The sequence below is a fragment of the Oncorhynchus gorbuscha genome, linkage group LG03, assembly GCF_021184085.1.
Source record: "Oncorhynchus gorbuscha isolate QuinsamMale2020 ecotype Even-year linkage group LG03, OgorEven_v1.0, whole genome shotgun sequence".
Taxonomy (NCBI): domain Eukaryota; kingdom Metazoa; phylum Chordata; class Actinopteri; order Salmoniformes; family Salmonidae; genus Oncorhynchus; species Oncorhynchus gorbuscha.
In genome coordinates this window covers 104,110,000-104,239,723 of record NC_060175.1, presented here as the reverse complement: position 1 = coordinate 104,239,723, position 129,724 = coordinate 104,110,000, and the positions used below count along the sequence as shown (strand labels likewise).

The window sequence follows — 129,724 nt, the reverse complement described above, 5'->3', positions numbered from 1 at the left end:
AAACATGTGCAGTGCAATTTTGTCCTTGGCTATCTGGATATTACGTTTCCACACTGACAATTAGCAATTGACATGGAATAACACATAAGTAGCAGTTTATGTATAGACTGTAGTTTTCACACACAAAAAAAACAATGAAATTAAGTCAGAATATGTGTCAAGTATATTACTGTAAAATACTGTCAAAACAATCCTTATTCATGCATTAGCTCCCTCAATACTTTCACTAATTCTATTTAAAAAACTATTGTTAGTCAATGAAAATGTAAAATTTTACACTTTATTTTATTTAATTTCCACTAATTGCTATGATTACTATATATTTTTTTACAATGCACCCAAGAAAAACTGCAAATCTAGAAAATGTTTTCCTTCTCAATATATATTAGTGTTTTAACTAACACTTCCTGTTTACAGTATAAAACGGGCTGCTTATAAATATCTATTTTTGGAGCAAAACAAATATAATCAAACATTATGTCCACAGGTCCTCCTCTTAGAAAAACCTCTTAGACAGAGATCGTACTTGATAAGAAACAAGTCCTCCTCTTAGAAGAACCTCTTAGACAGAGATCGTACTTGATAAGAAACAAGTCCTCCTCTTAGTAGAACCTCTTAGACAGAGATCGTACTTGATAAGAAACAAGTCCTCCTCTTAGAAAAACCTCTTAGACAGAGATCATATTTGAGAAGAAACAAGTTTTCCTCTTAGACAGTCAGATCGTACTTGAGAAGGTTTTCGTGGTTGATGACAGAATTGTTACGATTATCTACGACGACGATGAAGATTCCTACTGATGCTACTATTGCTATTGTTGGTGTGCGTGTAACAGCTACTGCTAATACCGTTAACTATTGTTTTGTGCTAGTGTTTTTTTAATTTTTTTAAATGTTGTATTGTGTTTTAAGATGCGATTTGTTTATTTGGTTGGTCAGGTAACCAATGGAACTTTTGGGCCATGTTCAGTTGCCAAACGTTATTGAATGTCGCAGATAGAAATGCCATTCATAGAGCCGCCATGATGCCTTATTCCACATATACTATCAGAGAGGCATTTGTATGTTCTACATAGCATTATTTATATCTGAACGTTCCAAAACGTTGCATACTGTTGTCTGAACGCGCCCTGTATTTGATGTCAGTGTACAGTTACTCACTAGCCAGAGGCACTAATACCCGCTTGCTAAGTAGGTGATCGTATTAAATAACTGGACTAACACACAACACACGCACACACACACACAGCATCTCCTTAGTGTGGAGGTGTTGCTTAGGTCATACATTTTGTAGTTTTGCACACAGGCCATCCGTTAGTGCCTCTCGTCCAATCCCATTGCAGTCCCGCCCCTCTTCCCGAATCCCTGCATCCCATTGGTCCCACTCTGCACCCCACTGGTCTCACTCTGCACCCCCACCCTGGACCCTCGCCTTTCCCTTCCCCAGACCGTCTCCCGCACCACTACCCTCTCCCGCTTTCTGATTGGCTGGCCCAGGGCTGACTGAGACTCTGTTCTATATCACAGCCTTTCATCTAAGACTGCTCTGCCCCCCCCCCCCGCTGCACTTCAATGCATCCTGGCATTACACCCTCTGTACACCAGATGCTGTCATACTCTGTGGGGAGGCTTATGTAAGATATAGGAAGGAGAGAGGGATAGAGGGATGGGAGACTAGAGATCAAGAGACCATGGATCTAGGTTTTAAGTGGTCATCGTATTGATGTCTCTCGATCTCTCTCTGAACAGAAATTAAACGTCTTCTCTATATGATATTGTGATTCCTGCATGTCTCACTGAATGGAGCTGTTTTACAAACATAATATCTATTAATAATAGTAATACAATACATGTACTCCGAAATGGACTGTAATTACTACGTGTCTGTAACTACACAGGAAATGGACTGTAATTACTAAGTGTCTGTAACTGCACAGGAAATGGACTGTAATTACTACGTGTCTGTAACTACACAGGAAATGGACTGTAATTACTAGGTGTCTGTAACTACACAGGAAATGGACTGTAATTACTAGGTGTCTGTAACTACAACTACACAGGAAATGGACTGTAATTACTATGTGTCTGTAACTACACAGGAAATGGACAAATAGACATGTAATGTTGTGTATATCTCGAGGGAGGGGAGGAGAGGGGAGGAGGATTGTAAAAGTCAACCGGAGAAGGCATTGTTTTAATAATATCTATGTATTTTTGCTGTATATAAATACAGTATGAATTTGGGTTTCAAATGAAAATGCAGATATATATATATTAAAAAAAGTGAATATTTATTGCTCTTATAATATAAAACCTGTTCTTGCTGTTGGAAAAATATAATGCTTGTGTTTTAATTTGTAACATCTTGTAATGCTCCGGGTGTCGTGGGTGTGGAGTCAAATGCAGGAGACAGGATGCTCACAAAAGTTACGTTCCCAAAACACAGGGAATCAAAAAATACAAAGGAAAAAAATCACGACCAGGTACAAACACGTACCTTTACAACAGAGCCGAAGGTTACAATGAAATAATCCCACACAACAACCAGGCGGGCCGGCTGTCTAATAAAGACAAACTAATTAAACATGAACAGGTGCTACCACTAAACATACAAGGAGGGGGAGGAAAGACAATCAGTGGCAGCTAATAGGACGGTGACGACGACCGCCGGGCTCCACCCGCCCGGGAAGGGGAAACACCCTCGGTCGGACTCGTGACACATCTGTAAAGAAACCATGGTATGTATATAATACGACCCACCATGGTATGTATATAATACGACCCACCATGGTATGTATATAATATGACCCACCATGGTATGTATATAATGCGACCCACCATGGTATGTATATAATACGACCCACCATGGTATGTATATAATGCGACCCACCATGGTATGTATATAATGCGACCCACCATGGTATGTATATAATGCGACCCACCATGGTATGTATATAATACGACCCACCATGGTATGTATATAATACGACCCACTATGGTATGTATATAATATGACCCACCATGGTATGTATATAATACGACCCACCATGGTATGTATATAATACGACCCACCATGGTATGTATATAATACGACCCACCATGGTATGTATATAATATGACCCACATTGGTATGTATATAATGCGACCCACCATGGTATGTATATAATACGACCCACCATGGTATGTATATAATACGACCCACCATGGTATGTATATAATACGACCCACCATGGTATGTATATAATGCGACCCACCATGGTATGTATATAATGCGACCCACCATGGTATGTATATAATACGACCCACCATGGTATGTATATAATACGACCCACCATGGTATGTATATAATACGACCCACCATGGTATGTATATAATACGACCCACCATGGTATGTATATAATACGACCCACCATGGTATGTACATGAAAGGTGTGGAACAGACGACCCACCATGGTATGTACATGAAAGGTGTGGAACAGACGACCCACCATGGTAGGTGATGGAGGGTTATGTGTCTGTGACTGATATTAACAGACCAAGTGATGCTTTGGATAAAAGTGTCTGCTAAATGGCATATATTATTATTATAATATATTATATATTATGGAGGGTTATGTGTCTGTGACTGATATTAACAGACCAAGTGATGGAGGGTTATGTGTCTGTGACTGATATTAACAGACCAAGTGATGATGGGTTATGTGTCTGTGACCTGTCTCCTGAGGCGATTGTAAAATACATTTATAGTAGACCAATATAATGTATTTAAATCCTGGTTCTCTTTCAAAGCTGTCTACCAAATCAAGCCTCAGCCTCTTCGTTATGACATTGGGATTGACATTAAAGTCTCAGTACACGGTTACAGCTACTGTATAATGTTGATATAACGGATGGTCAGTCCTTACCGTCCGAAGCTCTGTCTATGAATTTGAGGTTATATTTTCTCCGAGTCCCACATCGTTTTACCAACAAAACAAAAGAGACGAGGTCACCACTTTGTTTTTAATGAAGGATTCTAGTTTAAAAATACACAATAAACCCCCAAAAAACAACAAGCATATCTTCAGAACAACAAAGATGCGTGTGTCTCGTGCTGCACATCATATACTTTTAAACTATTCATCAAACGTTGTTACGGACACGGAGGTTTTGAGCAACAAACGAATCACCATGTACCTACTTATTGTCGTAAAAGGAAAGCTACAGTTGCACTGAGCAGACACCGATGTGGACAGAGATGTCCACAGGAAACATTGAGGACGGGATTCAATAATAGATAATAAATAAATAAATAAATAAATAAATACATAAATACATAAATAAATAAAATGAATAAATAAATAAATAAATAATAGATAGTAAATAAATGATAAATAAATAATACATAAATCAATCATAAATAAATAAATAATACGTAATAAATAAATAATACATTATAAATAATAAATAAATAATACATTATAAATAATAAATAAATAATACATTATAAATAATAAATACATAATAAATAAATAATAAATACATAATAAATAAATAATAAATACATAATAAATAAATAATTAATAAATAAATAATAAATAATAAATAAATAAAAAATAATAAATAAACAATAAATACATAATAGATAATAAATAAATAATACATAAATAAATAATAAGTAATAAATAGTACATAATACATAAATAATAATACATAATAAATAATAAACAAATAATAAATACATAATAAATAAATAATAAATAATAAATAGTTAATAAATAAATAATAAATAAATAATAGATAATAAATAGATAATAAATAAATAATAAATAAATAATAGATAATACATAGATAATAAATAAATAATAAAATAATAAATAAATAATAGATAATAAATAAATAATAAATAAATAATAGATAATAAATAAATAAATAATGTCAATAATAGAGGCGGTCCGATTGAATCCTGCCCTGACGGATTAATTGATTGAATTTATTTGACAATTTGTAAAACACACATGTATACATAAGGGCGCTCCAGCCTGTTACGCCTCTACAGAGAATTTAAGAAAATCATCAACACAATAAAGCTTAGGAGTATTTCCATTGGAGTCCTTGTGGTCCTAACGACAACTGCATCTCCCACCCTGGCAGCTCCTACAACCCCATCCCCTGTCCTAACGACTACCGCAGCTCCCACCCTGGCAGCTCCTACAACCCCAACCCCTGTCCTAACGACTACCGCAGCTCCCGCCCTGGCAGCTCCTACAACCCCATCCCCTGTCCTAACGACTACTGCAGCTCCCACCCTGGCAGCTCCTAAAACCCCACCCCCTGTCCTAACGACTACCGCAGCTCCCGCCCTGGCAGCTCCTACAACCCCACCCCCTGTCCTAACGACTACCGCAGCTCCCGCCCTGGCAGCTCCTACAACCCCACCCCCTGTCCTAACGACTACTGCAGCTCCCGCCCTGGCAGCTCCTACAACCTCATCCCCTGTCCTAACGACTACCGCAGCTCCCTCTGCAGCCACCCTGGCAGCTCCTACAACCCCATCCCCTGTGTGAAAGCAGGTGAATGACTAATGAAACGCCTTTTAAGTTTTTCTCTCCCTTTCTATCTCTCTCTCTCGCTCGCTCGCTCGCTCACACACACACACACACACACACACACACACACACACACACACACACACACACACACACACACACACACACACACACACACACACACACACACACACACACACACACACACACACACACACACACACACACACACACACACACACACACACACACACACAAAATAAATACAACAAAAAGATTCTGGTAAATAGAATACATTCTTACTTCTGTACGGTTCCATTTTTTTTCCAAAACGGTGTAGGTACTTTGCTACATCAAACGACCCTTCTCCTAGTAGCTGTTTGAGAGCAGTCAACTGGATTAGACCAGGCACTACTTTAGACCCTATTCCCTTTATAGTGCACTACTTTAGACCCTATTCCCTTTATAGTGCACTACCTTCGACCCTATTCCCTTTATAGTGCACTACTTTAGACCCTATTCTCTTTATAGTGCACTACTTTAGACCATATTCCCTTTATAGTGCACTACTTTAGACCCTATTCCCTTTATAGTGCACTACTTTCGACCCTATTATCTATTTATAGTGCACTACTTTAGAGTACCTTCGTGTGTCTGGGCTACCTCCCCTTTGTCTCTCTTTCTCTATGTCTTACTGTCTGTGCTTTAAACCTCCTCTCTTTCTTTCGCTCTTACACCCAATCCCCAAACATCCAATTCCCAAAGACTCAAAGACCCAAAGCTCGTAACTCACTCCACTGTAGAATTTTCCTCTAATCATCTCCTCCTCTCCTCTTCTCGCTCGTTTCCTCATCTCCCCATCTCCTCCTCTCGCTCAACTCCTCCTCTCGCTCATCTCCTCCTCTCCTCCGCTAGCGCATCTCCTCCTCTCATCCTCTCCCCATCTCCTCTTCTCGCTCAACTTCTCCCCTCGTTTGTCTCCTCATCTCCTCCTCTTGCTAGTCTCCTTCTCCCCTCCTCCTCATCTCCCCTTTCCTCCTTTCGCTCATCTCCTCCTCTCGCTCATCTCCTCCTCTCGCTCATCTCCTCCTCTCCTCCGCTAGCACATCTCCTCCTCTCATCCTCTCCTCATCTCCTCCTCTTGCTAGTCTCCTTCTCCCCTCCTCCTCATCTCCCCTTTCCTCCTCTCGCTCATCTCCTCCTCTCGCTCATCTCCTCCTCTCCTCCGCTAGCACATCTCCTCATCTCCTCCTCTCACTCATCTCCTCCTCTCGCTCATTTCCTCCTCTCGCTCATCTCCTCCTCTCGCTCATCTCCTCCTCTACTCATCTCCTCCTCTCCTCTCGCTCATCTCCTCCTCTCCTCATCTCCTCCTCTCTCTCATTTCCTCCTCTCGCTCATCTCCTCCTCTACTCATCTCCTCCTCTCCTCCTCTCCTCCTCTCCTCCTCTCCTCCTCTCCTCCTCTCCTCCTCTCCTCCTCTCGCTCATCTCCACCTCTCCTCATCTCCTCCTCTCCTCATCTCCTCCTCTACTCATCTCCTCCTCTCCTCCTCTCGCTCATCTCCTCCTCTCCTCCTCATCTCCTCCTCTCCTCATCTCCTCCTCTCCTCCTCTCGCTCATCTCCTCCTCTCCTCCTCTCGCTCCTCATCTCCTCCTCTCCTCCTCATCTCCTCCTCTCCTCATCTCCTCCTCTCCTCATCTCCTCCTCTACTCATCTCCTCCTCTCCTCCTCTCGCTCATCTCCTCCTCTCCTCCTCATCTCCTCCTCTCCTCATCTCCTCCTCTTCTCATCTCCTCCTCTCCTCCTCATCTCCTCCTCTCCTCATCTCCTCCTCTTCTCATCTCCTCCTCTCCTCCTCTCGCTCATAATAAGACAATATCATTTCACACCGTTTTCTCTTTACATACATCAGTAAAATGGGTTTCTGGGATTCATAAAATTAAAAAATAAAATAAAACAGAAAGCAGCCGACTAAAATATGAAGCTCTGCACTTTACACTTTCTCTAAGCTGAAAAACAGTGTTTATTCCATACTATCTCCAGGAAGACTTAAAGTCTCCTATAAAAATCATGATAGTCATCTTCATATCTCCTCATCTCTAGTAATGAATTAACTTCCTGTGGATGAATCACATGTTGACCCACAGTATGTTTACAATGCGTACATGATTTACAGTGTAAATCCCTTTCTCTTCCCGCTCAGTCTTCTTTTGTCCTCTTTAAACAATGTTATTTTTCATTCAATTCTACAATTTAGCTGCCGATGCTGATCCTCTCTCTGTCCATATTATGTCAACTCTTTCTGTTTGTTGTCCTGCATCTCCTCTTGGGTTGGATTTATTTACATCCTCTCCTCTCCTCCTCTCTCCTCTCCTCTCCTCTCCTCTCCTCTCCTCTCCTCTCCTCTCCTCTCCTCTCCTCTCCTCTCCCTCCCTCTCTCCTCTCCTCTCCCTCTCCTCTCTCTCCCATCCCTCCATCACACCGTAGTAACAGAGCTGGGGGTTGTAGACCCTCTCCTCTCCTCTCCTCTCCTCTCCTCCTCTCCTCTCCTCTCCTCTCCTCTCCTCTCCTCTCCTCTCCTCCTCTCCTCTCCTCTCCTCTCCTCTCCTCTCCTCTCCTCTCCCATCCCTCCATCACACCGTAGTAACAGAGCTGGGGGTTGTAGACCCTCTCCTCTCCTCTCCTCTCCTCTCCTCCTCCCATCCCTCCATCACACTGTAGTAACAGAGAGAAGAGAATTATACACCTTCTTTCCATCCGGTGACCTGGATCCATGAGCGAGTAGTTCCTGGATGGTGACCCAGTTATCCAGGATCCTCTTGTTCCTCTTCTTCATGAACTTCTTCTGGCTGAGGGCCAGGATACTGGGACTACCACCTGTCTCCCCCTGCAGGCCTGGAGGTCCTCCTGTAGCCTTCCTGTCCACAGGTCCCTCCTGTAGGTCTCTGTCTCCCTTCAGGTAGTCCAGCCGGCTCTGCATCATGAACTCACGGCGCTGCCGGTGCTCCCTGGCCCTCAGCAGCTGTTGTTTACGCTCTTCCTTCGACCAATAACGTCCCTGCTTCATCTCGCTGACCGCGTCGTCGTCCGTCGTCATGCCGCTGCGCTCTTCTCTGATCTTAATGGCCCGGGCTTTAAGGAGGCGGTCCCTCACTGGTCGCTTGGCAACGTAGCGCGTCCCGTCGCTACGGATCTTCACCTTACGGGATAAGATAAGATAATATGGTTGGCACAATAGGTTATAGGTGCATCAAGGCTATGGCAAAAGCAGGGTACATGCTTACAATTCCCAAAGATATCATTTAATTGCACCATGTAAGACATATAGAATGAACAACTATCAATAAATAATGACAGGTAACACTTTACTTGACACCCAGAGGTGTCAGCTGACATAACTTGTCATAATAGCAGACATAACTTGTCATAATAGCAGACATAACTTGTCATAATAGCTGACATAACTTGTCATAATAGCTGACATAACTTGTCATAATAGCAGACATAACTTGTCATAATAGCAGACATAACTTGTCATAACTTGTCATAATAGCTGACATAACTTGTCATAATAGCTGACATAACTTGTCATAATAGCTGACATAACTTGTCATAATAGCAGACATAACTTGTCATAATAGCAGACATAACTTGTCATAATAGCAGACATAACTTGTCATAATAGCAGACATAACTTGTCATAACTTGTCATAATAGCAGACATAACTTGTCATAATAGCAGACATAACTTGTCATAATAGCAGACATAACTTGTCATAATAGCAGACATAACTTGTCATAATAGCAGACATAACTTGTCATAATAGCAGACATAACTTGTCATAATAGCAGACATAACTTGTCATAATAGCAGACATAACTTGTCATAACTTGTCATAATAGCAGACATAACTTGTCATAATAGCAGACATAACTTGTCATAATAGCAGACATAACTTGTCATAATAGCAGACATAACTTGTCATAACTTGTCATAATAGCAGACATAACTTGTCATAATAGCAGACATAACTTGTCATAATAGCAGACATAACTTGTCATAATAGCAGACATAACTTGTCATAACTTGTCATAATAACTGACATAACTTGTCATAATAACTGACATAACTTGTCATAATAGCTGACATAACTTGTCATAATAGCTGACATAACTTGTCATAACTTGTCATAATAACTGACATAACTTGTCATAATAGCTGACATAACTTGTCATAATAGCTGACATAACTTGTCATAATAACTGACATAACTTGTCATAATAGCAGACATAATTTGTCATAACTTGTCATAATAACTGACATAAATTGTCATAACTTGTCATAACCTGTCATAATAGCTGACATAACTTGTCATAATAGCTGACATAACTTGTCATAATAGCAGACATAACTTGTCATAACTTGTCATAATAACTGACGTAACTTGTCATAATAACTGACATAACCTGTCATAATAGCAGACATAACTTGTCATAACTTGTCATAATAACTGACATAACTTGTCATAATAACAGACATAACTTGTCATAATAGCAGACAGAACTTGTCATAACTTGTCATAATAACTGACATAACTTGTCATAATAACTGACATAACTTGTCATAATAGCAGACATAACTTGTCATAATAGCAGACATAACTGACATAACTTGTCATAATAACTGACATAACTTGTCATAATAGCAGACATAACTGACATAACTTGTCATAATAACTGACATAACTTGTCATAATAGCAGACATAACTTGTCATAATAGCAGACATAACTGACATAACTTGTCATAATAACTGACATAACTTGTCATAATAACTGACATAACTTGTCATAATAACTGACATAACCTGTCATAATAGCAGACATAACTTGTCATAACTTGTCATAATAACTGACATAAATTGTCATAACTTGTCATAACTTGTCATAATAGCTGACATAACTTGTCATAATAGCTGACATAACTTGTCATAATAACTGACATAACTTGTCATAATAACTGACATAAATTGTCATAACTTGTCATAACTTGTCATAATAGCTGACATAACTTGTCATAATAGCAGACATAACTTGTCATAACTTGTCATAATAGCAGACATAACTTGTCATAATAGCAGACATAACTTGTCATAATAGCAGACATAACTTGTCATAACTTGTCATAATAGCAGACATAACTTGTCATAACTTGTCATAATAGCAGACATAACTGGTCATAACCATGTCATAATGTGACTGACTTGCCAAGTTAAATAAAGGTAAAATAAAATAAATAAAATAAATAAAGTGTATTTTCTTAGTCTAAGTAAAGTGATTCGGGATGGTCATAATGCTTGTATTTTGTGCCAGGTATTTAAAATATGATGGGTGGGGGGGGCATGACTGTAAGCATAATTCCTGACAACAACAACATACATAGGACTTCAGAAACAATCTTTAAAACGAAAGGAAACCTCTTGGCTGGGAAAAATACATTTGAATAAATGTGGGTTTTGACAATCTTATTTTTTAACAAGCCATACATTTAATTTATTTTACCTTTATTTAACTAGGCTGTCACGCCTTGGTCTTAGTATTTTGTGTTTTCGTTATTTATTTGGTCAGGCCAGGGTGTGACATGGGTTTATTTTGTGGTGTGTTTTTGTATTGGGGTTTAGTAGGTATTGGGATTGTGGTTGAGTAAGGTTGTCTAGCATAGTCTATGGCCGCAGGTCATTCTCGTTGTCTCTGATCGGGAACCATAGTTAGGTAGCCTGGGTTTCACTGTGTGTTTGTGGGTGATTGTTCCTGTCTTTGTGTTTGCACCAGATAGGGCTGTTTCGGTTTTCGTTATTTCATTTCGTTATTTTTGTAGTTTCTGTATGTATAGTTTTTCTTCATTAAAATATCATGAATCATCACGCTGCATTTTGGTCCGATCCTTGTTCTACCTCTTCGTCAGAGGAGGAGATAGAAGAGAGCCGTTACAGAATCACCCACCACACCCGGACCAAGTGGCGTGGTAACAGGCAACAGCGACAGCAGAAGCAGCGAAAGGAGGAACGGACATGGGAGGATGAATTGTTCGGAGAAGGACCCTGGGATCAGCCTGGAGAATATCGCCTGCCCCGAGAGCTGAGAGGCGCTGGTATGAGGAGAAGCAACAGCGGCAGCAGGAGCAACAATATAGGGACTACACTACTTGGGAGGAAATAGACAGGTGGGCGGTCGACCCAGAGAGAGTGCCGGAGCCCGCCTGGGATTCGCTGGAGCAGTGCGAAGCAGGTTATAGGAGAATGGAGTTGGAGAGACAAGCACGGCGGCACAGATGGACGCCCGAGAGTCAGCCCCAAAAATGTATTGGGGGGGGCTCAGGGAGAGTGTGGCAGAGTCAGGAGTCAGACCTGAGCCAACTCTCCCTGTTTATCATGAGGAACCAAGGAGGAGACCAGTACCAGAGCCGGTGTTAGAGGTGAGCGAAGCAGAGACTGTGAAGGAGTTAATGGGGAAAGTGGAGGAGAGAGTAATGAGGGAGTTGCTAGTTTGGTGCTTTAGGTACGATATTCGTCCGACGGAGCATGTCGGGTATTTGATGGCACCTGGGTCAGCGCTCCATACTCGTCCTGAGGTGCGTGTTAGTCGGCTGGTGAAAATTGTGCCAGCCTCACGCACTAGGCCTCCTGTGTACCTACCTAGCCTTGCACGTCCTGTGCCAGCCCTGCTCTCAGGCTCTCCAGTACACCTTCACGGTCCGGTCCATCATGTGCCACCTTCACACACCAGTCCTCCGGTGGCAGCTCCCCGCACCAGGCTTCCTGTGCGTGTCCTCGGTCCAGTACCACCAGTTCCAGCACCACGCACCAGGCCTTCAGTGCGCCTCGCCTGTTCAGCGCAGCCAGCGCTTTCCTCCTCTCCTGCACTGCCGGAGTCTCCCGCCTGTTTAGCGCAGCCAGAGTGTTCCTTCTCTCTTGCGCTGTCGGAGCCTCCCGCCTGTTCAGCGCAGCCAGAGCTTTCCTCCTCTCCTGCGCTGCTGGAGTCTCCTGCCTGTTTAGCGCAGCCAGAGCTGCCAGTCTGCATAGAGCAGCCAGAGCTGCCAGTCTGCATGGAGAAGCCAGAGCTGCCAGTCTGCATGGAGCAGCCAGAGCAGCTAGATCCGCCAGTCAGCCATGATCTTCCAGAGCTGCCAGTCAGCCATGATCTTCCAGATCTGCCAGTCAACCAGACTCTTCCAGATCCGCCAGCCAGACAGGATCTTCCGGAGCCAACTACCTGCCTGAGCATCCTCTCAGTACTAGGCTTCCTCTCAGTACTGGGCTTCCACTCAGTACTGGGCTTCCTCTCAGTACTGGGCTTCCCCTCAGTCCCGAGCTTCCCCTCAGTCCCGAGCTTCCCCTCAGTCCCGAGCTGCCCCTCAGTCCAGTGGGGTCCTTGGTGAGGGTTATTAGGCCAAGGTCGGCGGCGAGGGTCGCCTATCAAAGGACGCGTTACAGGGGGACTAAGACTTGGTTGGAGTGGGGTCCACGTCCCGAGCAGGAGCCGCCACCGTGGACAGATGCCCATCCGGACCCTCCCCTATGGGTTTAGGTGTGCGGCCGGGAATCCGCACCTTGGGGGGGGTTCTGTCACGCCTTGGTCTTAGTATTTGGTGTTTTCGTTATTTATTTGGTCAGGCCAGGGTGTGACATGGGTTTATTTTGTGGTGTGTTTTTGTATTGGGGTTTAGTAGGTATTGGGATTGTGGTTGAGTAAGGTTGTCTAGCATAGTCTATGGCTGCCTGAGGCGGTTCTCAATCAGAGTCAGGTGATTCTCGTTGTCTCTGATCGGGAACCATATTTAGGTAGCCTGGGTTTCACTGTGTGTTCCTGTCTTTGTGTTTGCACCAGATAGGGCTGTTTTGGTTTTCGTTATTTCATTTTGTTATTTTTGTAGTTTCTGTATGTATAGTTTTCCTTCATTAAAATATCATGAATCATCACGCTGCATTTTGGTCCGACCCTTGTTCTACCTCTTCGTCAGAAGAGGAGATAGAAGAGAGCCATTACATAGGCAAGTCAGTTAAGAACAAATTCTTATTTTCAATGACGGCCTAGGAACAGTGGGGTTAACTGCCTGTTCGGGGGCAGAACGACAGATTTGTACCTTGTCAGCTCGGGGATTTGAACTTGCAACCTTCCGGTTACTAGTCCAACACTCTAACCACTAGGCTACCCTGCCGCCCCAAATAGTGCAACATATGTCACAGCAGGTGTAAATATGATGGTCTTATGACCATATTATAACAGGTTATGACAGCCGTTATGGTCATAACGTATTATAAAACTGGGTATCAAGTAAAGTGTTACCAATAATAAAATCTCAAATATCAACATTTTATGAAGGCCTTTCCTGCTGAATGGCAAATATAAAACCTGCAGTACCTTCCACTCCATGCGAGGTGAAGCCGGCCCCGGCTGCAGAGGGAGGTGTAGGGGTGTGGCCTGTGCCTCGGCTGTCCTGGGCACCACTAACACTCCTGGGACTGGCTGCCACTGCTGCAGCCCCTCTCTCGCCTAGACCCATCCCCGGGACCACGGCTCGGTCTACAGAGTCCAGGGAGTCCATCCGGACCTCCGGGTCGCTCGACGCCGCTGCAGCCCCTCTCTCGCCTAGACCCATCCCCGGGACCACGGCTCGGTCTACAGAGTCCAGGGAGTCCATCCGGACCTCCGGGTAGCTCGACGGCAGCTGCATGCATCTCTGGTAGGGTTTCGGTGCCGGAGGCTTGTTGCCTTGGCGACGCCGGGTGAAGTATGGGCTGGACTCTGCGGTTGGACCCCCTGACCTGTCGTGGTGTGTGGGGTTAGCTCTGGGGGACTTCCGTGGGGGTGTTGTGGTTGTTCCGCCATCAGCTATCCCCCTCTGCGATGATAACCCCCCCCCGACAACGTTATCCCCCCGGGTCAGAGACCAGAATTTTGGATGGACGGGGCTTGTGCTGGCGTTGGTCATTTGGATCTGGTACTTCCTGCATGAAAGAAAGAAAGAAAGAAAGAAAGAGAGAGAGAGAGAGAGAGAGAGAGAGAGAGAGAGAGAGAGAGAGAGAGAGAGAGAGAGAGAGAGAGAGAGAGAGAGAGAGAGAGAGAGAGAGAGAGAGAGAGAGAGAGAGAGAGAGAGAGAGAGAGAGAGAGAGAGAGAGAGAGAGAGAGAGAGAGAGAGAGAGAGAGAGAGAGAGAGAGAGAGAGAGAGAGAGAGAGAGAGAGAGAGAGAGAGAGAGAGAGAGAGAGAGAGATTTTCTTTGCAAAAATAGAGGTATTACTTGTGTTAAGAAAACAATGACGTTTTAACCAGCCTACTGATGTACAGGACATTACACAGCACAAGACAGACAAGACTTCTACAGCGTATACAGTATCAATAGATGATCTATACAGTATCATTAGATGATCTATACAGTATCAATAGATGATCTATACAGTATCAATAGATGATCTATACAGTATCAATAGATGATCTATACAGTATCAATAGATGATCTATACAGTATCAATAGATGATCTATACAGTATCAATAGATGATCTATACAGTATCAATAGATGATCTATACAGTATCAATAGATGATCTATACAGTATCAATAGATGATCTATACAGTATCAATAGATGATCTATACAGTATCAATAGATGATCTATACAGTATCAATAGATGATCTATACAGTATCAATAGATGATCTATACAGTATCAATAGATGATCTATACAGTATCAATAGATGCTCTATACAGTATCAATAGATGCTCTATACAGTATCATTAGATGATCTATACAGTATCAATAGATGCTCTATACAGTATCAATAGATGATCTATACAGTATCAATAGATGATCTATACAGTATCAATAGATGCTCTATACAGTATCATTAGATTATCTTTACAGCATCGATACAATATCAATATATTATCAATAGATTATCTATAGATTATATACACAGTATATATGCAGCATCTGTAGAGTATCTATAGATTATCTACACAGTATATATACAGTATCTATAGATTATCTACACCGCATACATACGGTATCTATACATTATTTATAGATTGTCTATATAGTATATATAGAGTATCTATACAGCATCTATAGGGTATCTATACAGTATCTATAGATTATCTACACAGTATATATGCAGCACCTATAGAGTAGTTATAGATTATCTACACAGTATATATACAGTATCTATAGATTATCTACACCGCATACATACGTTATCTATACAGTATTTATAGATTATCTATATAGTAAATATAAAGTATCTATAGAGTGCCTATACAGTATCTATAGATTATTTACACAGTATATATAAAGTATATATAGAGTATATATACACTGTATCTATAGAGTATCTACACAGTATCAGTACAGTGTCTATAGATTATCTACACAGCATATATATACAGTATCTATACAGTATCTATACAGTATACACAGAGTATCTATACAGTTTCTAAAGATTATCTACACAGTATCTATACAGTATATATACTTTATCTATAGAGTATCTATAGAGTGTCTGCACCATATCTATACAGTATCTACACAGTATATACACAGTATATACACAGTATATACACAGTATATATACAGTATATATACAGTGTATACACAGTGTATACACAGTATATATACAGTATCTACACAGTATCTATACAGTATCTACACAGTATATACACAGTATCTATAGAGTGTCTACACAGTATCTACATAGTATCTATACAGTATCTACACAGTATATACACAGTATCTATAGAGTGTCTACACAGTATCTATACAGTATATATACTTTATCTATACTTTATCTATAGACATTTACATTACATTTAAGTCATTTAGCAGACGCTCTTATCCAGAGCGACTTACAAATTGGTTCATTCACCTTATGACATCCAGTGGGACAGTCACTTAACAATAGTGCATCTAAAACTTAGGGGGGGTGGGGTGAGAGGGATTACTTAACCTATCCTAGGTATTCCTTAAAGAGGTGGGGTTTCAGGTGTCTCCGGAAGGTGGTGATTGACTCCGCTGTCCTGGCGTCGTGAGGGAGTTTGTTCCACCATTGGGGGGCCAGGGCAGCGAACAGTTTTGACTGGGCTGAGCGGGAGCTGTACTTCCTCAGTGGTAGGGAGGCGAGCAGGCCAGAGGTGGATGAACGCAGTGCCCTTGTTTGGGTGTAGGGCCTGATCAGAGCCTGGAGGTACTGAGGTGCCGTTCCCCTCACAGCTCCGTAGGCAAGCACCATGGTCTTGTAGCGGATGCGAGCTTCAACTGGAAGCCAGTGGAGAGAACGGAGGAGCGGGGTGACGTGAGAGAACTTGGGAAGGTTGAACACCAGACGGGCTGCGGCGTTCTGGATGAGTTGAAGGGGTTTAATGGCACAGGCAGGGAGCCCAGCCAACAGCGAGTTGCAGTAATCCAGACGGGAGATGACAAGTGCCTGGATTAGGACCTGCGCCGCTTCCTGTGTGAGGCAGGGTCGTACTCTGCGGATGTTGTAGAGCATGAACCTACAGGAACGGGCCACCGCCTTGATGTTAGTTGAGAACGACAGGGTGTTGTCCAGGATCACGCCAAGGTTCTTGGCGCTCTGGGAGGAGGACACAATGGAGTTGTCGACCGTGATGGCGAGATCATGGAACGGGCAGTCCTTCCCCGGGAGGAAGAGCAGCTCCGTCTTGCCGAGGTTCAGCTTGAGGTGATGATCCGTCATCCACACTGATATGTCTGCCAGACATGCAGAGATGCGATTCGCCACCTGGTCATCAGAAGGGGGAAAGGAGAAGATTAATTGTGTGTCGTCTGCATAGCAATGATAAGAGAGACCATGTGAGGTTATGACAGAGCCAAGTGACTTGGTGTATAGCGAGAATAGGAGAGGGCCAAGAACAGAGCCCTGGGGGACACCAGTGGTGAGAGCGCGTGGTGAGGAGACAGATTCTCGCCACGCCACCTGGTAGGAGCGACCTGTCAGGTAGGACGCAATCCAAGCGTGGGCCGCGCCGGAGATGCCCAACTCGGAGAGGGTGGAGAGGAGGATCTGATGGTTCACAGTATCGAAGGCAGCCGATAGATCTAGAAGGATGAGAGCAGAGGAGAGAGAGTTAGCTTTAGCAGTGCGGAGCGCCTCCGTGATACAGAGGAGAGCAGTCTCAGTTGAATGACTAGTCTTGAAACCTGACTGATTTGGATCAAGAAGGTCATTCAGAGAAAGATAGCGGGAGAGCTGGCCAAGGACGGCACGTTCAAGAGTTTTGGAGAGAAAAGAAAGAAGGGATACTGGTCTGTAATTGTTGACATCGGAGGGATCGAGTGTAGGTTTTTTCAGAAGGGGTGCAACTCTCGCTCTCTTGAAGACGGAAGGGACGTAGCCAACGGTCAGGGATGAGTTGATGAGCGAGGTGAGGTAAGGGAGAAGGTCTCCGGAAATGGTCTGGAGAAGAGAGGAGGGGATAGGGTCAAGCGGGCAGGTTGTTGGGCGGCCGGCCGTCACAAGACGCGAGATTTCATCTGGAGAGAGAGGGGAGAAAGAGGTCAGAGCACAGGGTAGGGCAGTGTGAGCAGAACCAGCGGTGTCGTTTGACTTAGCAAACGAGGATCGGATGTCGTCGACCTTCTTTTCAAAATGGTTGACGAAGTCATCTGCAGAGAGGGAGGAGGGGGGAGGGGGCGGAGGATTCAGGAGGGAGGAGAAGGTGGCAAAGAGCTTCCTAGGGTTAGAGGCAGATGCTTGGAATTTAGCGTGGTAGAAAGTGGCTTTAGCAGCAGAGACAGAGGAGGAAAATGTAGAGAGGAGGGAGTGAAAGGATGCCAGGTCCGCAGGGAGGCGAGTTTTCCTCCATTTCCGCTCGGCTGCCCGGAGCCCTGTTCTGTGAGCTCGCAATGAGTCATCGAGCCACGGAGCGGGAGGGGAGGACCGAGCCGGCCTGGAGGATAGGGGACATAGAGAGTCAAGGGATGCAGAGAGGGAGGAGAGGAGGGTTGAGGAGGCAGAATCAGGAGATAGGTGGGAGAAGGTTTGAGCGGAGGGAAGAGATGATAGGATGGAAGAGGAGAGAGTAGCGGGGGAGAGAGCGAAGGTTGGGACGGCGCGATACCATCCGAGTAGGGGCAGTGTGGGAGGTGTTGGATGAGAGCGAGAGGGAAAAGGATACAAGGCAGTGGTCGGAGACTTGGAGGGGAGTTGCAGTGAGGTTAGTGGAAGAACAGCATCTAGTAAAGATGAGGTCGAGCGTATTGCCTGCCTTGTGAGTAGGGGGGAAGGTGAGAGGGTGAGGTCAAAAGAGGAGAGGAGTGGAAAGAAGGAGGCAGAGAGGAAAGAGTCAAAGGTAGACGTGGGGAGGTTAAAGTCGCCTAGAACTGTGAGAGGTGAGCCGTCCTCAGGAAAGGAGCTTATCAAGGCATCAAGCTCATTGATGAACTCTCCGAGGGAACCTGGAGGGCGATAAATGATAAGGATGTTAAGCTTGAAAGGGCTAGTAACTGTGACAGCATGGAATTCAAAGGAGGCGATAGACAGATGGGTAAGGGGAGAAAGAGAGAATGACCACTTGGGAGAGATGAGGATCCCGGTGCCACCACCCCGCTGACCAGACGCTCTCGGGGTGTGCGAGAACACGTGGGCGGACGAAGAGAGAGCAGTAGGAGTAGCAGTGTTGTCTGTGGTGATCCATGTTTCCGTCAGTGCCAAGAAGTCGAGGGACTGGAGGGAGGCATAGGCTGAGATGAACTCTGCCTTGTTGACCGCAGATTGGCAGTTCCAGAGGCTACCGGAGACCTGGAACTCCACGTGGGTCGTGCGCGCTGGGACCACCAGAGTAGGGTGGCCGCGGCCACGCGGTGAGGAGCGTTTGTATGGTCTGTGCAGAGAGGAGAGAACAGGGATAAACAGACACATAGTTGACAGGCTACAGAAGAGGCTACGCTAATGCAAAGGAGATTGGAATGACAAGTGGACTACACGTCTCGAATGTTCAGAAAGTTAAGCTACGTAGCAAGAATCTTATTGACTAAAATGATTAAAATGATACAGTACTGCTGAAGTAGGCCAGCTGGCAGTGGGTGCATTGTTGACACTACACTAATCAAGTCGTTCCGTTGAGTGTAATAGTTTCTGCAGTGTTGCTATTCGGGGGCTAGCAGGCTAGCTAGCAGTGTTGTTTACGCTACGTTGCGTTAAAAGAACGACAATAGATGGCTAGCGAACCTAGAAAATCGCTCTAGACTACACAATTATCTTTGATACAAAGACGGCTATGTAGCTAGCTAAGTAGCTAGCTACGATCAAACAAATCAAACCGTTGTACTGTAATGAAATGAAGTGAAAATGTGATACAACCTGTGAATGCGACCGGGTAGTTGAGTTCTATACAGAAGACGTTGGCTAGCGTTGGCTAGCGTTGGCTAGCTGTTGGCTAGCTAGCAGAGTTGGCTAGCTAGCAGAGTCACCTACGTTAAGGACGACAAATAGCTGGCTAGCTAACCTCGGTAAATTAAGATAATCACTCTAAGACTACACACTCTAAACCTAAACAACACAATTATCTTGGATACGATGATACGATGATACGAAGACAGCAAAGACAGCTATGTAGGTAGCTAACACTAAACTAATCAAGTCGTTCAGTTGAGTGTAATAGTTTCTCAGTGCAGCTAATCAGTGGACGTTAGCTAGCTGGCTAGTGAAGACTACGTTAGGACGGCGAAATACGATAATTACGCAATTATCTTATAGAGTATAGAGTATCTATAGTGCCTGCAACATATCTATACAGTATCTACACAGTGTATACACAGTATATACACAGTATATACGCAGTATATATACAGTATATATACAGTGTATACACAGTATATATACAGTATATATACAGTATCTACACAGTATCTATACAGTATCTACACAGTATATACACAGTATCTATAGAGTGTCTACACAGTATCTACATAGTATCTATACAGTATCTACACAGTATATACACAGTATCTATAGAGTGTCTACACAGTATCTATACAGTATATATACTTTATCTATACTTTATCTATAGAGTATCTATAGAGTGTCTGCACCATATCTATACAGTATCTACACAGTATATACACAGTATATATACAGTATATATACAGTGTATACACAGTATATATACAGTATCTACACAGTATCTATACAGTATCTACACAGTATATACACAGTATCTATAGAGTGTCTACACAGTATCTATACAGTATCTACACAGTATATACACAGTATATATACAGTATATAGACAGTATTTATACAGTATCTACACAGTAGCTATAAAGTATCTCACAAGACATTACCTGTAGCTGTTGGGAGAGAAGGAACCATTCAGACTACCATGTCCTCCTTTCTCCCATCCCCGCCGAGAGCCGACCTTGTTGGGTGTGTCCCCTCCTCTATCCTCTTCCTGGATGGACAAGGACAGAGGGAGTAACTCGGTGCTGACCAGAGGGGTGGTCCTGCAGCTCTCTCCCCCTGTGTTGTAGGCACTGGTGCTGTCTTTGTCCAGGTCTGGGTCGGATCTCTCCCGCTCAGGGAGCTCATTGATGTCCGATAGCTTGCGGTGGAGCTTGTTGGCGGGCTCTGGGTCTGTGTCGTGGTCGGGTTCGGGTTCAGAACCAGTGGGTAGGGCTCCACGGCCAACAACATCCTCCTCCAGAAGCCACGCCTTCATGCATCGTTCTCTCAGCTGTTGCATCTTCTGCACTCTCAGGATGTTGCGGCACTTAAACTCTAGATGACGTAGTTCCTCCTCTAACAACGCCATCTCATGTTGTGTCATGCTCTCGTTGCAGTTTACATCGACTTTTGGGTCACTCCCCCCTTCACCCTCACACATCTCACCCTCCTCCTCCTCCTCCTCCTCAGTCCCTGATCTTCCTCCCTGGCTTCTCTCAGCAAGCTTCCTGTTCCTTTCAAATTGACACCTAATCTCTAGTAGCTCCCTGTACCTCTCGCACTCTTCCTCAGTAAGACCCGGCATCATCATCATCATCATCAGTGGGTCGGGTACGTACCCCCCCAACCCCAACCCCAACCCTGTCCCCAAACCCCCCCCCAGTCCCTTTCCTCCATACAGCCCCACCCTTGGCTGGGAGTCATTACTGAGGTGGATCTCTTGGAGGTGGGGCGAGGGGGACGAGGGTGTATTCCCAGGCCTGAACTTCCTCATGCTGCCTGGGGTGTTGGTTGTGTTGGTGTTTGGGGCGCTCGTCTGGTCCTGGTCCTCTCCCAGCAGGTCATGTTCAGAGGACTCAGCGTTGTGGGTGCTTTCGTCTGTACGACCCACGCCACTGTCCAGCTCCTGACTGTTACTGGGGAGATGACCAGTATCATAAACAGTATCTATACAGTATCTACAGCATCTTCACAGTATCTACACAGTATTTGTACAGTATCTATACAGTAGCTAGACGCTGTTACTGAGCAGAAGAGAAGAAGCAGATAACCTGGAGAGGCAGCTTGATGTACACCCCCCTGGACAGGACGCTAGTCTGACACAGGGGAGAGAAGCAGTTTTAGGGCTATAGAAGCTAAGCTAGCCACTGATGCTGTACCAACCTGAGAGTAGTCAGACTAAGGATGTGGGTGGGGGTGTGTGGCCCCTCTCTGTAGAGGCTGGGCAGGTGGCAGGTGTGGAGGGCCTCAACATTCATATCCACCTCCTCTGGGCCCACCTGGTGCTCGTTCTGGGTGAAGGAATGGTTGGTTGAGTTATAATATTTTTTTCAAGGACACCAGCGTTGTGGTTGAAGTGCGTTTGTTTCAAAAGATGGCAAATGGCCAAAGTTGAGTAATGTCATTGATTGTTGAAGGAGACGAGCGACGAAAGAACATAGGATGAAAATGAGAAAAGTTCAAAGGTCATACGTTATTTTTAGTTCAACACAATTTTTATTTTATTTTAAAAACACTAGATGGCAACATCATCATTTGACATCCATTTGTTATATTTCCTGCGGTTAGATTATGTTATTTGAAATGTAAAATAAATATGGATCTTGTTATTGAGCAATTAAACTACAATGTTTTAGCTTTCCGTATTGGGTTATTGATTTATTTGAAAGATAATTTAATGTCATTTAAATGAAATGTCACAAAGAGCAGAGCATAGACTTCTGTCTCTTTTTCATGTTCCTCAGGATCAGAATTAGTATCAGAATACAGGAGTACCAGTATATTTAGAGTAGTACCAGTATACAGTATATTTACACTAGTACCAGTATACAGTATATTTAGAGTAGTACCAGTATACAGTATATTTAGAGTAGTATCAGTATACAGTATATTTAGAGTAGTATCAGTATACAGTATATTTAGACTAGTACCAGTATACAGTATATTTACACTAGTACCAGTATACAGTATATTTACACTAGTACCAGTATACAGTATATTTACACTAGTACCAGTATACAGTATATTTACACTAGTACCAGTATACAGTATATTTACACTAGTACCAGTATACAGTATATTTACACTAGTATCAGTATACAGTATATTTACACTAGTAACAGTATAAAGTATAATTAGACTAGTACCAGTATACAGTATATTTACACTAGTACCAGTATACAGTATATTTACACTAGTACCAGTATACAGTATATTTACACTAGTACCAGTATACAGTATATTTACACTAGTACCAGTATACAGTATATTTACACTAGTACCAGTATACTGTATATTTAGAGTAGTACCAGTATACAGTATATTTACACTAGTACCAGTATACAGTATATTTACACTAGTACCAGTATACTGTATATTTAGAGTAGTACCAGTATACAGTATATTTAGACTAGTACCAGTATACAGTATATTTAGACTAGTACCAGTATACTGTATATTTAGAGTAGTACCAGTATACAGTATATTTAGACTAGTACCAGTATACAGTATATTTAGACTAGTACCAGTATACTGTATATTTAGAGTAGTACCAGTATACAGTATATTTAGACTAGTACCAGTATACAGTATATTTAGACTAGTACCAGTATACAGTATATTTAGAGCAGTACCAGTATACAGTATATTTAGAGTAGTATCAGTATACAGTATATTTAGACTAGTATCAGTATACAGTATATTTAGACTAGTACCAGTATACAGTATATTTAGACTAGTATCAGTATACAGTATATTTAGACTAGTATCAGTATACAGTATATTTACACTAGTACCAGTATACAGTATATTTAGAGTAGTACCAGTATACAGTATATTTAGACTAGTACCAGTATACAGTATATTTAGACTAGTACCAGTATACAGTATATTTAGAGCAGTACCAGTATACAGTATATTTAGAGTAGTATCAGTATACAGTATATTTAGACTAGTATCAGTATACAGTATATTTAGACTAGTACCAGTATACAGTATATTTAGACTAGTACCAGTATACAGTATATTTAGAGCAGTACCAGTATACAGTATATTTAGACTAGTACCAGTATACAGTATATTTGGAGTAGTATCAGTATACAGTATATTTAGACTAGTACCAGTATACAGTATATTTAGAGCAGTACCAGTATACAGTATATTTAGAGTAGTACCAGTATACAGTATATTTGCACTAGTATCAGTATACAGTATATTTAGAGTAGTATCAGTATACTGTATATTTAGACTAGTATCAGTATACAGTATATTTAGACTAGTATCAGCATACAGTATATTTGCACTAGTATCAGTATACAGTATATTTACACTAGTACCAGTATACAGTATATTTAGACTAGTACCAGTATACAGTATATTTAGAGCAGTACCAGTATACAGTATATTTAGACTAGTACCAGTATACAGTATATTTAGAGTAGTATCAGTATACAGTATATTTAGACTAGTACCAGTATACAGTATATTTAGAGCAGTACCAGTATACATTATATTTAGAGTAGTACCAGTATACAGTATATTTGCACTAGTATCAGCATACAGTATATTTGCACTAGTATCAGTATACAGTATATTTACACTAGTATCAGGATACAGTATATTTAGACTAGTATCAGCATACAGTATATTTGCACTAGTACCAGTATACAGTATATTTACACTAGTACCAGTATACAGTATATTTACACTAGTACCAGTATACAGTATATTTACACTAGTACCAGTATACAGTATATTTACACTAGTATCAGTATACAGTATATTTAGACTAGTATCAGCATACAGTATATTTGCACTAGTACCAGTATACAGTATATTTAGACTAGTACCAGTATACAGTATATTTACACTAGTATCAGTATACAGTATATTTAGAGTAGTATCAGTATACTGTATATTTAGACTAGTACCAGTATACAGTATATTTACACTAGTATCAGTATACAGTATATTTGCACTAGTATCAGCATACAGTATATTTACACTAGTACCAGTATACAGTATATTTAGACTAGTACCAGTATGCAGTATATTTACACTAGTACCAGTATACAGTATATTTAGACTAGTACCAGTATACAGTATATTTAGAGTAGTATCAGTATACAGTATATTTACACTAGTACCAGTATACAGTATATTTACACTAGTACCAGTATACAGTATATTTACACTAGTACCAGTATACAGTATATTTGCATTAGTACCAGTATACAGTATATTTACACTAGTACCAGTATACAGTATATTTACACTAGTATCAGTATACAGTATATTTAGACTAGTATCAGTATACAGTATATTTGCATTAGTACCAGTATACAGTATATTTAGACTAGTACCAGTATACAGTATATTTACACTAGTATCAGTATACAGTATATTTAGAGTAGTATCAGTATACTGTATATTTAGACTAGTACCAGTATACAGTATATTTACACTAGTATCAGTATACAGTATATTTAGACTAGTACCAGTATACTGTATATTTAGACTAGTACCAGTATACAGTATATTTAGACTAGTACCAGTATACAGTATATTTAGAGTAGTATCAGTATACAGTATATTTACACTAGTACCAGTATACAGTATATTTACACTAGTACCAGTATACAGTATATTTACATTAGTACCAGTATACAGTATATTTACACTAGTACCAGTATACAGTATATTTACACTAGTATCAGTATACAGTATATTTAGACTAGTATCAGTATACAGTATATTTAGACTAGTATCAGTATACAGTATATTTGCATTAGTACCAGTATACAGTATATTTAGACTAGTACCAGTATACAGTATATTTACACTAGTATCAGTATACAGTATATTTAGAGTAGTATCAGTATACTGTATATTTAGACTAGTACCAGTATACAGTATATTTACACTAGTATCAGTATACAGTATATTTATACTAGTACCAGTATACTGTATATTTAGACTAGTACCAGTATACGGTATACAGTATATTTAGACTAGTATCAGTATACAGTATATTTGCATTAGTACCAGTATACAGTATATTTAGACTAGTACCAGTATACAGTATATTTACACTAGTATCAGTATACAGTATATTTAGACTAGTACCAGTATACTGTATATTTAGACTAGTACCAGTATACGGTATACAGTATATTTAGAATGGTATCTGTACACATTGTATTCAGACTAGTACATTATAACCCCCCCATCCTCCACCTGCCAAATCCTAATTGAATCACTGTTAGTGAGACTACATAATGACATATAGTCTGGTAAGATAGTGGTATTGATGTGGTGTGTGTGTGTGTGTGTGTGTGTGTGTGTGTGTGTGTGTGTGTGTGTGTGTGTGTGTGTGTGTGTGTGTGTGTGTGTGTGTGTGTGTGTGTGTGTGCTGTGTGTCTGTGCATGCTGGGTGACTGTGTGTGTGTCTGTGCATGCTGGTTGACTGTGTGTGTGTCTGTGCATGCTGGGTGACTGTGTGTGTGTCTGTGCATGCTGTGTGTCTGTGTGAATATATAGCTGTGACCTTGAAGCAACAAAAATGGGACGTTGTAGATAAACCTGTCTCCTCCTCCTCCTCCTCCTACATTTCCTCGCTATCTCATCCCTCCACTCTTCCCTCTCCCACTCTCTGTCACCCATTCACCTGTTTCTTCAATATTTCCTCCCTCCATCCTATACCCTTCTTTATTCAATTCTAGAATATAATTTCTAGATGATTTAGTTTGGTGTGTTATCTATGTGTTGTGGAGATCTGATAGTAGAAATGACACTCTTTTCTACATTTTGCCATGGCGAAAGATTTATCGTGGCCTATCAGGTATATGTACTGTAAGCCTTAAAGACTGTGTGTGTGGCTGTAAGCTAGAGAGAGTGAGTGTCTGTTTGAGTATTTGTGTATTTGCAGATGTAGGATCTTAATTTGAGAAACATTTCCCGCAGCTACATAAAATGTGAATTATAATGTGGATTATATATATATATATTTCTTTTTAAATCAAATTGGAAATTACTTTGAGAGTTTTTAAAACTCAAACACACTACATTTGTACAATAGAATGTACTATTAATGAGAGAAACATCTTAATATTGACTTTCATATTTGCATCATTTATGTGCAAAGTTGTGTGTGTGTGTGTGTGTGTGTGTGTGTGTGTGTGTGTGTGTGTGTGTGTGTGTGTGTGTGTGTGTGTGTGTGTGTGTGTGTGTGTGTGTGTGTGTGTGTGTGTGTGTGTGTGTGTGTGTGTGTGTGTGTGTGTACCTCTAAGTCGGGTCTGGCCAGCAGCAGTGAGAAGTTGATGCTGTCCTCTCTGGTCAAAATGGCCACCGCCTCTTCTCTGTTCTGGATGTCAATACCATTTATCTAGTTGGAAACAGGAAGACATTATAGACTGTTCTGGATGTCAATACCGTTTATCTACTGGGGTACCAGTACTGAGTCAATGTGGAGGGGTACGAGGTAATAACATGGCTATATACCTGGAGTACCAGTACTGAGTCAATGATAACACGGCTATATACCTGGAGTTCCAGTACTGAGTCAATGATAACACAGCTATATACCTGGGTACCAGTACTGAGTCAATGATAACACGGCTATATACCTCGGGTACCAGTACTGAGTCAATGATAACATGGCTATATACCTTTGGTACCAGTACTGAGTCAATGATAACATGGCTACCAGTACTGAGTCAATGATAACATGGCTGGACTACCAGTACTGAGTCAATGATAACATGGCTATATACCTGGAGTACCAGTACTGAGTCAATGATAACATGGCTATATACCTGGGTACCAGTACTGAGTCAATGATAACACAGCTATATACCTGGGTACCAGTACTGAGTCAATGATAACACGGCTATATACCTGGACTACCAGTACTGAGTCAATGATAACATGGCTATATACCTGGACTACCAGTACTGAGTCAATGATAACATGGCTATATACCTGGAGTACCAGTACTGAGTCAATGATAACATGGCTATATACCTGGGTACCAGTACTGAGTCAATGATAACACAGCTATATACCTGGGTACCAGTACCAATGATACTGAGTCAATGATAACACAGCTATATACCTGGAGTACCAGTACTGAGTCAATGATAACATGGCTATATACCTGGAGTACCAGTACTGAGTCAATGTGGAGGGGTACGAGGTAATAACATGGCTATATACACAGGGTACTAGTACTGATTCAATGTGCAGGGGTATGAAGTAATAACTTGGCTACATACCTGGGCTACCAGTACTGAGTCAATGTGCAGAGGTACGAGGTAATAACTTGGCTACATACCTGGGCTACCAGTACTGAGTCAATGTGCAGAGGTACGAGGTAATAACTTGGCTACATACCTGGGCTACCAGTACTGAGTCAATGTGCAGAGGTACGAGGTAATAACATGGCTATATACACAGGGTACTAGTACTGATTCAATGTGCAGGGGTATGAGGTAATAACTTGGCTACATACCTGGGCTACCAGTACTGAGTCAATGTGCAGAGGTACGAGGTAATAACTTGGCTACATACCTGGGCTACCAGTACTGAGTCAATATGCAGGGGTACAAGGTAATAACATGGCTATATACCTAGGCTACCAGTACTGAGTCAATGTGCAGAGGTACGAGGTAATAACTTGGCTACATACCTGGGCTACCAGTACTGAGTCAACGTGCAGAGGTACGAGGTAATAACTTGGCTACATACCTGGGCTACCAGTACTGAGTCAACGTGCAGGGGTACGAGGTAATAACTTGGCTACATACCTGGGCTACCAGTACTGAGTCAATGTGCAGGGGTACGAGGTAATAACTTGGCTACATACCTGGGCTACCAGTACTGAGTCAACGTGCAGGGGTACGAGGTAATAACTTGGCTACATACCTGGGCTACCAGTACTGAGTCAACGTGCAGGGGTACGAGGTAATAACTTGGCTACATACCTGGGCTACCAGTACTGAGTCAATGTGCAGGGGTACGAGGTAATTGAGGTAGATATGTACATATGCACTATATACTAAAGTATGTGGAACCCCCTTGAAATGAGTGTATTTTGCTATTTCAGCCACATCTGTTGCTAACATTTGTATAAAATCCAGGACACAGCCATGCAATCTCCATAGACACATTGGCAGTAGAATGGGCCTTAATGAAGAGCTCATTGACTTTCAACGTGGCACCGTCACAGGATGCCACCTTTCCAACAAATACCCAAATCTAACTGCCTGTAGCTCAGGCCCTGAAGCAAGGATATATCATGACACGAGGTGAGACCCAGATGCAGACACAGGAGACAGATGGTTGGAGTCTTACAATGTTTCTTAATCCAAAAGGAATAGGGAAGAGAATACTCGTGGATAAAAAGGTCAAAACCAGATCGGAGTCCAGGACAGAATGGTCAGGCAGGCGGGGGGCAAAGTCCAGAAACAGGCAAAGGTTAAAAACCGGGAGGACAAGAAAAGGGAACGTAGAACAAAATGTGGGAAAAGTCAAGGGATATGAATACTTAACGGATGCTCTGTATATAAATACATGAAGTAAATATGAATAAAGGGACCAGTGTTCAATGACTAGGTACAGCAGTCTATAAGTACAAATCAAATCACATTTTATTGGTCACATATACATGGTTAGCAGATATTAATGAGAGTGTGGTGAAATGCTTGTGCTTCTAGTTCCGACCGTGCAGTAATATCTAACAATGTAATCTAACAATTTCACGACAACTACCTCATACACACACATGTAAAGGAATGTATAAGAATATGTACATATAAATACATGGATGAGTGATGGCCGAACGGCATAGGCAGGATGCAGTAGGTGGTATAGAGTACAGTATATATATATGAGATGAGTAATGTAGGGTATGTAAACATTATATAAAGTGGAATGGTTTAAAGTGGCTAGTGATACATTTATTACATCCAATGTTTAATTAGTGGCCAGTGATTTGAGTCTGTATTTTGGCAGCAGCCACTCAATGTTAGTGATGGCTGTTTAACAGTCTGATGGCCTTGAGATAGAAGCTGTTTTTCAGTCTCTCGGTCCCTGCTTTGATGCACCTGTACTGACCTCGCCTTCTGGATGGTAGTGGGGTGAACAGGCAGTGACTCGGCTGGTTGATGTCCTTGATGATCTTTATGGCCTTCCTGTGACATTGGGTGTTGTAGGTGTCCTGGAGGGCAGGTAGTTTAACCCCAGTGATGCGTTGTGCAGACCTCACTACCCTCTGGAGAGCCTTACGGTTGTGGGCGGAGCATTTGCTGTACCAGGCGGTGATACAGCCCGACAGGATGCTCTCGATTGTGCATCTGTAAAGGTTTGTGAGTGCTTTCAGTGATAAGACAAATTGCTTGAGTGTGAGGTTATTTTCCTGACACCACACTCCGAGGGCCCTCACCTTCTCCCTGTAGGCTGTCTTGATGATTGAGTTGGAGGTGTGCATGGCCACACAGTCATGGGTGAACAGGGAGTACAGGAGAGGGCTGAGAATGCACCCTTGTGGGGCCCCAGTGTTGAGGATCAGCGGGGTGGAGATGTTGTTTCCTACCCTCACCACCTGGGGGCGGCCCATCAGAAAGTCCAGGAACCCATTACACAGGGCGGGGTCGAGACCCAGGGTCTCGAGCTTGATGACGAGCTTGGAGGGTACTATGGTGTTAAATGCTGAGCTGTAGTTGATAAACAGCATTCTTACATAGGTATTCCTCTTGTCCAGATGGGTTAAGGCAGTGTGCAGTGTGGTTGTGTTTGCGTCGTCTGTGGACCTATTGGTGAGGTAAGCAAATTGGAGTGGGCCTAGGGTGTCAGGTAGGGTGGAGGTGATATGGTCCTTGACTAGTCTCTCAAAACTTCATGATGACGGAAGTGAGCGCTACGGGGCAATAGTCCTTTAGCTCAGTTGCCTTGGCTTTCTTGGGAACAGGAGCAATGGTGGCCCTCTTGAAGCATGTGGGAACAGCAGACTGGTATAAGGATTGATTGAATATGTCCGTAAACACACCAGCCAGCTGGTCTGCGCATGCTCCGAGGACGCGGCTGGGGATGCTGTCTGGGACGGTAGCCTTGCGAGTGTTAACACATTTAAATATTTTACTCACGTTGGCTGAGGTGGAGGAGAACCCGCAGGTTTTGGTAGCGGGCTGTGTCAGTGGCACTGTATTGTCCTCAAAGCGAGCGAATACGTTTTTTAGTTTGTCTGGGAGCAAGACGTCGGTGTCCGCGACGGGGCTGGTTTTCTTTTTGCAGTCCGTGATTGACTGTAGACACTGCCACATACGTCTCATGTCTGAGCCGTTGAATTGCGATTCTACTTTGTCTCTATACTGATGCTTAGCTTGTTTAATTGCCTTGTGGAGGGAATAGATACACTGTTTGTATTCGGTCATGTTTCCAGTCGCCTTTTCGTGATTAAAAGCAATGGTTCGCACTTTCAGTTTTGTGCGAATGCTGCCATCAATCCACGGTTTTTGGAAGGTTTTAATAGTCACCGTGGGTACATCATCACCGATGCACTTGCTAATAAACTCGCTCAACGAATCAGCGTATTCATCAATATTGTTGTCTGAGGCTATCCATAAATATCCCAGTCCACGTGATCGAAATAATCTTCGAGCGTGGAATCAGATTGGTCGGACCAGCGTTGAACAGACCTGAGCATGGGCGTTTCCTGTTTTAGTTTCTGACTATAGGCTGGGAGCAACAAAATGGAGTCATGGTCATATTTCCGGAGAGGAGGGCGAGGGGGGGGGGGGCTTTGTATGAGTCACAGAACTTTGAGTAGCAGTGTTCCAGAATGCTGCCAGCCCGGGTCGCGCATTAGATATGCTGAAAGGATTTAGGGAGTCTTGTTTTCAGATTAGCCTTGTTAAAATCCCCAGCTACAATAAATGTCTCAGGATATGTGGTTTCCAGTTTACATAGAGTCCAATAAAGTTCTTTCAGGGCCGTCGAGGTGTCTGCTTGGGGGGGGGGGGGTATACACGGCTGTGATTATAATCAAAGAGAATTCTCTTGGTAGATAATGTGGTCACGAAATCATAAGGCATACACCCCCGCCCTTCTTCTTACCAGAAAGATTCTTGTTTCTGTTCGGCGCGATGCGTGCTGTCCCGACTCCGATAGCGTGTCTCGAGTGAGCCATGTTTCCGTGAAACAAAGACCGTTACAGTCTCTGATGTCTCTCTGGAAGGCTACGCTTGCAAGGATTTTGTCTACCTTGTCAAGAGACTGGACATTGGCGAGTAGTATGCTCGAGAGCGGGTAGAGTACCGGGTGGTTTGGAACAAGAAACCAACATCAGTAACCATGGTGATATGCGCAGTGATTGGCCATTATTTTCAACTCTCTGACAGGCAGCTCACAGAGACTTTTATCGTGTTGAGTAAAAGTTGCGTCAGCCTTCGTTCCTTCTCCTCTATTTTTAGGCAGCCTGTCACTGGGGCACTCTCTCACCACCCAGTAACAGTACAGAAAGTGGCTAAAGCTCTACTAGAGTTTGGAAGTGAAGTGAATTGGCCTACTTTGTCGGGTGGGTGGCGTGTGTGTGTGTGTGTTGGCCTACCTGCAGAATTCTGTCTCCCTCACGGATACGTCCGTTCTTTGCTGCTATACTGTTGGGATTGACCTGAAGAGAAGAGATGAGTTATGGGCCAATGTAGTAGACTAGTGTCAAGGATTAGTACCAGATCTTTGTTTTTCTATATTTTAATTGGTCTTGGTCTCTACATGGTCTTAGTCGTGGTCTCAACATGGTCTTGGTCTCAAAATGGTCTTGGTCTCAAAATGGTCTTGGTCTCAAAATGGTCTTGGTCTCAACATGGTCTTAGTCGTGGTCTCAACATGGTCTTAGTCGTGGTCTCAACATGGTCTTGGTCTCAACATGGTCTTAGTCGTGGTCTCAACATGGTCTTGGTCTCAACATGGTCTTGGTCTCAACATGGTCTTGGTCTCAACATGGTCTTGGTCTCAACATGGTCTTGGTCTCAAAATGGTCTTGGTCTCAAAATGGCCTTGGTCTCAACATGGTCTTGGTCTCAACATGGTCTTAACATGGTCGTGGTCTCAACATGGTCTTGGTCTCAACATGGTCGTGGTCTCAACATGGTCGTGGTCTCAACATGGTCTTAGTCGTGGTCTCAACATGGTCTTGGTCTCAACATGGTCTTGGTCTCAACATGGTCTTAGTCGTGGTCTCAACATGGTCTTGGTCTCAACATGGTCTTGGTCTCAAAATGGTCTTGGTCTCAACATGGTCTTGGTCTCAACATGGTCTTGGTCTCAAGATGGTCTTAGTCGTGGTCTCAACATGGTCTTGGTCTCAACATGGTCTTGGTCTCAAAATGGTCTTGGTCTCAACATGGTCTTGGTCTCAACATGGTCTTGGTCACAACATGGTCTTGGTCTCAACATGGTCTTAACATGGTCTTGGTATCAACATGGTCTTGGTCTCAACATGGTCTTGGTCTCAACATGGTTTTGGTCTCAAAATGGTCTTGGTCGTGGTCTCAACATGGTCTTGGTCTAATCATAGCCTTAACATGGTCTTGGTATCAACATGGTCTTGGTCTCAACATGGTCTTAACATGGTCTTGGTCTCAACATGGTATTGGACTCAACATGGTATTGGTATTCATACACTGGGTCTTTAAAGGTCTCTAATCTCTGGTTAATACATATGCTGCTGGCCTTTTTTCTCACCTCTCCTACATATATTCCCAGGTCCTCCTCATCATCTGTACAGTAACACACTGTCAACCCCAGCTTGTCCTGTTGACTGGACTTATACAGCTCCACCTCCTATAGAGAAGGAGGGAGAGAGAGACAGGAAGAGAGAGGAAAAGGAGTGAGAAAGAGATGAAGAGAAGATTAGAGAGAGAAGGAGGGAGAGAGACAGAGGGAGAGAGAGGAGAGAAGAGAAATGAGAGAGAGAGAGAGAGAGAGAGAGAGAGAGAGAGAGAGAGAGAGAGAGAGAGAGAGAGAGAGAGAGAGAGAGAGAGAGAGAGAGAGAGAGAGAGAGAGAGAGAGAGAGAGAGAGAGAGAGAGAGAGAGAGAGAGAGAGAGAGAGAGAGAAGAGAGAAGAGAGAGAGAGAGAGAGAGAGAGGAGGGAGAGAGAGAGAGAGAGAGGGAGAGAGAGAGAGAGAGAGGAGGGAGAGAGAGTAAGAGAGAAGGGAGACAAGAGAGAGAGAGGAGGGAGAGAGAGTAAGAGAGAAGGGAGAGAGAGTACGAAAGAGAAGGAGGGGGATGGAGCGTATGAGACAGAAGGGGGAGAAAGAGAGAGAGTAAGAGAGGAGGGAGAGAGAGAGAGTAAGAGAGAGAGAGAGCAAGAGAGAAAAAAGGGAGAGAGAGGGAGAGAGTAAGAGAGAGGAGGGAGAGAGAGATAGAGAGCGAGAGGGAAAGAGAGTAATAGAGAGGAGGGAGGAAGAGGGAGGGAGAGAGCAAAAAAAAAATTGTTTGAGATTCTCACAAATGACTGCAAGTGTCATACTGTGCTGTACAGTATACACCCTAGAGTACAAAGACAAATGTTGCTGAAAAACAGAAATTCGGCCAACATTCATATTAATAAGCATTCTTCACAAACTGCCGTAGTTTTCTAGCTCTCGGTGCAACGAGCCTACTGAATCTAAAATATCAGAGTCATTTCCATTTCACTGGAGTTCAGCCCATTTGGATCAATTCCATTTCATTTGCATTCATGCCCTTAACAAAAAATCTTAGATACTGTATCTGCCGGTTCCATTACAAATTCTATTGCGCTTCTCTTGGTGTTTCCAGCTAATTTGTAAGTGAGAGACAGATGGAGGAGGCAGCCAGCCTCTAGACACATTACACTGCACCTATTCAGTGTACAATCTTTGTATTTTTACGTGTTGTTGTTGACTAAATCAAGTGGCAGAGCAGAGATTAAATCAATGAAGGCTGTGAGTTCACACAGTCTTATTGGAAGGAGTGGGACCTTGTATTATAGTAAGCCGCCCTATGGGTGTTTCACAACCGGCCTTGGATTGGGAGTCCCATAGGGCGGCGCAAAATTGGCCCAGCGTTATCCGGGTTAGGGTTTGGCCCGGGGGTAGGCCGTCATTGTAAAATAAGAATTTATTCTTAACCGACTTGCCTAGTTAAATAAAGAATAATAAACTAAATTAAAATAGTACTTTAGAATGCGTTACATTTTAAAGGGATACTTCAAGAGTTTTGGCAATGAAGTCCTTTATCTACTTCCTTAAAGAGTCAGATGAACTCGTGGACGCCATTTTTATGTCTCTGCATGCGGTTTGAAGGAAGATGCTAAGTAGCGTTAGCGCAATTGATTATTAGCGTTAACGCCATGCCTTGATGTCTCATGGGAACAGCTAGCATGCTAGTTGTTCCTGTAGACTTCCAGTCAATGCGCTAACACCAATTAGCAGAAACTACCTCTGACTTCCGTCATAGAGACGTAAAAATGAATCTGACTCCGGAGAAGTAGATGGAGAGCAGTGCCAAAACACCTCGAGGTCTGGAGATCTACAGTACTGGGCGTGCAAGCTTTCATTCCAGCCCTGCAGTAACACACTTGATTCAGCTAATTATGATCCAGAGTGGTCCTAATCGTGATCGTTGATTATATGGACCAGGTGTGTTGGTGATAGGCAGGGACGGAAATTAAGCTGTTTCGTTACAATGGCTTCTCCATCTGTAGTCTTCTTTTTGAACAGCATAAGATAACTGCTTCTGTTACATCTAGAGCATGATTGTGAGAAGCTAGAGCATGATTGTGAGAAGCTAGAGCACGATCGTGAGAAGCTAGAGCACGATCGTGAGAAGCTAGAGCACGATCGTGAGAAGCTAGAGCACGATCGTGAGAAGCTAGAGCACGATCGTGAGAAGCTAGAGCACGATCGTGGGAAGCTAGAGCACGATCGTGAGAAGCTAGAGCACGATCGTGAGAAGCTAGAGCACGATCGTGAGAAGCTAGAGCACGATCGTGAGAAGCTAGAGCACGATCGTGAGAAGCTAGAGCACGATCGTGAGAAGCTAGAGCACGATCGTGGGAAGCTAGAGCACGATCGTGGGAAGCTAGAGCACGATCGTGAGAAGCTAGAGCACGATCGTGAGAAGCTAGAGCACGATCGTGGAAGCTAGAGCACGATCGTGAGAAGCTAGAGCACGATCGTGAGAAGCTAGAGCACGATCGTGAGAAGCTAGAGCACGATCGTGAGAAGCTAGAGCACGATCGTGAGAAGCTAGAGCACGATCGTGAGAAGCTAGAGCACGATCGTGAGAAGCTAGAGCACGATCGTGAGAAGCTAGAGCAAGATCGGAAGCTAGAGCACGATCGTGAGAAGCTAGAGCACAATCGCTAGAGAACGATCTAAGCTAGAGCACGATCGTGAGAAGCTAGAGCAAGATCGTGATCGTGAAGCTAGAGCAAGATCGTGAGAAGCTAGAGCACGATCGTGAGAGAGCACGATCGTGAGAGAGCACGATCCTGAGAAGCTAGAGCACGATCCTGAGAAGCTAGAGCACGATCCTGAGAAGCTAGAGCACGATCGTGAGAAGCTCGTGAGAGCTAGAGCACGATCGTGAGAAGCTAGAGCACGATCGTGAGAAGCTAGAGCACGATCGTAAGAGAAGCTAGAGCACGATCCTGGGAAGCTAGAGCACGATCGTGAGAAGCTAGAGCACGATCCTGAGAAGCTAGAGCACGATCGTCTAGAGAAGATCTGGAAGCTAGAGCACGATCGTGAGAAGCTAGAGCACGATCGTGAGAAGCTAGAGCACGATCGTGAGAAGCTAGAGCACGATCGTGAGCAGAGCACGATCGTGAGAAGCTAGAGCACGATCGTGAGAAGCTAGAGCACGATCGTGAGAAGCTAGAGCACGATCGTGGGAAGCTAGAGCACGATCGTGAGAAGCTAGAGCACGATCGTGAGAAGCTAGAGCACGATCGTGAGAAGCTAGAGCACGATCGTGAGAAGCTAGAGCACGATCGTGCTAGAGCACGATCGTGAGGAAGCTAGAGCACGATCGGGAGAAGCTAGAGCACGATCGTGAGAAGCTAGAGCACGATCTAGAAGCTAGAGCACGATCGTGAGAAGCTAGAGCACGATCGTGAGAAGCTAGAGCACGATCGTGAGAAGCTAGAGCACGATCGTGAGAAGCTAGAGCACGATCGTGAGAAGCTAGAGCACGATCGTGAGAAGCTAGAGCACGATCGTGAGAAGCTAGAGCACGATCGTGAGAAGCTAGAGCACGATCGTGAGAAGCTAGAGAGCACGATCGTGAGAAGCTAGAGCACGATCGTGAGAAGCTAGAGCACGATCCTGAGAAGCTAGAGCACGATCGTGGGAAGCTAGAGCACGATCGTGAGAAGCTAGAGCACGATCCTGAGAAGCTAGAGCACGATCGTGAGAAGCTAGAGCACGATCGTGAGAAGCTAGAGCACGATCGTGAGAAGCTAGAGCACGATCGTGAGAAGCTAGAGCACGATCGTGAGAAGCTAGTGCACGATCGTGGGAAGCTAGAGCACGATCGTGAGAAGCTAGAGCACGATATTGAGAAGCTAGAGCACGATATTGAGAAGCTAGAGCACGATCGTGAGAAGCTAGAGCACGATCGTGAGAAGCTAGAGCAAGATCGTGAGAAGCTAGAGCACGATTGTGAGAAGCTAGAGCACGATCGTGAGAAGCTAGAGCACGATCGTGAGAAGCTAGAGCACGATCGTGAGAAGCTAGAGCATGATTGTGAGAAGCTAGAGCACGATCGTGAGAAGCTAGAGCACGATCGTGAGAAGCTAGAGCATGATCGTGTAAGGTATGAACAATAATTGTCATTTAAACAGGATATGGAGCGTGGAAAAATCAAGTTGCAACGAGCGGATAGAGTTTGGTTAGAGAAGGAATGTTCTCAGGGGAGAGTTTGCTCTGGGAAGGTGACCCAGATTTACCTAGGGGTCGCTCCTCTTTCGGTCGTGTCCCGGACACATTTGATATTTTTGGAAACGTAAGGTTGTTGCCAAAATGTAATGAGAAGGACCCGGAGACGAGCTTGATGCTGTCGCGTTCTCTCGTGTACCCTGTTCCTGAATGTCTAAATCGCTCCTGTCTGTTCCCGTCTGGTTTCGTTTTCTTCTTTCCTCTTAAAAGTTACTTCCCTTCCCATGCACAAACACTGCTGAGGTCTGGGGAGGACGAGTTTGGCTGTGGAATTGTGAACACGTACCCCCCTCATAAATTTGGGACGCAGGCTGGGTCGATTTGGGACGCAGGCTGGGTCGATTTGGGACGCAGGCTGGGTCGATTTGGGGCGCAGGCTGGGTCGATTTGGGACGCAGGCTGGGTCGATTTGGGACGCAGGCTGGGTCGATTTGGGACGCAGGCTGGGTCGATTCGGGACGCAGGCTGGGTCGATTCGGGACGCAGGCTGGGTCGATTTGGGACACAGGCTGGGTCGATTTGGGACGCAGGGTGGGTCGATTTGGGACACAGGCTGGGTCGATTTGGGACACAGGCTGGGTCGATTTGGGACACAGGCTGGGTCGATTTGGGACGCAGCTTGGGTCAATTTGTTTGTGTGATTGGTATGGTGTTCCGGGGTCCTTTATGGGGGGGGGGGACTTAGGCAGCCTGCTTTGCCACCTTAGTTGTGGGTAGTTATCTGTGTTCGTGGCCTGTATAGCCCTAGTCAGCTTCACGTTCGTTTAAGTTGTTTCTTGATTTGTTGGCGACATTTATAATATAGAGAAATGTACGCTCACCACGCTGCACCTTGGTTCATACGACGGTCGTGACACAGAGCACAGTTTGACATACTGTAGGTTTATCTAAACAGTACAGTTTTATTTAGGTTTATCTAAACAGTACAGTTTTATTTAGGTTTATCGAAACTGTATTTTATATAGATTTATCTAAACAGTAGAGTTTCAATTAGGTTTATCTAAACAGTATAGTTTTATTTAGGTTTATCTAAATGGTAAAGTTGTATATAGTTAAAACCTCTTGGGGATAGGGCTGTTCACTGCCCCCGCTGGAGTAATTGCGTGCCCATAGTAAACAATTTTTTTTGTCAAAAGTTGCTAATATATGCAAATAAAAATATTATTGAATAGAAAACACTCTAAAGCTTCTAAACCCGTTTAAATTATGTCTGTATGTAAAGCAGAACTCTCAGGGCAGTCATTCTCCCAAACTCTCTCTTGTCATCAGAAAAGTTGGCCCAACTTTGACGTCATCGCCCCCACCCTCCCCAAGCACCTACAGGTCTGGGAACAGTCTCTCTGTCTTCAGCGCGATCTCAGCTTTCAATGGGGATTCTCATTCTGAGAATCGCTCGCTCACGAGAGTTTTGGCGGGCCGAAACCTTTCGGTCACGCGAAAAAACAGGTCACTCTCATGCGCACTCTGCTCCGGTCCTGTCTTTTTTCCAAGATCGATTATACAATGCATGCGTTTCTGTTCGTCCTCACGATTGCTGTACACCTTTATAACATGTTAAAGCTTGATTATGAAGTTAGTTTGACAAGTTTAGTCGACATATAATATGTAAGTTCGAAGTTTTGGTGCGCATCCACTTGACTTTTGGCTACATTTCAACCGAAATGTGTTGTGTTTGAGAACCGAAAGACACAGACTGCAAAACTAAATGCTGTTTTTGGTAAGTATAATTCCTTCCAGGTCTTCTGATGGAAGAACAGCAAAGGTAAGGGAATATTTATGTGGTAAATTTGGGTTTCTGTGGACTCCAAGATAGAGGAGCCATAATGCTACTTTTTGAGCGCCGACTCATAGTATAGCCTAGTGAACGAAACCTGTAACGTTAAAAATAAATGTAACACAGCGATTGCATTCAGAAGAAGTGTATCTAACTATATATATGTAGAACATGCATATTTAGTCAAAGTTTATGATGTGTATTCCTTGTTAGCTGACGTTATCTGCCGGAGCTATCGTCATTTCTCAGGACATTTGAGTAGCATATTTTGAACGATGCATCATTGTAAACAGAGATTTATGGATATATATAGCATATTATTGAAAAAAACATAAATGTACTGTGTAACATGTTATATTACTGTCATCTGATGAAGATTTCAAAAGGTTAGTGCATTATTTTTCTTTTAATCCTGCGTTTGTTGATTGCATATTTTTTCAACTTGGCTATGCAAATTAGCTGTGTCTTCGGTGGTGGTTTGACATAAATATGTGCTATGTTTTCGCCGTAAAACATTTTAGAAATCTGACTTGCTGGGTAGATAAACAATGTGTTTATCTTTCATTTGAGCCATTGGACTTGTTAATGTGTGGAGGTTAAATATTTTTAGGAATATTTTTGCGTTCCATGCGCCACCTTCCAGCTGAACGTGGGGGGGGGGGTGTTCCAAAATTGGAACCCTAGTCCCCTTCTGGTTAAATCGAAATCTAAACAGTAGAGTTTAATTTAGGTTTATCTAAACAGTAGAGTTTCAATTAGGTTTATCTAAACAGTAGAGTTTTATTTATGTTTATCTAAACAGTAGAGTTTTATTTAGGTTTATCTAAACAGTAGAGTTTTATTTAGGTTTATCTAAATTTGGGACGCAGGTTTATCTAAATGGTAAAGTTGTATATAGTTTAATCGAAATCTAAACAGTAGAGTTTTATATACTTATATGAACGGTAGAATGTCAGGAAGATTCAGAATTTGTTGGTAACATATGTAAGATGTTTAATATTCATCAAATGTGTGTAAGTTACTTCTCATCAGAATGGTATTTTTGTATAATACTGTGGCGAGGTTGCAGTTATCTGTTCTATGTCAAGACTAAGTTGCATGGGCCACAGAGAGGGGTGAGGTCAAAGTGTCATCATGTGTAAACATATCTTTTACTCCCTTACCTTTCCCAGTGGGGAAAGGAGGGTGGCAGTGTCTGGAATCATTCTATTCTCCCTCTAATGTTGTTTCTATCTTAACCTATAGCCTCACTCTCATCTCCGTGAGTTTGTATTTAGAGTGGGTTGTATCTAAATGACAATTTGATATATGCCTGTTGATATGGAGGATTGGTTTATGGTTCTGGGGTTTGGGAAAGGAGACAAAGCTGAACGATGAATTATGTCTATGCTGTCTGACTATGTGTGATCTTTGCTATAAAGGATCCCATTTTGCCATTGTGTGGGGACTCTCAACTTTTCATTAGAGATACGGAACTGTTGAAAGTCAAAATGCTATAGAGCTTATATAATTAAAGATGGACTTTTATAACTAACTCTGACTTGTGTGTGTGGTTTGCTCCCATGATTTCGTAAATAGAGGAAATTTCCACGACAAGAGTCGTATATATTTAAATCTAAACTGTAGAGATGTATATAGGCTGATCTAAAAGGTAGAATTTGATATGGCTACAGTATATCTCATACCTCGTACTCCAGTTCCTCTTGTCGGTCCACTTCGTGGTGAGCTATGTCAAAGTAGTCGTTGGGATCGTTGTACTCGTGATCGTAGGTACAGCTGTGGAGAGACAGTGTGAAGTAATGGTGTTAAAGGGCTCTGTACACTATCGTTAGCACTGTAGGTTATACTCTACTCAATGCACTGTATTCTCAGAAAAGATGCTGTAAGTTAGGGTTTGTTTAACTGTTCAGCCCGCGGTGTCCCTTCTGAGGGGAATTCAACTTGTTGAGGGTAAGAATAGTCAAATAAACAAAGGTGTAATTATTTTTTTTTTTTTTGGTTAGTAGTTTCCTCTTTTGATGTCAGTCACTGAAAGTCACTCAATTTACACGAGCTAATAACTTATAGATTGGTTTAAGTTGGTTTAGCCAGCTGGCTAATCATGGTCAAATGACTGATTATGGAGATACCGGATGTGGGTATGGAGACCTGCGAGCCCATAGAGGCCCCTCATGATAAGTTCAGATTTTTTTTTATGACACCCATCCCCATCAATGTTGCCCATCCCTGTTCTAAGTGGACAGCTGGAGAAACAGAAATAATGGAGCAACCGATCCCTAAATGCTACCAAGGCTGATGACAAGATGTACGTTTGATGTTCAAAAACGTATTAGATGGGATCGAACCGAGCAAAATCTGGATCACATCATGAGTAATCGTTTTTAGATTCAAGATGATTGATTACAGACAGACAGACAGACAGACAGACAGACAGACAGACAGACAGACAGACAGACAGACAGACAGACAGACAGACAGACAGACAGACAGACAGACAGACAGACAGACAGACAGACAGACAGACAGACAGACAGACAGACAGACAGACAGACAGACAGACAGACAGACAGACAGACAGACAGACAGACAGACAGACAGACAGACAGACAGACAGACAGACAGACAGACAGACAGACAGACAGACAGACAGACAGTATTTCATTTGTCCTATGGTTGTACGGACATATTCTCAGACAAGACGATAAGGTTGCAGGCATGTACTTCATTCACTACATAAAGCTGAGATACTTACATCTCATTCAGTTCATAAAGCTGAGATACTTACATCTCATTCACTACATAAACCTGAGGTACTTACATATCATTCAGTACATAAACCTGAGGTACTACACATGCACTTACAACTCATTCAGTAGACAAGGGTCCATGAGGTGAGGCAGTGGAGGAGAGGGTGGTGGTTGCGTGGGTGAGGAGCCGCCATGGGATTGGTGGTGGGTTGACCTCCCCACGGTCAGAATATTCTGGAAGCTAATGTCAGTCTGAGTGCAGTTATCCACACAGTCTGGGATGGACACCAGCCCCATGGTGCCTACATTACCCAGGGTACCCCCTGGCCCCAAGGTGCCACCATTACTCCGGTAGCCTCTACATCCCACCACCTGCAGCAGCAAAGGACCCTGGGAGTTGGAGTTTGGAGTGTTTCTCTCCTGGGGCAGCTGAGATGGTCTCCTTCCTTTGACCTGGAGAGACAGGGGGGGTGTGTGTGTGTGGGGGGCGATAACAAAGTATTAAAACATGCCAATCTGCCAATCTGAGCATAAAGGAATTGAATCGCTCCCAGTAAAAAAAAAACTATTCACCAGTGAATTGAAACAGTGCACAAACAAACCCCATGAATGTCTAGAACCAATGGTTCCCCTGCGGCTCACATGTTATTTTGCCGGGAACCATAAGCAGTGTCTGCGGTCCCTAAAGCAATGAGCAGTGTCTACGGTCCCTAAAGCCATGAGCAGTGTCTGTGGTCCCTAAAGCCATGAGCAGTGTCTGTGGTCCCTAAAGCCATGAGCAGTGTCTGTGGTCCCTAAAGCCATGAGCAGTGTCTGTGGTCCCTAAAGCCGAGAGCAGTGTCTACGGTCCCTAAAGCCATGAGCAGTGTCTACGGTCCCTAAAGCCATGAGCAGTGTCTACGGTCCCTAAAGCCATGAGCAGTGTCTACGGTCCCTAAAGCCATGTGCAGTGTCTACGGTCCCTAAAGCCATGAGCAGTGTCTACGGTCCCTAAAGCCATGAGCAGTGTCTACGGTCCCTAAAGCCATGAGCAGTGTCTACGGTCACTAAAGCCATGAGCAGTGTCTACGGTCCCTAAAGCCATGAGCAGTGTCTACGGTCCCTAAAGCCATGAGCAGTGTCTACGGTCCCTAAAGCCATGAGCAGTGTCTACGGTCCCTAAAGCCATGAGCAGTGTCTACGGTCCCTAAAGCCATGAGCAGTGTCTACGGTCCCTAAAGCCATGAGCAGTGTCTACGGTCCCTAAAGCAGGAACTTTAAATGGTACTAATTCAGAGTGTTAAACAGCACTGCAGCAGAAAGAGGACACCTACAGTGGGTCATAAAAGTATTTAGTCAGCCACCAATTGTGCAAGTTCTCCCACTTAAAAAGATGATAGAGGCCTGTAATTTTCATCATAGGTAAACTTCAACTATGACAGACAAAAACGAAAACAACAAACGAGTGAAACTAATTACAGCCTATCTGGTGACTAACACAGAGACAGGTACAATCACCCACGAAATACAACGCGCACTCAGGCTGCCTAAATACGGTTCCCAATCCGAGACAACGAGAATCAGCTGACTCCAATTAGGAATCGCCTCAGGCAGCCAAGCCTAACTAGACACACCCCTAATAATACACACTCCCAATTAATACAACCCCAATACGAAATACTACATATAAACCCATGTCACACCCTGGCCTACCCAAACATATAACAAAACACAAGATACAATGACCAAGGCGTGACACTTTGTTGGCAATGACAGAGGTCAAACGTTTTCTCTAAGTCTTCACAAGGTTTTCACACACTGTTGCTGGTATTTTGTCCCATTCCTCCATGCAGATCTCCTCTAGAGCAGTGATGTTTTGGGGCATTTGCTGGGCAACACAATTTCAACTCCCTCCAAAGATTTTCTATGGGGTTGAGATCTGGAGACTGGCTAGGCCACTCCAGGACCTTGAAATGCTTCTTACAAAGCCACTCCTTCGTTGCCCGGGCGGTGTGTTTGGGATCATTGTCATGCTGAAAGACCCAGCCACGTTTCATCTTCAATGCCCTTGCTGATGGAAGGAGGTTTTCACTCAAAATCTCACAATACATGGCCCCATTCATTCTTTCCTTTACACGGATCAGTCGTCTTGGTCCCTTTGAAGAAAAACAGCCCCAAAGCATGATGTTTCCACCCCCATGCTTCACATTAGGTATGGTGTTCTTTGGATGCAACTCAGCATTCTTTGTCCTCCAAACACGACGAGTTGAGTTTTTACCAGAAAGTTATATTTTGGTTTCATCTGACCATATGACATTCTCCCAATCTTCTTCTGGATCATCCAAATTCTCTCTAGTAAACTTCAGACAGGCCTGGACATGTACTGGCTTAAGCAGGGGGACACGTCTGGCACTGCAGGATTTGAGTCCCTGGCGGCGTAGTGTGTTACTGATGGTAGGCTTCGTTACTTTGGTCCCAGCTCTCTGCAGGTCATTCACTAGGTCCCCCCGTGTGGTTCTGGGATTTTTGCTCACTGTTCTTGTGATCATTTTCACCCCACGGGGTGAGACCTTGCGTTGAGCCCCAGATCGAGGGAGATTATCAGTGGTCTTGTATGTCTTCCATTTCCTAGTAATTGCGCCCACCGTTGATCTCTTCAAACCAAGCTGCTTACCTATTGCAGATTCAGTCTTCCCAGCCTGGTGCAGGTCTACAATTTTGTTTCTGGTGTCCTTTGACAGCTCTTTGGTCTTGGCCATATTGGAGTTTGGAGTGTGACTGTTTGAGGTTGTGGACAGGTGTCTTTTATACTGATAACAAGTTCAAACAGGTGCCATTAATACAGGTAACGAGTGGAGAACAGAGGAGCCTCTTAAAGAAGAAGTTACAGGTCTGTGAGAGCCAGAAATCTTGCTTGTTTGTAGGTGACCAAATACTTATTTTCCACCATAATATGCAAATAAATTCATTAAAAATCCTACAATGTGATTTTCTGGATTTTTTTTCTCATATTGTCTGTCATAGTTGAAGTGTCCCTATGATGAAAATTACAGTCCTCTCTCATCTTTTTAAGTGGGAGAACTTGCACAATTGGTGGCTGACTAAATACTTTTTTGCCCCACTGTATGTGATGTGACCCAGTTCATCCACAAGATTGAGTTAGTTCTTTGATCTTTAGCCTAGGCATCAACTCAGGGATCTAACTCAAGTCTTGATAGAAGCATAGTTGTATAATGAAACATGATGATTTCATGCACGTCAACAACACCAACCAATGAAACATGATGAATTCATGCACGTCAACAACACCAACAATGAAACATGATGAATTCATGCACGTCAACAACAACAACCAATGAAACATGATGAATTCATGCACGTCAACAACAACAACAATGAAACATGATGAATTCATGCACGTCAACAACAACTACAAAAAAACACAAATGTAGCTTTTAGAATAGATAGAAAACTGGTGGGGAAAAGATTAGTTAGAGTTGTGTTGAATTCCCACCTTGTTGCAATGTCCATCAAGAGGTCTCAGTGTCCCGTTTATGTAGCCCTTCTGTTGGTAGAGAGAGAGAAGACATTTCATTGAAGGTTAGGGATAGGGCTCAAAGGGTTGGTATGTGTGAAATATGGGAGGGCTATGCTTAAAGGGTTGGTATGTGTGAAGTACAATAGGGCTATGTTTAAAGGGTTGGTATGTGTGGAAGTACGGGAGGGCTATGCTTAAAGGGTTGGTATGTGTGAAGTACGGGAGGGCTATGCTTAAAGGGTTGGTATGTGTGAAGTACGGGAGGGCTATGTTTAAAGGGTTGGTATGTGTGAAGTACGGGAGGGCTATGTTTAAAGGGTTGGTATGTGTGAAGTACGGGAGGGCTATGTTTAAAGGGTTGGTATGTGTGGAAGTACGGGAGGGCTATATTTAAAGGGTTGGTATGTGTGAAGTACGGGAGGGCTATGTTTAAAGGGTTGGTATGTGTGAAGTACGGGAGGGCTATATTTAAAGGGTTGGTATGTGTGAAGTACGGGAGGGCTATGTTTAAAGGGTTGGTATGTGTGAAGTACGGGAGGACTATATTTAAAGGGTTGGTATGTGTGAAGTACGGGAGGGCTATGTTTAAAGGGTTGGTATGTGTGAAGTACCGGAGGGCTATGTTTAAAGGGTTGGTATGTGTGAAGTACGGGAGGGCTATGTTTAAAGGATTGGTATGTGTGAAGTACGGGAGGGCTATGTTTAAAGGGTTGGTATGTGTGAAGTACGGGAGGGCTATGTTTAAAGGATTGGTATGTGTGAAGTACGGGAGGGCTATGTTTAAAGGGTTGGTATGTGTGAAGTACAGGAGGGCTATGTTTAAAGGGTTGGTATGTGTGAAGTACAATAGGGCTATGCTTAAAGGGTTGGTATGTGTGAAGTACAATAGGGCTATGCTTAAAGGGTTGGTATGTGTGAAGTACAATAGGGCTATGCTTAAAGGGTTGGTATGTGTGAAGTACAATAGGGCTATGCTTAAAGGGTTGGTATGTGTGAAGTACAATAGGGCTATGCTTAAAGGGTTGGTATGTGTGAAGTACAATAGGGCTATGCTTAAAGGGTTGGTATGTGTGAAGTACAATAGGGCTATGCTTAAAGGGTTGGTATGTGTGAAGTACAATAGGGCTATGCTTAAAGGGTTGGTATGTGTGAAGTACAATAGGGCTATGTTTAAAGGATTGGTATGTGTGAAGTACGGGAGGGCTATGTTTAAAGGGTTGGTATGTGTGAAGTACGGGAGGGCTATGTTTAAAGGGTTGGTATGTGTGAAGTACAATAGGGCTATGCTTAAAGGGTTGGTATGTGTGAAGTACAATAGGGCTATGCTTAAAGGGTTGGTATGTGTGAAGTACAATAGGGCTATGCTTAAAGGGTTGGTATGTGTGAAGTACAATAGGGCTATGCTTAAAGGGTTGGTATGTGTGAAGTACAATAGGGCTATGCTTAAAGGGTTGGTATGTGTGAAGTACGGGAGGGCTATGCTTAAAGGGTTGGTATGTGTGAAGTACAATAGGGCTATGCTTAAAGGGTTGGTATGTGTGAAGTACGGGAGGGCTATGCTTAAAGGGTTGGTATGTGTGAAGTACGGGAGGGCTATGCTTAAAGGGTTGGTATGTGTGAAGTACCTAGAAAATAAAAAAGAACGGGAGGAGATGGGGGGGAGAGGGGGGGGGGGCACGCTGGACAATATAGACTAATAGCGTACCGGTATTTGTGTTAAAATGAGAAATATTTTCTGCTGAATCAATAAGAATCATATATATTTAAACGACAAGCAGGCGTTGGTATGTTATTTCCCTCGAGGAAACCGGATGACAACACCTGGAATCTAATGAATCAATGATTTATTTAGTGTGGAGTATACACTCTATAGGCCCCGAGCTGTGCTCACCATGCCCCATAGATAACTAGCTCACATCTCATACACATGGAGAACCTTGCAGGACCGGTGGGATTCATTTGGTTAATTATGTTATGTGTGTGCGTGTGTATGTTTGTGCATGTGTGTGTGTTTGCGTGCGTGTATGTGTGTATGTACGAGTGTATAGACATTAGAGGGGATATCATGGCACGTATCGTAAGAGTAGGGTGAGAGTTACCAGTTAACCCCGGTGTGCTGGCTATGTTCCCAGCCTTGCCCTCATACCATCATGGTCACCGAATCATCCCCAGCTTCCAATTGGCTCATTCCTCCCCCTTCCTCTCCCATCTGTAACTATTCCCCAGGTCGTTGCTGTAAATGAGAATGTGTTCTCAGTCAACTTACCTTCAATCAAAGAGAATGCAGGTGTCACGTTCTGACCTTTATTTCCTTTGTTTTGTATTTATTTTAGTATGGTCAGGGTGTGAGCTGGGTGGGCAGTCTATGTTTGTTTTTCTATGTTTTGGGGGTATTTCTATGTTTCGGCCTAGTATGGTTCTCAATCAGAGGCCGGTGTCATTAGTTGTCTCTGATTGAGAATCATACTTAGGTAGCCTGGTTGTCTCTGTTTGAGAATCATACTTAGGTAGCCTGGTTGTCTCTGATTGAGAATCATACTTAGGTAGCCTGGTTGTCTCTGATTGAGAATCATACTTAGGTAGCCTGGTTGTCTCTGTTTGAGAATCATACTTAGGTAGCCTGGTTGTCTCTGTTTGAGAATCATACTTAGGTAGCCTGGTTGTCTCTGATTGAGAATCATACTTAGGTAGCCTGGTTGTCTCTGATTGAGAATCATACTTAGGTAGCCTGGGTTTCACTGTGTGTTTGTGGGTGATTGTTCCTGTCTCTGTCTTTGCACTAGATAGGACTGTTTAGGTTTTCCATGTTTATTGTTTTGTAGTGTTCATGTGTACATTTACGTATTAAAAGAACCATGGACATTTACCACGCAGCATTTTGGTCCTCTGATCCTTTTTGCCTCTCCTCTTCGGAAGAAGAGGAGGAAATCCCTGACAGCAGGCCATGGTAGAACTGGGACATGTTCAGCTTCCAGGAATTGTGTCCAGACCGTTGTGACATGGGGCTGTGCATTCTCATAGTGAAACATGAGGTAATGGTCGGGGATGAATGGCACGACAACGGACCTCAGGAACTCGTCACGGTATCTCTGTGTATTCAAATTTCCATGGATAAAATGTGATGGGTGTTCATTGGCCGTAGCTTATACCTGCCCATACCATAACTCACAGGAGATTGGTGGCGCCTTATTAGTGGAGAACGGGCTCGTGGTAATGACTGGAGCGGATTCGGTGGAATGGTATCAAATGCATCAAACACATTGGTTAGCAGGTGGTTGATGCCATTATAGCTCCGTTCCGGGCCATTGTCCCCTCGGCAGCCTTCTGTGCCACAAACCATCGGCACCATGGGGCACTCTGTTCACAACATTGACATCAGCAAAACCTCTCGCCCACACGCCCGTTCCGGGCCATTCTCCCCTCGGCAGCCTTCTGTGCCACAACCCATCGGCACCATGGGGCACTCTGTTCACAACGTTGACATCAGCAAAACCTCTCGCCCACACGCCGTCATTCACACACCATGGGGCACTCTGTTCACAACGTTGACATCAGCAAAACCTCTCGCCCACACGCCGCCATTCACACTGTCAGCCATTTGCCCGGGTGCAGTTGAAACAAGATTAATCTGAGAAGATCACACTAAAGTCGTTTACTAAGGCCGAAATGCAGTCAGGTCAAGCCCATGGTTAAGACGACGAGCATGCAGATGAGATCTTTCCTGAGATGGTTTCTGAGAGTTTTTGCCAGGTGGTTGGTCTCAGATAATCCCGCAGGTGAAGAAGCCAGCTGTAAAAGTCCTGGGCTGGCATGGTTACATGTGGTCTGCAGTTTTGAGGCCGGTTAGATGTGCGGCACAATTCTCTTAAACGATGTTGGAGGTGGCATATGGTAGAGAAATGAACATTACATTTTTGAGTGGCCTTTTATTGTCCCCAGCACAAGGTACACCTATGTAATGATCATGCTGTTTACTCAGCTTCTTGATATGCCACACCAGTCAGGTGGATGGATTAGCTGAGGCAAAGGAGAAACGCTCACTGACACGGATGTAAACAAATTTCTTCACAAAAATTTAGAGAAAAAAGCTTTTGTGCATATCGAAAATGTAAGGGATCTTCTTTTTTTTCAGCACATGAAACACGGGAACAACATTTTCCATTATATTTATGTTCAGTATATAAAGAATGTTCCCAAAACTGGACCCTCAAACATCAGGGGAACATTACGTGGTAACATTGCAAAAACATTCTCGTTCTCTAGAATAGCTGGGCACTCCTGTCCTGTCTAGTGTAGTGACTACTCACTGATTCCCACACCTCATTGACTACTCACTGATTCCCACACCTCATTGACTACTCACTGATTCCCACACCTCATTGACCACTCACTGATTCCCACACCTCATTGACAATTCGCTGATTCCCACATCCCATTGGCTATTCACTGATTACCATAACTCATTGACTATTCACTGTACCCAATCATTGCACATTTCTATCCTTGTTCCCATCCTCCATCTCCCTGTACCGTTCTCTCTCTCTCTGTCTCTCCCTCTAGCTATCCCCATCACCCCTTCATTTTTTCATCACGGCTGAGAGGACTCAATCAAAGCCTCATGAACCTCAAAACTTTCTGCTAAGGATGTTTATCTCTCACAAATCCCCCCTCTCTCTATCCCTAACCCTCTCTCTAATATCCCCCTCTCTCTATCCCTAGCCCTCTCTCTAATATCCCCCTCTCTCTATCCCTAGATTGACCCCTCACCCCCATCATTCCTCCGCTCCCCAATCCTCCCCTCCCCATCCCTCCATCACACCGTAGTAACAGAGCTGGGGGTTGTAGACCCTCCCCTCCCCTCCCCTCTCTATCCCTAACCCTCTCTCTCTATCCCTAGATTGACCTCCCCTCCCCTCTCTCTATCCCTAACCCTCTCTCTCTATCCCTAGATTGACCTCCCCACCCCCATCATTCCTCCGCTCCCCAATCCTCCCCTCCCCATCCCTCCATCACACCGTAGTAACAGAGCTGGGGGTTGTAGACCCTCCCCTCCCCTCTCTCTATCCCTAACCCTCTCTCTCTATCCCTAGATTGACCTCCCCACCCCCATCATTCCTCCGCTCCCCAATCCTCCCCTCCCCATCCCTCCATCACACCGTAGTAACAGAGCTGGGGGTTGTAGACCCTCCCCTCCCTCCCCTCTCCTCTCTCTATCCCTAACCTTCTCTCTCTATCCCTAGATTGACCCCTCACCCCCATCATTCCTCCGCTCCCCAATCCTCCCCTCCCCATCCCTCCATCACACCGTAGTAACAGAGCTGGGGGTTGTAGACCCTCCCCTCCCCTCCCCTCCCCTCCCCTCTCTCTATCCCTAACCCTCTCTCTAATATCCCCCTCTCTCTATCCCTAGATTGACCTCCCCTCCCCTCTCTCTATCCCTAACCCTCTCTCTCTATCCCTAGATTGACCTCCCCACCCCCATCATTCCTCCGCTCCCCAATCCACTCAGTCCCGTAATGGGTGTCAAACAAGGCTAATGTAACTCTCTGATGGATCTGATACCAGGCTAGTTTCTTTATCATCTGCTGTGTTAAGCCCTTAGAGCCTAGTTAGGTGAGTCTATGGGGACACCAGAGACTGGATCAGTGATTGGTCCGCACAGCCTAGTTAGGTGAGTCTATGGGGACACCAGAGACTGGATCAGTGATTGGTCCGCACAGCCTAGTTAGGTGAGTCTATGGGGACACCAGAGACTGGATCAGTGATTGGTCCGCACAGCCTAGTTAGGTGAGTCTATGGGGACACCAGAGACTGGATCAGTGATTGGTCCGCACAGCCTAGTTAGGTGAGTCTATGGGGACACCAGAGACTGGATCAGTGATTGGTCCGCACAGCCTAGGTAGGTGAGTCTATGGGGACACCAGAGACTGGATCAGTGATTGGTCAGCACAGCCTAGGTAGGTGAGTCTATGGGGACACCAGAGACTGGATCAGTGATTGGTCCGCACAGCCTAGTTAGGTGAGTCTATGGGGACACCAGAGACTGGATCAGTGATTGGTCCTCACAGCCTAGTTAGGTGAGTCTATGGGGACACCAGAGACTGGATCAGTGATTGGTCCGCACAGCCTAGTTAGGTGAGTCTATGGGGACACCAGAGACTGGATCAGTGATTGGTCCGCACAGCCTAGTTAGGTGAGTCTATGGGGACACCAGAGACTGGATCCAGTGATTGGTCCTCACAGCCTAGTTAGGTGAGTCTATGGGGACACCAGAGACTGGATCCAGTGATTGGTCCTCACAGCATAGCTTGTGAGTCAAATCAAATCAAATGTATTTATATAACCCTTTATTTATATAACCCTTCGTACATCAGCTGATATCTCAAAGTGCTGTACAGAAACCCAGCCTAAAATCCCAAACAGCAAGCAATGTAGCTGTAGAAGCATGGTGGCTAGGGAAAACTCCCTAGAAAGGCCAAAACCTAGAAAGAAACCTAGAGAGGAACCAGGCTATGTGGGGTGGCCAGTCCTCTTCTGGCTGTGCCTAGGATAGGATAAAGTAATCCTTCTCACCCCCCTTAAAAGATTTAGATGCACTATTGTAAAGTGGCTGTTCCACTGGATGTCATAAGGTGAATGCACCAATTTGTAAGTCGCTCTGGATAAGGGCGTCTGCTAAATGACTTAAATGTAAATGTAAATGTGCCGGGTGGAGATTATAACAGAACATGGCCAAGAGGTTCAAATGTTCATAAATGACTAGCATGGTCAAATAATAATAAGGCAGAACAGTTGAAAATGGAGCAGCAGCACGGCCAGGTGGACTGGGGACAGCAAGGAGTCATCATGTCAGGTAGTCCCGAGGCATGGTCCTAGGGCTCAGGTCCTCCGAGAGGGTGAGTCTATGGGGACACCAGAGACTGGATCCAGATTATTATCAATCAATTGTAATGACTAGTGCACGTGCATTGCTTAATGTGAAAACAGTGTAATATACAGTAATTTACTGTACATTAGCGTACCTCACTCAAAGGAACACGTGTCTTACATTCTTTGCTATTGGATGAAATGATTGTTAAAATATCTACGTTTGGTAAGATATGACTAGGTCGTGTTTTGGTGGCCATTAAATGGAGTCATTATATTTCACTGATATTTTGGTTCAGCGGTTGTGTGGTGAAACATTTCTACAAACAAAATGAACAACGAAAGGTTTTGATTATCAGACTGGAGTTTTTTTTTACTATGTTTTCTGAAAATTCCTCCACATTCATGTGAAAATAGTACCAACATTTTATTTTACCTTTATTTAACTAGGCAAGTCAGTTAAGAACAAATTCTTATTTTCAATGACGGCCTGGGAACAGTGGGTTAACTGCCACTCTAACCACTAGGCTACCCTACCTCCTCTACACTCTAACCACTAGGCTACCTACCTCCCACACACTCTAACCACTAGGCTACTTACCTCCCACACACTCTAACCACTAGGCTACCTACCTCCCACACACTCTAACCACTAGGCTACCTGCCTCCCCTACACTCTAACCACTAGGCTACCCTACCTCCTCTACACTCTAACCACTAGGCTACCCTACCTCCTCTACACTCTAACCACTAGGCTACCTGCCTCCCCTACACTCTAACCACTAGGCTACCCTGCCACCCCAAAGTGATTAACAATGTGTCATTGTATAAGAGTTAATGGCTTGGGGTGGTTGGTGTTTCCTTCTGTGTATTTGAGTGTGTGAGTAGCGAGTGTGTGTGTGTGTGTGTGTGTGTGTGTGTGTGTGTGTGTGTGTGTGTGTGTGTGTGTGTGTGTGTGTGTGTGTGTGTGTGTGTGTGTGTGTGTGTGTGTGTGTGTGTGTGTGTGTGTGTGTCTGTGTGGGGGGGGTTCATTACTGTGTCTCTCTGCGTGTCAGTGTGAGGAAGCATTGCCTTGTCTAATGACCCCAGTTGCCTTGACAACGGCATCCCATTGAGACAAATCTGACAGACACAGAGGTGAGAGAGGGAAAGAGAGAGAGGGAGTCAATGATAGAGGGAGACAGGGAGAATGGGAGAGAGGGAGACAGGGAGAATGGGAGAGAGGGAGAGAAGGACATGGGGAGACAGGGAGAGAAGGAAACAGGAAGAGGAGACAGGGAGACAGGGAGAGAAGGAAACAGGGAGAGGAGACAGGGAGACAGGGAGAATGGGAGACAGGGAGAGGAGCCTGCTGGTTTTATGTTCTACCGGATAATTAATACACCTGGTGTCCCAGGTTTAAATCAGTCCCTGATTTGAAGGGAACAATGAAAAAATGCAGCACAGGAAGAGAAGAAGACAGGGAGATAAGGAGACAAGGAGATGAGGAGAAAGGGAAAGGAGACAGGGAGATAAGGAGACAGGGAGATAAGGAGACAGAGAGATAAGGAGACAGGGAGAGAAGGAGACAGGGAGATAAGGAGACAGGGAGACAGGAAGAGGAGACAGGGAGATAAGGAGACAGGGAGAGGAGACAGGGAGATAAGGAGACAGGGAGAGGAGACAGGGAGATAAGGAGACAGGGAGAGGAGACAGGGAGATAAGGAGACAGGGAGAGGAGACAGGGAGATAAGGAGACAGGGAGAGGAGACAGGGAGATAAGGAGACAGGGAGAGGAGACAGGGAGATAAGGAGACAGGGAGACAGGAAGAGGAGACAGGGAGACAGGGAGAGGAGACACTGAGAATGGGAGAGGAGACAGGGAGAATGGGAGAGGAGACAGGGAGACAGGAAGAGGAGACAGGGAGACAGGGAGATAAGGAGACAGGGAGACAGGAAGAGGAGACAGGGAGACAGGGAGACAGGGAGAGGAGACACTGAGAATGGGAGAGGAGACAGGGAGACAGGAAGAGGAGACAGGGAGACAGGGAGAGGAGACAGGGAGAATGGGAGAGGAGACAGGGAGAATGGGAGAGAAGGAGACACGGGAGGGGAGACAGGGAGAATGGGAGAGTAGACAGGGAGAATGGGAGAGAAGGAGACACGGGAGGGGAAACAGGGAGATAAGGAGACAGGGAGAGGAGACAGGGAGAGAAGGAGACAGGGAGACAGGAAGAGGAGACAGGGAGACAGGGAGAGGAGACAGGGAGATAAGGAGACAGGGAGATAAGGAGACAGGGAGACAGGAAGAAGAGACAGGGAGAATGGGAGAGGAGACAGGGAGAATGGGAGAGGAGACAGGGAGAATGGGAGAGAAGGAGACACGGGAGGGGAGACAAGGAGACAGGGAGAGAAGGAGACAGGGAGAGAAGGAGACAGGGCGAGAAGAGAACAGCACGAGGAGACAGGGAGAGAAGGAGACAGGGAGAGAAGGAGACAGGGAGAGAAGGAGACAGGGCGAGAAGAGAACAGCAAGAGGAGACAGGGAGAGAAGGAGACAGGGAGAGAAGGAGACAGGGAGAGAAGGAGACAGGGAGAGAAAGAGACAGGGAGACAGGGAGACAGGGCGAATGGGAGAGAGGGAGACAGGGAGAATGGGAGAGATGGAGACAGGGAGAGAAGGAGACAGGGAGACAGGGCGAATGGGAGAGAGGGAGACAGGGAGACAGGGCGAATGGGAGATAGGGAGACAGGGAGAATGGGAGAGAGGGAGACAGGGAGAAAGGGAGAGAGGAAGAGAAGGAGACAGGGATACAGGGAGAGAAGGAAACGGTGAGAGGAGACAGGGAAAGAGGAAGAGAGGGAGAGAAGGAGATGGGGAGAAAGGGAGAGAAGGAGACAGGGAGAGAAGGAGACAGGGAGACAGGGAGAGGAGACAGGGAGAGAAGGAGATAGGGAGAGAAGGAGACAGGGAGACAGGGAGAGAAGGAGACAGGGAGGCAGGGAGAGAAGGAGACAGGGAGAGGAGACAGGGAGACAGGGAAAAGGGAAGAGAGGGAGACAGAGAAAGAGAGCCTGACTGCTAGCCAGACACACAGAGTGGGTGTAGTGTGAAAGATTAATAATGATGGAATGGTCCAGTCTGGTTGAATGTTTATTTATTTATTTAACAAGGCAAGTCAGTTCAGATCAAATTCTTATTTACAGTGATGGCCTAGGAACAGTGTGTTAACTGGTCTAGGAACAGTGTGTTAACTGGCCTAGGAACAGTGTGTTAACTGGTCTAGGAACAGTGTGTTAACTGGTCTAGGAACAGTGTGTTAATTGGTCTAGGAACAGTGTGTTAACTGGTCTAGGAACAGTGTGTTAACTGGTCTAGGAACAGTGGGTTAACTGCCTTGTTAAGGGGCAGAATGACCGATTTGTACCTTGTCAGCTGGGGGATTTAATCTTGCAACTTTACGGTTACTGGCCCAACACTCTAACAACCAGGCTACCTGCTGGTTCATTCAAACAGCTCCTGTCTGGTTAAATGATTCATTCAAACAGCTCCTGTCTGGTTAAATGATTCATTCATACGACTCCAGTCTGGTTAAATGGTTCATTCAAACAGCTCCTGTCTGGTTTAATGATTCATTCAAATGGCTCCAGTCTGGTTAAATGATTCATTCATACGACTCCAGTCTGGTTAAATGATTCATTCATACGACTCCAGTCTGGTTAAATGATTCATTCATACGACTCCAGTCTGGTTTAATGGTTCAGTCATACGACTCCAGTCTGGTTAAATGATTCATTCATACGACTCCAGTCTGGTTAAATGATTCATTCATACGACTCCAGTCTGGTTAAATGATTCATTCATACGACTCCAGTCTGGTTGAATCACTTCCCCACTGGACATAGTGTTTAGGTTAATGTTGTTTCCACGTAATTTCAATGAAATGACATTGAACCAACATGGAATGCCCAGTCATCCAACTACCTCATCCCCTATCTGTAAACAGCTCATCCAACTACCTCATCCCCTATCTGTAAACAGCCCATCTATCCAACTACCTCATCACCTATCTGTAAACAGCCCATCCAATTACCTCATCCCCTATCTGTAAACAGCCCATCTATCCAACTACCTCATCCCCTATCTGTAAACAGCCCATCCAACTACCTCATCCCCTATCTGTAAACAGCCCATCTATCCAACTACCTCATCCCCTATCTGTAAACAGCCCATCTATCCAACTACCTCATCCCCTATCTGTAAACAGCCCATCCAACTACCTCATCCCCTATCTGTAAACAGCCCATCTACCTACCTCATCCCCTATCTGTAAACAGCCCATCCAACTACCTCATCCCCTATCTGTAAACAGCCCATCCAACTACCTCATCCCCTATCTGTAAACAGCCCATCCAACTACCTCATCCCCTATCTGTAAACAGCCCATCTTCCTACCTCATCCCCTATCTGTAAACAGCCCATCTACCTACCTCATACCCTATCTGTAAACAGCCCATCCAACTACCTCATCCCCTATCTGTAAACAGCCCATCTATCCAACTACCTCATCCCCTATCTGTAAACAGCCCATCCAACTACCTCATCCCCTATCTGTAAACAGCCCATCCAACTACCTCATCCCCTATCTGTAAACAGCCCATCCAACTACCTCATCTCCTATCTGTAAACAGCCCATCCAACTACCTCATCCCCTATCTGTAAACAGCCCATCTACCTACCTCATCCCCTATTTCACCCCAGTATCTCTACTTGCACATTCATCTTCTGCACATCTACCATTCCAGTGTTTAATTGCTATATTGTAAATTATTTCCCCACCGTGGCCTATTTATTGCCTTAACTCCCTTATCTTACCTCACTTGAACTCACTGTACATATACTTTTTATACGGTATTATTGACTGTATGTTTGTTTTACTCCATGTGTAACTCTGTGTTGTTGTTTGTCCCAGTTGTAAATGAGAATGTCACGTTCTGACCTTTATTTCCTTTGTTTTGTCATTATTTAGTCTGGTCAGGGAGTGAGTTGGGTGGGCAGTCTATGTTTGTTTTTCTATGTTTTGGGGGGTATTTCTATGTTTCGGCCTAGTATGGCTCTCAATCAGAGGCAGGTGTCATTAGTTGTCTCGGATTGAGAATCATACTTAGGTAGCCTGGGTTTCACTGTGTGTTTGTGGGTGATTGTTCCTCTCTCTGTGTTTTGCACCAGATAGGGCTGTTTTTGGTTTTCCACGTTTATTGTTTTGTAGTGTTCATGGTGATCTTTTTTTATGAATCAATATAACCACGCTGCGTTTTGGTCCGCCTCTACTTCACCACAGGAATACCGTTACAGAATCACCCACCACAACAGGACCAAGCGGCGTGGTAACGGGCAGCAGCAGGAGAAGCAACAGAGGCAGCAGGAGAAGCAACAGAGGCAGCAGGAGAAGCAACAGAGGCAGCAGGAGAAGCAACAGAGGCAGCAGGAGAAGCAACAGAGGCAGCAGGAGAAGCAACAGAGGCAGCAGGAGAAGCAACAGAGGCAGCAGGAGAAGCAACAGAGGCAGCAGGAGAAGCAACAGAGGCAGAGGCAGGAGAAGCAACAGAGGCAGCAGGAGAAGCAAGAGGCAGCAGGAGAGGCAGCAGGAGAAGCAACAGAGGCAGCAGGAGAAGCAAGGCAGAGGCAGAGGCAGCAGGAGAAGCAACAGAGGCAGGAGCAGGAGAAGCAACAGAGGCAGCAGGAGAAGCAACAGAGGCAGCAGGAGAAGCAACAGAGGCAGCAGGAGAAGAAACAGAGGCAGCAGGAGAAGCAACAGAGGCAGCAGGAGAAGCAACAGAGGCAGCAGGAGAAGCAGCAACAGCAGCAGCAGCAGCAGTGGGAGAGGCTGCACTATTTGGAGGAATGGACTTGGGAGGAAGAATTGGAAGGTAAAGGACCCTGGCCACAGCCTGGAGCATATCGCCGCCCCAAAGAAGAGATGAAGGCGGAGAGGCGCTGGTATGAGGAGGCAGCACGGCGGCGTGGATGGAAGCCTGAGAGTCAGCCCCAAAAATGTATTGGCGGAGGGACACAGGAAGTGTGGTGAAGCCAGGTAGGAGACCTGCACCAACTTCCTGTGCTTACCGGGGGGCTAAAGAGACCGGGCAGGCACCGGGTAAGGTTGGGCAGGCTCGGTGCTCAAGAGCTCCAGTGCGCCTGCACGGTCCGGTCTATCCGTCACCACCTCCACGCACCAGCCCTCCACACCAGGCTGTCTCTCCGGCTCATCCTTACAGAGGCTCCCGCTGTGGTAGGTGACAACACTACACACGTCACCTAACTGAAATGACTCAACACTACACACGTCACCTAACACAGCATCTGAAATGACTCAACACTACACACGTCACCTAACACAGCATCTGAAATGACTCAACACTACACACGTCACCTGACACAGCATCTGAAATGACTCAACACTACACACGTCACCTGACACAGCGTCTGAAATGACTCAACACTACACACGTCACCTGACACAGCGTCTGAAATGACTCAACACTACACACATCACCAAACACAACATAAAGAGAGACCTAACACAACAACATAGCAAGACAAGAGAGACAACACTACATAAACAGAGACAACACTACATAAAGAGAGACAACACTACATAAAGAGAGACAACACTACATAAAGAGAGACAACACTACATAAAGAGAGACAACACTACATAAAGAGAGACAACACTACATAAAGAGAGACAACACTACATAAAGAGAGACAACACTCCATAAAGAACACTCCATAAAGAGACAACACTCCATAAAGAGAGACAACACTACATAAAGAGAGACAACACTAAAAAGAGAGACAACAACACAACACTACATAAAGAGAGACAACACTACATAAAGAGAGACAACACTACATAAAGAGAGACAACACTACATAAAGAGAGACAACACTACATAAAGAGAGACCTAACACAACAACATAGCAAGACAAGAGAGACAACACTACATAAAGAGAGACAACACTACATAAAGAGAGACAACACTACATAAAGAGAGACAACACTACATAAAGAGAGACAACACTACATAAAGAGAGACAACACTACATAAAGAGAGACAACACTACATAAAGAGAGACAACACTACATAAAGAGAGACAACACTACATAAAGAGAGACCTAACACAACAACATAGCAAGACAAGAGAGACAACACTACATAAAGAGAGACAACACTACATAAAGAGAGACAACACTACATAAAGAGAGACAACACTCCATAAAGAGAGACAACACTCCATAAAGAGAGACAACACTACATAAAGAGAGACAACACTACATAAAGAGAGACAACACTACATAAAGAGAGACAACACTCCATAAAGAGAGACAACACTCCATAAAGAGAGACAACACTACATAAAGAGAGACAACACTCCATAAAGAGAGACAACACTACATAAAGAGAGACAACACTACATAAAGAGAGACAACACTACATAAAGAGAGACAACACTACATAAAGAGAGACAACACTACATAAAGAGAGACAACACTACATAAAGAGAGACAACACTACATAAAGAGAGACAACACTACATAAAGACAACACTACATAAAGAGAGACAACACAACAACATAAAGACAAGAGACAACACTACATAAAGAGAGACAACACTACATAAAGAGAGACAACACTACATAAAGAGAGACAACACTACATAAAGAGAGACCTAACACAACAACATAGCAAGGCACCAACACATGATAAAATAGCATGGTAGCATCACAACATGACAACAACATGGTAGCAACACAACGTGGTAGCAGCACAAAACATGGTACAAACATTATTGGGCAACAACAAGTTAACAACACACAGGGCAAGAAGGTGGAGACAACAACACACAGGGCAAGAAGGTGGAGACAACAACACACAGGGCAAGAAGGTGGAGACAACAACACACAGGGCAAGAAGGTGGAGACAACAACACACAGGGCAAGAAGGTAGAGACAACAACACATTATGCAAAGCAGCCACAACTGTCAGTAAGTGTGTCCATGATTGAGTCTTTGAATGAAGAGATGGAGATAAATCTGTCCAGTTTGAGTGTTTGTTGCAGCTCGTTCCAGTCGTTAGCTGCAGCGAACTGAAAAGACGAGCGACCCAGGGATGTGTGTGCTTTAGGGACCTTTAACGGGATGTGACTGGCAGAACTGGTGTTGTATGTGGTATGATGAGGGCTGCAGTAGATATCTCAGATAGGGGGGGGGGGGCTAAGAGGGTTTTATAAATAAGCATCAACCAGTGGGTCTTGCGCTGGGTATACAGAGATGACCAGTTTACAGAGGAGTATAGAGTGCTGTGATGTGTCCTATAAGGAGCATTGGTGGCAAATCTGATGGCCGAATGGTAAAGAACATCTAGCCGCTCGAGAGCACCTTTACCTGCCTATTTATAAATTACTACTCCGCAATCTAGCATGGGTAGAATGATCATCTGAATCAGGGTTAGTTTGGCAGTTGGGGTGAAAGAGGAGCAATTACAATAGAGAAAACAAAGTCTAGATTTAACTTTACCCTGCAGCTTTGATATGTGCTGAGAGAAGGACAGTGTACCGTCCAGCCATACTCCCACGTACTTGTATGAGGTGACAACCTCAAGTTCTAAACCCTCAGAGGTAGTAATCACATCTGTGGGGAGAGGGGCATTCTTCTTACCAAACCACATTACCTTTGTTTTGGAGCTGTTCAGAACAAGGTTAAGGGTAGAGAAAGCTTGTTGGATACTAAGAAAGCTTTGTTGTAGAGCATTTAACACAACATCTGAGGAGGGGCCAGCTGAGTATAAGACTGTATCATCTGCATATAAACGAACGAGAGAGCCTCCTACTGCCTGAGCTATGTTGATGTCAATTGAGAAGAGTGTGGGGCTAGGATTGAGCCTTGTAGTACTCCCTTGGTGACAGGCAGTGAATGAGACAACATATGAATATTTGCAAATCAGCTGGAGGTAGATAACACACTTCCTGAGAACCACATACCAGGTTTTAAACGGGGTTGTTAGCATTTTAATATTCGGATGATTTTCTTTACCCACGAAGCTCAAATTCTAGACCTTGGATTAAAACAAGACTATAATGTCATTAAAATTCACATTAGATTATTTTTTTAAATTGGTATTGGCAACATTTGAAGGTGCAACCATTTTTACTAAATATATAATGTATAATTTATCGCTCTAAAATGATTATTTCTGTCCATTGAGAACCATTGAGAACCAACGATGTGCTACCTTTTTGTAGCATTTCTGACAATGCTAATATATATTTTTTTAAAGCGAAGCTCAAGGTTCTAACTCCGGTTCATCTGTAACAACACTGTAACAACCGGCCTGTCATACGAGCCGATAGTCACATCATAAGAAGGAATTCCCCTCGACCACATGGCTACCCCAGAATTCTGTAGTGATACAGGACAATGACCCAACACACCTCCAGGCTGTGTAAGGGCTATTAGACCAAGACGTAGAGTGATGGAGCGCTGCATCAAATGACCCGGACTCCACAATCACCCGACCTCAATCCAATTGAGATGGTTTGGGATGATTCGGACAGCAGAGTGAAAGAAAAAAGCAGCCAACGAGTGCTCATCATAATGTGGGAACTCCTTCAAGTCTGTTGGAAAAGCATTCCAGGTGAAGCTGGTTGAGAGAATGCCAAGAATGTGCAAAGCTGTCCCCAAGGCAAAGGGTCTCTATTTGAAGAATCACAAATATAATATATATTTTGATTTGTTACTACATTATTTCGTATGTGTTTTTTCATAGTTTTGAAGTCTTCACTATTATTCTACAAAGTACAAAATAGTAAAAAAAAACTTGAATGAGTAGCTGTGTCCAAACTTTCGACTGGTACTGTAACATATATACCTAAAATACTTCGTACCTCTGGACATTGATGTTGTACTAGTGCTCCCTGTAAAGTCTACGTCTGTTTGTAGATACATGTGTCTGTTGTAAATCAAAATGTGATTTGAATTGTGTCAGGATGGCAGTGTTGCTGAAACAGCCATCTGTGGGAGGGACTGAGGAGTAGCCCCAGGCTGCTAGGTACAACAATACACACACACACACAGAAACAGTCATCTGTGGGGAGGACTGAGCAGTAGCCCCAGGCTGCTAGGTACAACAATACACACACACACACAGAAACAGCCATCTGTGGGGAGGACTGAGGAGTAGCCCCAGGCTGCTAGGTGCAACAATACACACACAGAAACAGCCATCTGTGGGGAGGACTGAGGAGTAGCCCCAGGCTGCTAGGTGCAATAATACACGCACGCACGCACGCACGCACGCACGCACGCACGCACGCACGCACACACACACACACACACACACACACACACACACACACACACACACACACACACACACACACACACACACACACACACACAGAAACAGCCATCTGTGGGGGGGACTGAGGAGTAGCCCCAGGCTGCTAGGTACAATAACACACACACACACACACACAGAAACAGCCATCTGTGGGGAGGACTGAGAAACCACCATAAAGAAATATGTCAGTTTAAGGTGGAGATATCAGTTTTTACATTGGATGGGTATCAATACTGCACATCTGTCTATGTTACACTTCCTCATCTGTGGTGAAAGGTGACAGAGCTAGAGTGTGTCAGACCATGAGGCATCCTGAAAAATCGGTCTTCGCAAAAAAAAATCCTCAACACGGGGTGCCTCTCAGGGGTGCGTGCTTAGTCCAAAGGAGGTGATTGTTGACTACAGGAAAAGGAGGACAGAGCACGACCCCCATTCTCATTGATGGGGCTGTAGTGGGCTGTAGTGGAGCAGGTTGAGAGCTTTGAGTTCCTTGGTGTCCACATCACCAACAAACTAACATGGTCCAAACACACCAAGACAGTCGTGAAGAGGGCACGACAAAACCTATTCCACCTCAGTAGACTGAAAAGTTTTGGCATGGGTCCTCAGATCCTCAAAATATCCTTCAACAGATTTTACAGCTGCACCATCGAGAGCCTCCTGACGGGTTGCACCACTGCTTGGTATGGAAACTGCTCGGCCTCCGACCGCAAGGCACTACAGAGGGTAGTGAGAACAGCCCACTACATCACCGGGGCCAAGCTTCCTGCCATCCAGGACCTCTATACCAGGTGGTGTCAGAGGAAGGCCCAGCCACCCGAGACATAGACTGTTCCCTCTGCTTCCGCACAGCAAGCGGTACCCGAGCGCCAAGTCTAGGTCCAAGAGGCTCCCAAACAGCTTCTAAGCCAAAGCCATAAGACTCCTGAACAGCTAATCAAATGGCTTCCCAGACTATTTACACCCCCCCCCCCCCTACGCTGCTGCTACTATAATCTATGCATAGCCACTTTAATAACCTGCATATACATAATTACCTCAACACTGATGTCCCCGGCACATTGACACTTTGACCCTGTACCGGTACCCACTGTATGTAGCCTCACTATTGTTATTTACTGCTGCTCTTGAATTATTTGTGTTTCTTATCTCTTACTTTTCTTACATTTACATTACATTTAAGTCATTTAGCAGACGCTCTTATCCAGAGCAACTTACAAATTGGTGCATTTACCTTATGACATCCAGTAGAATAGTCACTTTACAATAGTGCATCTAAAAATGCATTGTTGGTTAAGGGCTTGTTTTCCGGCGCATGTGATAAATAGGGGAGGAAAAGCGACTATGCGTAGATAATAAGCAGTGCATCATGTTAAACACTATTATTACACACAGAATAGGTCCATGCAACATATTATGTGACTTGTTAATTAATGAAATGTTTACTCCTGAACTTGATTGGGTTTTCCATGACAAAGGGGTTGAATACCTATTGCCTCGAAACATTTCATCTTTTCATTTTCAATTAATTTGTAAAAAAAATATATATATATTTTTTAAAAGCATAATTCTACTTTGGCATTATGAGGTGAGACAAAATCTCAATTTATTGCATTTTAAAATCAGGCTGTAACACAATCAAAATGGGGTAAAGTGTGAATATGTTCTGCCATTGAAATGAAAGTAATTGACTACATTATAACCTTAATATAATAATAATAATAATAATAATAATATATGTCATTTAATAATAATAATAATAATAATAATAATAATAATAATAATATAATAATAATAATATAATAATATAATAATAATAATAATAATAATAATAATATAATAATAAAATAATATAATAATAATAATATAAAATAATAATAATAATAATAATAATAATATAAAATAATAATATAATAATAATAATATAATAATAATAATATAATAATAATAATAATAATAATAATATAATAATAATAATATAATAATAATAATATAATAATAATAATAATAATAATAATAATAAATAATAATATAATAATAATATAATAATAATAATATAATAATAATAATAATAATAATAATAATAAATAATAATAATAATAATAATATAATAATATATGTCATTTAGCAGACGTTTTAACCAGAGGAGAGCAGTAGTTTCAGCTCTGTGATCTAGCGACCTTAATCAATAGTCGAATTAGCTACTCTGCATTATGGATGAGCAGGGCCTACTGTGAAGCAATGTGGGGTTTTCGTGGTGCTATTCATAAATATTGATAGTTAACATGTCTCTGAAAATGGTTCTTGACACCTTTAAAAAAAAATAAATCATATCCCATTAAAATGGACTACGATCGGAAAATCATCAATCAAATGCCTCTCCCTGGAAACATTGATCTGAGTTGCCCCAATGTGGCTGTGTAGAAGATGAATTAAAGTCCCAAAAGAATAACTGACTGAAGCAGGCAGATATACAGTACATCACACGCTTGTAGAGAGAGAGATAGATATGAAGGGGTCATGAACCTTTGGAGAGCAGGGTTTGGGGTCAGAACCAGTTAACTGAATTGACCCCAACCCTGGTGGGGGGAGGCGAGCAGAAGGGGGGGGGGGGCAGTAGAGGATAACTTAGTTCTCACCTGGAACATAACTTTGTACTGTTGCTCCGGCCGGTTCACCACACACATGTTACACCCCATCCTGACTTTGGTCCCAACTCTGGTCCTGGATCTGGTCCCGACTCCGGTTCTGGTTCTGACACTGGTTCTGGATCTGGCTCTGACTCCGGTTCTGGTTCTGACACTGGTTCTGACACTGGCTCTGACTTCGGTTCTGGTTCTGACTCTGGTTCTGACTCTAGTCCTGGATCCGGTTCTGACTCCAGTTCTGGATCTGGTTCTGACTCTAGTCCTTGATCTGGTTCTGATTCTAGTCCTGGGTCTGGTTCTGACTCTAGTCCTGGATCTGGTCCTGATTCTGGTCCCGATTCTGGTCCCGACTCCGGTCCTGAATCTTGTCCTCCTGGCTCTGATGTTTTCGGGTCTCAATCATCGTGTTGTGTGACCTCTGCACAGACTCCGTAGGTTAGTTTTTTTTATGTGCCAATGATGAGGATATCTTAGATCCACTGTGGTAAAGTTGTGTGGCCAGCACAGAGCTGACTCGACTGTCCTCAAGCCTCAGACACGGTGTCCTCTTTAGTTCAATGATGCTTCAGTGATGAGGATCTCTCTCTGAGATGAGAAATGGTGAGACAATCATGCCCATCACCCATTCATTAGTGGATATTTCAAAAGAATCCCTCCTCGAAGAAAGACATGTTTAGCAAAGTACCAATAAAGCTAACTATATGTGTTTATTTTTCTCACAGCTTTTCGTTCAGCCTCTGAGCTTTTCATTCAGCCTCTGAGCTTTTCATTCAGCCTCTGAGCTTTTCGTTCAGCTTCTGAGCTTTTCGTTCAGCCTCTGAGATTTTCGCTTCAGCCTCTGAGATTTTCGTTCAGCCTCTGAGCTTTTCGTTCAGCCTCTGGGATTTTAGTTCAGCTTCTGAGATTTTCGTTCAGCCTCTGAGATTTTCGTTCAGCCTCTGAGATTTTCATTCAGCCTCTGAGCTTTTCGTTCAGCCTCTGGGATTTTAGTTCAGCTTCTGAGATTTTCATTCAGCCTCTGAGATTTTCATTCAGCCTCTGAGATTTTCGTTCAGCCTCTGGGATTTTAGTTCAGCCTCTGAGATTTTCAAGGCAAAAACAAGAACTTGCCAACTTCCACACGTGTTCATGTGTATTTAGGGTTTAGGCATGAGAACAGATTTTATTTTGGTGTAAAATGTTGTTAAATAAAATGTACGGATTGAGATGGGAGAAAAAAGGAATGAAATGCTTGTATTTTATTTGATCAAATATTCTACTGTAACAGATCACAAAAGCAAAATACATTAAATCTCACTGTTCTCCTCAGGGAATATTTTTTCAATTTATAACATTTTCATATATTTCTCTGGCTCTGGGTAGTAAAAACAAAGCACAGAAGAAACTATAGTGTACCCATATGTATAGATAATTAAGTAGCGACTACTTTGCATTCACTTCCAGAGAGATAGCTGCTCCTCCTGGTGAATTTCCTCAACGACGAGCCTCCATCGTCAAAGCTGAAACCAGAAGGCTTCTCCCCAGAGAGGGAATAGCACTCTGTGAACATTACCCAACACACTGTATCTCCCCTGGGGAGAGTCATTATTATCTCACTACCACTACCCACTGGGGAGAGTCATTATTATCTCACTCCCACTCACTGCCACAACCCACTGTATCTCCCCTGGGGAGAGTCATTATTATCTCACTACCACTACCCACTGTATCTCCCCTGGGGAGAGTCATTATTATCTCACTCCCACTCACTACCACAACCCACTGTATCTCCCCTGGGGAGAGTCTGTATCTCCCCTGGGGAGAGTCATTATTATCTCACTCCCACTCACTACAACCCACTGTATCCCACTGTATCTCCCCTGGGGAGAGTCATTATTATCTCACTCCCACTCACTGCCACTACCCACTGCTCCCCTGGGGAGAGTCTGCCTGCCTGCTGTCTGTCTGTCTGTCCTGCCTGTCTGTCTGCCTGTCTGTCTGTCTGTCTGTCTGTCTGTCTGTCTGTCTGTCTGCCTGTCTGTCTGCTGTCTGCCTGCCTGCCTGCCTGCCTGCCTGCCTGCCTGCCTGCCTGCCTGCCTGCCTGCCTGCCTTACGCCTGGCCTGCCTGAACAGCCTGCCCTATGATGCCTGCCTTCTGCCTTTATTACCTGCCTGCTATCAGATACCCAGATAAAGGCCTTACAACTTCTATCTCATTCTTCTGTTCCTCTTATGCCTGCCTGCCTTTGCCTGCCTAGTGTATGCCTGCCTGCCTGCCTGCCTGCCTGCCTATAAATATATTCTGTACCTGTGTGCCTGTTGCCTGCAACCTGCAAATGGAACATGCCTGCCGTCCATAAATTAAATGTTGTGTTGACAGTCAGGTATCCCTGCCTGCCTGCCATTACAGGAGGTCAAATGGTGTATTCGCACTCTATCAGATCCCAGATAAAGGCCGTCTCTTCTATCTCATTCTTCTGTTCCTCTAAAGACCTGAAGGGCTGTTAGTGATCTAGTGTTTCTTCAGGAACTGTCAACGCAAATTCATTGTGTCTTAAATGGCCTGAAGTCAGGTATCCCTGATTAGTCAGATCAAATGTTTCTTCAGAAACTGTCTCCGTTCATTGTGTCTTAAAGACCTGAAGGGCTGTTAGTGATCTAGTGTTTCTTCAGGAACTGTCAGAGTTTCATTGTGTCTTAAAGGCCTGAAGGGCTGTTAGTGATCTAGTGTTTCTTCAGGAACTGTCAGTTTCATTGTGTCTTAAAGGCCTGAAGGGCTGTTAGTGATCTAGTGTTTCTTCAGGAACTGTCAGAGTTTCATTGTGTCTTAAAGGCCTGAAGGGCTGTTAGTGATCTAGTGTTTCTTCAGGAACTGTCAGAGTTTCATTGTGTCTTAAAGACCTGAAGGGCTGTTAGTGATCTAGTGTTTCTTCAGGAACTGTCAGAGGTTTCATTGTGTTTTCTCTGTATATTTTTTTTAGTATACTACAACAACAACAAAAAAACAGCCATCGTTTGTGGAGATATTTCTGCCTATTTCTTTCTTGTATGTTGCTGAATCTTCAAATCTGACCAGTGTGAACACAACTCTTAACTAGCCTTTAATATAATATATTATATATATTTAATTTAATATAAGGATTCATGGCTAACTTGTACAGCCCCAGTAACACTCACAGAATATGTTACTAAATTAAAGATGGGGATGATGAAAGAGAGGACAGAAAATAAACGCATGAGGCAACAAAGAAAAAAGTTAATTACCACACTGAAACCATCAGACGAATTAGCTAGATGTGTAGGAATCCATATCTCCTGTCTCTTCCTCTTCAGTCAATACGAAAGGTTGATCAAAAAGGGGTTGTAGTCACGATGAGGGGACCGAGTGAGACCGATTCCCCTTTCCTGTTTTCTCTTCTTGATGTCTGGAAGGTTAATCCTCCGGCGACGTCTGACTCCGACGATCCTGCTAGGCAACGCTGTAGTTCACCACATCCATACAGACACACCAGCTGAATCACTGAATCCCTCTACCAGCTGAATCACTGAATCACTCTACCAGCTGAATCACTGAATCCATCTACCAGCTGAATCACTGAATCTCTCTACCAGCTGAATCACTGAATCACTCTACCAGCTGAATCACTGAATCACTCTACCAGCTGAATCACTGAATCACTCTACCAGCTGAATCACTGAATCCATCTACCAGCTGAATCACTGAATCTCTCTACCAGCTGAATCACTGAATCACTCTACCAGCTGAATCACTGAATCACTCTACCAGCTGAATCACTGAATCCATCTACCAGCTGAATCACTGAATCCCTCTACCAGCTGAATCACTGAATCCATCTACCAGCTGAATCACTGAATCCATCTACCAGCTGAATCACTGAATCCATCTACCAGCTGAATCACTGAATCCATCTACCAGCTGAATCACTGAATCCATCTACCAGCTGAATCACTGAATCCATCTACCAGCTGAATCACTGAATCACTCTACCAGCTGAATCACTGAATCCATCTACCAGCTGAATCACTGAATCACTCTACCAGCTGAATCACTGAATCCATCTACCAGCCAGGACTGTGATTCACTGAGTCCTACCAGGGCTCAGACACTGTAGTCCACCGTAGTCCAAAAAGCAGTCAAGAGTATCCTTTCCTTTCAGGTTTGTCACAGACGTTTCCCTTGGCTGTGTGCTGCTATAAACGCGCTCCCTCACTGGTCCTGAATGGCTGGCTGATACAGATCTCTCACTGCTCCTTCTCTGGTCCTGCACCACTGATTCTCAATACAAAGGCTGTGAAGCTGGTGCTGTGAAGCTGGTGCTGTGAAGCTGGTGCTGTGAAGCTGGAGCTGTGGCTACAGCAGTAGAGGTGTTCTCGTGTTCCTCCTCCTCTTTCCTTCAGTGTATTAAAACTGTAGCTCATTCTGTTCTGCTGTCTGTTCTGCTCTCATCTATTCTGTTCTGCTCTCATCTATTCTGTTCTGCTCTGCTCTGGTCTGTTCTGCTCTCATCTATTCTGTTCTGCTCTGCTCTGGTCTGTTCTGCTCTCGTCTATTCTGTTCTGCTCTGCTCTGGTCTGTTCTGCTCTCGTCTATTCTGTTCTGCTCTGGTCTATTCTGTTCTGCTCTCATCTATTCTGTTCTGCTCTGCTCTGGTCTGTTCTGCTCTCGTCTATTCTGTTCTGCTCTCATCTATTCTGTTCTGCTCTGCTCTCGTCTATTCTGTTCTGCTCTCATCTATTCTGTTCTGCTCTGCTCTGGTCTGTTCTGCTCTCGTCTATTCTGTTCTGCTCTCATCTATTCTGTTCTGCTCTGCTCTCGTCTATTCTGTTCTGCTCTCATCTATTCTGTTCTGCTCTGCTCTGGTCTGTTCTGCTCCGTCCCTTCTGTTCTGCCTCATCTATTCTGTTCTGCTCTGCTCCCTCCCTTCTGTTCTGCTCCCTCCCTTCTGTTCTGCTCTGCCTGGTCTCCCTGCTCCCGTTTTCTGTTCTGCTCTCATCTATTCTGTTTGCTCTGCTCCGTTCTGTTCTGCTCTCCCCTATTCTGCTCTGCTCTGGTCTGTTCTGCTCTCGTCTATTCTGTTCTGGTCTTCTCTATTCTGCTCTGCTCTCGTCTATTCCCTCCCTCCCTCCCTCCCTCCCTCCCTCCCTCCCTCCCTCCCTCCCACGGTTTCTTTCACCATGTCCTCATTTGCAGCTCCGTTCTGTCTCCTCCCCTATCCTGCATACTCACTGTCTCTCTCCGTTCTGCCTCCTCCCCTGTACTGCACACTCTGTCTCTCTCCCTTCTGCCTCCTCCCCTGTACTGCATACTCTCTGTCTCTCTCCGTTCTGTCTCCTCCCCTATCCTGCATACTCACTGTCTCTCTTCGTTCTGCCTCCTCCCCTGTACTGCATACTCTCTGTCTCTCTTCGTTCTGCCTCCTCCCCTGTACTGCATACTCTCTGTCTCTCTCCGTTTTGCCTCCTCCCCTGTACTGCATACTCTCTGTCTCTCTTCGTTCTGCCTCCTCCCCTGTACTGCATACTCTCTGTCTCTCTTCGTTCTGCCTCCTCCCCTGTACTGCATACTCTCTGTCTCTCTCCGTTCTGTCTCCTCCCCTATCCTGCATACTCACTGTCTCTCTTCGTTCTGCCTCCTCCCCTGTACTGCACACTCTCTGTCTCTCTTCGTTCTGCCTCCTCCCCTGTACTGCATACTCTCTGTCTCTCTCCGTTCTGCCTCCTCCCCTATCCTGCATACTCTCTGTCTCTCTCCGTTCTGCCTCCTCCCCTGTACTGCACACTCACTGTCTCTCTTCGTTCTGGCTCCTCCCCTGTACTGCATACTCTCTGTCTCTCTCCGTTCTGTCTCCTCCCCTGTACTGCATACTCTCTGTCTCTCTCCGTTCTGTCTCCTCCCCTATCCTGCATACTCACTGTCTCTCTTCGTTCTGCCTCCTCCCCTGTACTGCATACTCTCTGTCTCTCTTCGTTCTGCCTCCTCCCCTGTATCTCTGTTGACAACTGTTCTGCATCACATGTTTGTGTCAGACTAACACAGATTAAGTGGTTTGTATTTGGAGGAGAGCATTAAACAGTTTGGACAGACAGAGGGAGGGGGAGGGAGGGAGGGAGGGAGGGGGAGGGAGGGAGGGAGGGAGGGAGGGAGGAGGGAGGGAGGGAGGGAGGGAGGGAAGGAGGAGGGAGGTAGGGAGGAAGGAAGGGAGGTATGGAGGGAGGGAAGGAGGTAGGGAGGGAGGGAGGGAGGGAGGGAGGGAGGGAGGGAGGGAGGGAGGGAGGGAGGGAGGTAGAAAGAAAAGCAGCAGAACGAATACCAAATCAAATCCCACTATCTGAGCCATGTAAAAACAGTTTAATAACAGTTGGCTGTAAAGAAGAGCCAGACAGAGCACAGCATTACACATCATGTTGATAATCTCATAGAAACACCAGACAGAGCACAGCATAGTACACATCATGTTGATAATCTCATAGAAACACCAGACAGAGCACAGCATTACACATCATGTTGATAATCTCATAGAAACACCAGACAGAGCACAGCATAGTACACATCATGTTGATAATCTCATAGAAACACCAGACAGAGCACAGCATAGTACACATCATGTTGATAATCTCATAGAAACACCAGACAGAGCACAGCATTACACATCATGTTGATAATCTCATAGAAACACCAGACAGAGCACAGCATTACACATCATGTTGATAATCTCATAGAAACACCAGACAGAGCACAGCATTACACATCATGTTGATAATCTCATAGAAACAGTAATTACATCTGCAGTGTTTTGCATTCATTACACTATTATTAACCCATTCCTCTGAGTAATGTGAACCAGCACCCAGAGTGGGGTGTCTGCAACCAGCACCCAGAGTGGGGTCTCTCCAACCAGCACCCAGAGTGGGGTGTCTGCAACCAGCACCCAGAGTGGGGTGTCTGCAACCAGCACCCAGAGTGGGGTCTCTCCAACCAGTACCCAGAGTGGGGTCTCTGCAACCAGCCACCAATGTGTTGTCCTTTCAGAGTGGGGTCTCTCCAACCAGTAGCCAGAGTGGGGTCTCTCCAACCAGTACCCAGAGTGGGGTCTCTGCAACCAGCCACCAATGTGTTGTCCTTTCAGAGTGGGGTCTCTCCAACCAGTAGCCAGAGTGGGGTCTCTCCAACCAGTACCCAGAGTGGGGTCTCTGCAACCAGCCACCAATGTGTTGTCCTTTCAGAGTGGGGTCTCTCCAACCAGCACACAGAGTGGGGTCTCTGCAACCAGCCACCAATGTGTTGTCCTTTCAGAGTGGGGTCTCTCCAACCAGTACCCAGAGTGGGGTCTCTGCAACCAGCCACCAATGTGTTGTCCTTTCAGAGTGGGGTCTCTCCAACCAGCAACCAGAGTGGGGTCTCTGCAACCAGTACCCAGAGTGGGGTCTCTGCAACCAGTACCCAGAGTGGGGTCTCTGCAACCAGTACCCAGAGTGGGGTCTCTGCAACCAGTACACAGAGTGGTGTCTCTGCAACCAGCAACCAGAGTGGTGTCTCTGCAACCAGCAACCAGAGTGGGGTCTCTGCAACCAGCAACCAGAGTGGGGTCTCTGCAACCAGTACACAGAGTGGGGTCTCTGCAACCAGTACACAGAGTGGGGTCTCTGCAACCAGTACACAGAGTGGGGTCTCTGCAACCAGCAACCAGAGTGGGGTCTCTCCAACCAGCAACCAGAGTGGGGTCTCTGCAACCAGCAACCAGAGTGGGGTCTCTCCAACCAGCAACCAGAGTGGGGTCTCTGCAACCAGCACACAGAGTGGGGTCATTTATGAACATTTGAACATCTTGGCCATGTTCTGTTATAATCTCCACCTGGCACAGCCAGAAGAGGACTGGCCACCCCACATAGCCTGGTTCCTCTCTAGGTTTCTTCATAGGTTTTGGCCTTTCTAGGGAGTTTTTCCTAGCCACTGTGCTTCTACACCTGCATTGCTTGCTGTTTTTGGGTTTTAGGCTGGGTTTCTGTACAGCACTTTGAGATATCAGCTGATGTACAAAGGGCTATATAAATACATTTGATTTGATTTGATTTGATAGTCCCACTAAGCCCAAACCAGATGTGATGGTGTATCACTGCAGAATGATGTGGGAGCCATGCTGGTTAAGTGTGCCTTGAAATCTAAATAAATCACAGACAGTGTCACCAGCAAAGCACCCCCACACCATCACACCTCCTCCTCCATGCTTCACGGTGGGAAATACAAATGTGGAGATCATCCGTTCACCCACACCGCATCTCAAAAAGACACGGTGGTTGGATGCAAAAATCTCAAATTTCATCAGACCAAAACATATTTCCACCAGTTTATGCCCATTGCTCATGTTTCTTGGCTCAAGCAATTCTCTTATTATTATTATTATCCTTCACCGTAAGATTGATGCCAGGTTTCCTCCAGACGTGACACTTGGTATTCAGGCCAAAGAGTGCAATCTTGGTTTCATCGGATCAGAGAATCTTGTGTCTCATGATCTGAGAGTACTTAAGTTGCCTTTTGGCAAACTCCAAGCGGGCTGTCATGTGCCTTTTACTGAGGAGTGGCTTCTGTCTGGCCACTCTACCATGAAGGCCTGATTGGTGTTGCAGAGATGGTTGTATTTACAAGTGGTTTATTACCAGTGGTTTATTACCAGGGGTTTATTACAGTGGTTTATTACCAGTGGTTTATTACCAGTGGTTTATTACCAGTGGTTTATTACCAGTGATTTATTACCAGTGGTTTATTACCGTGGTTTACTACCAGTGGTTTATTACCAGTGGTTTATTACCAGTGGTTTATTACCAGTGGTTTATTACCAGTGGTTTATTACAGTGGTTTATTACCAGTGGTTTATTACCAGTGGTTTATTACAGTGGTTTATTACCAGTAGTTTATTACAGTGGTTTACTACCAGTGGTTTATTACCAGTGGTTTATTACCAGTGGTTTATTACAGTGGTTTATTACCAGTGATTTATTACCAGTGGTTTATTACCAGTGGTTTATTACCAGTGGTGTATTACCAGTGGTTTATTACCAGTGGTTTATTACAGTGGTGTATTACCAGTGGTTTATTACCAGTGGTTTATTACCAGTGATTTATTACCAGTGGTGTATTACCAGTGGTGTATTACCAGTGGTGTATTACCAGTGGTTTATTACCAGTGTTTTATTACAGTGGTTTATTACCAGTGGTTTATTACCAGTGATTTATGTACAGTGGTGTATTACCAGTGGTTTATTACCAGTGGTTTATTACCAGTGGTGTATTACCAGTGGTGTATTACCAGTGGTGTATTACCAGTGGTTTATTACCAGTGGTTTATTACCAGTGGTTTATTACCAGTGGTTTATTACCAGTGATTTATTACCAGTGGTGTATTACCAGTGGTTTATTACAGTGGTTTATTACCAGTGGTTTATTACCAGTGGTTTATTACCAGTGGTTTATTACAGTGGTTTACTACCAGTGGTTTATTACCCGTGGTTTATTACCAGTGGTTTATTACCAGTGGTTTATTACCAGGGGTTTATTACCGTGGTTTATTACCAGTGGTTTATTACCAGTGGTTTATGTACAGTGGTGTATTACCAGTGGTTTATTACCAGTGATTTATTACCAGTGGTGTATTACCAGTGGTTTATTACAGTGGTTTATTACCAGTGGTTTATTACCAGTGGTTTATTACCAGTGGTTTATTACAGTGGTTTACTACCAGTGGTTTATTACCCGTGGTTTATTACCAGTGGTTTATTACCAGTGGTTTATTACCAGGGGTTTATTACCGTGGTTTATTACCAGTGGTTTATTACCAGTGGTTTATGTACAGTGGTGTATTACCAGTGATTTATTACCAGTGATTTATTACCAGTGGTTTATTACCAGTGATTTATTACCAGTGGTTTATTACCAGTGGTTTATTACCAGTGGTGTATTACCAGTGGTTTATTACCAGTGGTTTATTACCAGTGGTTTATTACAGTGGTGTATTACAGTGGTTTATTACCAGTGGTTTATTACCAGTGGTGTATTACCAGTGGTGTATTACCAGTGGTGTATTACCAGTGGTTTATTACCAGTGGTTTATTACAGTGGTTTATTACCAGTGGTTTATTACCAGTGATTTATTACCAGTGGTGTATTACCAGTGGTTTATTACCAGTGGTTTATTACCAGTGGTTTATTACCAGTGGTTTATGTACAGTGGTTTATTACCAGTGGTTTATTACCAGTGGTTTATTACCAGTGATTTATTACCAGTGGTTTATTACAGTGGTTTATTACCAGTGGTTTATTACCAGTGGTTTATTACCAGTGGTTTATTACCAGTGGTTTATTACCAGTGGTTTATTACCAGTGGTTTATTACAGTGGTTTATTACCAGTGGTTTATTACCAGTGGTTTAATACAGTGATTTATTACAGTGGTTTATTACCAGTGGTTTATTACCAGGGGTTTATTACAGTGGTTTATTACCAGTGGTTTATTACCAGTGGTTTATTACAGTGGTTTATGTACAGTGGTTTATGTACAGTGGTTTATGTACAGTGGTTTATTACCAGTGGTTTATTACCAGTGGTTTATGACAGTGGTTTATTACCAGTGGTTTATTACCAGTGGTTTATTACCAGTGGTGTATTACCAGTGGTGTATTACCAGTGGTGTATTACCAGTGGTGTATTACCAGTGGTTTATTACCAGTGGTTTATTACCAGTGGTTTATTACCAGTGGTTTATTACAGTGGTTTATTACAGTGGTTTATTACCAGTGGTTTATTACAGTGGTTTATTACCAGTGGTTTATTACCAGTGGTTTATTACCAGTGGTTTATTACAGTGGTTTACTACCAGTGGTTTATTACCCGTGGTTTATTACCAGTGGTTTATTACCAGTGGTTTATTACCAGGGGTTTATTACCGTGGTTTATTACCAGTGGTTTATTACCAGTGGTTTATGTACAGTGGTGTATTACCAGTGATTTATTACCAGTGATTTATTACCAGTGGTTTATTACCAGTGATTTATTACCAGTGGTTTATTACCAGTGGTTTATTACCAGTGGTGTATTACCAGTGGTTTATTACCAGTGGTTTATTACCAGTGGTTTATTACAGTGGTGTATTACCAGTGGTTTATTACCAGTGGTTTATTACCAGTGGTGTATTACCAGTGGTGTATTACCAGTGGTGTATTACCAGTGGTTTATTACCAGTGGTTTATTACAGTGGTTTATTACCAGTGGTTTATTACCAGTGATTTATTACCAGTGGTGTATTACCAGTGGTTTATTACAGTGGTTTATTACCAGTGGTTTATTACCAGTGGTTTATTACCAGTGGTTTATGTACAGTGGTTTATTACAGTGGTTTATTACCAGTGGTTTATTACCAGGGGTTTATTACAGTGGTTTATTACCAGTGGTTTATTACCAGTGGTTTATGTACAGTGGTTTATGTACAGTGGTTTATGTACAGTGGTTTATGTACAGTGGTTTATGTACAGTGGTTTATGACAGTGGTTTACCAGTGGTTTATTACCAGTGGTTTATTACCAGTGGTTTATTACCAGTGGTTTATTACCAGTGGTGTATTACCAGTGGTGTATTACCAGTGGTGTATTACCAGTGGTTTATTACCAGTGGTTTATTACAGTGGTTTATTACCAGCGGTTTATTACCAGCGGTTTATTACAGTGGTTTATGTACAGTGGTTTATTACCAGTGGTTTATTACCAGTGGTTTATTACCAGTGGTTTATTACCAGTGGTTTATTACCAGTGGTTTATTACCAGTGGTTTATTACCGGTGGTTTATTACCGGTGGTTTATTACCGGTGGTTTATTACCGGTGGTTTATTACCGGTGGTTTATTACCGGTGGTTTATTACCGGTGGTTTATTACCGGTGGTTTATTACCAGTGGTTTATTACCAGTGGTTTATTACCAGTGGTTTATTACCAGTGGTTTATTACCAGTGGTTTATTACCAGTGGTTTATTACCAGTGGTTTATTACCAGTGGTTTATTACCAGTGGTTTATCAACATACCATGTTTATTTACAGCGAGATCAACACTTGAAAGATGTCTACAGCTGGCTATAGTCTTGTAGGATTCTGGCAACTTTCCTTAAATTCCCAGATTTCCCTGGTTAGAGATTCCCTGCGTTTATACTCGATACCCTCAGTTCTGGAAATCCTTCAACCAAGACTTCAAGGAAAACTGGGGAATGTTGCGAAAGTTACTGAAATTGTGCAACCCTAATCAGATTATAATGCTCAGTGTACATAAAAGCATATTATCATAGGCTCCCGCATTCACAAAGACTTCATTTACAGTTCACGTTGCATATGTTGGCTTAATCTGAATTAATCTTCAACAAAAACTGCAATGCCTATAGACAGAAATCGTATTTAATCCCAGCCTACACCCTAGACACAATGGAGATACATTTCATTTTCATTTTGCAGAGTATATCTAACAGCTCATCACCACAGAATCAATAGATCACATTGGATATGATATCTCTCCTCCCCTCTTTGCCCTCTCGTGTCTCTTCTCCTCTCCTCCCTGTCCCTCCTCCCCGCTCCTCTCATCAATTCCCCCCTCTCCTCCTCTCTTTGCCCTCTCGTGTCTCTTCTCCTCTCCTCCCTGTCCCTCCTCCCCGCTCCTCTCATCAATTCCCCCCTCTCCTCCTCTCTTTGCCCTCTCGTGTCTCTTCTCCTCTCCTCCCTGTCCCTCCCCCTCTCTCCTCTTCGCTTCGCCCTCTCCTTTCTTCCCCTCCCTTCCCCCTCTCTCATCTAATCTCTTCTCCATCCTTCCCCCTCTCTCATCTCATCTCCTCTACTCCCTTCCCCCTCTCTTGTCTCCTCCTTCCTTTACCCTCTCTTGTCTCCTCCTTCCTTCACCTTCTCTTGTCTCCTCCTTCCTTCACCCTGTCTTGTCTCCTCCCCCTTCACCCTCTCTTGTCTCCTCCCCTTCACGCTCTCTTGTCTCCTCCCTCTTCACCCTCTCTTGTCTCCTTCTCTTGTCTCCTCCCCCCTTCACCCTCTCTTGTCTCCTCCCTCTTCACCCTCTCTTGTCTCCTTCTCTTGTCTCCTCCCCCCTTCACCCTCTCTTGTCTCCTTCTCTTGTCTCCTCCTTCCTTCACCCTCTCTTGTCTCCTCCTTCCTTCACCCTCTCTTGTCTCCTCCTTCCTTCACCCTCTCCTGTCTCCTCCTTCCTTCAACCTCTCCTGTCTCCTGTGCGTTATATCCCCTCCCCCGTCGGTCTAGAGAAGGGCAGTGAATCAAAGAAAGGATTAGTGACTGGGAGCCAAGAGAAACGTCTCTGCACGGTCTCACACACACACACACACACACACACACACACACACACACACACACACACACACACACACACACACACACACACACACACACACACACACACACACACACACACACACACACACACACACATTATCGATGTAACGGTAGATTTGGAGCCAGCAACTGCATTTAAAAGTGAGTTTTCCCCCCTCGTTATTTCTCTATAAATACCGCCTATTACGGAATAGAATTTGGCTCACCATTTTCGTGTCGGAAAGATTGAGAGAAATGTTGCATTCTCCCGTAAGGATTCTCCAAGAAATACATAAAATATATTCCAACAATCAAATGACAGAGAAAGATTACATATCAGAAGTCCTTTTGAACATTCGGACAGATAATTAAAAACAATACCTTCTCTGCCATATTTTACACCAAATCGTGAAGGAAAGCTAATTACAGGTTAATATTACATTTTTGTTTAAAGGAAAAAACGGATAAATATTAATTAGAATTAGGATTACAGATCATACAGTCTCATTCAAGGTGAGAAATGCAGAATGTCCTCATTTGTAGATCTGTCACACAAAACTGGAAACCGAGCCACTCTCTCATCTCTTAGCTACAGTAGCCAGCTAGCTACATACGTTTGTAGCTAGCTAGCTAACGTTATATCCCAAACAACATTGACGGTAAATATGTATTGGTTATCAGCCAAAGCTAAGCCATATTCAAGCCAGATATTATACATTATTGAAATTGTAATAGTTTCATGAGTTGACTTTGAAACTTTAGCCTTGCTCCTGGGCTCACCTTTCGTAAGAGCAGCCCAGCTATGGCATAAATTGGCTAGCTGGCTAACTCTTTGTGACAACATAGACACTCAACATACTTATTTGTGTTTAATTATCTCAGCCATATTCAAAATGTGATTCAAGGCAGATGAACTATCCAACAGGCATGCACTCAGATCAGCTACAAACGTTAATTTTGTTGCGTCAAACCCGCTCTCTCCACCGTAGCTAGTTAGCTACGTTGGCTATTCAAACCAATGCCATAAAATGACATACGATAGCATAATACCGTGACCGTTTCATCAAACAGAAGTAGAACATTATACCTCTGTCTATTCTTACCTTGATCATCGGCATTAGCTATTAGCCATATTTAAAATGTAGTTATTGTTAGTCCCATCACAAAATCATATAAGTGTCCAGTTGTTCTGCACTAAGTTGACTGATGTTGCAGCATCTTAGCCAGATTTTCTCACTTTCTGGCAATTTAAAAAAAGTTAATCTACAATATAGCTATTGTAATGCAAGTGGCCGAAGATGATGATGTTAACAATTACAGAAAGCATTACATTAACCAAAACATAAAAACCCTTATTTTCACTCAAGTAACCATAGCAACATGATTAATAATACAATCATCAGTACTATTCATATGAACCTACTGGAGCTCTTTCGCACAAACAAACAAGAATATGAAAACAAGATGATTCACTTTAAATGGTAAATGGTGAATCACATATTGTTAAATGTGGTAGTAACAAGTTGTCTGTATTTACATCCATCTCAGTCCTATCAACATAGACTGCTATAGTAGAGGTAGAGGGAGAGAGGTTAGAAGATAAAAGAGTTGGGGGATCTGTAGCTTATCAAACCAGCTAGTTATTAGAATCAGGTGGACTATATTTAGGGTTGGAGAAAACCTACAAGAGGGTTACTCTCCAGGAGAGACCTGTATCAGATCACCTTGAGTCGAGTCTGTTGATTCCATCTCAATCTGGTCATCCTCATCGAGGAACTACAGCCCCCGGGGGCCTGATTGGCGTCACTCTTTTCCCTCAGCCCCAGGTAACACATCTGATCCTCCTCATTGTGGTACTCCAGCACTCGGGGGCCTGATTGGCGTCCCCGAGCTGACAAGGATAAAAATCTGTTCTTCTGCCTTCGAACAAGGCAGTTAAATTTGGTTATATGTGGATTAATATATGCCTAGCATTTGGTTTGGTACAGCAGGGGTTAAAATAAACATAGCATTTAGTTTGGTACAGCAGGGGTTAAAATAAACCTAGTATTTAGTTTGATACAGCAGGGGTTAATATAAGCCTCGCTGTCTGCCTGTCCGACCTCAGAAACCATGTTTCACTATAATTTCCAGTGGTTTATTACCAGTGGTTTATCAGTAAGTTTAACATATGAAATGAGAATGAAAGGTGCCCTAGTCGAGGAGACAACTTCTTCTGAGACGGTTGAAATCACTCCTCATTATCATGGATACATCCTTGCACTTTGGTACTGTAAATGATGGTAGAACAAAAGCTTAAACAAACAGAAATGCAACTAGTGTACTGTTATTCCAGGTGTTTGACGTGATTGAGTTAGGTGAAGTTGGCTAGCTAGCTAGTAAGGTTATCCAGCCTGTGTAGCAACCATTTTGTTTAGGACAGATAGCCAGTCATTTTGCATAGCAACTGTGCAACAATTCTTAACGTCTGTAGCAACATGACCAAAATAACTAACATCCAGATATTTTTGACTGGGCTATGTTTTCCGGTCGAAGAATGCAATTGAATTAATGAATGAATTCCTCTGTAACTTAAACATGTTTTTTGATGTAAAACACCATCTTAATCCACTCATATCAACATTGTGGGGAGGCGTTCCCGGTGAATCCATGTGAAAGCTATGATCCCCTATTGACGCACCTAGTATATCTACTTCAATCAGTGTAGATGAAGGTGAGAGGTTAAAGAAGGCTTTTTATTTCGTTTTTTAACCCTTTTTCTCCCCATTTTCGTGGAATCCAATTGGTAGTTACAGTCTTGTCTCATCGCTGCAACTCCCTTACGGACTCTGGAGAGGTGAAGGGCAAGAAGCGTGCATCCTCCGAACCACAACCCAACCAAGCCGCAACCCAACCAAGCCGCAACCCAACCAAGCCGCAACCCAACCAAGCCACAACCCAACCAAGCCGCAACCAAGCCGCAAACCCAACCAAGCCGCAACCCAACCAAGCCGCAACCCAACCAAGCCGCAACCCAACCAACCGCAACCCAACCAAGCCGCAACCCAACCAAGCCGCAACCCAACCAACCAAGCCACAACCCAACCAGCCGCAACCCAACCAAACCGCAACCCAACAAGCCCAACCCAACCAAGCCGCAACCCAACCAAGCCACAACCCAACCAAGCCACAACCCAACCAAGCCGCAACCCAACCAAGCCGCAACCCAACCAAGCCGCAACCCAACCAAGCCGCAACCCAACCAAGCCGCAACCCAACCAAGCCGCAACCCAACCAAGCCACAACCCAACCAAGCCACAACCCAAGCAAACCACAACCCAACCAAGCCCCAACCCAACCAACCACAACCCAACCAAACCACAACCCAACCAAACCACAACCCAACCAAGCCACAACCCAACCAAGCCACAACCCAACCAAGCCAAGCCACAACCCAACCAAGCCACAACCCAACCAAACCACAACCCAACCAAGCCACAATACCGCACCAATGTGTCGGCTGAAGGACCGTACACCTGGCGACCGTGTCAGCGTGCACTGCGCCCAGACCGCCACAGGAGTCGCTAGTGGGACAAGGACATCCCTGCCGGCCAAACCCTTCCCTAACCCGGACGACGCTGGGCCAATTGTGTGCCGCCCCATGGGTCTCCCAGAGCTTGGACTTGATCCCAGAATGTTTAGCGGCACAGCTAGCTAGTGCCTTAGATCACTGCGCCACTCAGGAGGCCCTAAGGAAGGATTTTTAAGCCTTGAGACATAAATTGTGTATGTGTGCCAATCAGAGGATGAACGGGCCTTTGAATGGGGTTTGGGCCAGTTTGAGTGTATCAAGAACTGCAACGCACCTGGGTTTTCTCACGCTCAACAGTTTCCCGTGTGTATCAAGAATGGTCCGACACCCAAAGGATATCCAGCCAACATGACACAACTGTGGCAAGCATTGGAGTCAACATGGACCAACATCCCTGTGGAAACACTTCAGACACCTGGTAGAGTCCATCCACAGACGAATCGAGACTGTTCTGAGGACAAAAGGCAGGGATGCAACTTAATATTAGGAAGGTGTTTCGTTTTGTACTCTCACTGTAAATGTATTTGAGAACCATGAAACTGCCCCTTTAGCCTAGTCTAATACATGAGACTGTCCCTTTAGCCTAGTCTAATACATGAGACTGCCCCTTTAGCCTAGTCTAATACATGAGACTGCCCCTTTAGCCTAGTCTAATACATGAGACTGCCCCTTTAGCCTAGTCTAATACATGAGACTGCCCCTTTAGCCTAGTCTAATACATGAGACTGCCCCTTTAGCCTAGTCTAATACATGAGACTGCCCCTTTAGCCTAGTCTAATACATGAGACTGCCCCTTTAGCCTAGTCTAATACATGAGACTGCCCCTTTAGCCTAGTCTAATACATGAGACTGCCCCTTTAGCCTAGCCTAATACATGAAACTGCCCCTTTAGCCTAGTCTAATACATGAAACTGCCCCTTTAGCCTAGTCTAATACATGAGACTGCCCCTTTAGCCCAGTCTAATACATGAGACTGCCCCTTTAGCCCAGTCTAATACATGAGACTGCCCCTTTAGCCTAGTCTAATACATGAGACTGCCCCTTTAGCCTAGTCTAATACATGAGACTGCCCCTTTAGCCTAGCCTAATACATGAAACTGCCCCTTTAGCCTAGTCTAATACATGAGACTGCCCCTTTAGCCTAGTCTAATACATGAAACTGCCCCTTTAGCCCAGTCTAATACATGAGACTGCCACTTTAGCCTAGTCTAATACATGAAACTGCCCCTTTAGCCTAGTCTAATACACGAGACTGCCCCTTTAGCCTAGTCTAATACATGAGACTTGGGAGTTGACAGTTTATTAAAATATTTTCAAACTGTGTTCCTGTTATAAACAACGGAGTAATGCAGTCTTATATTCTGGGTTATGATAGGGTAAGACAGTTATGATAGGGTAAGATAGATATGATAGGGTAAGACAGTTATGATAGGGTAAGATAGATATGATAGGGTAAGATAGATAAGATAGGGTAAGATAGATATGATAGGGTAAGATAGACAGTTATGATAGGGTAAGATAGATATGATAGGGTAAGACAGTTATGATAGGGTAAGATAGATATGATAGGGTAAGATAGATAAGATAGGGTAAGATAGATATGATAGGGTAAGACAGTTATGATAGGGTAAGATAGATATGATAGGGTAAGATAGACAGTTATGATAGGGTAAGATAGATAAGATAGGGTAAGATAGATAAGATAGGGTAAGATAGCTTACCCTATCATACCTATCATATCTATCTTACCCTATGTGATGACGAGGCCCTTTCTGGGTGTAGATCGTGGCTTCCTCCTCTCTCTCACTCTCTCCTACACCCAGGTTCTGTTATCTCAGGTCGTAAATTGCTTGGTGAGACTCACTTCCCCTTTTCATGCAGAGAGAGAGACCACAGAGTGAACAAAGGATTTCACTTGGCCGAACTCCTAAATCCCCAAAATGGGAAAATGAAACTATATGTCCTCTTGTGAGAATGTGGGAAGGGTCCGTGGACACTTAAGGGACAGTTATGTTGAGTGTGTTTCATTTGGTGACCTCACGAAGGACAGGAAACAGACGCAACTATGTCTCTGAATGTGTACATTTCTCAATTACGGTGTTCGCATCTAATTCTTGTATAAAATGAATGAGTAAAGATGAAACAATTAGTGAAATTATGTAATGTGATGCTAACCTTTAATTTTAAGAGAATTGTATTCCCTGTAAAGTTGAACTAGTCAGTGGCCCCGCCCCTGTGAGCACAGACATGATCTGGATCGCCTCTTCTACTGTTACGAACAAAAGCCCCTGTGAGCACAGACATGATCTGGATCGCCTCTTCTACTGTTACGAACAAAAGCCCCTGTGAGCACAGACATGATCTGGATCGCCTCTTCTACTGTTACGAACAAAAGCCCCTCCTGAGAAAATCCTCTTCAGACTAAGCAAACCAACAACGTGAGCTGTGATTACGAATACTTGATGATGCTGTGATTACGAAGACCAACGCATACCTCGATTAGTAAACTGAGGTGGCACAGGTTTGAGTACCAAGACTAGAAAACCATACCACGTGGAGCGTTGGCTACACGGCTGGAACTCTGAGACTATCGATCCCTGCAGAATAAGAGCAAATCTTAGATACTAATTACAAATCTGCAGCTAGAAATTATGTAAACCTGGGATGTGATGACCGACAACCGCCGAAACATCCATCTATGAGAACATTTCTGAATGGTACTCTGAAGTATCCATTCTAACGGAGAAATACTACTTCAGGGAAACAGAAAGAGAGAGAGAGAGAGAGAGAGAGACTCAGATGAACTCTCCAGCAGACGGCCCGGATTCCAACAGAGAAGACATCAAAATATGTACATAAATAAATAAATAAATAAATATGTACGTAAATATGTACTTGCAATTATTCTCGAATGAGCGGCCATTTATGTGCGAAGGATTAGCATTTCAAAGTGTATGATGATAGACTGTGTAATGAATGCATTTCGTCTTTCCTGCTCTTTCTCAGTCCACACCCCCTTCCTTTTGATGCTGACAAGTCCTGTTCATTCCTATTTCTCATTCGCTATTGAATTTCCTGTAAATTTGCGATTCAGACATAAGCAAATTTTCTATTTTTCAATAGTTGTATTAATATACATTTATATATATATTAATACAAATATAAATATATTTATATATATGAAACTAATTGTCATTCCCACTACTCGACTACCTCAAACCCACATATTTTCTCCGCTGTCTGTACTAGAGTGTTTGGCCGACCTTCCCAGACATCCCCCAGCCAGACAGTGTGTGTGTATCAGGATGTATTGACAGCTGTGTGTTGTGGGTTTGCTGGCTGTCTGGCTACCCAACAGGCTTAGAGGCAGAACCCTGACACAACCCTGGTCCCACACTGATCTGCAGATACAACCCTGCTCCCACACACAACCAATGGCTGGTAGAAACAGAAAGGAAACAACCAATGACTGGTGGGAACAGAAAGGAACCAACCAATGGCTGGTGAGAACAGAAAGGAAACAACCAATGGCTGGTGGGAACAGAAAGGAACCAAACAATGGCTGGTGAGAACAGAAAGGAAACAACCAATGGCTAGTGGGAACAGAAAGGAAACAACCAATGGCTGGTGAGAACAGAAAGGAAACAACCAATGGCTGGTGGGAACAGAAAGGAACCAACCAATGGCTGGTGAGAACAGAAAGGAAACAACCAATGGCTAGTGGGAACAGAAAGGAAACAACCAATGGCTGGTGGGAACAGAAAGGAAACAACCAATGGCTAGTGGGAACAGAAAGGAAACAACCAATGGCTGGTGGGAACAGAAAGGAAACAACCAATGGCTGGTGAGAACAGGAAGGAACCAGTAAACATTACTGAAGGAGGAGAAGTGAATAGAGGACAGAGAAGATAAATAATGATACAATGCGGCCCAAATTCCCAAATGGACACTTTTCCCTACATTTATAGGGCCCTTGTCTACAGTAGTGCACTATATAGGGAATAGGGCTCTGGTCTAAAGTATTGCACTATATAGGGAATAGGGCTCTGGTCTAAAGTAGTGCACTATATAGGGAATAGGGCTCTGGTCTACAGTAGTGCACTATATAGGGAATAGGGCTCTGGTCTATAGTAGTGCACTATATAGGGAATAGGGCTCTGGTCTATAGTAGTGCACTATATAGGGAATAGGGCTCTGGTCTATAGTAGTGCACTATATAGGGAATAGGGCTCTGGTCTATAGTAGTGCACTATATAGGGAATAGGGCTCTGGTCTATAGTAGTGTACTATATAGGGAATAGGGCTCTGGTCTATAGTAGTGTACTATATAGGGAATAGGGCTCTGGTCTATAGTAGTGTACTATATAGGGAATAGGGCTCTGGTCTATAGTAGTGTACTATATAGGGAATAGGGCTCTGGTCTATAGTAGTGCACTATATAGGGAATAGGGCTCTGGTCCATAGTAGTGCACTATATAGGGAATAGGGCTCTGGTCTATAGTAGTGTACTATATAGGGAATAGGGCTCTGGTCTATAGTAGTGTACTATATAGGGAATAGGGCTCTGGTCTATAGTAGTGTACTATATAGGGAATAGGGCTCTGGTCTATAGTAATAGTGCTATATAGGGAATAGGGCTCTGGTCTAAAGTAGTGCACTATATAGGGAATAGGGCTCTGGTCTAAAGTAGTGTACTATATAGGGAATAGGGCTCTGGTCTAAAGTAGTGCACTATATAGGGAATAGGGCTCTGGTCTAAAGTAGTGCACTATATAGGGAATAGGGCTCTGGTCTATAGTAGTGCACTATATAGGGAATAGGGCTCTGGTCTATAGTAGTGTACTATATAGGGAATAGGGCTCTGGTCTAAAGTATTGCACTATATAGGGAATAGGGCTCTGGTCTAAAGTAGTGCACTATATAGGGAATAGGGCTCTGGTCTAAAGTAGTGCACTATATAGGGAATAGGGCTCTGGTCTATAGTAGTACAACTATATAGGGAATAGGGCTCTGGTCTAAAGTAGTGCACTATATAGGGAATAGGGTCTATAGTATGCACTATATAGGGAATAGGGCTCTGGTCTATAGTACTGCACTATATAGGGAATAGGGCTCTGGTCTATAGTAGTGCACTATATAGGGAATAGGGCTCTGGTCTAAAGTAGTGCACTATATAGGGAATAGGGCTCTGGTCTAAAGTAGTGCACTATATAGGGAATAGGGCTCTGGTCTAAAGTAGTGCACTATATAGGGAATAGGGCTCTGGTCTATAGTAGTACCACTATATAGGGAATAGGGCTCTGGTCTATAGTAGTACCACTATATAGGGAATAGGGCTCTGGTCTAAAGTAGTGCACTATATAGGGAATAGGGCTCTGGTCTATAATAGTACCACTATATAGGGAATAGGGCTCTGGTCTAAAGTAGTGCACTATATAGGGAATAGGGTCTATAGTATGCACTATATAGGGAATAGGGCTCTGGTCTATAGTACTGCACTATATAGTGAATAGGGCTCTGGTCTATAGTAGTACCACTATATAGGGAATAGGGCTCTGGTCTAATGTAGTGCACTATATAGGGAATAGGGCTCTGGTCTAAAGTAGTGCACTATATAGGGAATAGTGCTCTGGTCTATAGTAGTACCACTATATAGGGAATAGGGCTCTGGTCTATAGTAGTACCACTATATAGGGAATAGCGCTCTGGTCTAAAGTAGTGCACTATATAGGGAATAGGGCTCTGGTCTATAATAGTACCACTATATAGGGAATAGGGCTCTGGTCTAAAGTAGTGCACTATATAGGGAATAGGGCTCTGGTCTAAAGTAGTGCACTATATAGGGAATAGGGCTCTGGTCTAAAGTAGTGCACTATATAGGGAATAGGGCTCTGGTCTATATAGGGAATAGGGCTCTGGTCTAAAGTAGTGTACTATATAGGGAATAGGACTCTGGTCTAAAGTAGTGCACTATATAGGGAATAGGGCTCTGGTCTAAAGTAGTGCACTTTATAGGGAATAGGGCTCTGGTCTAAAGTAGTGCACTATATAGGGAATAGGGCTCTGGTCTAAAGTAGTGCACTATATAGGGAATAGGGCTCTGGTCTAAAGTAGTGCACTATATAGGGAATAGGGCTCTGGTCTAAAGTAGTGCACTATATAGGGAATAGGGCTCTGGTCTAAAGTAGTACAATATATAGGGAATAGGGCTCTGGTATAATGTAGTGCACTATATAGGGAATAGGGCTCTGGTCTAAAGTAGTACAATATATAGGGAATAGGGCTCTGGTCTAAAGTAGTGCACTATATAGGGAATAGGGCTCTGGTCTATAGTAGTACCACTATATAGGGGATAGAGCTCTGACCTGTAGTAGTACACTATATAGGGAATAGGGCTCTGGTCTATAGTAGTACCACTATATAGGGAATAGGGCTCTGACCTGTAGTAGTACACTATATAGGGCATAGGGTTCTGGTCTATAGTAGTGCACTACATAGGGAATAGGGCACCATTTGGGACAGTATTGTCACATCGAAATATTAAGTCAGTCTTCCATCTGTACCTGATTCATCATCAGAATAGTTTTTTTCTCAGACCTTTCTAAGGACAGATTAATATGTTGCAGAACATACAATGTGGCCGTTACATGTTTAAGGGCTGAGAGTTCAGAGCCATTGTTTCACAAGTCAAACAGGTAGTCATTATTGAAAACACCAGAGAGACAGAGAGAATACACTGAAGGAGTTATCACCGTGGGACAGAGTCAAGTCAAACAGCAATACGGAGTCCAGAGAGACAGTACGGGTCTCTACGGTGGCCCTGAAGGGCAAAGCAGCTTTTAAAATGTAGTGAAAGCAGAGAGAAGCCAGGCGTGACAATCAGTCCAGGCGTGACAATCAGTCCAGGCGAGGGGGTGGAGGAGGTGTGAGAGAAGGGGTGAGGGTGTGGAGGGGGTGTGAGAGAGGGGGTGGAGGAGGTGGAGGAGGTGTGAGAGAAGGGGGGTGAGGGTGTGGAGGGGTGTGAGAGAGGGGGTGGAGGAGGTGGAGGAGGTGTGAGAGAAGGGGTGAGGGTGTGGAGGGATTGTGAGAGAGGGGGTGGAGGAGGTGGAGGAGGGTGGAGGAGTAGTGAGAGAAGGGGTGAGGGTGTGGAGGAGGAGAGAGGAGAAGGGGGTGAGGGTGTGGAGGGGGTGTGAGAGAGGGGGTGGAGGGTGGTGGAGGAGGTGTGAGAGGGGGGGAGGGGGGGGGTTGAAGAGGTGTGAGAGGGGTGAGGGGGTGGAGGAGGTGTGAGAGAAGGGGTGAGGGTGTGGAGGAGGTGTGAGAGAAGGGGGGGGTGAGGGTGGAGGGGTGGAGGAGGTTGTGAGAGAGGGGGTGGAGGAGGTGGAGGAGGTGTGAGAGAAGGGGTGAGGGTGTGGTCATTGGTCATTTTCTGTTATAATCTCTACCCGGCACAGCCAGAAGAGGACTGGCCACCCCACATAGCCCGGTTCCTCTCTAGGTTTCTTCCTAGGTTTTGGCCTTTCTAGGGAGTTTTTCCTAGCCACCGTGCTTTTACACCTGCATTGTTTGCTGTTTGGGGTTTTAGGCTGGGTTTCTGTGGAGCACTTTGAGATATCAGCTGATGTGAGAGAAGGGCTATATAAATACATTTGATTTGATTTGATTTGATTTGGAGGGGTGTGAGAGAGTGGGTGAGGGTGTGGAGGGGGTGTGAGAGAGGGGTGGAGGAGGTGGAGGAGGTGGAGGAGGTGTGAGAGAAGGGGTGAGGGTGTGGAGAGAGTGGGTGAGGGTGTTGAGGAGGTGTGAGAGAGGGGAGGAGGTGGGGGGTTGAAGAGGTGAGGGTGAGAGAGGGGTGAGGGTGTGGAGGAAGTGTGAGAGAGGGGGAGGGGTGAAGGTGTGAGAGGGGGTGTGAGAGTAGATGATAGTGGTTATTATGAGTCTGGAGAAAGAAAAAGAGAGAGGAGAGAGAGAGGGAGGGAGAGAGAGAGAGAGCGAGAGAGAGAGAGAGAGAGAGAGAGAGAGAGAGAGGGAATAGTAGTTATTATGGGGCTGGAGAGAGAGAGAGTTAGTGACGAGGCAAGTGGAGACTGCAGGGGAGGAGGACACTTTATCGAAAGGCAGGGGAGACCGGGGGTAGTGCTGAGCGATTAGTGTTTTTAGAGGTTGGTTTCGGTTATATATATATATATATATAATTATTTTTTTTATATAAAAAGCATAGTGAAATAATGATGTCACAAAGATTTCAGAAATTCCAAAGCCCAAACATTCAATTGCCAAAACATTTAAAATATTCCATATTCTCTGTCAGGTCTACATTGGGTAGACATGAATAGAACAATTGTAAATGACTAAATCATGACTGTAAGTCGCTTTGGATAAAAGCGTCTGCTAAATGGCATATATTATTATTATTATTATTATTATTAAATAATACAATATTCCAGTTATATTTTCTTTGTTTGACGAAATAATTTGAATAGTTCTTCAAAGTAGAGAATGAATTTAACCAGGCAAGTCTTATTTACGATGACCCCCAGCCAAACACAGACAACGCTGCACTGCCCACGGTGCACAATCACAGCCAGATGTGCTACAGCCTGGATTCAAACCAGGGACTGTAGTGACACATCTCGCATCGAGATGCCGTGCCTTAGATCCCTGCACCACTCGGCCAAGGCTGTCTCTATTCTTGTTCTTGACCTCTCTCATGCGGACTATGTGTATGTAACCTAACATAGCAGGCATATTTTTATTTATTTTGACTCTATTTAACGGGTCAAGTCAAATTATGATTTACAATGACGGCCTAGGAACAGTGGGTTAACTACCTTGTTCAAGAGCAGAACAACAGATTTTTACCTTGTCAGCTCGGGGGATTTGATCTTGCAACTTTTCAGTTACAAGTTCAATGCTCTAACCACTAAGCCACCTGCCACCTCTACACTCTAACCACTAGGCTACCTGCCACCTCTACACTCTAACCACTAGGCTACCTGCCTCTAACCACTAGGCTACCTGCCTCTAACCACTAGGCTACCTGCCTCTAACCACTAGGCTACCTGCCTCTAACAATTAGGCTACCTGCCTCTAACCACTAGGCTACCTGCCTCTAACCACTAGGCTACCTGCCTCTAACCACTAGGCTACCTGCCTCTAACCACTAGGCTACCTGCCTCTAACCACTAGGCTACCTGCCTCTAACCATTAGGCTACCTGCCTCTAACCACTAGGCTACCTTCCTCTAACCACTAGGCTACCTGCCTCTAACCATTAGGCTACCTGCCTCTAACCACTAGGCTACCTTCCTCTAACCACTAGGCTACCTGCCTCTAACCATTAGGCTACCTGCCTCTAACCACTAGGCTACCTGCCTCTAACCATTAGGCTACCTGCCTCTAACCACTAGGCTAGAAGGCAGACGACAAGCTTAGTTCCAAAAGAAGCCAATAGAAACGCGTTGGGATTTATTTTAGTTGAATATTTGCTTAACCCATTACAGTCTAAGCTAGATGGAATTGTTTTAAGAAGGTCATACCAAGGATAATTTTGCAACAAAAAAAAGATATTTGTCCTTACTGCTATTAGCCCAAATGCACTGAGTAATAATAGTTTGAAGGCCAAGACGCAACCTAACACATTTTGTGAGAAAAACATCGCTCTAGCTCTCTCACTGTTCACCGCAGATGTCCCATAGTCTAACAAACATCGCTCTAGCTCTGTCACAGTTCACCGCAGATGTCCCATAGTCTAACAAACATCGCTCTAGCTCTGTCACAGTTCACCGCAGATGTCCCATAGTCTAACAAACATCGCTCTAGCTCTGTCACAGTTCACCGCAGATGTCCCATAGTCTAACAAACATCGCTCTAGCTCTGTCACAGTTCACCGCAGATGTCCCATAGTCTAACAAACATCGCTCTAGCTCTCTCACCGTTCACCGAAGATGTCCCATAGTCTAACAAACATCGCTCTAGCTCTGTCACAGTTCACCGCAGATGTCCCATAGTCTAACAAACATCGCTCTAGCTCTGTCACAGTTCACCGCAGATGTCCCATAGTCTAACAAACATCGCTCTCGCTCTGTCACCGTTCACCGCAGATGCGGAAGTGCGACATTGGCGGACGCGATGGATTGAGACAAAGAAATATATTTCTAGCTTAAACTGACAGATTTCTTACAGTTTAAAAAAATATATATACTAATTAAATCTCTGCAGTGGCGTCAACATCAACTCTAGGGGGTTAATGAAAAGTTCAACTCCCTTCATCCCAGCGTCCCACATATTTCTTGAAATTTCTCTGGTGAATGATTCGATTTCTCTCTTGAGAAATGGTGCAATCAAAATGGAATTCAAGTAATTAAACCAACTTTGGGCAATTAGTTGTTTATTTACCACATATTCTTGTTCGCAAAACACTACCGAGGGGGGGGGGGGTGCAGGGAGACTGGGGATGATTGGGGGAGTGTGGGAGAGACAACAGTGTTTATTGAGGGACTATTGAGAGTCGGGAGACCGAGGGAGAGCGTAGGTGACACAGCCTGCAGTTATTGTAGAGAGGCATGAGAGACTGCAGATGAGGACAGAGTGTAGTAGAGGAGACCAGGACAGAGTGGAGACCAGGACAGAGTGTAGTAGAGGAGACCAGGACAGAGTGGAGACCAGGACAGAGTGTAGTAGAGGAGACCAGGACAGAGTGGAGACCAGGACAGAGTGGAGACCAGGACAGAGTGGAGACCAGGACAGAATAGAGAACAGGACAAAGTGGAGACCAGGACAGAGTGGAGACCAGGACAGAGTGGAGACCAGGACTGAATAGAGAACAGGACAGATTGTAGTAGAGGACAACATTCCATGGGGAATCTCTCTCTCTTTCGCTCTGTACTCGTGTACTATAGCAGAGAGAAGGAAATTATATGATGTGACAATGAGAGAGATTGAATGGGATGTTGGATTAAATCTAGATAAAGCAGTAATGGGAACTCAGAGAGCAGGCTGATGTCAACTAGAGAGAGAGAGGGAGAGAGGAGACAATTTGAGAGGGAGAGAGAGAGAGAGAGATGAAGAAAGAGAGCTAAGAGGGAGAGAGAAGAAGGGGTGAAGAAGAGGGAGAGAGAGGAGAGAGAGAGAGAGAGAGAGGAGAGAGAGAGGGGAGAGAGGAGAGAGAGAGAGAGAGAGGGGAGAGAGGGAGAGAGAGAGAGAGAGAGAGAGAGAGAGAGAGAGAGAGAGAGAGAGAGAGAGAGAGAGAGGAGAGAGAGAGGAGAGAGAGAGTAGAGAGAGGAGAGAGATGAGAGAGAGATGAGAGAGAGAGGAGAGAGAGATGAGAGAGAGAGAGAGAGAGGAGAGAGAGGAGATAGGAGATAGGAGAGAGATGAGAGAGGAGAGAGAGAGGAGAGAGGAGAGAGAGAGAGAGGAGAGAGGGGAGAGGAGAGGGGAGAGAGAGAGAAAGAGAGGAGAGAGAGGAGAGAGGAGAGAGAGAGGAGAGAGAGAGAAGAGAGAGAGGAGAGAGAGAGAGAGGAGAGAGGAGAGAGAGGAGAGAGGAGAGAGGAGAGAGGAGAGAGGAGAGAGGAGAGCCAGATGGAGACTAAAGTATTTCTATGAACGCAGCTGGGGAGAAGTGCAGGGTAAAACGTTGATATGCTTGACAATGCCCTCAGTCAGTTTGGCCAAGACTATATGAATCAGCTCTACTGTTCCTCAACACACTGCAGTATCCAAATACACTTGGTGAATGTCAAACCTCTGTATTCTACACTGCAGTATCCAAATGCACTTGGATAGAGGGGGTGGAGGAGGTGGAGGAGGTCAGGGAGCAGGGAGTCAGGGAGCAGAGAGTCAGGGAGCAGGGAGTCAGGGAGCAGAGAGTCAGGGAGCAGAGAGTCAGGGAGCAGGGAATCAGGGAGCAGGGAGTCAGGGAGTAGAGAGGCAAGGAGTAGAGAGGCAAGGAGCAGAGAGTCAGGGAGCAGGGAGTCAGGGAGCAGAGAGTCATGAAGTCATGAAGTACGTAAGCAGGGAGTCAGGGAGCAGAGAGTCAGGGAGCAGAGAGTCAGGGAGCAGAGAGTAAGGGAGAAGGGAGTCAGGGAGTAGAGAGGCAAGGAGTAGAGAGGCAAGGAGCAGAGAGTCAGGGAGCAGGGAGTCAGGGAGCAGAGAGTCAGGGAGCAGGGAGGCAGGGAGCAGAGAGTCAGGGAGTCAGGGAGCAGAGAGTCAGGGAGCAGGGAGTCAGGGAGCAGAGAGTCAGGGAGCAGAGAGTCAGGGAGCAGAGAGTCATGGAGCAGGGAGTCAGGGAGTCAGGGAGCAGAGAGTCAGGGAGCAGAGAGTCCGGGAGCAGGGAGTCAGGGAGCAGGGAGTCAGGGAGCAGAGAGTTAGGGAGCAGAGAGTCAGGGAGCAGAGAGTCAGGGAGCAGAGAGTCAGGGAGCAGGGAGTCAGGGAGCAGAGAGTCAGGGAGCAGAGAGTCAGGAAGTCAGGGAACAGAGAGTCAGGGAGCAGATAGTCAGGGAGCAGGGAGTCAGGGAGCAGAGAGTCAGGGAGTCAGGGAGCAGAGAGTCAGGGAGCAGAGAGTCAGGGAACAGAGAGTCAGGAAGTAGAGAGGCAAGGAGTCAGGGAGCAGGGAGTCAGGGAGCAGAGAGTCAGGGAGCAGGGAGTCAGGGAGCAGAGAGTCAGGGAGCAGAGAGTCAGGGAGCAGAGAGTCAGGGAGCAGAGAGTCAGGGAGCAGAGAGTCAGGGAGCAGGGAGTCAGGGAGCAGAGAGTCAGGGAGCAGAGAGTCACGGAGAAGAGAGTCAGGAAGTAGAGAGGCAAGGAGTAGAGAGGCAAGGAGTCAGGAAGCAGGGAGTCAGGGAGCAGAGAGTCAGGGAGCAGGGAGTCAGGGAGTCAGGGAGTCAGGGAGTCAGGGAGCAGAGAGTCAGGGAGCAGAGAGTCAGGGAGCAGAGAGTCAGGGAGTCAGAGAGTCAGGGAGCAGAGAGTCAGGGAGCAGAGAGGCAAGGAGTAGAGAGGCAAGGAGTCAGGAAGCAGGGAGTCGGGGAGCAGAGAGTCAGGGAGCAGGGAGTCAAGAAGTCAGGGAGCAGGGAGTCAGGGAGCAGAGAGTCAGGGAACAGAGAGTCAGGAAGTAGAGAGGCAAGGAGTCAGGGAGCAGAGAGTCAGGGAGCAGAGAGTCAGGAAGTAGAGAGGCAAGAAGTAGAGAGGCAAGGAGTCAGGAAGCAGGGAGTCAGGGAGCAGAGAGTCAGGGAGCAGAGAGTCAGGGAGCAGAGAGTCAGGGAGCAGGGAGTCAGGGAGTCAGGGAGCAGAGAGTCAGGGAGCAGAGAGTCAGGGAGCAGAGAGTCAGGGAGCAGAGAGTCAGGAAGTCAGGGAGCAGGGAGTCAGGGAGCAGAGAGTCAGGGAACAGAGAGTCAGGAAGTAGAGAGGCAAGGAGTCAGGGAGCAGAGAGTCAGGGAGCAGAGAGTCAGGGAGCAGAGAGTCAGGGAGCAGAGAGTCAGGGAGCAGAGAGTCAGGGAGCAGAGATTCAGGGAGCAGAGATTCAGGGAGCAGGGAGGCAAGGAGTCAGGGAGCAGAGAGTCAGGGAGCAGAGAGTCAGGAAGTAGAGAGGCAAGAAGTAGAGAGGCAAGGAGTCAGGAAGCAGGGAGTCAGGGAGCAGAGAGTCAGGGAGCAGAGAGTCAGGGAGCAGAGAGTCAGGGAGCAGGGAGTCAGGGAGTCAGGGAGCAGAGAGTCAGGGAGCAGAGAGTCAGGGAGCAGAGAGTCAGGGAGCAGAGAGTCAGGAAGTCAGGGAGCAGGGAGTCAGGGAGCAGAGAGTCAGGGAACAGAGAGTCAGGAAGTAGAGAGGCAAGGAGTCAGGGAGCAGAGAGTCAGGGAGCAGAGAGTCAGGGAGCAGAGAGTCAGGGAGCAGAGAGTCAGGGAGCAGAGAGTCAGGGAGCAGAGATTCAGGGAGCAGAGATTCAGGGAGCAGGGAGTCAGGGAGCAGGGAGTCAGGGAGCAGGGAGTCAGGGAGTCAGGGAGCAGGGAGCAGGGAGCAGAGAGTCAGGAAGATGGTGCAGAAGGAAAGTTTAATAACAATGACGAAAGGAACAAAACATGGGCTGTGTACTGAATATGAAAACAAATCAATACTGCCTGAAGACTGAGGCTACAGAAGGCTAAAAAAAAAGGTGAGGGAATCAAGGTAGTAATATGTCTGAACTTCATATATAATACAATACAATAACACATAATGATATGGAGCAGGTAATTAGTTGCCCGGAGACGTGGAGCGATGAAGAGGTGGAGCGATGAAGAGGGGGAGCGGGAGTGATTCACAGTGTCAGTGTTTATGTAAACTTTATTATTATCAACATTATCCAGACAACCTCCCCATCTCCACTACCTTTCAAAACACGTGTCTATGTGAATACCTACAAACTACTGTGTTGTGCTGTGTTTTCTCAATGAAAACGAGTGAGGGACTACAGGAAGAGTCCTGGGAGACCCGAGAAAAGGATCATTCAATATGTAATTGTGTTTAAACTTCACCACAACCATTCATTTCCATACTGACTGTTTGTGTGAGGCATTGAGGAGTTTACCACATCAATCCCCGGCTTCATTAATACTCTCTATAAAAACTACGTCGTCCCCACAGTGACCGTACAAACATTTCCCAACCAGAAGTCATAGATTACAGGCAACATCCGCACCCAAGCTAAAGGCTAGAGCTGCCGCTTTTCAAGGAGTGGGACACTAACCCAGACACTTATAAGAAATCCCGCTATGCCCTAAGACGAACCATCAAACAGGCAAAGCGTCAATACAGGACTAAGATTGAATTCTACTACACCGGCTCTGACGCTCGTTGGATGTGACAGGGCTTGCAAAGTATCACATATTACACAAGGAAATCCAGCCATGACCAGTGACACAAGCCTACCAGATGAGTTAACTTTTTAAGACTGCAGGGGCAGTATTGAGTAGCTCGGATGAAAAGGTGCCCATTGTAAACGGCCAGCTCCTCAGTCTCAGTTGCTAATATATGCATATTATTATTAGTATTGGATAGAAAACACTCTAAAGGTTCCAAAACTGTCTAAATATTGTCTGTGAGTATAACAGAACTGATATTGCAGTCGAAACCCTGAGGAAAATCAAAACAGGAAGTGGCTTCTATTTTGAAAACTCCATGTTCCATAGCCTCCCTTTGCTGGATTTAAAGGGATATGAACCAGATCCCTTTTCCAATCGCTTCCTCAAGGTGTCAACAGTCTTCAGACATAGTTTCAGGCTTTTATTTTGAAGAATGAGCCAGAACGATAACATCGCGTCAAATGGTCACATGAGTTTTGCTCGTGCAACAGAGTTTGGGCAGCCATTGCCTTTCCCTCTCCTACTGTGAAAGACATTTGCGGTTGATATATTATCGATTATATATTTTAAAAACAGCCTGAGGATTGATTATAAAAAACGTTTGACATGTTTCTGTGGACATTATGGAAACTATTTGGAATTTTTGTCTGCGTTGTCGTGACCGGTCTTTCCTGTTGATTTCTGAACATAATGCGACAAACAAACGGAGGTATTTTGGATATAAAAATAATCTCCATTGTACTCCACACTGCCCTTTCCCACTTGAACAAAAGGAACACCTATGTGAGAATGCTGTTCATTGACTACAGCTCAGCATTCAACACCATAGTTCCATCAAAACTCATCACTGAACTAAGGTCTCTGGGACTGAACACCTCTCTCTGCAACTTGATCCTGGACTTCTTGACGGGCCGCCCCCAGGTGGTGAGGGTAGGCAACAACACATCCTACACACTGACCCTCAACACTGGAGCCCCTCTGGGGTGCGTACTTAGTCCCCTCCTGTATTCTCTGTCCATGACTGCATTGTCGTGCACGACTCCAACACCATCATTTAGTTTGCTGGCCCCCCAATGGTGGAACAAACTCCCTCACGACGCCAGGACAGCGGAGTCAATCACCACCTTCCGGAGACACCTGAAACCCCACCTCTTTAAGGAATACCTAGGATAGGATAAGTAATCCTTCTCACCCCCCCCCCTTTAAGATTTAGATGCACTATTGTAAAGTGACTGTTCTACTGGATGTCATAAGGTGAATGCACCAATTTGTAAGTCGCTCTGGATAAGAGCGTCTGCTAAATGACTTAAATGTAATGTAAACAACGGTGGTTGGCCTGATCACCGACGACGATGAGACAGGCTATAGGGAGGAGGTCAGAGACCTGGCAGTGTGGTGCCAGGACAACAACCTCTAACTCAACGTGATCAAGACAAAGGAGCTGATTGTGGACTACAGGAAATGGAGGGCCGAGCACGACCCCATTCACATTGACAGGGCTGTAGTGAAGCAGGTCGAGAGCTCTGTTCACTAAGGATCTATCACTGCCCAAACACACCAACACAGTCGTGAAGAGGGCACGACAGCACCTTTACCCGCTCAGGAGGGTGAAAAGATTTGGCATGGCCCTCAGATCCTCAAAAAAGTTCTACAGCTGCACCACCGAGAGCATCTTGACTAACTGCATCAACTTGGTATGGCAACCACTTTGCATCCGACCGAAAGGCGCTACAGAGGGTAGTGCCGATGGCCCAGTACATTGCTGGGACAGAGCTCCCTGCCATACAGGACTTGTATAACAGGCGGTACCTCAACACAAGGTGGAAGACCCCCAAAAAATGTAAATGTTATTTTATACTCCCTGTATATAGTTGTGTTATATTTTATACTCCCTGTATATAGTTGTGTTATTTTATACTCCCTGTATATAGTTGTGTTATTTGTACTCATTATGCAGGTAGCCTAGTGGTTAGAGTGTTGGACTAGTAACTGAAACTTTGCAAGTTCAAATCCCTGTGCTGACAAGGTACAATTCTGTCATTCTGAACAGGCAGTTAACCCACTAGGCTGTCATTGACAATACGGATTTGCCTAGTAAAATAAAGGTAAACAAATATTAATTATTCACCGTGTATTTATTCCTTCTGTCACTTCCTCTTTTTGATCATATCTTTATCTTACCTTGAACCCTGCATTGTTGGAAATGGGCCCCGCAGCATTTCACCGTTAAACAAAGCTTGTGACAGATACAATTTGATTTGATTTTATAGTATCTTTGATACCACAGGAGGTTGTTGGCACCTTAATTGTGGATGACTGGGCTTGTGGTAATGACTGGCACCTTAATTGGGGATGACTGGGCTCGTGGTAATGACTGGCACCTTAATTGTGGATGACTGGGCTTGTGGTAATGACTGGCACCTTAAATGGGGATGACTGGGCTCGTGGTAATGGCTGGAGCGGAATACGTGGAATGTCATCAAACACATGGTTTCCATTGGCTCCGTTCCGGCCATTATTATGAGCCCATCCTCCAATCAGCAGCCTCATGTGTTTAATACAGAGCTGGAGGAGGAGACTCCCAGGCTGTGATGCTGCAAGTTTCCACTGCCACCTACTGGGGCAATGTGGCAACTGCACACAGTCATCTATTTTCCCTCATATCATTGTGTGAGTTCTCTAATGCTATCTCCATTTTAAAGTAGTCTATTTTCTTCTTAACGATTGGCTGATCCCTCCTGATGACTTAATCAAGGTCACCTGGAAGGGAGCAGCCAATGAAGATGGATATCTCTTTTAGCCAATAGAGGCCTCTATCGTTCTCTATGTGCAAAGTTTTTCTAGTTAGGTAGCTAATGTCATCTTTATTTTAATTTTTACTATACTGTGTTCGAAAGATTAACCAGCTGTCTCTGTGACTGGTTCTGGAGCTAGATTTCATGGAGAAAACTTATCCACAGATGCAACTTCTGGCCTGTCTTTGACTACTGGCCTGTCTTTGACTTCTGGCCTGTCTTTGACTACTGGCCTGTCTTTGACTTCTGGCCTGTCTTTGACTACTGGCCTGTCTTTGACTACTGGCTTGTCTTTGACTTCTGGCCTGTCTTTGACTACTGGCCTGTCTTTGACTACTGGCCTGTCTTTGACTTCTGGCCTGTCTTTGACTTCTGGCCTGTCTTTGACTACTGGCCTGTCTTTGACTTCTGGCCTGTCTTTGACTTCTGGCCTGTCTTTGACTACTGGCCTGTCTTTGACTTCTGGCCTGTCTTTGACTACTGGCCTGTCTTTGACTACTGGCCTGTCTTTGACTTCTGGCCTGTCTTTGACTTCTGGCCTGTCTTTGACTACTGGCCTGTCTTTAACTACTGGCCTGTCTTTGACTACTGGCCTGTCTTTGACTTCTGGCCTGTCTTTGACTACTGGCCTGTCTTTGACTTCTGGCCTGTCTTTGACTACTGGCCTGTCTTTGACTACTGGCCTGTCTTTGACTTCTGGCCTGTCTTTGACTACTGGCCTGTCTTTGACTACTGGCCTGTCTTTGACTACTGGCCTGTCTTTGACTTCTGGCCTGTCTTTAACTACTGGCCTGTCTTTGACTACTGGCCTGTCTTTGACTTCTGGCCTGTCTTTAACTACTGGCCTGTCTTTGACTACTGGCCTGTCTTTGACTTCTGGCCTGTCTTTGACTACTGGCCTGTCTTTGACTTCTGGCCTGTCTTTGACTACTGGCCTGTCTTTGACTACTGGCCTGTCTTTGACTTCTGGCCTGTCTTTGACTACTGGCCTGTCTTTGACTACTGGCCTGTCTTTGACTACTGGCCTGTCTTTGACTTCTGGCCTGTCTTTAACTACTGGCCTGTCTTTGACTACTGGCCTGTCTTTGACTACTGGCCTGTCTTTGACTACTGGCCTGTCTTTGACTACTGGCCTGTCTTTGACTTCTGGCCTGTCTTTGACTTCGACATCTGGCCTGTCTTTGACATCTCCAAAATATGTGGGAATTTTCCATAAATTGCAACCTCAAATCTGGATAACTATGGATAACTATTGGCATATGACTGATATTTGTTTTTGTACGTTGTAATGGACACGGTGCAGCCTCTGGTAGGTCGGCTGTCGGAACACTTCAGCTACGTTATAGCAGTCGGCCTGGTGCTCATGGTTCTCACAGGGGAAGTGAAAACGATAGGCTGCAATGGCTTTTGCTCACGATCACGCTGCAAATGACACCTAACAATAAGTTCCTTGACATTTTCATTATGCGGATAGACACACGTGGTTTAGTAGCTAATGTTACAAATAATAATAATATTAATAATAATAATAATAATAATATAAATCAATGGAGCATGTTGTGAAGCAAAATAGATTTGCACAAAGTGGGGCAGTTCGGATTTGTAACTTCAAGCCCAAATATATCATACTTCTACTAAAACGATGACTTATTTACTTAAATTGTTGAGCAACACCGCAGGTAAGCTTTGGCCTGTGGTCTTTCAGCTGAAAAAAGAAGTGGATTTCTACTGGTGTGGGTGTTCATGATTTTGTTATTCACCCAATGTTCGCGGATCTGATGGACCCACAACATTACAATTTACGTAAAAATACTTAATACTTAGATGTTGGTTTCTATCAATTACAAGCAATATAGACAGCATACATGGTTAATATTAGCCATTTACCTCTGCTTCAATAAAAGCTCTGTTATTTTTGGGGGATAAAAGGTGATTTGTTTGTAAACAAAGATCTATTATAATCAAGACACGGGTGGAATAAATCATGTTTATCTTGACCAAATATAAATGAAATAAGGTTTTCATCACTATTGATGTGTATTGCTTTGAACTGAACAAATTGGAAGGAACATTTTACATACAGTATTTCATGTAAATGATAAATGAGCCCCATTGAACACAAATTAAGGCCCGTCTACACACACCACACGAGGGAAAGAGTTTTACTGTGTTTGTGTCACGATCTTCTTGGTAGGCAAACTCAGACCAACGTGCAGCGTATTAATGAAGTGTAACCACCAACAAAAACAATAAAGAAACGAACGACCATGATGTACAATTGAAGTGCTCTCAAGCAACAACAAAAAGATCCCACAACCACAGTGGGAAAAATATGATCCCCCAATCAGAGACAACGCTTGACAGCTGCCTCTGATTGGGAACCATACCAGACCAACATAGAAATAAAAAAAACTAGAGTACCCACCCTAGTCACACCCTGTCCTAATCAAAATAGAGAATAAAAAGGCTCTCTAAGGTGCGGGAGTGACAGTGTGTTGCAAATGTATTTCCTGCACTTGATTCATGTGTACTGTGTCTTCCTGTTGTTCTTGGGTCCACACACATCACAGCTCTTCTTCTTGTTGCTACCGGCTGCAATCTAGAATGATGAAAACACTTAGTTCAGACATTTTACATCTCCCTCACTTACATATATAGTTACAGCAGGCAATGGTTTGAGAGTCAGACACACACAACAACATCGCGCACACTTACTTGGAGGTGTTGGCGCTGTGTGTCGTAGCGGATGGGGCACCAGCATCCTCTTCCTGAATCCTGAAGGGGCAGTGACCCGTAAATGGCATAAGCTGCTCATCAACAGTGCCGTTGGGACCAGGGTTTTAAAACAGGGGAAGGAGATCCAGCAACCTATCAGGTCAGTGCAGAGAGACAAGCTAGCTGCAATCATGTCAGTGCAGAGAGACAAGCTAGCTGCAATCATGTCAGTGCAGAGAGACAAGCTAGCTGCAATCATGTCAGTGCAGAGAGACAAGCTAGCTGCTATCAGGTCAGTGCAGAGAGACAAGCTAGCTGCTATCAGGTCAGTGCAGAGAGACAAGCTAGCTGCTATCAGATCAGTGCAGAGAGACAAGCTAGTTGCAATCAGGTCAGTGCAGAGAGACAAGCTAGCTGCTATCAGGTCAGTGCAGAGAAACAAGCTAGCTGCTATCAGGTCAGTGCAGAGAGACAAGCTAGCTGCTATCAGGTCAGTGCAGAGAGACAAGCTAGCTGCAATCATGTCAGTGCAGAGACAAGCTTGTCTCTCTGCACCAACTGTACCAGGGGCATCATTTCTCTCTCTGCAGAGCAGCTCTCAGATCACTGCACCTGTACATTGCCCATCTGTAAACAGCCCATCCAACTACCTTATCCCCATACAGTATTTATTTATTTATTTATCTTGCTCCTTTGCCCCCAGTATCTCTACTTGCACATTCATCTTCTGCACATCTACCATTCCAGTGTTTAATTGCTGTATCGTAATTAGTTATCCGCCATGGTCCATTTATTGCCTTAACTCCCTTATTTGACCTGATATGCACACACTGTATATAGACTTTTTCCACGGTATTATTGACTGTATGTTTTGTTTATTCCATGTGGAACTCTGTGTTGTTGTTTGTGTCAAACTGATTTCCTTATCTTGGCCAGGTTGCAGTTGTAAATGAGAATTTGCTCTCAACTTGCTTATCTGGTTAAAAACGAAGGTGAAATAAAAAAAATCTATGAACAAATGAAAACGACCATGTTTCACTACTGATTATCAGAGGTTTTTCAACAGTTTTTACCCCCGAGCCATAAGACTCCTCAACAGTTTTTACCCCCGAGCCATAAGACTCCTCAACAGTTTTTACCCCCCGAGCCATAAGACTCCTCAACAGTTTTTACCCCCTGAGCCATAGGACTCCTCAACAGTTTTAACCCCCGAGCCATAAGACTCCTCAACAGTTTTTAACCCCGAGCCATAAGACTCCTCAACAGTTTTTACCCCGAGCCATAAGACTCCTCAACAGTTTTTACCTCCGAGCCATAAGACTCCTCAACAGTTTTTACCCCCGAGCCATAAGACTCCTCAACAGTTTTACCCCGAGCCATCAGACTCCTCAACAGTTTTTACCCCCGAGCCATCAGACTCCTCAACAGTTTTTACCCCGAGCCATAAGACTCCTCAACAGTTTTTACCCCCGAGCCATAAGACTCCTCAACAGTTTTTACCCCCGAGCCATAAGACTCCTCAACAGTTTTTACCCCCGAGCCATAAGACTCCTCAACAGTTTTTACCCCAGAGCCATAAGACTCCTCAACAGTTTTTACCCCCGAGCCATAAGACTCCTCAACAGTTTTTACCCCCGAGCCATAAGACTCCTCAACAGTTTTTACCCCGAGCCATAAGACTCCTCAACAGTTTTTACCCCCGAGCCATAAGACTCCTCAACAGTTTTTACCCCCTGAGCCATAAGACTCCTCAACAGTTTTTACCCTCGAGCCATAAGACTCCTCAACAGTTTTTACCCTCGAGCCATCAGACTCCTCAACAGTTTTTACCCCCGAGCCATAAGACTCCTCAACAGTTTTACCCCCTGAGCCATAAGACTCCTCAACAGTTTTTACCCCCGAGCCATAAGACTCCTCAACAGTTTTTACCCCCGAGCCATAAGACTCCTCAACAGTTTTTACCCCGAGCCATCAGACTCCTCAACAGTTTTTACCCCCGAGCCATAAGACTCCTCAACAGTTTTTACCCCGAGCCATAAGACTCCTCAACAGTTTTTACCCCCTGAGCCATCAGACTCCTCAACAGTTTTTACCCCCTGAGCCATCAGACTCCTCAACAGTTTTTACCCCGAGCCATCAGACTCCTCAACAGTTTTTACCCCCGAGCCATAAGACTCCTCAACAGTTTTTACCCCCTGAGCCATAAGACTCCTCAACAGTTTTTACCCCCTGAGCCATAAGACTCCTCAACAGTTTTTACCCCCGAGCCATAAGACTCCTCAACAGTTTTTACCCCCGAGCCATAAGACTCCTCAACAGTTTTTACCCCCTGAGCCATCAGACTCCTCAACAGTTTTTACCCCGAGCCATAAGACTCCTCAACAGTTTTTACCCCGAGCCATAAGACTCCTCAACAGTTTTTACCTCCTGAGCCATAAGACTCCTCAACAGTTTTTACCCCCGAGCCATAAGACTCCTCAACAGTTTTTACCCCCCGAGCCATAAGACTCCTCAACAGTTTTTACCCCCGAGCCATAAGACTCCTCAACAGTTTTTACCCCCCGAGCCATCAGACTCCTCAACAGTTTTTACCCCCGAGCCATCAGACTCCTCAACAGTTTTTACCCCCGAGCCATCAGACTCCTCAACAGTTTTTACCCCCGAGCCATCAGACTCCTCAACAGTTTTTACCCCCTGAGCCATAAGACTCCTCAACAGTTTTTACCCTCGAGCCATAAGACTCCTCAACAGTTTTTACCCCCGAGCCATCAGACTCCTCAACAGTTTTTACCCCGAGCCATAAGACTCCTCAACAGTTTTTACCCCCTGAGCCATAAGACTCCTCAACAGTTTTTACCCCCGAGCCATAAGACTCCTCAACAGTTTTTACCCCGAGCCATAAGACTCCTCAACAGTTTTTACCCCGAGCCATCAGACTCCTCAACAGTTTTTACCCCCCGAGCCATCAGACTCCTCAACAGTTTTTACCCCCTGAGCCATAAGACTCCTCAACAGTTTTTACCCTCGAGCCATAAGACTCCTCAACAGTTTTTACCCCCGAGCCATCAGACTCCTCAACAGTTTTTACCCCCGAGCCATCAGACTCCTCAACAGTTTTTACCCCGAGCCATCAGACTCCTCAACAGTTTTTACCCCTGAGCCATAAGACTCCTCAACAGTTTTTACCCTCGAGCCATAAGACTCCTCAACAGTTTTTACCCTCGAGCCATAAGACTCCTCAACAGTTTTTACCCCCGAGCCATAAGACTCCTCAACAGTTTTTACCCCTGAACAATAAGACTCCTCAACAGTTTTTACCCCGAGCCATAAGACTCCTCAACAGTTTTTACCCCCGAGCCATCAGACTCCTCAACAGTTTTTACCCCCGAGCCATCAGACTCCTCAACAGTTTTTACCCCTGAGCCATAAGACTCCTCAACAGTTTTTACCCTCGAGCCATAAGACTCCTCAACAGTTTTTACCCCCCGAGCCATCAGACTCCTCAACAGTTTTTACCCCCGAGCCATCAGACTCCTCAACAGTTTTTACCCCCGAGCCATCAGACTCCTCAACAGTTTTTACCCCCTGAGCCATAAGACTCCTCAACAGTTTTTACCCTCGAGCCATAAGACTCCTCAACAGTTTTTACCCCGAGCCATAAGACTCCTCAACAGTTTTTACCCCCGAGCCATCAGACTCCTCAACAGTTTTTACCCCGAGCCATCAGACTCCTCAACAGTTTTTACCCCCTGAGCCATAAGACTCCTCAACAGTTTTTACCCTCGAGCCATAAGACTCCTCAACAGTTTTTACCCCCGAGCCATAAGACTCCTCAACAGTTTTTACCCCGAGCCATCAGACTCCTCAACAGTTTTTACCCCCGAGCCATCAGACTCCTCAACAGTTTTTACCCCCGAGCCATAAGACTCCTCAACAGTTTTTACCCCCGAGCCATCAGACTCCTCAACAGTTTTTACCCCCGAGCCATCAGACTCCTCAACAGTTTTTACCCCCGAGCCATCAGACTCCTCAACAGTTTTTACCCCGAGCCATCAGACTCCTCAACAGTTTTTACCCCCGAGCCATCAGACTCCTCAACAGTTTTTACCCCCGAGCCATCAGACTCCTCAACAGTTTTTACCCCGAGCCATAAGACTCCTCAACAGTTTTTACCCCCGAGCCATCAGACTCCTCAACAGTTTTTACCCCCGAGCCATAAGACTCCTCAACAGTTTTTACCCCCGAGCCATCAGACTCCTCAACAGTTTTTACCCCCCTATTTTACGCTGCTGCTACTCTCTGTTTATCATATATGCATAGTCACGTTAGCTATAAAATCATTTACATACAACCTCAATTAGCTCAACTAACTGGTGCCTGTATACAGCCTCACTACTGTATATAGCCTCTCTACTGTATATAGCCTCACTACTGTATATAGCCTCACTACTGTATATAGCCTCACTACTGTATATAGCCTCTCTACTGTATATAGCCTCACTACTGTATATAGCCTCACTACTGTATATAGCCTCTCTACTGTATATAGCCTCACTACTGTATATAGTCTCTCTGCTGTATATAGTCTCTCTGCTGTATATAGCCTCTCTACTGTATACAGCCTCACTACTGTATATAGCCTCACTACTGTATATAGCCTCACTACTGTATATAGCCTCACTACTGTATATAGCCTCTCTACTGTATATAGCCTCACTACTGTATATAGCCTCTCTACTGTATATAGCCTCACTACTGTATATAGCCTCACTACTGTATATAGCCTCTCTACTGTATATAGCCTCACTACTGTATATAGCCTCTCTACTGTATATAGCCTCACTACTGTATATAACCTCTCTACTGTATATAGCCTCTCTACTGTATATAACCTCTCTACTGTATATAACCTCTCTACTGTATATAGCCTCTCTACTGTATAAAGCCTCTCTACTGTATATAACCTCTCTACTGTATACAGCCTCACTCCTTTATATAGCCTCTCTACTGTATACAGCCTCTCTACTGTATATAGCCTCTCTACTGTATATAGCCTCTCTACTGTATATAGCCTCTCTACTGTATACAGCCTCTCTACTGTATATAGCCTCACTCCTTTATATAGCCTCTCTACTGTATATAACCTCTCTACTGTATATAGCCTCTCTACTGTATATAGCCTCTCTACTGTATATAGCCTCTCTACTGTATATAGCCTCACTCCTTTATATAGCCTCTCTACTGTATATAACCTCTCTACTGTATATAGCCTCTCTCCTGTATATAGCCTCTCTACTGTTATAGCCTCTCTACTGTATAAAGCCTCTCTACTGTATATAGCCTCTCTACTGTATAAAGCCTCTCTACTGTATATAACCTCTCTACTGTATACAGCCTCACTCCTTTATATAGCCTCTCTACTGTATACAGCCTCTCTACTGTATATAGCCTCTCTACTGTATATAGCCTCTCTACTGTATATAGCCTCTCTACTGTATACAGCCTCTCTACTGTATATAGCCTCACTCCTTTATATAGCCTCTCTACTGTATATAACCTCTCTACTGTATATAGCCTCTCTACTGTATATAGCCTCTCTACTGTATATAGCCTCACTCCTTTATATAGCCTCTCTACTGTATACAGCCTCTCTACTGTATATAGCCTCTCTACTGTTATAGCCTCTCTACTGTATATAGCCTCTCAGTACAGGCACACTGTGATCACCTGCAGGAATCCCACAGTACAGACACACTGTGATCACCTACAGGAATCGCACAGGACAGACACACTACACCTGCATTGCTTGCTGTGTGGGGGTTTTAGGCTGGGTTTCTGTACAGCACTTTGAGATATCAGCTGATGTACGAAGGGCTTTATAAATACATTTGATTTGAATTTGATTTGATTGTTGACACGCGGATGATGGATGCATGTTTCTAACGTGAATCTCTATTACACTATAGTCATCCCGTTAGTGTGAAACAGCAGGACCATGGATTCGTTAGACAAGGCAATGTTTTTTCACATTCTCCAGTGTCCAGTGTTTTCGTTCCTTAGCCCCAATGCAACCACAATTTCTTATTTTTCTTTTCAGAAAGAAGTGGAACTCTGGTCGTCAGCTGCCACACCGTTAACGTACAGACAAGTTGTGCTTTCTTTCACGGGTCTTTTGTGCACCAATGTTGTACTGGACTGTCAGTTGACTAACTGTAGCCTGGCTGTTGCTCTGCACAATTCGTGTCAGTCTCCTTTGTCCTCTTTGATCAATTATACATTTTCGACCACTGACCACTCATTTTAGACCATTGGCTGCAGGGATTTTGGGTGGTGGACCATTCTTGATACACACTTGAAAACCCAGCAGTGTTGCAGTTCTTGACACACTCAAACCGGTGCACTTGGCACCTACTACAATACACTGTTCAAAGGCACTTAAATATTTTGTCTTGTCCGTTCACCCTCTGAATGGCACACATGAACAATCCATATCTCAATTGTCTCAAGGCTTAAAAATCCTTCTTTAACCTGTCTCCACCCCTTCATCTACACTGATTGAAGAGGATTTAACAGGTAACATCAACAAGGCATAATAGCTTTCACCTGGATTCACCTGGTCAGTCTGTCATGGAAAGTGAAGCTATTCCTAATGTTTTTCTAAACTCATTGTTTTAGGGGTGTTCTGACCCATCCGTAATGTTATTACAGGTTATGAACACTAGGTGGCAGACGATCACCCTGCAACTACTCTCACTATGATGCTTTTGATTTAAATTTCCAATCAAAGTTCCAGAACTTCCATGATGTTGTGATGTCACAATAATGGAATTATATCATGTTCCATTTTAGAATTTTGGATCATTAATTGAAATAGAACTTTAAAATAACAGTATCTTCCCTTATTCACTCCACACACTGCAGTAATTTATAGAGACAGATACAGACACAGAGACACACAGATGGGGAGTTGGGGTCTGTGTCTGTCCATGTCAATATCCCTCGTCTCCTGGTCCTTCCTCCTCCTCTGCTGCCTGTCCAGTCCTACCCCTAACCCCCTGTCCCTTGCTGACCTGGAGGACTTGAATGCCGTCCCAGCAGAGGTCATCATACACAGCTCTCCATGCAGCACCACCTGTGGTCTGGGCCTACGCACCCAGGAGCTGTGCCCACTGAGAGAGGGCCAGGTCGGGGAGGAGAAGGACTGCCATGTCCGGAAGGTCCGCTGTGTGGACTCCTGGCAGTGTGGTCTGCAGGTGAATAATCTCGCCGTAAATAAATAAATTAATAAAAATGGATAATAAATTATTAATAAATTAATAAAATTTAGACCACAATGGAAATAAGTCGCTGATGTCATTGTGTTATCCTGTTCTATTGTCCTGGTCTATAGTCCTGGTCTATAGTCCTGGTCTATTATCCTGGTCTATTGTCCTGGTCTATTGTCCTGGTCTATTATCCTGGTCTATTATCCTGGTCTATTATCCTGGTCTATTATCCTGGTCTATTGTCCTGGTCTATTGTCCTGGTCTATTGTCCTGGTCTATTGTCCTGGTCTATTATCCTGGTCTATTATCCTGGTCTATTATCCTGGTCTATTATCCTGGTCTTTTATCCTGGTCTATAGTCCTGGTCTATTGTCCTGGTCTATTATCCTGGTCTATTATCCTGGTCTATTATCCTGGTCTTTTATCCTGGTCTATAGTCCTGGTCTATTGTCCTGGTCTATTATCCTGGTCTATTATCCTGGTCTATTATCCTGGTCTATTGTCCTGGTCTATTGTCCTGGTCTAATGTCCTGGTCTATTATCCTGGTCTATTATCCTGGTCTATTATCCTGGTCTATTATCCTGGTCTATTATCCTGGTCTATTGTCCTGGTCTATTGTCCTGGTCTATTATCCTGGTCTATTATCCTGGTCTATTATCCTGGTCTATTATCCTGTTCTATTGTCCTGGTCTATAGTCCTGGTCTATAGTCCTGGTCTATTATCCTGGTCTATTGTCCTGGTCTATTATCCTGGTCTATTATCCTGGTCTATTATCCTGGTCTATTATCCTGGTCTATTGTCCTGGTCTATTGTCCTGGTCTATTGTCCTGGTCTATTATCCTGATCTATTATCCTGGTCTATTATCCTGGTCTATTATCCTGGTCTATAGTCCTGGTCTATTGTCCTGGTCTATTATCCTGGTCTATTGTCCTGGTCTATTGTCCTGGTCTATTGTCCTGGTCTATTATCCTGTTCTATTATCCTGGTCTATTATCCTGGTCTTTTATCCTGGTCTATTATCCTGGTCTATTATCCTGGTCTATTATCCTGGTCTTTTATCCTGGTCTATTGTCCTGGTCTATTATCCTGGTCTATTATCCTGGTCTATTGTCCTGGTCTATTGTCCTGGTCTAATGTCCTGGTCTATTGTCCTGGTCTATTATCCTGGTCTATTATCCTGGTCTATTATCCTGGTCTATTATCCTGGTCTATTATCCTGGTCTATTATCCTGGTCTATTGTCCTGGTCTATTATCCTGGTCTATTATCCTGGTCTATTATCCTGGTCTATTATCCTGGTCTATTATCCTGGTCTATTATCCTGGTCTATTGTCCTGGTCTATTATCCTGGTCTATTATCCTGGTCTATTATCCTGGTCTATTTTCCTGGTCTTTTATCCTGGTCTATTGTCCTGGTCTATTATCCTGGTCTATTGTCCTGGTCTATTATCCTGGTCTATTATCCTGGTCTATTATCCTGGTCTATTATCCTGGTCTATTGTCCTGGTCTATTGTCCTGGTCTATTGTCCTGGTCTATTGTCCTGGTCTATTGTCCTGGTCTATTATCCTGGTCTATTATCCTGGTCTACTATCCTGGTCTATTATCCAGGTCTATTATCCTGGTCTTTTATCCTGGTCTATAGTCCTGGTCTATTGTCCTGGTCTATTATCCTGGTCTGTTGTCCTGGTCTATTGTCCTGGTCTATTGTCCTGGTCTATTGTCCTGGTCTATTATCCTGTTCTATTATCCTGGTCTATTATCCTGGTCTATTATCCTGGTCTTTTATCCTGGTCTATTGTCCTGGTCTATTATCCTGGTCTATTATCCTGGTCTATTATCCTGGTCTATTATCCTGGTCTATTGTCCTGGTCTATTGTCCTGGTCTAATGTCCTGGTCTATTGTCCTGGTCTATTATCCTGGTCTATTATCCTGGTCTATTATCCTGGTCTATTGTCCTGGTCTATTGTCCTGGTCTATTATCCTGGTCTATTATCCTGGTCTATTGTCCTGGTCTATTATCCTGGTCTATTATCCTGGTCTATTATCCTGGTCTATTATCCTGGTCTATTATCCTGGTCTTTTATCCTGGTCTATTGTCCTGGTCTATTATCCTGGTCTATTATCCTCGTCTATTGTCCTGGTCTATTGTCCTGGTCTATTATCCTGGTCTATTATCCTGGTCTATTATCCTGGTCTATTATCCTGGTCTATTGTCCTGGTCTATTGTCCTGGTCTATTGTCCTGGTCTATTATCCTGGTCTATAGTCCTGGTCTATAGTCCTGGTCTATTATCCTGGTCTATTGTCCTGGTCTATTGTCCTGGTCTATTATCCTGGTCTATTATCCTGGTCTATTATCCTGGTCTATTATCCTGGTCTATTGTTCTGGTCTATTGTCCTGGTCTATTGTCCTGGTCTATTGTCCTGGTCTATTATCCTGGTCTATTATCCTGGTCTATTATCCTGGTCTATTATCCTGGTCTATTATCCTGGTATTTTATCCTGGTCTATAGTCCTGGTCTATTGTCCTGGTCTATTATCCTGGTCTATTATCCTGGTCTATTATCCTGGTCTTTTATCCTGGTCTATTATCCTGGTCTATTGTCCTGGTCTATTGTCCTGGTCTATTATCCTGTTCTATTATCCTGGTCTATTATCCTGGTCTATTATCCTGGTCTATTATCCTGGTCTATTATCCTGGTCTTTTATCCTGGTCTATTATCCTGGTCTTTTATCCTGGTCTATTATCCTGGTCTATTATCCTGGTCTATTATCCTGGTCTATTATCCTGGTCTTTTATCCTGGTCTATTATCCTGGTCTATTATCCTGGTCTATTGTCCTGGTCTTTTATCCTGGTCTATTGTCCTGGTCCATTGTCCTGGTCTATTATCCTGGTCTATTATCCTGGTCCATTATCCTGGTCAATTGTCCTGGTCTATTGTCCTGGTCTATTATCCTGGTCTATTATCCTGGTCTATTATCCTGGTCTATTATCCTGGTCTATTATCCTGGTCTATTATCCTGGTCTATTGTGTTATCCTGGTCTATTATCCTGGTCTATTATCCTGGTCTATTATCCTGGTCTATTATCCTGGTCTATTATCCTGGTCTATTATCCTGGTCTATTGTCACGTAATTTATTTTTGCTGCTTATGTACCTCTTTTGTGACTGACTACATCCCATACCAATTATTGTCCATGTAGTAGCGGTAGGAATCTCGGATGTGCAGAGAGGTGGCTATTGGAGGGTTTCCGGCATCAGTATCTCCTGCGGTTTTACCCTTGAAGTACATTTCCCCCTCCTCTTTCTATCCCTCCTCCTCCGCCTCCCCCCTCCTCCTCTTGTACTCCTCTTCTCCAGACTGTCACTGTGCAAGCTGGTCAGCGGTTGGAGCTGGACTGTCTGGGTGAGGTGATGGAGGCCATGGGTCGCTTCTCCTTCCGGGTATCGTGGCGCCACGCCCGGGGGGTGGTGACCACCGATGATTCTCTGCTGGGACGCTGGGACGCCCCCAGGCTGGACCGGCTGGTCTTGGACCCGGTGAGTGAGCTAGGTTGAAGATAACCAAGGTTAAGTCAAGAGGGTTCTAAAAATTCCCAGAACTCTTTGCATGAATGCAGAATAATTCTAAACGGACGGAAGCAACGATTCCAGTTAGCAACGGCGATGGTTCCGTTTATTTTGTCGAAAGCTTACTCACGTGACTAGAACACTGTCCTTACATGAATATCTTCAACCTAGGTGAGGGAGGAGGATGCTGGGACATACCGTTGTGATGTACAGGACACTGATTACCGCAGGGTCAAGAGACTCTACCTGGGGCTCAAGGTGGGAGGTGTTGCATTCTATCCAGACCTGGAATAAAAATAATACTGTTTGAAATAAATAAATAATAACTTTATCTGTGAGTATCTTGACCTACATAACCTTAGTTGAATGCATTGATTATAAGTCACTCTGGATAAGAGCCGTAGCTAAATTAAAAACAAAAGTTGATATTAAAAAATGTGATCACTCATATTGTTATGAGCCGTCCTCCCCTCAGCTTTCATTGAACCGTTAAAATCCAGCTTGGAGACAAAATAAATGTGTAAAATAAATATATAATATTTTCCTTCTCTTCTTTCCATCCAGGTGCTTCCTCCTGAGGCTCTCAGACTGGACTTCCCCTCTGCTCTGGCTCGGTGGGACGATGGGGATGAGGATTCCCATGGTAACATCATCGTGGTGAAAGATGATGAGGACCTGTACAGCAGCACAGTCATCAAGGATATCGTGTTGAAAAGCCTCTGGCTCGCGGTGGTCGTCTTCTTCTTTGGTATCTTGTCATTTTATTTAACGAGGCAAGTCAGTGAAGAACAAATTCTTATTTACAATGACAACCTACACCGGCCAAACCCAGACAACACTGGGCCAGATTTGAAACAGGGTGTCTGTAGTGACACCTCTAGCACTGAGATGCAGTGCCTTAGACCACTGCACCACTTGGGAGCCTATCATTGTATTGTAGCATGATGTACTACTGTACCCATAATGCTCTGTAAGCTTATAAAGTTACGGTAACTTTCCCAAAATTCCCAGGTTTTCCAGAAATCCTAGTCGGAGGATTCAGGATTTCCTGTTTATTCCCTCCTGATTCTGGAAGTTTCCCAACTGCGATTTCTGGAAAACCTGGGAATTTGGGGAAAGTTATCTGTAACCATGTCCGTTTATTTAATCTTTAATGAAATATCTTATTTTATTGAAGCCGAAGCTAACACTATAGTGTCCCATCTGTCTCCTTATTAATACAGGTATGTACAGGGAATACGCCCTGGCCCGTGTCTGCCTGGGCCGCCCCGATGGTCCACCTCTCCCTAACAGAACCTATTTCTCCATTAATACCATCACGCCACCAGCAGGAGGCACTGTTGACCCCATTTGTACTGCCGCTGATAGACACAAATAAATGGCCTGTGGGCTACTACTACCGTGCACAAACAATTCGTTGGACTATGAATGGTGTCGTTTGTTTGTAGAGAAAAACATTTAGTCAGAACATTTACTCAATGTAAAAGCCACTCAACATGAAACTTTAGCCTGTTTGACAACAGTTTGTAATGTTGAGAGCTCATGTTTACATGAGAATTAGTGGAGACTGCTGAGGGGATGACGACTCATAATAATGTCTGGAATGGAGTAGAATGTGTGGATCGGAGTAAATAGAATGGTGTCAAACGTGTGTTTCATTCCATTTAGTCCATTCCAGCCTTTATTAAGAGCCATCCTCCCCTCAGCAGGCTCCACTGGAATCTGAAGACAGACTATCAAGCTTTTATGTACAGACAGATTTCATGAAAGGAGATGTCTGTTTTCCCAGCCTGAGAAGGGAGTTATTGCTTCCTTGAAATGTAATGGTGTGTTAAAAAAGGACAACTAGTTGTTTTCTGGGAAAGGACGAGGGATGATTTTTCCTGCATCATCTCACAATAACTGTAAAATGGTACAAGTACCTTCCAATTATTTCCCCCCAAAAAGCATTATCTTCTTCATAGAAAATAAATAAAATAAATACATAAATATAAATAAATAATAAATACATAAAATAATAGTATTTCTAAAGGTTAGACTCGATCTAAGGAATCATAATTTCGACCTGACGAAGGTCTGTGTCATGTCTGTATGTTGTCAGTAAAAGTGGTCATTTTAGTGTCCTCTGTTCAAGTAAAAAAGAAGAAGAAGGACTTCCTTATCCCAACGTCTGCATCATTTCACCCCCCCAAAAAAAGGTGCCTTTTGCGTCCCTTTAATACTTTAAGTAGAAATTGTGCACCAGTATTGAATTTTAAAAGCCTGTTACATTTAAATGAAGTGCCCTTTAATTTTAGACCACATAGAGAATTCAATAAATCCGATTTTTTTAATGTGAATAAAGTCTTGCTAAAGTTCCAAAATTCATGCATTTTTACATGTCCCTGTGATAACCCTTGTGTCGCTTCTGTTTTTTAACCACTTAATCAAACATTTATCAGAAGTTTCTCCATCACTGTAAAGTCCTAGTTAGCTTGTTGCTTTGACAACCGTCTGAAGACAACTATTCATTTACCGTCTGTCCTTCAGGTTAAAGGTCAACCGTGTTACACGTGAACTGAACTCTCATTTTAATATGGATATATATAACTATATAATATATATTTAATATGGGAAATATGTATTTTTTTAAATAAAATAAACAGAGAACATCTGATAGTCTCGACTAAAGATTAAAAACAGGTAAAGTGACTCTTTCTGCCCATTTTCAGAAAACTGAGTGGCTCAAGCAAAACAAGTCAACCCTGTTACCCACGGATAGTCAGGCCAGACACTTTTTATACAATTTAAAAACCTTTTTTTTTTGTGAAGCTTGCATTCAATTGCCACTCCTTGTTACACAAAAAAAAGCAAGCTTTGTCACTAGGGGATTTATGGATGATTTAAGAAGAAACCAAAGGCAGCTCCTAGTTTTGTCGGAACCTGGACGACTGTTCAGTCGTGTGGTCAGGTTCCACAAAGAGGGACTTAGGGAAAAGTACAATTGGCTCAGAACAGAGCAGCACGGCTGGCCCTTGGATGTATACAAAGAGCAAACATTAATATGCATGAAAATCTCTCCTGGCTCAAGGAAGAGGAGAGATTAACTTCATCGCTAATTGTATTTGTGAGAGATATTGACATACTGAATGCACAAGCTATCTGTTTAAAACTACCAACACACAGCTCTGACAGCCATACATACCCCACAAGACATGCCACCAGAGGTCTCTTCACAGTCCCCAAGTCCAGAACAGACTATGGGAGGTGCACAGTACTACATAGAGCCATGACTACATGGAACTCTCTTCCACAGTACTACATAGAGCCATGACTACATGAAACTCTATTCCACAGTACTACATAGAGCCATGACTACATGGAACTCTATTCCACAGTACTACATAGAGCCATGACTACATGAAACTCTATTCCACAGTACTACATAGAGCCATGACTACATGGAACTCTATTCCACAGTACTACATAGAGCCATGACTACATGGAACTCTATTCCACAGTACTACATAGAGCCATGACTACATGGAACTCTATTCCACAGTACTACATAGAGCCATGACTACATGGAACTCTATTCCACAGTACTACATAGAGCCATGACTACATGAAACTCTATTCCACAGTACTACATAGAATGACTCATGGAACTCTCCACAGTACTACATAGAGCCATGACTACATGGAACTCTATTCCACAGTACTACATAGAGCCATGACTACATGGAACTCTATTCCACAGTACTACATAGAGCCATGACTACATGGAACTCTATTCCATTCCACAGTACATGGAACTCTATTCCACAGTACTACATAGAGCCATGACTACATGGAACTCTATTCCACAGTACTACATAGAGCCATGACTACATGGAACTCTATTCCACATCAGGTAACTGATGCAAACAGTAGAATCAGATTTATAAATAGATAAAAATACACCTTATGGAACAGAGGGGACTCTGAAGAGAGACACACGGGCACAGACATACGCATGATAACACACTCGTCCACATGGGTTTTGCATTGTAGATTTGTGGTAGTAGGGTAGTCACCTGAGGGAATGGTGAAATGTAATGTCATGTCACATTTTAAATTGTATATATCTGCCTTAACATGCGGCTCCCCAGGAAGAGTAGCTGCTGCCTTGGCAGGAACTAATGAGGATCCATAATAAACCCCAGGAAGAGTAGCTGCTGTCTTGGCAGGAACTAATGGGGATCCATAATAAACCCCAGGAAGAGTAGCTGCTGTCTTGGCAGGAACCAATGAGATCCATAATAAACCCCAGGAAGAGTAGCTGTTGCCTTGGTACGAACTACTGGGGATCCATAATACACCCCAGGAAGAGTAGCTGCTGCCTTGGAAGGACCCAATGAGGATCCATAATAAACCCCAGGAAGAGTAGTTGCTGCCTTGGCAGGACCCAATGAGGATTCTGTCAGGGTAGCCTAGTGGTTAGAGTGTAGAGGCGGCAGGGTAGCCTAGTGGTTAGAGTGTTGGACTAGTAACCAGAAGGTTGCACGTTCAAACCCCTGAGCTGACAAGGTACAAATCTGTCGTTCTGCCCCTGAACAGGCAGTTAACCCACTGTTCCTAGGCCGTCATTGAAAATAAGGATTTGTTCTTAACTGACTTGCCTAGTAAAATAAATAAAACAATTCTAATACTATATTTGGTACTATAGTAACAATTTTTTTTTAAATATGAGAAAACATGTTTTGTAATGAAGTTGAACAAGTGCTCTTTGTGACAGAACATTAACAATAGGTGAAAATTGACAAAGTTACACTTTTCTTAATTAATAACCTGTTGTGACTCTAGGGGCAGTATTTTCTTATTTGGAAAAAAAACGTTCTCGTTTTAAACAGGATATTTTTCAGGACAAGATGCTAGAATATGCCAGTAATTGACATCTTTCGATAGAAAACACTCTAACGTTTCCAAAACTGTAAAGATATTGTCTGTGAGTATAACAGAACTGATGTTGCAGGCGAAAGCCTGAGAAAAATCCAATCCGGAAGTGCCCCAGGTTTTGAAAGCGCTTCGTTCCAATGAGTCCCTATTTAACTGTGAGTGTGCTATGAACCAGCTTACTATCACGCCCTGGTCTAAGTATTTTGTGTTTTTCTTCATGTATTGGGTCAGGCCAGGGTGTGGCATGGAGTTTTTGTATTGTGGTGTGTTTTGTCTTGGGGTTTTGGTGTGTATGTATTTGCGATTGTAGCTAGTGGGGTTATCTAGCAAAGTCTATGGCTGTCTGGAGTGGTTCTCAATCAGAGGCAGGTGCTTATCGTTGTCTCTGATTGGGAACCATATTTAGGCAGCCATATTCGTTGAGTTTGTCGTGGGTGATTGTCCTGAGTGTCTTGATGTCATTAGTTAAGGCTGTTTTGGTTTTCACGATGTTTATTGTTTTGTAGAGTTTGTGTTTTGGATTCGTGTTACATTGTGTGATTAAACATGGATCGCAATATACATGCTGCAGTTTGGTCCGACTCTCCTTCACCACATGAAAACCGTGACACTTACGCTTTCTACGTATTCCCCAAGGTGTCTACAGCATTGTGACGTAGTTTTATGCATTTATGTTGAACAATAGCCGTAGGCGGCCACATTGCGTAAGTGGTCACATGGTGGCTCCGAGAGAGATTCTCGTGTAAAATACAGAGGTAGCCATTACTCCAATCGGTCCTCCTGAAAAACTAAATTTTTCATTTTATTTTATTTCACCTTTATTTAACCATTGTTCCGACGGATATATTATCAAATAGATATTAGAAAAACACCTTGAGGATGGATTATAAACGTTTGCCATGTTTCTGTCGATATTATGGAGCTAATTTGGAATATTTTTCGCCGTTTTCGTGACTGCCAAACGTGAAGAACAAACGAAGCTATTTCGCCTACAAAAATAATACTTTGGGGAAAAAATGAACTTTGGCTATCTACCAGGGAGTCTCATGAGTGAAAACATTCGAAGTTCATCAAAGGTAAACAATTTAATTTGATTGCTTTTCTGATTTGTGACAAGGTTGCCTGATGCTAGCAAGGCATACTGCTATACTAGGCTATCGATAAACTTACACAAATGCTTGTCTAGCTTTGACTGTAAAGCATATTTTGAAAATCTGAGATGACAGGGTGATTAACATAAGGCTAAGCTGTGTCTCAATATATTTAATTTGTGATTTTCATGAATGGGAATATTTTCTAGGGATATTTATGTCCGTTGCTTTATGCTAATTATTGTCAGGCGATGATTACGCTCCCGGATGCGGGATGGGGAATATCAAGAGTTAAAAGGCAGCAAATGAATGGAATGACCCGTCAAATGTTTTTCTTTCTTCTAATGAATCACCATAAATCTCCAAGGAGATCCCAAACACAGACTTGTCCATTTCATTTTAGTGAGCATTGTTTTCTTATTGATATTCAAAACACAAAATACAGTTAAATTCTTCAATGATCTCCACACTCTGTGTCTTACCTTTGCCATCTACAACTACCATTGTCTGTACTGTTATATGATATTCAGGGATGGAAATTACTGCTAGCTTGATAATGTGCCCCTACTAGCCCGTCAGACCATTGAAATGTCTTTCCAAATATCGAAGGGCTCAGATTTTTTCACTTGAATGTTACCTGGGTTTGCTACTTGAAATCACAGTCTACTAGGCCCGGGTTTGCTTAAGTTCCATGATATTCAATGTAATTTGAAGATTTTGGATATGTAAAATGTCTCCATGGTACTATTGTGAATATACTGTAGTAATAAGCTTTTCAATGATGCAGCCGTACCTCCCCAGCTATTGATGCAGCCGTACTTCCACAGTTAACGATGCAGCCATAGTGCTGTTGAAATCCTCATATAATTGACGACCGATGATCAGAGAGCTATTAGTACACTGTGTGTATAATTGCTCCAGTCTACCTCTGATTAAAGGGAAATATTAAGAATTGTCCAGACAGTCAGACATTGCTCCTCTGATTGTTTTGTCTCTCTCCTCACTCTGGGGTTAAATTACCCTCCTATTAAACTACAGACTTGTCATGTAGTTTAGTTTTCCCAGAGAACAGCTTTTAATGAATGTCAATTACTTACAACGGTGTCCCAAATGGCACTCTATTCCCTGTATACAGTAACCCACTAATGAAGTGCACTACTCTGGTTCAATGAAGTGCAATATATAGGGAATAGGGTGCCCTTCCGAAAGCAGACATGGAAACCATGCTCCTGGCGAATGCTTGATTTTTCCTCATCATTAGGTTGTAATGTGTGTGTGTGTGTGTGTGTGTGTGTGTGTGTGTGTGTGTGTGTGTGTGTGTGTGTGTGTGTGTGTGTGTGTGTGTGTGTGTGTGTGTGTGTGTGTCCAAGCCAACGGCACAGGTATTATGAAAAGAAGTTAAACCCCCCCCCCCACACACACACACACACACAGACACACCGGAGTACATAGTCAAGCTGCATCTCTGGATGGAGAGAATGTTGCGGGGTTAAGAGCCTTGCTCAAGGGCCAACAGTAGCAGATTGTTTTGTGGATATGAACCCAGTGGCCCTTCAGTCACCAGGTTAATATCAGTCTTTAGTTCTAGAGCTCAGAACACGATTCGAACAGATGACCTTTTGGCGACAGGTTCAACTTCAATCTATGCTATGCATAGATTTTAGCACTTGATCTCACCAGAAATAGTCTAGATCTGCTCTCTTCTTCTGTCTCCGCTGTGATTGGTCACATTCTACTCTCTTCTTCTGTCTCCGCTGTGATTGGTCACATTCAACTCTCTTCTTCTGTCTCCGCTGTGATTGGTCACATTCAACTCTCTTCTTCTGTCTCCGCTGTGATTGGTCATATTCTACTCTCTTCTTCTGTCTCCGCTGTGATTGGTCACATTCTACTCTCTTCTTCTGTCTCTGCTATGATTGGTCACATTCTACTCTCTTCTTCTGTCTCCGCTGTGATTGGTCACATTCTACTCTCTTCTTCTGTCTCTGCTGTGATTGGTCACATTCTACTCTCTTCTTCTGTCTCCGCTGTGATTGGTCACATTCTACTCTCTTCTTCTGTCTCTGCTGTGATTGGTCACATTCTACTCTCTTCTTCTGTCTCTGCTGTGATTGGTCACATTCTACTCTCTTCTTTGGATAAAAGCGTCTGCTAAATGGCATATATTATATTATTATCACCAGAAATAGTCTCGATCTGCTCTATTCTTCTGTCTCCGCTGTGATTGGTCATTCTAATCTCTTCTTCTGTCTCCGCTGTGATTGGTCACATTCTACTCTCTTCTTCTGTCTCCGCTGTGATTGGTCACATTCTAATCTCTTCTTCTGTCTCCGCTGTAATTGGTCACATTCTACTCTCTTCTTCTGTCTCCACTGTGATTGGTCACATTCTACTCTCTTCTTCTGTCTCCTCTGTGATTGGTCACATTCTACTCTCTTCTTCTGTCTCTCCAGAAATAGTATAGATCTGCTCTCTTCTTCTGTCTCCGCTGTGATTGGTCACATTCTGTTCTCTTCTTCTGTCTCACCAGAAATAGTCTCGATCTGCTCTCTTCTTCTGTCTCCGCTGTGATTGGTCACATTCTAATCTCTTCTTCTGTCTCCGCTGTGATTGGTCACATTCTACTCTCTTCTTCTGTCTCCGCTGTGATTGGTCACATTCTACTCTCTTCTTCTGTCTCTCCAGAAATAGTATAGATCTGCTCTCTTCTTCTGTCTCCGCTGTGATTGGTCACATTCTGTTCTCTTCTTCTGTCTCACCAGAAACAGTCTCGATCTGCTCTCTTCTTCTGTCTCCGCTGTGATTGGTCACATTCTAATCTCTTCTTCTGTCTCCGCTGTGATTGGTCACATTCTACTCTCTTCTTCTGTCTTCTCTCTCCACTGTGATAGGTCAAATTCTGCTCTCTTCTTCTCTCTTCTTCTGTCTCTGCTGTGATTGGTGAAATTTGCTCTACTGTCTCCACTGTCATGACATTGGCCTGTGGGAAAGGTTTATGACCCCCATCCCCCCATAAATAACTTTCTCCCTTCCCTCTCTCTTGACTCTAAAGAAGCACTCTTGAAGAGCCTTTGTTAAACATAGAGAGTCTGAGAACATCAAACAAGTGAGGTGAAAGGAACCATATTTCGGTAATAGAACCAGTTGAATATATGCGTTGGTACTTAATGAATATGATGTCAGTTCGGTTGTCATCTGAGACATTATGACTGATGACAGGACGACATAAACTGTATCTGGGAAAGTCTACACATTCTAGTTATCAGATTCACATGGAATTGTTGTGCAATTCAAACGTTTAAATAAAACTATTTGTGAAAAGATTAAATGTAATTTTGGCTTCCAAATGAGAGATTTGGGTTTTCATAAGGTTAGGGCTCTGCTCAATCAGCGGCCCGCCCCTGTGAAGAGACATGGGCTGTAAACTATGAAACACACCCTTCTCTCCCTCCACAATTTTAGCCCTTGACGAAAATGTAACCTCCTGTTCCGAGGATGATAGGACGACGGTCCAATCGTTGAAATGTCAACTACAGAACTAAACTTCAGCGTATCCCGTTCTCCACCAGAGACACTCTTCAAAGGATAAAGGACTCTGTTGGGCAACACGGCCTTCCACCTACCACCAACCTATTGAAGCGCAGCTCAGAGTAAATATTTATTGCATTATCCTTTTCCAAATGGGCGGTAATTTAGAATGTAGAAGATTCTGTATTTACGACAGAGTAGCTTCCAACAACCCGATAGAGACATAGCTTCTCCCTTTGTTCTTCAGTCTTCCTCGCTCTTTCACTCAAACCCAACCCCCTTTCTTTGTGTAACCATCTGTCATATCTGTTCTGTCCGCTAGAGACGTTTTCCTTTAGGACATAATTTGCAATCAAGGTATGTTTCATTCTGTGTATATGTAAATTTGTGTGATTAGTTAGGTATTTAGTTAATCAATAATTCAACCATTTTGCATTGTTGATTCAACTTGTTAGCCAGGGTTCGTAAAGATAACCAAGAATTTACAACTTTCAGATGAGACTGAAATAAGGTGACGATTAATATTGACTGCTATTGATGTAAAATATTACCAGCTCTATAAATACTCTTTCGTGGTGCCCCGATTTTCTAGTTAATTACATTTACATGATTAGCTCAATCAGGTAATATTAATTACGGAGAAAATATTTTATAGAATAGCATGTCATATCACTTAATCCGGCATAGCCAAAAACCACTGAGATGACAAGCTGCTCTAACTGGACAGAGCTCTACATCACATTGACATGAGACGATTAAAGGTCAATTAAAGAACACAACATTTTGATTTTAATTGTGCCATTCATTCCATTGACGTGAATGTTGTGGACATCATTAACACAATAACTTCAGAGAGTTTCAGATGCAGAGATAGAAGTGTGTGTGTGTGTGTGTGTGTAGAGAAGCTCATTACATTAGCGTGGGAGAAGAAAGAGTGTCTTAGAAACTCCTTGTCTTCAGGTACTATAACTCTCCATGGTAACCCAACTAATGACCAAAGTATTTTATCTCTTTAATGCCAATTATATTTCAATGGAAATCGTGTCAAAAACTATAGTAGATACAGTTTCGGAAAGTAGTCAGACAAGGTGGCACCTTTTCCACATTTTTTATGTTGCATTGTTATGCTTTATTCTAAAATTGATTAAAAAAAATGATTTTCTTCATCCTCAATCAACACACAATACGCCCAATAATGACAACGATAAACAGGTTTTTAGACATTTTTGCAAATCTATTAAAAATTAAATCAGAAGTATCGCATTTGCATTTATTTTATTTTATTTTATTTTTTATTTCACCTTTATTTAATCAGGTAGGCAAGTTGAGAACAAGTTCCCATTTACAATTGCGACCTGGCCAAGATAAAGCAAAGCAGTTCGACAGATACAACGACACAGAGTTACACATGGAGTAAAACAAACATACAGTCAATAATACAGTATAAACAAGTCTATATACAATGTGAGCAAATGAGGTGAGAAGGGAGGTAAAGGCAAAAAAGGCCATGGTGGCAAAGTAAATACAATATAGCAAGTAAAACACTGGAATGGTAGTTTTGCAATGGAAGAATGTGCAAAGTAGAAATAAAAATAATGGGGTGCAAAGGAGCAAAATAAATTAAATACAGTTGGGAAAGAGGTAGTTGTTTGGGCTGAATTATAGGTGGGCTATGTACAGGTGCAGTAATCTGTAAGATGCTCTGACAGTTGGTGCTTAAAGCTAGTGAGGGAGATAAGTGTTTATATATACCCTTTGCTATGAGACTCGAAATTGAGCTCAGGTGCATTCTGTTTCCATTGATCATCCTTGAGATGTTTCTACAACTTTATTGGAGTCGAACTGTTGTAAATTCAATTGTTTGGAACTGATTTGGAAAGGCACACACCTGTCTATATAAGGTCTCACAGTTGACAGTGCATGTCAGAGAAAAACAAGCCATGAGGTTAAAGGAATTGCCATTAGAGCTGAGAGACAGGATTGTGTCGAGGTACAGATCTGGGGAAGGGTACCAAAAAATGTCTACAGCATTTAAGGTCCACAAGAACACAGTGGCCTCCATCATTCTTACATAGAAGTAGTTTTGAAACACCAAGATTCTTGCTAGAGCTGGTCGCCCGGCCAAACTGAGCAATCAGGGTGAAGGGCCTTGGGTAGGGAGGTGACCACAAACTCGATGGTCACTCTGACAGAGCTCCAGAGCTCCTCTGTGGAGATGAGAGAACCTTCCAGAAGAACAACCATATCTGCAGCACTCCACCAATCAGGCGTTACAGAGTGGCCAGACGGAAGCCACTCCTCAGTAAAAAGCACCTGACAGCCCGCTTGGAGTTTGCCAAAAAGCACCAAAAGGTCAAAGTATGTCTAACTAACGATATATGTTTCTAACATTTATTTATATCTGTACTTGAATACAGAGGTTTAGGACAGCTTTGTAATGGATACGCTGAACGAGTGGAACTTCGCCTCATTGATTCTAACGTTTGAAAGTAAGTACTACTGAGAAATAGATTGTTTAAAATGGGGACAGCATTTTGGGGGAAGAAAACACAGACTTTTATTGACCCTGTGTAAAACAGCAGATCTTCCATTTTGTCATAACCATTAGTACAACCTTAGCAGAAACTTGAAAGACTTGAAAGACTTAACTTCACTAGATGCTTATAGAACCATACAGCCACTTTGGGACTAGACAAAATAAATGTACAGATACCATACAAATCAAAATGCAAACTGTAGTGGGTCTAGGGTGGCCGGTAAGGTGTTGGTGATATGATCCTTGAACTAGCCTCTGAAAGCATTTCATGATGACAGAAGTGAGTGCTAAGGGGCGGTAGTCATTTAGTTCAGTTATCTTTGCCTTCTTGGGTACAGAAACAATGGTGAACATCATGAGGTATATGGGGACAACAGACTGGGTTAAATATGTCGGTAAACACACCAGCCAGCTCTGAGGACGTGGCTGGGGATGCCTTCTGGGCCAGCAGCCTTGAATGGTTCTCGTGACTGGTACGTCCTGTTTGAGTGTCTGCCTATAAGCCGGGACGAGCAAGATGGCATCGTGGTCGGATTTACCAAAGGGAGGGCGGGTGAGGGCTTTGTAAGCGTTGTGGAAGTTAGAGTAGCAGTGGTCGAGAGTATTCCAGTAGATAGTATGGCCTTCATTTTACCATACTTTCTTTATTGGTCATTTGCATAGATATTCTGTCACAGTGACCAACCTGATACACAACACGGGCAGCAGCTCACAGGCACTAAGGTAAAGTGCCTTGGTCAAGGGCACAACAGCAGTAGGTAGTATACAGAGATAGTGTAGCTAGTAACCCTTTAGCTGCCGGACAGTTTTCAATGCAGACAGCTAGGGGTTGAGGACAGGAATACTTCGAGAGGTAGGTTAATTGATTAATTGCAATTGAATTGCCATATTAGGCATTACTCGATTGCTAACTTTTAAAATGCCAAAATAATGTTTTTAGTGTCCTCATTTAGCTTTTGTTTTGTGTTTTCTGATTGTTTTCATGCAACAAGCTTTAGACAAAAGACATCCACAGGGACATCCACATCTCCAAAGTTCACACAAGAAAAGGCAACAGTTCTGAACTGGGTTTGATTTAGTTTTTGGTTTATTAATTATTCAAATGTTATCTTTTAAACTTCCATTGGTTGAAATCTATTGCTCAGTTATCACTTGGCTCATGTAAATAATTATGTAATTGCCCCTTTAAACATCTTATCAACATGGGGCGGCAGGGTAGCCTAGTGGTTAGAGCATTGGACGAGTAACCGGAAGGTTGCAAGGTACAAATCAGTCATTCTGCCCCTGAACAGGCAGTTAGCCCACTGTTCCTAGGCCATCATTGAAAGTAATAATTTTTTCTTAACTGACTTGCCTAGTTAAATAAAGGTAAACAAAAAAAAAATTCCCATTGTGTTCACATTTCTCTCATGTAAATGTTGTAGTTACATTAAAAGATTAAATACATTTTTTATTTATCCAGTCTTTGCTCTTTTCTTCTGATTTCAAGTTGTATTTTTTTAATCTGTTAAGTAATTGAACACATGTTTAGTATATTAACGGCATTCAGCATGTTTCATCCATCTTCTATGTGAAGTAAGTCCATTTCTAGTTATTGTGAATTTGTTTATGTAAATGAAACATTTCAATGATGTTAACACTCGGTAACTAAAACCTGATCTAATTTGCATATTCATATTAAATTTGCAGCAAATTTCCAGCAACAATAGAATTGTTTGCCACAAGTTCAAATTTACCTCAACAGTTTGACACAAAATAAATTTGCAAGTGAAAATGTCTATCATTTCTCTTTACCAGTTGTTCATGAAGCAGGTGACAAATAAAATAGCATTTGATTTTATCAAAGTTATTGATATGCATCAATGGATTCACATTTAATTTTACATAAAAGTTATCAAGCATTTTTCTTTCTATTCTACCTCGTTTTGTAATTTAGCATGCCATGTGGAACGATGCTGAGTGAGCAAATCACACATGCATCTGTTAATGTGACTCTGCAGGAGTGTTTTTGATAATTAATGTTCAAAGATTGTTCCGCCCAGGACTCGTCCATCAACATTGAGGAATCGTCAGTCACAGTCTTCATTAGGAAATGTGTTGATGATGTACCCACAATAACAATCCGGACAAACCCCAACAGAAAATGAACGGAGATGTCCGTATCATACTGTACTGCAACATTCAATGTCGGCAGAACGAAACTCGATGACTCTGTGAAGCATGACGAGTACAAGTCAAAGCAGGTACGAGCTCCACAAATCCATTATGGACTCAAAAAGAAAATACAGACTTTAAAATTGAATTGATGTTCACAACTCAGACTCACAAAACATGTGGCAAGGAGTACAGACTATCATGGACTACAGACTATCATGGACTACAGACTATCATGGACTACAGACTATCATGGACTACAGACTATCATGGACTACAGACTATCATGGACTACAGACTACCATGGACTACAGACTACCATGGACTACAGACTACCATGGACTACATACTATCATGGACTACATACTATCATGGACTACATACTATCATGGACTACATACTATCATGGACTACAGACTATCATGGACTACAGACTATCATGGACTACAGACTACCAAGGACTACATACTATCATGGACTACATACTATCATGGACTACAGCCTATCATGGACTACAGACTATCATGGACTACAGACTATCATGGACTACATACTATCATGGACTACATACTATCATGGACTACATACTATCATGGACTACAGACTACCATGGACTACAGACTACCATGGACTACAGACTATCAAGGACTACATACTATCAAGGACTACATACTATCAAGGACTACAGACTACCATGGACTACATACTATCAAGGACTACATACTATCATGGACTACATACTATCATGGACTACATACTATCATGGACTACATACTATCATGGACTACATACTATCATGGACTACATACTATCATGGACTACAGACTATCAAGGACTACAGACTATCAAGGACTACAGACTATCAAGGACTACAGACTATCATGGACTACAGACTATCAAGGACTACAAACACCAATCCAGCTGTGTGGTGCCCACTGAAGCCTCCCTCCCAGACGAGCTTAAAACATTCTATACTCACTTCGAGGTAGACAATACCGAGCCGTCCAGGAAGACTTGCTGCTCCGGGCAACGACCAGATGCTTTTGCTTTTCAAGGCTGACGTGAGGGAAAACTCTCAAAAGAGTGAAGATATCCATTGCCGCGTCCTCAATTGAGCTGACCAGATGGAGGCCTCTTCTCAAACATCTTTAACCTGTCCCTGTCTCAGGATGTAGTCCCTACCTACTTCAAGGAGACCACCATCGTTCCAGTACCCAAGAAAAAACAAAGGTGGCTCAAATTACTATTAACTCTCACCGGTCATCATGAAGTGTTTTAAGAGGCTGGTTATGGCCCACAACAATGACAGCATGCCAGGCCCACTGGACCCTACCACTCCAATTAGCCTACCGCTCCAACAGATCCATTGAAGAGTCCATTTCCATCGCTATTCACATGGCCCGAACACATTTGGAGAAGAGTAACACCTATGTGAGAATGTTGTTCATTGACTACAGTTCAGCATTCAATACTATTGTTTCCCTCAAAGGAGATCACCAAGCTCAGAACTCTGGGTCTGGACAC

General features: G+C 43.9%; 2 protein-coding genes across 2 annotated transcripts; one reads left to right on the top strand and one right to left on the bottom strand.

The window, feature by feature from the left end:
* Positions 1-8,163: 8,163 nt before the first annotated feature.
* Positions 8,164-70,348, bottom strand: LOC124018091 (PDZ domain-containing protein 4-like). The gene is made up of 12 exons (XM_046333351.1): positions 69,117-70,348; positions 45,952-46,002; positions 42,574-42,911; positions 41,397-41,487; positions 33,718-33,816; positions 32,582-32,644; positions 27,260-27,361; positions 22,144-22,271; positions 20,883-21,896; positions 14,051-14,535; positions 13,949-14,019; positions 8,164-8,728 (listed from the first exon to the last, which is right to left on the bottom strand). Exons 3-12 carry the CDS (start codon positions 42,753-42,755, stop codon positions 8,240-8,242), a joined length of 2,724 nt encoding a protein of 907 aa, XP_046189307.1. The 5' UTR covers positions 42,756-42,911; positions 45,952-46,002; positions 69,117-70,348; the 3' UTR covers positions 8,164-8,239.
* Positions 70,349-110,011: 39,663 nt separating this feature from the next.
* On the top strand, positions 110,012-116,535 carry tmem81 (transmembrane protein 81). Its single transcript, XM_046337946.1, has 5 exons — positions 110,012-110,386; positions 113,765-113,944; positions 114,146-114,232; positions 114,539-114,747; positions 115,198-116,535. Exons 1-5 carry the CDS (start codon positions 110,093-110,095, stop codon positions 115,262-115,264), a joined length of 837 nt encoding a protein of 278 aa, XP_046193902.1. The 5' UTR covers positions 110,012-110,092; the 3' UTR covers positions 115,265-116,535.
* The last annotated feature ends 13,189 nt before the right edge of the window (positions 116,536-129,724 follow it).

Bases quoted from the DNA above. Each gene is read 5' to 3' on its own strand.
- tmem81 (XM_046337946.1), top strand. From the start codon at position 110,093: ATGGGGAGTTGGGGTCTGTGTCTGTCCATGTCAATATCCCTCGTCTCC. The intron at 110,387-113,764 runs GTGAATAATCTC...CCTCTTCTCCAG, and splicing joins CCTGGCAGTGTGGTCTGCAG to ACTGTCACTGTGCAAGCTGG. The intron at 114,233-114,538 runs GTGGGAGGTGTT...CTTTCCATCCAG, and splicing joins GACTCTACCTGGGGCTCAAG to GTGCTTCCTCCTGAGGCTCT.
- LOC124018091 (XM_046333351.1), bottom strand. From the start codon at position 42,755: ATGGGGCTGGTGTCCATCCCAGACTGTGTGGATAACTGCACTCAGACT. The intron at 41,488-42,573 runs GTAAGTGCATGT...GTCTCTCCACAG, and splicing joins CCTTGTCTACTGAATGAGTT to CTGTACCTACGATCACGAGT. The intron at 32,645-33,717 runs GTGAGAAAAAAG...TCTTCTCTTCAG, and splicing joins TGGGAATATATGTAGGAGAG to GTCAATCCCAACAGTATAGC.